At 37.7% G+C, this 144,179-nt stretch overlaps 2 protein-coding genes and 1 long non-coding RNA gene across 29 annotated transcripts; 2 read left to right on the forward strand and 1 right to left on the reverse strand.

Annotated features, from left to right (window-relative positions):
* Window positions 1-1,694: 1,694 nt before the first annotated feature.
* RNF146 (ring finger protein 146) lies at window positions 1,695-25,603 on the forward strand. Of its 20 annotated transcripts, none has more exons than XM_023651041.2 (5): window positions 1,754-1,879; window positions 12,250-12,351; window positions 18,960-18,999; window positions 19,550-19,609; window positions 23,896-25,603. In XM_023651041.2, exon 5 carries the CDS (start codon window positions 23,897-23,899, stop codon window positions 24,956-24,958), a length of 1,062 nt encoding a protein of 353 aa, XP_023506809.1. In that variant the 5' UTR covers window positions 1,754-1,879; window positions 12,250-12,351; window positions 18,960-18,999; window positions 19,550-19,609; window position 23,896; the 3' UTR covers window positions 24,959-25,603. The 20 variants fall into 20 exon arrangements, with proteins under 20 accessions (XP_023506801.1, XP_023506804.1, XP_023506802.1 ...); XM_023651038.2 differs by lacking the exon at window positions 19,550-19,609 and adding an exon at window positions 21,622-21,748; XM_070225489.1 differs by having other exon boundaries at window positions 1,758-1,879; window positions 12,255-12,351.
* An 838-nt stretch (window positions 25,604-26,441) lies between these two features.
* Window positions 26,442-104,830, reverse strand: ECHDC1 (ethylmalonyl-CoA decarboxylase 1). 8 transcript variants are annotated; one of them, XM_070222773.1, is made up of 7 exons: window positions 104,696-104,714; window positions 76,444-76,574; window positions 62,807-63,028; window positions 61,697-61,839; window positions 47,834-47,886; window positions 46,208-46,288; window positions 26,631-27,590 (listed from the first exon to the last, which is right to left on the reverse strand). In XM_070222773.1, exons 2-7 carry the CDS (start codon window positions 76,496-76,498, stop codon window positions 27,182-27,184), a joined length of 963 nt encoding a protein of 320 aa, XP_070078874.1. In that variant the 5' UTR covers window positions 76,499-76,574; window positions 104,696-104,714; the 3' UTR covers window positions 26,631-27,181.
* Window positions 88,007-94,728, forward strand: LOC111775372 (uncharacterized). Its single transcript, XR_002811020.2, has 3 exons — window positions 88,007-90,682; window positions 92,046-92,105; window positions 92,436-94,728. It is a non-coding gene; the product is annotated as an uncharacterized lncRNA (long non-coding RNA).
* Window positions 104,831-144,179: the final 39,349 nt, after the last annotated feature.

Raw genomic sequence — 144,179 nt, forward strand, 5'->3', positions numbered from 1 at the left:
TGTGTGCACACATATTCATTTATTCATTCAACATATATTTACAGAGAGCCACTCTAATAGTGTCAGGCACTATTCTTGGCAGTTGCGATACAAAACAGAACACAAATTCCTGCCCTCAAGAGATATATGTTCTAGTGTGGAGAGACACACAATAAAGATGAATAAGCAAACTAAATCATCCCTTACATTGTGAAAAGTCTTAGAGAGAAAAAATAAAGGGAGAGGATAAGAAATACTGGGAGGGGGTGATGTCATGATTTAAAATAGGGTGGCAAGTAGAGGACTAACTGACAAGATCGCATTTGAGCACAAACAGAGGGAGGAAGCTATTAAGGGGAAGAGCGTTCTAAGCAGAGGGAACAGCAACCGCAAAGACTGAGGTTGAGAGCTTGTGTAGAGTTGTCTTGGAACACAAGGCTGAGTGAGCACTTTGTGAGGTCAGACAGGCAACGGTTTTTACTCTGTTTGGGGAAGCCATGGAAGACTTTGAAGAGAGGAATGGTATGATCTGACTTTCTTCTTCATAAGTTTGCTTCGGCTTCTGTGTTGAGAATAAACTTAAAGGAAAGCAAGGACAGAAGCAAGACAACCAGTCCCTGGGCTACTGCAATAATCCAAACAACAGATGTTGTAGGTTATAGCAGAGACGGTAAGTAGTTGGATTCGGGACGTGTTTTGAAGGAAAAGCCAACAGATTGTTTGCAAAATGGACATGGAACATAAGAGAAAGAGAGGAATTAAAGACGAGTTTGGACAAGGAAAGATGGAGCTATTCACTGAAATGACTAAGATTATGGGTGTGGCTAAGAGAGATTTTAAAGCCTGGAAGGGCATTTTAGTGGGATTCTTATTGATTAATTCCATTAATTAATTCCAGATAGAATATAAATTACAATTAACTCATAATTAACAGAATATAATAGTCATTTAGAGAACCCGTTCTAAACATGTGCCTAGAACAAGTGAAGACCAGTGAATAACTTTTCCTAAATTACAAGTATTTATGGACCAGGAAACATACCTGTATTGTGATCCCGGCTGTATCTCGAGCAGGAAAGTCTTTGAGCAAGTCCTTTAACCTTGTTATATCTCTTTCTTAACTGATAAAATGAAGAAGTGGACTAGATGAACTCTTACAGCCCCTGACTGCATTCAAATCCCAGCTATGCCTGTTTCTGTAAACTGGGACTAACAAGTGTACCCACCACATAGTTTATTGTGAGCTAAAACGTGTAAGCACTTCGAACAACGCCTTGCACATTGTTAGTTAATATTAGTATCTATCTTCAAGTATATACCAAATTTTTCCTATTGTCTGTTCATGGGTTGTGTAGGAGAGAGGGATGATAAACTGGAACGTCCTAGAGGTAGGTTTTTTTGTTGTGAAAGAGAATAACCAGTACTTTCCCAAGGGCTCTTCACCCCAAAATGCAGCTAGGCGCGCCCAAGGGCTTCTTCTGGGTCTCCAGGCTGGGTTTATGAGCAGCACCACCTGCTGGTCCTACATGCGTCTTACTTCCTCAGCCCCGAATCTCTGGGGGACCGGCGTTCTTTCAGAGTCTTCTGCACCTAATCACAAATTACAAAAATTACAAAGCAAAACATAAAGCAACGACAGGGACCCACGCAGCCAAAAAGTAGATCCTCAAAGGCAGGAGCAGGCAGGGGCCGCGCGGCGCGCTCCGGGGCGGGGCGTGGGGAACTGCGAGGGGCGGGGCTGGCGAGAGCTCCCTGGTGCACGGCGCTGCTTCCGCCCCGCGCGGCCCCGCCCCCGCGCCGCGTCGGGCGGTCACGTGACGGCCGCGCGCGTTCCCGGCCGCTGCGGGCTCCGAGGCCGAGGAGAAAAGACTGCGAGGCGGCCGCGGCCGGGGCCCGAGAGGTGGGAGTCGGGGCGAAGCCCTCGCGGGGGCAGGGGCAGCTCTGCCACTCCGGGATCCTGACATGGGGAGAGGAGTGACGGCCCGCGGTGTCACCTCCAGTGGCGACCCGCTCCTGGTGGGCCCTCAGCGCCGGGCCTGAGGGGCGGCGGCGGGGTCAGGGGCCGGGACGGTGGTGGACGCCCTTGGGCCGGCGCGGCCGCGGCTGTCCGCCCCAAGCGACAGGGACAGCGCAGCCCTTCCCGCCGCCCCCACCGGGGCTGCTGTCGCAGGCGAGGAGACTGTGACGGGCTCGGCTCTGTCCGAGCCACCGCAGCCCCTGCCCTGGGCGACGGCCCGGAGCTGGTCACGGTCGGGGTGCGAGAGGCGGAGCAGCGGCCATTACTGCGCAGCCTCTTCCGCCGGTGTCCTCGTCGCTGCCTTTGGTGGCGGCCTGGTCCCTCCCCTCTCCCGTGGTGTCAGGCCTCTACCGGGAACCGTCTGGCCCCAGGATTTAGGGGCGGCGATGGTTTGAGGGTATCCTGCTCCCTGCTTCCCGTGTGGAGGCCTCTGCCCGGCCTTGGGTCAGATAGCAGCCGGGGCGCACCGGCCCTGCGTTTTGTCTTCTCCCAGAGTGTCTCTAGCCGTTTCTTTCTCTTCCTCTCTCCCACCTCCTCCTGCTCAGGGTCTGGGTCTTGCCTCATCCGAAGAGTAGCCCCTCCACCGAGTCCTGGTTTAAACCCAGCGCTGCACAGTCTTCGTTGTTTTGATGGTTATTAAAGCATCGGAATCATTAAGAGATCTCTCGATACCCGTTGAGCCTCCAAAACCTCAATGCGTCTTCAAGCGGAGGCTGTTGCTTTGTTCTCGTGGCTGCTGGGTGCGGAGTTCTCTCCCTACCCGCATCCCGGCTGAGAGAGTACGGGTCTTCCTTGTTGTCGCCGTTCCGCTGTCCCTGGGCGTCTAGAGAAAGGCTGCAAAATTGTTTTGAGTTTACACACACATGCTGGCAACTAGATCTTTTTTCCTTGTAATCCATTTTCTTATATGTGTTTGTTTCTTTTCCCTAAGTGCTGTTTTAGTGAGCACTTATTGTTCAAGTTTCGAAAGTGCCTACGTTTTGTTCCAGTAATATTTTTGTAATATTAAACAGTGTGAAGTTGAGGGAGGAGAAAGCCAAGAAATAATTGAAAACGCTTTGTCTTTGTATGGTTGACATTTCAGGTGCTGGGGCGCACCCCTCCTTTGCAATGTGTGTACTTTTTAAAATAGGATGTGGAAGAATAACGTTGGCATTGAAAGCAGTATATAGTTACAGAAATTGGAAAGCTTAAGACTGTTTTTTGTCTCTTTAATAGATGGATCTATATTTAGACTTTTAAAAGACGTGGCATATAGGACGCGTGTAGAAAATGACTCGCACAAGTAACAGGGTTTATGATGTTGGCTTTGCTGTTTCTATGACCAGCAAATACTGTTTTTGTTGAGTGTCTGGGTGCTCTAAAAACACAGAAAATAGGTCAAGTAAATCTCATTGTAAACGGAAAACCGGAAGAGTGAGAGCCACTCTAGAAATAGATTTTGGATGTGTTTGTTTTAGCCTCGTATGTCTTAAATTGGAGCATTTCGTTAAGCCTGATCTTTGATTTAGAATTTATGTTTCAAATGGGCCAATGTAAGTTGTGGGAAAAATGAAAATAATGGTCAACATTTGAAGGTTTTTGTTATTTACTGGTGGTTAAAATTTGGTAGAATTGTAATCATCAGGAAAAATGTTTTTCCAACTAGCTGGTCATTAGACAAGAGGAAGAAAAAGAGAAATGGCGTTTTTTCTTTTAGGGGACATATGTCAACTGGTAAAGTATTTTATTTCAGTTTCCACCAACTTGGATTGTCGGAAGAATGGGGTAGAATGTTTTTGAAAGGATCCGAAAATGATTTCTTGATTTAATAGAAGAAAAAGATAGTATTAAATCTTTTCTTTTCACACTATTGGTCTGTTCAAAGAATATTATTTTGTGTATTAGCCATTTACTAGCGTGAAACTCCTGACACACTGTCAGTTGGGTATTGAATGCTTTTTTCCCCCAGTGTTAGTAATAGAAGGTGCTGAGCCATTTTCATTCTCTTGCCTCATTTCTGGTTGTGCCTAAGGAACCTGAGTCCACAGGCTGGATTAGGAACAATCTTTGTGGGTATGGAAACCATCTTATTAACATTCTGCTACAACCACCTGTACTTATTTATGGACTATTTAGTGTTCATGGCTTACTACTTTTGGGGTTAATTAAAACAAAACCTGTTGCTAAATGCCTGTTAATTAAAGTTTAGAATTTAGAATTACAGAAGCATAGACTAGGGTAAAATGACAGAGACCTGGGAGTTATGACTTGACCAAGGTCACACAGATAATTAGTAGCAGAGCCTTTCTTATTTACAAAATGGTTGCAAGCTATGAAACTGCTGTTTGATGTGATTAAAAGACAATATTTTTCACATTCACATTTCGTGTTTTGCTAAAATAAAATATAAAGGCTGTATTTTTTGGGGGGGAGTGTAAAGGTTTAATGCTTGAGTATGAAGATTGTGAAGGCCTTAGATTGCCATACAGTAATGTTTGCAAAGGGAAGTGCTATACAGTAAGGGAAATAATTCTTTAAAATAGAATAGTGTAAAGTATTGGGCCCCATTTAGTTGAAATGAGTTTTGACTGAAGACTTGTTTCTCAATGTGACCTGTAAGCTGAGTTTTAACAAGGGATGAGAGGGAAAGCTAAAAATGGAAACATTAGGGCGTTTGGTTACATCTCTTGATTTGTGACTCTTTCTGAAGAAATTTTAAGTTGTATCTGTTAAATTACACCCAATTTCTCTATTCCTTTTTTTTTTTTTTTGCTGGCCCTTGCTTTTTTTTTTTGAGTTTGTATACCAAAAGGTGGAAGGTTTCCAGTGCTTTTCTTTTCTGTCACTGATAGCTTTTATATAGAATGTTTCCTGTTTTGTGTATTTTGAATAAATAAAGAGTAAAAACTATTTTATTAAACATTAGCTGTTAGTGATTGGAAGAATACAGGAAGTCTTCAAATCTTTATGATTTGGTTTTGTTATATGCATCTTTTCTTGATTCGTTCTTTAAAAAAGATAATCATTAATTTGAATTGGTTATCTGAAAAAAAAACTTGATTTTTGTCGACCTTGTGACTGACTTGAAAGTAGAATTGTAATTAATCCTAGATATTTTCAGAGAAAATAATAGTATATACAAATAATAGTGTGAATTTGTTGAGTGGTCACAAATTATAACTAGTGCAATATTACTTCCTTTTCGGTCATACTTATGTAGTTGGTTGAGTGGGTAAATGATTTAAATCCACTAATGATCTCTAAACTCTTTTATATATTTTTAAATTTAGTCTGTCACTTTTTTCCTCCACAGTTGTTAAGAAATATTTAGTTTCAAATTTTTTTCTTTTTATGTTGCCTTCCTAGTTCATTTCTGTATAAATTTGCACCTAAAGAAGGAACCTTAACTCATTAACTAATTGATATTTGCATGTCAAAATATTTGGTATGTTTTACTGTAGTATTCATAAATTGTATGGAGTTTGGTGTATAATTTACAAATCTTCATTGCAGCAGGATTTATATATGTTTGAATTATTTATGTTTGCCAAATTAATTCTGGCCTGTGGTTAGAATTACACTGTTCTCTGTTATGTCTTTCTTGAAAGTAAAAGCCTCTCCCTTCCTCCATTTAAAAAAATCTTTAGTTTCAAATGTAGAAGTTCTCTGAGGGCTACTTCTGGGTGTGACATGCCATGCTGTATGTTGTGCGCAGTTGGCATTATAATTCTCAGAGGCTATAGTTGATGAGTCAATTTGGCAGAATTGGGACCACCTAAAACAGTCAATTTTGATCACGACAGAATATGCGATTTTCTTTATCTGTGCCAGCAAAGGTGTGGGTAAAGTAACATGGAGTTCGTTTTCTTTATTCACTGATTCTTGTAGCAAATTGCCAGTTTTGTGTTTAAAAAAAATTGTCAATATGCAAAACATTCTAAACCTGCGTTGCCCACTAAGGTAGCCACTAGCAACATGGAGAAATTGAGCACCTGATATGTGTCTGGTCTGAATTGAGTTGTGTGATTTCACTGTGTACACACACACCCATGCACATGAATGTAAAATATCACAATAACCATTTATTTATATTGAATACATGTGGAAACAGTAATGTTTTGAATATATTGGGTTAAATAAAATAAATTATTTAAATTAATTTTACCTGTTTATTTTTATTGTTTTTAATGTGGCTAATAGGAAATTTGAAATGATGTATGTGGCTTACATGGTATTTCTATTAGATAATGCTATTTTAGACCTTTTCTCTGAGATACAGTGTATTGAAGAAAATATTTTTTTGAAAGAGATACTTGAGTTTGAATCCCATCTCCCAATATTGATAGCATTGTGATTTGGATTAAATCCTTGTGGGCTTGGGTTTCCTCATTTGTAAAATGGGCATAATCATATCTCAAAAGGTTGTTTTGAGGATTCAGTGGTATAAGGGTCTGCTAGTGCTTCCTGAACTTTAATATGCATATGAGTCACCTGGAGATGATTCTGTAGGTGAGATGCGGCACTCCAGATTTTTCGTTTGTAAGGAACTCCCAGGTAATGCTGATATTCCTGGTTGGGGACCACAGTTTGCGTAGCTGGGATCTAGATTACTACATAGGTTTTAGTTCATTTTCCTTCCCCCAACCATTATTATCTATGTAGAGTCTACTTTGAAAATTATCCATGGGATATAGGAATTGGAAAAGTCATTGTAGCTTGTAAGATTTAGTATAATTGGTTTTATTCTTGGATATTTTTATCTGCGTTCTGGAGAATTCATTGCAAGTGAACAATAGTTGGGTAAATGATGAGCTTGTCAAAAGATATAAAGATAGCTTGAATTTTATGTTTGTAAATGTAGTAACTCCCTCTGTTGGATTTTAAGTTCTTTAAAGAAAGGATTAGAACTTAGATATCTTTTATCTTTTGTGGCTGGATGCCTTGTTCACAATTAGAACTTAAATGTTGTGTTATGTGAGTAAATAAATTTAGGTTTTTGATATTTTATTTCTCTTAACAGTTATTTTAGGAGCTTTTTCATTCATCTAACAAATATCAGTTTAAGTCAACAAAAACTGATTGGCAGTTTACTAGCCACCTAGAAGTATACAAACAGTCCCTATCTTCTTGTGGCTTGTAGTTTAATAGAAGAGTTGGAAACAAACAAATAATTTCAGTCCATATGGTAAGTTCAGTAATAGAAGAATGTATAAAATATAGGGGAGGGAACAAGTTTTTTGGAGGTAGAGGAAGTGCTATTAGCATTCATAAGCTGTAAAAGAGATAGAGTGTATCAGGCAGGAGGAAATACAGAACTACAAAGGGAAGTTTGGAGAACTATTAGTAATTTGGTATAACTAGAGTTGATCTGTGAGAGATAAATAAGACTAGAGAGTTCTTTAGGTTTCAGGTCATTGAGGCCTTTGAATGTTGTCCTTAGGAGCTTTGCCTTTTCATTGTATATGCTGGAGAGCCAGTTTAGGGCTTCACATATGGGAGGTCTATTTTGCCTTTTGAGTGTATCACTCAGAGACTTGGTGAATAAATTTGAGGGGTGATGCTGAAACAAGATAATCAGACTGAATAGTAGTCCAGGTAAGAGATGATAGAGGTGTAATCTAGGGCACTAGCAATGGCAAGACAGTAGAGGATAGATTCCAAAGGTGTTAAGGGGAAAAGTTGACAGAATTTGATGTGGTTGGTTGGAGAGAGGGGTGAGAAGAAGAATTTTCTGTTTTTCTTTATCAGCACTTATTGGTGAAGGCATGGAAGCTGAGATGTCACATTGTAAGATTCATGCAGAGATGGGGGTTTGTGGAGTACGTGTAGATGAGAAACAGTGATAAGAGGGAGTCAAGGATTCTGTTAAGAAAGAAGTTACAATGGCTGGGCTCCAGATTGGGTAGGAAAGCAAATGAGATCAGAGCTGAATAAAGGAAAGGAGGTGGTCCAGAGACTGGAGCCAGTCTCCGTGAAATTAAAGAGCAGTTTTGGGAATGAGTGAGTAAGTGACCAGCAAGGACCAGAGCTTGCAATTTGAGAGTGAGATCAAGATTTTAGAGAGGCAGCAGTTTGAGGTGGCATTTAGTTCCAAATGTGGCCATGATATTTTGTTGCTGCTGGTGGGGTGAAGTTCATTGAATTCAGGATTTGAGGAATTGAAAACGGAGGACAGTGTTTCTCAAATTGTATCGATGCATTACCTGCATTGATATCATTTGGGGTGAGATTCCTGGGTTTACACCCCTGTATACTGGCTTAGAATCTCTAGTAAGGGCCTGAGAATGCACATTTCTAACAGGCAACCTCAGTGGGGCAAATTTAAGAATCTCTGAGTTAGCTGTTGGATGGTTCATTCTCATGGATATTTTAAAGATTTTATTTTTCCTTTTTCTCCCCAAAGCCACCCGGTACATAGTTGGATATTTTTAGTTGTGGGTCCTTCTAGTTGTGGCATGTGGGATGCCTTCTCAACCTGGCTTGATGAGCGGTGCCATGTCCCCGCCCAGGATCCGAACCAGCAAAACCCTGGGCTGCCAAAGCGGACCACTAGAACTTAACCACTCGACCACGGGGCGGCCCCCTTCATGGATATTTTAAATAGGTTCATAGCCGTGTGTCAGGAGTTAGGATGAAGAGGAGGGCCAATAGTGAGAAGATTAAGTCAACACCTTAAAGATTAAGAAAGGACAGTTATAGGGGATTATAGCCAATGGTAGAGACTTCAAAGAATAACTGTTTTTGTTAAGAGTAACAATGTTAGAATAGTGGAGTGTTTCCTCCTGTCTGGTGTCTGAAAATGGGCAGTTTCTGTTTTGAGTAGGCTGCAGAAGGGAAGTGAATGGAGTCTTCGGTGGTGCTATTGAACTAGGCACCTAGAGGGTAAAGTGAAAGAGTTGGGGGAGTCAGAACAACGCAGCCCATATCTGGTAAAGACTGAGTTCTAAACTCAGAGTAAAACAGATAGGTTGTTTAGAAACCCTTTTTAATCAGTTAAAAATTCTCCAGTTTTGAAACACTTTTTGTTCTGTTAAACATTTGATGGGATAAGCTGCCTTGTGTTTAAAGACCGTGTATCATATTAAAAATATTTATCTTTAAACATGAAAATCTAGATTTTTTTAGGGAGATGGATTCCCACGCTATGAGAGGCACATGGAACTGAAAGAAGATTGAGATCTCTCCTATGTTGTCATGACTGTGAGGCCTATTTTCTCTTTAGTCATTGTGTATTGTTGATTCTAAGTTCCATGTAATATGTGCCTCCTCCAGTGGGTGTGGTGAAGTGGAAGGAGGAAATACTAAACAAGAAGAAGAGGATTAGTGGCTGAGATGATTTGGTTGGTGCCTCTGGATTCCCTGGACAAGAGGCATATTGAGAGAAGGTTGGCTTAATGGCTATAAACTTGGACATACATATAAATAGCAGAGGTCCTAGTTAATGTGACCACCTAACCTTCTCACACACTTCCTCCTTGTAGGAAGGCGATGGCTATGGATACCTTCTGTGTAGGCTACTTTGTCCATAGAGAATTTGTTTCACTTAAAGAAAATTTTTATTGTGGTAAAATATAAAATAACATGAAATTTACCATTTTAGCCATTTTTAAATGTACAAATAAATGGCGTTAATTACATTTACAGTGTTATGCAATGACCACCACGGTGTATTTCCACAACTTTTTCATCACCTCAAACAGAAACTCTGTACCCATTAAGCAGTAACTCTCTCTTTGTCCCTCTCCCTAGCCCCTGGTAACCTCTAATCTACTTTCTGTCTGTGAATTTGCCTACTTTCCATATTTTGTATAAGTGGAATCATAGAACATTTGTCCTTTCGTGTCTGGTGTATTTCACTTAGCACAGTGTTTTCAGGGCTCATCTGTGTTGCAGCATGTGTGAGAACTTCATTTCTTTTTATGGCTGAATAATATTCCATTGTATTTATATACCACATTTTGTTTATTCATTCTTCTGTTGATAGGTACTTGGGTTGTATCTACTTTTTGACTTTTGTAAGTAATTCTATAGTGAAGATTGGTGTGCAAGTATCAGTTTGAGTCCCTGTTTGCAGTTCTTTTGGGTATATACCTGGGAGTGGAATCGCTGCATTATGTGGTAATTGTATGTTTAACTTTTTTGAGAAACCTCCAAACTGTTTTCCACAGTGGCTGCACTATTTTACATTCTTACTAACAGTGTGTGAAGGTTCCAATTTCTCCACATTCTCACCAATGTTTATATTTGTTTGTTTTTCATTATAGCCATCCTAATAGATGTGAAGTGGCATATAATGGTGGTTTTGGTTTACATTTGCCTAACAACTCATAATGTGGAGCATCTTTCACGTACTTCTTGGCTATTTCTATATCTTCTTTGAAGAACTATCTACTCAAGTCTTTTGCCCCCTTTTTTTTTTTAAAGGTATGCTTTTTAGTGAGAAAGATTGGCCCTGACCTAACATCTGTTGCCAATCTTCCTCTTTTTTTCCTCCCCAAAAGCCCAGAACATAGTTATATATCTTAGTTGTAGGTCATTCTAATTCTTCTATGTGGGATGCTGCCAGAGCATGGCTTGATGAGCGGTGTGTAGGTCCATGCCCAGGATCTGAACCTGTGAACCCTGAGCTACTGAGGGGAACACGTGAACTTAACCACTTGGCCATGGGGCTGGCCTCTTGCCAATTTTTTAATTGGTTTTTTTCTTTCTTTCTTTCTTGTTTTTTTGAGGAAGATTAGCCCTGAGCTAACATCTGCTGCCAATCCTCCTCTTTTTGCTGAGGAAGACTGGCTCTGAGGTAACATCTGTGCCCATCTTCCTCTACTTTATATGTGGGATGCCTACCACAGCATGGCTTGCCAAATGGTGCCATGTCTGCACCCGGGATCTGAACCGGTGAACCCTGGGCTGCTGAAGCAGAACATGTGCACTTAACTGCTGTGCCACTGGGCCAGCCACCTAATTGGTCTTTTTCTTGTTAAGTTGTAGTTCTTTATATATTCTGGATATTAAACCCTCATCAGATAAATGATTTGTAAAGATTCTCATTCTGTAGGTTGTCTTTTTACTTGCCTGACAATGTCCTTTGATATACAAAAGTTTTTAATTTTGATCAAGTCCAATTTATCTATTTTTTCTTTTGTTCGTGCTTTTGGTGTCATATCTAGGAATCCATTGCCAAATCCAGGGTCATGGAGATTTATCTCTATTTTTTCTTCTAAGAGTTGTATGGTTTTACCTCTTATATTTAGGTTGTTGGTCCATTTTGAGTTAATTTTTATGTATGGTGTGAAGTAGGGGGTCTGACTTCATTCTTTTTCATTTGGAAATTCAATTGTCCCAGCATTTATTGAAGAGACTATTCTTTCCTCCATTGAATGGAGTTGGCGCCTTTTTTGAAAATCAAATGGCCATAGATATATGGGTTATTTCTGGACTCTTCTCTTCTATTGGTGTATTTGTCTTTCCTTATGCCACTACTACATTGTCTTGATTACTGAAGCTTTGAAATTGGAAAGTGTGAGTTCTCCAACTTTGTTCTTTTTTTCCAAGGTTGCTTTCGTCATTTCGGGTCCCTTACATTTACATGTGAACTTGATGATTGACTTTTCTTCCATTTCTGCAAAAAAAGGCTGTTAGCATTTTGATAAGAATTATGTTGAATCTGTGGATCACTTTGGGTAGTATTGTGATCTTGATAGTCTTCAATCCATGAACACTAGCTGTCTTTCCATTTATTTAGCTCTTTAATTTCTTTCAGCAGTGTTTCTTGGTTTTCAGTGTACAAGTCTTTTACCTCTTCAGTTAAGGTGATTCCTAGTTATTTCTTCTTTTAGATGCTATTATAAATGGAATTGCGTTTTTGATTTCCTTTTTGGATTGTTGACTGCTAGATATGGAAATGCAGTTGACTTTTTTGTGCATTGAACTTGTAACCTGCAATTTTGCTGAATTTTTTTATTAGCTCTAGTAGCTTTCTTGGAGATTCTTTGGGATTTTCTGTATAGAGAATAGAGATAATTTTACTTCTTCCTTACCAATTTGTATGCCTTTCCTGTCTTTGTCTAATATATTTGCTCTGTCTAGAACTTCCAGTATAGTGTTCAGTAGCAGTGTTGAGAGAAGGCATGCTTCTATTGAAATTTTTTCACTTTTAAGATAAAATTTGCCACTCAGTTTTGTTAAATGAAAGGATCATACATAATCGACTGATTTTGTTGATCTTAATTAGTATGTGGAAAAGTTAATGTTGAGATTTTTTTCTTTTGCAGCACAGGATGAACCAGCAGTGGAAGAGAAAATCCTGCCAACTGGCTGAGTGAAGATGCTGTTTTAGTTTTGTGACAGGCATCTGTGGGATCTGTAATAGGAATGTAAGTATGGCGTCATCATGGTTTTTCCAAAGCTGCAGTAAATTAAGTGAATTCCTATAAAATGCAAAAAATCAAGTATCTGTCATATTTACTTCTAATTATACAAAATGAGCATTTTGTATTGACTTACAGATATTTTATTGAGTTAGCAGTTTTATTCACATTAGATTATTGTTAATGTAGATATCCAAAAATCTCCTCATAGGGAAAAATCTCTGTAAAGTAAAACTGAAGACAGAGGAATTTGCTCATAGGAGGCTAAAAAACTGGAAAGATCTCCAGGTCTTCTAGGTTCTGCTTTCTCTTTACACAGTAATTTACTTAACCAAACTAGACAGACAGTGCTAGCTTTTATAAATAAGAAAGACTTAGGAGTTATAAAATACTAGTTATTAAAAGCTTGTTTCACTAAATTAAATTGATTTTTTAAAAATTGACTTTTTAAAAATTTAGTACATTATTACATTTTAATTCATATTGAATTCACTTGAGTCCCCAGTTTTACTAGTTGTGTTTTGCTATCATCTAGTCTTTGTGAAATATGCTTTAAAATGTTACACTATCTTGATCTTGCCCATATTGAACTTTATTCTATTCTTGGTGGAACATTTTTACATGATGAACATCATAGTTCTATTTTCCAAGTTAATATGAACACTGTCCAGTTTGATGTTACTCAGGAAAAATGCAGTGAACATTTTACTGACTTTCACAGACTTAGTAATCACAGTGTTCAAAATAGTGGGCCAAAGAGTGACCCTTGTAGATATTATTTCACATGTTCTCCCAGTTTGACATATAACTATTGCTATGTACTTTTTCAATATGATGCTTTGATTATATATTCCCTTTAAAAGTATGACCATATCATTCTTAGTGTTGAGAATTTGATAAAAGAAAAATGAAACCAGTAAGCATTTTTCTTTAAGTTGGGGCTAATATATCTTTTATTTAATCCTGTTCATATGTTACCTGTCTGTCTGTATATAGACATACTGTGTTTTACTGTGCTTTGCTTTATTGTGCTTCACTGATACTGCGTTTTTCACAAGACCCTCCACCAGCAAAAAGATTATGACTTGTTGAGGGCTCAGATAATAGTTAGCATTCTTTAGCAATAATGTATTTTTTAATTAAGATATGTAAATTGTGTTTTTGGACGTAATGCTATTGCACACTTAATATACTACAGTATAGTATAAACGTATATTTTATATGTACCGGGAAACCAAAACATTGGTGTGACTCACTTTATTGAGATATTCACTTTATCATGGTGGTCTGGATCTGACCCTGCAGTATCTTCAAGTTATGTCTGTACATATACAGTCATGTGTCACTTAATGATGGGTGTACATTCTGAGAAATGTGTCGTTAGGTGATTTTGTCAGTTGCATGAACATCATTGAGTGTACCTACACAAACCTAGATGGTATAGCCTACTACAAACCTAGGCTATATGGTACTAATCTTAAGGGGACGAGCAGCGTATGTGTGATCTGTCATTGACTGAAACGTTGTTATGCGGTTCATAACTGTATATATTTTTATTTTGTAGGTCAGATAGTCTAGGTGCTGGCCATAAAGAAACTAGACTATGGTGTAGTAAGTGAGACATGTATATAATTAATAAGCAGTGGAAGAAATGCCATATTGAGGTAACAATGAAATGCTTTTGGAACTGAGAGGACTTCTTCCATCTGAAGGGTTCAGAGTGAACAGAAGAACTTTTGGCTTGGTCTTAAAGAATGAATAGAATTTTAACAGTCTGAGAAAATTAGGAAATATTTTTCAAGCCAAGGGAATGAGAAGGGCACAGCTGCCTAAACATCAAGGCATCTTCGGGGAGTCGAGGAGCAATCTCATGTGGTAGGAGAAAGAGACTTCAAAGTTAGTATAGGGAATGAGTGTGTAATTAGTACCTACTGCATTGCCAGGTGCTTACTGGGTATTTTACTTGGATCATTGAATTTAATCACTGAAAGATAGTAGTAACGTCATTTACTGATGAAGAAACAGAGAGATGAAGTCATTTGCCCTAGGTCAGTGTTACCAAATTTCTTTAAGAATAATTCCCTGGGGCACTTGTTAAAAACACAGATTTTTAGACTCTAACCCAGATATGTCCACATTTCCAGGGAAGAGCACACCAGCTAATTCTTACCTTTAGAGAAGTTTGGGAAATTCTGTTCTAGGTCAACACGGTGAGAATAAATGATGGAGCCAGGATTTTAGCTAAGTCTGTTTTACTCTAAAGGTTGTGTCAGTGTACTTGAAAGCTAATGCTTAGGAATTTGGATTAGATTATGTAGGCAGTAGGAAACTATTGAAGATTGAGCAGAGAGAAGACTAATTAGACATGATTGAACTGAGGATAGATGAGAGGGAGAAAGGACGGAAGTCAGGGAGGCTACTTGCAAGGTCGATATTTTGTACAAGAGTGTGTCCAGGAGGCCAGAATTAGGGTTACAGACTTTGGGAATGAACAGGACACATTGTCAAGAAGTTTCTGTCATAGAAAAGAGAAGTGGCCAAGCAGTAGGGGAGCACTGAGAATGGCTTCAAGTTTTATCCAAGATGGAGAACAAAGGAAGAGGATGCAGGTTCAGAGGAACAGAGAATTTTATTTTTAGTCATGTTTGATTTCAGGTGCCTGGAGAATGTTGAGGCAGATGTTTTGAAAACGGAATTGGAATTATAGGTCTTAGGTGGAATGGTTCTGGATATTGGATTTTGGGAGTCATGTAGGTGGATATTAGTTTGAAATAATCAGTAGATTGTCTAGGCATAGCATATAGTGTGAAAATAGGGCCATCCGCAGAGCCCTTGTGAGGAATACTGGTGATTAAGGGTAGCTAGAGAAGATAGAAAAAAATGAAATAGAAAGGAGAATTGAGAGAGAGAGTAGCATCTTGGAAGTGAAGAGTGTAAAGTTTTAGGAAAAAAGTTGGTGGTTAACTGAATGATAATTCAGTGCAATGAGATCAAATAGCTTAAGACCAAAAGAGACCATTAGATTTAGCCTGTTAGTTGATTTTGAAATTTACCAGTAGAGAATATTGATTAAGATCTTGGAGGAATTGGGATGCACTAACACCAGAAATTGAGGGGTTAGCTGTAAAAACAACTAGCAGTACCCCATCCCGAGCCAAGAGGAATGATGATAAAGTAGCATGAAGATAAAGATAAATTCTGAGGATCCATTCTTATCTAATTTCTTAATGATAAAGGAGTCCAGGATATCTTTTAACTATAAGGTTGGAAGTTTTGTAATAGTTTTTGGGGAGAACAGGGAAATCAAAATAGCTAGTCAGTATATGGTGCTCGCAAGTTTTGCACCATACATTTCACTACAAAAGTGGAAATTTTCATGAGTTGGAGAGTAAAAGTTCTCTCCTTTCTTGACCCTTCTTTTTTGCAACTGTCTCCCTTCATGGCTTTTGTGGTGGTGATCTCTCTCTATTCCCCATCCGTCTCTGACCATTCCTTACATCTTTTGCAGACTGTTTTGCCTCACTTATAAATGTTGGAGTAGTCCACGGTTCTGTGGTTGGCCCTTTTTTGTCTGCTCTTTCTATGGGTTTAATTTGGGCATTCATCCATTTTCATGTCTCCAAGAACCGTGTATGTATTGGTGACTCATCAGATTTCTTTCAGCTTAGATTTCTTCAGAGTACCAATCCAGTAAACTCAACTATCATCTGCCTATCTTTATCTGGGGACCTTATAAATATCTCAGAGCCATTATGTCTGAGATGAAACTCTCCTCAAATGCTGAGTCTTAATGGATGGTGCATTTCTGTTTCCTTAGTATTTCCTGTATTCTATTCTTGGAATCTTACATTTGCATCCTCCCTCCCATTATCTTATACCTAGATTACCATAAATCCTAGTTTCCTTTTTACCCCATGCCATCAAGTCTTTCTCCAAACTGCTGTCCAAATGATCTTGATAAATTACTGGACTGTCACTTCCTAACATGAAAGCTTTCGGTGAATTCCTTTTGCCTCCTTAGGGGTTCATAGAGATCTTTGAACCCCTTCAAATTATATTTAAGATTTCATCAAACTCTTAATAAGCCTGTGACCTAAAAATGTTAAAACCATTGACATTTAGAATAAATGTTTAAACTCATTAAGATAGCACAATGTACAGCACTTAGTCTTGCATGGTACATTTCATCCATTCAAAACGTCTCTTTCCCCTTCCTGCTAGTTACCATTTCTTCCTTTGTGCTCTCTGGTATCTTACGTCTATCATAAAACCAATAAGTAATGCATGTGTTCGTTAATTTACCTGCTCCTACACTTCGATGGCAAGTATTAGTATGCATCTCCTTCCTAGTGCCATGGGTGTGGTGGATACTCAAGTACTTTGTTCAGAATTGAAAGGGAATAAAGGGAAATTCTGAAAGCGACAGAGAGCTCTTGAGGCAGGTGATATAAATTTCGTTCCTTTATCAGTCTGTGAAATTTCTTAGTAACTGGTTGAAACTTTATCTTTCCTGAAATTATTGACATAGTTCTTACATTTAGATAGCCATAATTATTTTGGAGGCAATCTGTAGCAGTTAAGACCTGGATTTGAAACTGAGATTTGAAGTTGCCTCAGTCGCTTATGAACTAAGTACTGTGGCTTTGGGCTGAGCTTTCTGTACCTCAGTTTCCTCATCTGTAAAATAAGGAAAACAATGGACCCACTTTATAGGGTAATGCGAGGATTAGATGTAAAGTGCTTCAAACAGTGCTTGGCACATATTACACAATCAGTAAATGTTAGTTGTTATATTTTAATGTAATAGAAATATGCATCAACAAACACCCAACAGAGATTAAATACTCACCATTTACAAGACACTGAATAATTTGAAAAGTTAAGAATTTTGTCTCAAGGTCTTAGGAATGGTCATTGTTAAAATTGAAATTTTTAAGGTGTATTTTTAACTTGTATTAAACTTCAAACTCCTTTTATTCTAGCAGAGCTAAAGATTTGAGGAATTTTTTCTTTTAGAAAATAGTCAAAGTTTTGGGAAGGAAGTTGACATTCTTTTTTGATAGGTCTGCACGGCTCAAAAGGTGGTGTGTTAACTTATTCTTTGTTCCCTTTTTTGTGTTTGTAATTACATTTGGAGCCCAGACTTTTAAAAATCTGATTTTTTTTTTAATGGTTTTTTGTTTTGGAAGATTGGCCCTGAGCTAACATCTGTTGCCAATCTTCCCCTTTTTTTTCCCCTCCCCAAAGTCCCCCAGTACATAGTTGTATATCCTAGTTGTAGGTCCTAGTTTTCCAGATGGGATGCCACCTCAGCATGACAAAATGTGTGGTGCTAGGTCCACACCCAGGATCTGAACCAGCAAACCCTGGGCCACTGAAGTGAGCATGTGAACTTAACCACTCGGCCATGGTGCTGGCCCCTGATTTTTAATATTTGGAATTTTTATTGCTGGCTAAAAAGTTCTTCAACACTATGTAAGCTGAAGACCTTTTTCACTTATAGTAATTTTACCTTTCTTTGACTAGGTGTCTTCAAGAAGATTAAACAAAATCTGAGTGCTTGGAGATTTCCACTAACTCTTTCCATATCTCTCTGTATTTTGTCTTCTTGAACAGAAGGCTTACAAGTATTAGTAGACACTTATTTGTCTTCCAGAAATATTTTATATAATTTGTCTATGGGAAGAAGAAGAATGGGATTTATGTTTAAAAGTTCTAATATCTTGTTAAGAATTCAGTTAGTAAAAAAATCTTTGAAAATGAGTGCTATGTTTATTATGTTCTTCAGCGGAGTTGCATTAACTTCACTCCAAATTTCTATGTATTAAATTTCTCTTAGTTTAGTAACCAGGAAATAAACTCCCTTTTTCAAAATGACCTCTGGAGTTTCCTAAGATATTAGTTAGGGAATACCTCTCTTTGATTAGCATTAACTCTCTAAAATCCTTGCTCTACAAAAAAGAAAAAATAAGCATTTCTTATTTACGTATTGGTATGATCTTTTGCACACATTTAGCCTCCAGCCTATTTGAAGATCATGAAACTATGCAAAATAGAGACTTTGTAGGGTAGATTAAAATGATAAAAATAATCTTGAAGTGTATGTTTTACAGGCCAGCTAGAGGTTTGGGTCTCTTTGTCTTTCTCTTGTTATATAGCTTAGTTGTATCTTGTCCACTGTTTGTGCCTCAGCCAGAATTATGTAAGCAGTATCTACTACATTTTTCTCCCCATTTCTTAGTTGGTGACAGATTAACAGTATACTTGGTGGGCTAAAGAGAATCAGAATTTAAAAGTTGTAAATTCACAGTTGAAAGTACTTCAGATGAAATAATGAAGCTTTAGGGTCTGGTGTCTGTTTCCTGATGAAGTTTATCCACTCTGACTTCATTCTATTGAGGAAACTGAAATACCTGCCCAAACAGGACTGTTTTGCCTTTTCAATGTGTGGCTTTTACAGTTTGTGCCTTCCCCTGGGGTGGTGCTGTTTCTAGTTTTGAAATTACATGTTTAGGTTTATTCATGCAGGTAAGAGTAAGAGTCATGTAAAATATTGATCATATTCAACAGGGTAGAGAGTACTGTTTTTAGATTGAAAACTTTATTTTTTGCAGATAAGCTAACTTGCATCTGATGGAAAATAGACTTTTTTGGGTAAGTTTTACTTAAATACATCAGGTTTTGAAATTATGTATTTTTTTAAATGTATGGCATTCATCCAAGTTACATATTGGATATTTTGTTTACATTTTACAAGGCTTTATTTTTCTTTGTTAAAAAAATTTTAGAGGGTGGCCCAACGGCGTAGCTAACACAAATTTTAGCTCAGGGCTAATCTTCTTAAAAAAAATTCTTTTTAACTTTATTGTCCTGTCCTTTGCCCAGAAAGTACCTAGATCGTTTAGGATGTGGACTTGTTTATGTATAAGATCTTGCTGCTGTTTTTCCAAAGTAGTGATGAGAAGTAGCTTATTTCTCCATTTTGTCTTATGAATGGAATCAAACATCTTTCTTACTCATTTAAATTACTACTTGTGGTTGGATGCCTTTGTTAGTTTCTTTTTCTTTTTGGGGGCTTTAAATAAATAGGGAAATTTAGAAAAAGATTTTTCAGAATTTCATTGACAACTAATTTCTTTGTCCTAAATTGAAAGAATATATTGTTTCCCCTTCTACCGCTAATTTTAGTTGTTTTTGTTGCCAGGATGTTTAAAGTTATCCAGAGATTTACATGTAGCAATAGGACCTGATGAATTAAAACTAGGTAGGCAATCCCTTAAAATTATAATTATTTTCACAGTTACTCTTTCCCTGAGATTGACCTGTATGTAGCTTTTGCCAATAAACAGAAAAGTGAGAATGAGAAGCTAAATTCAGTTAGCAAATATTTATTATATACTTTGTGGTGAGCATGTATTAGATATTGTAGAAGAGGCTTTCAAAAACACAGTTTTATGGTTTCACCTAATTTATTGTCACTTTACAAGAATTTTGAGTCAAAACATGAGTTATTCTCATTTTACTGATGAGAAAACTGAAGTCCCAGAAGCATGGTGTGAGTGTTGTGATTTTTTTTTCTAACCAATTAAAAGTACATTGGGCGCTGCTTATAGTATTTGGCAGAATTGAAAGTAATATACATGGGCTGTTACCACAGTGTAAGATTACCTGGGGCAGACAAAAGTATTCTGAATTTTTTGCCAAATGACAAAGGAAATAGGTGGTACTTTGTCTCTTGCCCTTTGAGGAAATACTAAGACTGTATTTAAGAAATACATAGGAGTTTTTGAGAGTCTAACAAAATGTGTTGGTGCACAGGGGTTGGCCCAGTGGCATAGTGGTTAAGTTCATGTGCTCTACTTTGGCAGCCTGGGGTTCGCCATTTCAGATCCTGGGTATGGACCTACCCACCACTTATCAAGCCACGCTGTGGCAGGTGTCCCACATAAAAAGTAGAGGAAGACGGGGGCATAGATGTTAGCTCAGGGCTAATCTTCAAAAAAAAAAAAAAAAAAGTGCTGTGCACAGCCAGTTCTTTTTAGGGGAAATAGGTGGGGGACACTAACGGACAGTTGAGAAGTATGTGGTTTCACTTGTAACTTAGATGTTTAGTTCCAAAGTCTTTGAAAGCAAGGGTTTATCTCAAAATATTTTGAAGCTCCTGTAGTGCCTAACACATATTAAGAGGTCATATTTGGTTGACATAGGTTAGGAAAAAGTTGTACTTTACTAGTTTCTGTAACCTAGAGTTTCTGGTTAAGGAATTGATTGGCTATGTAATTAAAGGTTGAAAAAAAGAGTTTGGAAAGTAAGCATTTCATAGTGATCAGTTTTCCAGTGAGACTGTGTGTTGCTGCTTTTTCTAGATGAGTGCAGCTTTTTCAAAACACTTAGTATCATTTTGAACCTTGCTTATTGAGGAACCTAGGACACAGAAAAAGCAGTAAGAGAATGGATTGTTGTCTGATCGAATGTGCTGTGATGAATCCTAATATTATTCAAGTTTTGATAAGTGTAAACATTTTTACTCACTACCCTTTCCGTAACCACTGGAGCCATTTTTGAGTGCTTGATCTTGGAAAAAAGCAAAGATCCTCATTAGAATTAAATTATAAATGTTTCATGTTTCAAATGGTGAATCAACTGGTACTTGTCACTCACTTAAAGTAGCAGTTAGTTAATGGTTTATAATCTCTGAGATCTTCACCTCCATTTCTCAATCTTTTTACTTATCACTGGTCTACTCCATCAGTTTTTCCCCTTTTAAAATATCTGTGGTTTCCTATTATTATGGGATAAAATCAAATCAGATGTTTCTTTAGCAGAGCGCAGTAAGGCCTTCATGGTCTAGCTTCTGATTCCCATTACAGCTTTATCTCCTGCTGTTCCATTGCTGATTTAACTCAGTGTCTTGAGTCTCCTGCACTCCCCAGCCTCCTCTGTACCTCAAGCTTTATAACCTGTGTCCATCCTATCTCTCCCCCATCAGTATTACTTTTAATAAGTATTCCTAACATATTTTGATTACTGTAGGAATCAGGCCATCATGTGATTATCTGCTTGCTTGCATGTATGTTTCCTTACTTAACAGAGAAGGTGTGTGTCTTACTCATCTTTAAATCTATCAGTACTCAGCATTGTATATGGACCGTAGTAGTTGTTTAATAAATGTTGATCTGAATCAATAAGGCAGAAGTTCCAAATTTTATGCCAGCATTTAAGCCCCATAAATTCCAACTTGACAGACTTTTTTCTCTCTCTCTCCTTCCTCTTCAGGGCAACTTGGATATTCATGTCATTTTTCCCCTTGGTCTTGCATGATTGTAACGGGTGTGGAGCTTTGGTGATTACAAAGTGTATTTTTGACTCTTTTCACATAAGTTTTATAAACTCTGATTTGCAGGTAAGGAAATTTAGACAAAGGGTTTAATTTAGCCCAGCACTGGTGTCACTGTATAACAGCTGCCTTAAGCCAAAGTATCCTTTGGCCCTTAGCCAGCTGCAGCTATTCATTATGTAGTCTTCAGTTTGCTTCTTCAGGGCTGATCTTTAAATGCACTGACAATTTTTGTACATTCCCAAGGTATGCTCAAGTAAATGCTTTAAAAAAATATTTATCAGTCCAGTGGCTTAACTTGCTGTTATTTAAAATAAAATAAAACCTAGAAATCTATTTTATAGTATCACATATTCATATTATTCTTTGAAAATTTATATTCATTTTCTTAGCAAATATTGAATGTTCTCTATCTGCCAGATCCCACATGGGAATACAGAGATGAGCCAGAAGTGATCTGTCCCCTGCCCCTTTAAAGCCCACTTGCTTTAAGGGAAGACTGACAATAACAAAGTAATCACACAAATAAGTACAACATCGCAATTCTCATAACTGCTAGGAATGACAAGTGCATAGTAGCAAGAAGTTAAAAAACTAGGATGATTTGGCCTAGTCATGGAGGCTTTTTCAAGAGGGGTATAACATGGGTAGTAGTTTGCCCATGGTGGGTGGTGGGAGGCAGGAAGTAAGGAAATCTTCCATAGAAAGAAAACCTAGGTTTGGAGAGAATAGCTAGTATGGCTGGAAGCCTGATCAAAGGGAGGTTTGATATGAGATGAGGCCAGGCTGGCATAGGAGGGGGGGCCCGATCACGCAGGGTGTACATATCCTGGTCTTTATCCAAAAGTCAACATTTTTAAGGAAGGGGTAAGGCTGGACCAATTAAAAAGCGTATACAATAATTTAATAAGCAGTGTTTACTTGGTGGCTAGGGAAAGAGAGAGATGGATAGTAGATAGATTCAGGAGATATTTAGGAGACAGTTGATAAGACCTGATGTTTTGGATGGGGAGGGGTAGGAGAAGGGCAGTTTCAATGGTGGCTTTTTGGCTTGGATAAGCAGATGGATAGTGGTGTCACCAGAGGGGCTTTTAGGGAATAAATAAGGAGGAAACAGATCATGAGTTTAGTTCTTGTGCCTTTAAGACATCCAAGAAGAGACCTGAAATGATGATAGCAATCTGTGAGTCATTTGTATATAGGTAACAGTTGAAGCCATGAGTATAGATGAGATGATCTTGAAAGAGTACAGCAAGAAGAGCATATAGTTTAGGAAAAGGCAACAACAAAGGCCATTAGAAGAGAGATCTTCATGGAGGGGAATGAAATGACTGGTCTAACCAGTGTTTTTAGATATACAGAAGGGAAAGGGAACTTCTTAGATTTCAGCTTTGGTCTTAATTTCATATGGTCTACTTGTCAAGTACTAAAAGTATATTAATATATGGCAATATTTGCAAAATTGCCACTTAGTAATATCCTAGTAATATCCTAAAAGCCTACAAAATTGTCACTTTCTGTAATTGTAATTTCAGTTACTTTTAGCCATTTTCTGTTTTTCTAACTACTTTCCAGACTGTGAAATCAGTCTAGAATGGATTGTGCCTTTTTAAATCTTTGCATTTAGTTTTTTTTTTTTTTCAAAGATTGGCACTTGAGCTAACATCTGTTGCCAATCTTTTTTTCTTCTTCTCCCCAAAGCGCCCCCAGTATACAGTTGAATATTCTAGTTGTGAGTGCCTCTGGTTGTGCTATGTGGGACACCGCCTCAGCGTAGCCTAATGAGTGGTGCCATATCCGTGCCCAGGATCCGAACTGGCAGAATCCCGGGCCACCGAAGTGGAGCACATGAACTTAACTGCTCGGCCATGGGGTTGGCCCCTAATTCTATCTTAAGAGTTCTGTGACTGAGTAGAAATGGTATATTTATTTAAAATCTGTGATTGGATTTTTTTTTTTTTGTCTAACAATTGTATGCCTCATTGCCCCTGACAAGTAAAAGTTAAAGGCATACAAATCAAAAAGATTTTTGTACACAAGTTAAGAGTTTTTTTCCTCTACTTTCATCTTTGTATCACCATTGTCTAGTATGTGGCTTGCATATAATGCATATAAAAGGTACTTCGTAAGTGTTTTCTGAATTGTTGAATTAAGATATTGGAAGAGTTAAAACACGATTTTCATATTATACGTATTTTTTCTCACTTTCATAGGATGGCTGGCTGTGGTGAAATTGATCACTCAATAAACATGCTTCCTACGAACAGGAAAGCGAATGAGTCCTGTTCCAATACTGCGCCTTCTCTGACTGTCCCTGAATGTGCCATTTGTCTGCAAACATGTGTTCACCCAGTCAGCCTGCCTTGTAAGCATGTTTTCTGCTATCTGTGTGTAAAGGGAGCGTCATGGCTTGGAAAACGATGTGCCCTCTGCCGACAAGAAATTCCCGAGGATTTCCTTGACAAGCCAACCTTATTGTCACCAGAAGAACTCAAGGCAGCAAGTAGAGGAAATGGTGAATATGCATGGTATTATGAAGGAAGAAATGGATGGTGGCAGTATGATGAGCGCACTAGTAGAGAGCTGGAAGATGCTTTTTCCAAAGGTAAAAAGAGTACTGAAATGTTAATTGCCGGGTTTCTGTATGTTGCTGATCTTGAAAATATGGTTCAATACAGGAGAAATGAACATGGACGTCGCAGGAAGATTAAACGAGATATAATAGACATACCAAAGAAGGGAGTAGCCGGACTTAGGCTGGACTGTGATGCTAATACCGTAAACCTCGCGAGAGAGAGCTCTGCTGATGGAGCGGACAGTGTATCAGCACAGAGCGGAGCTTCTGTTCAGCCCCTAGTGTCTTCTGTAAGGCCCCTGACGTCAGTAGATGGTCAGTTAACAAGCCCTGCAACACCATCCCCTGATGCAAACACTTCTCTGGAAGACTCTTTTGCTCATTTACAACTCAGTGGAGACAGCATAGCTGAAAGGAGTCATAGGGGGGAAGGAGAAGAAGATCATGAATCACCATCTTCAGGCAGGGTACCAGCAGCAGACATCTCCATTGAAGAAACCGAATCAGACGCCAGTAGTGATAGTGAGGATGTATCTGCACTTGTTGCACAACACTCCTTGACCCAACAGAGACTTTTGGTTCCTAATGCAAACCAGACAGTATCAGATCGATCAGGAACTGATCGATCAGTAGCAGGGGGTGGAACAGTGAGTGTCAGATCTAGAAGGCCTGATGGACAGTGCACAGTAACTGAAGTTTAAATAAATTAAGTCTTCAGCTCCATGCTCAAGGTTATCTGTAAATTTTTGCCCACGTAACCTTACACACTCATCCCTAGTAGTGCATTTCGGGAGTTGGGGTGGGAAGGGGTATGGGAAGGATAGGCCTGTAATTAAAACGTCTAACATGTCTCTGTTGAGAAATTTATTTAATGTAAGGAACTGGGGTGTTAATAGTTGAGAGCTCTTTAGTAATAACCCAGTTTTCTTGAGGCCTGTTTATTTTATAGTTTTTAAAAAAATTTCTTCAGTTCTTTTGGCCAGCGTCTGTGTATTATCTGTGCATTGACAGTCCCATCTGACTCTTGCATTTTGTCTTTTTTTTTCTGCATGGATTGACATAAAACCATTACTAAAATTTGGCACCTATGAGATGTCTGGTATCAGTATGAACAGGAAGCTTAATTAATGTGAGAATAGATGACTAACAACTATTTAACAGTAGTCACTGAGCTGGACATGTAAAGACACCAGCTGATACCTTAGGATTCGGAATCCCATCTGTAGCTCACTCATGGCACCCCATGGGCTTTGCTGTCTAGTCCTCGTAGTTTGAGGTTCTCTTGATTTGCATTGTTCTTTGATTACAGAATTTATAATTTAATAAATACTAGAGTTTATCAAAAATAATTTGTCTCTTGTTTGAGTCTGGAAAGGGGATGGAAACATTTTGACATTGGTGGCCAAAGGTCACTAAAAAGGTGGTGTTTTGAATTAATGATATTCAGCTTAAAGAGTCACCTGCTCAGAAATGTTTGATTTCTTTACAGAGGATATTTAAACACAATCTAATCTACAGGCAATATGCATGGAATAAACATGTATGGCAGTAAACCTAGAGCCTGTGAGACTTAAATTGCTTAAATAACTGATAGTAGAGACCACATATGTTTTAGATTTTCCTTGCCGGTCTTCATTAGTGATCTAACACTAATCTGAATTAAATGCTAGACTTATTTATAAACAGCATTAGTAGACACAAATTCACTTTACACAAAATGTTGTAGAATCTAGGGCACGGTAGAAAGTGTTGGGTTAATTTGGTAATCTGGAATTTGGTTCTGAAAAAGAGTAATGGGAGTTTGTCTCTATTTTCCTAACTCAGAACAGTAAGATCATATTGATGAAGCATATGCAAATTATTTTTAATGTGATTTTCAAATGTGAATTGAATGTTACAATAGCAAATAAAAACTCACTACTTTAAAACTATCTTTTACCTCTTGTTGTGATAGGTTAGAATTGGGACTTCATTCTTTGACATATGTTTTTTAAAGTCTATTACTGAGATGATCATAAAAGTTTGAGTTATACATTTTTATTAAATTTACTTTTAAAAGATGCCAGTTATCAAAAGAAGAAAGGCTAGTTACTTTTGAGAAAAAAATAGAAATCTGATGTAAAATGCAAATATATGTTACAGGATGCTTCCTGAGTCCCTTTGAAGTCTTAGGCAGTTTTGATGTGGAGTTAAATTTTATTACTACATAAACAGTACTACTTACTACTTGTTTAGAAATTCCAGGACATACAAATGAATGTGCAATTTTGTACCATCAATAAACTTTCCATGTGGGGGCTATCACTGTTCAATAGATAATCTAAAATAGAAGAAAACTATTTATTAAAAAGATCAAATAAATAAGGCTCCAGATTTGTAGGTGGGTGAGGTGGGAAGCATCTTTATTTAAAAGAAGGGCCATTCCCTGTGATTTCTTTATTCCAGCTGCATAGAGCAGAAAAAAATGATTGATCGTATCTTTCCTTATAGTCTTGTCCCCGATCCCTCTCCACTGTTGTTCTTCAGCTGCAAGGTTCATTCAGTTATTTTTATAAGTTGTTCCCAGGTAAGACAGAACAAAGACTTCATGAAAAATAACCCCAGGAATAGGTTTTATGTACAAGTTTTTCCTTTTGAAAAGTGATCTTCAGTTATAGGCTAAGAACTATTATGGGAATTTGAGAATTGATAACAATTTTTAAGCCAAAAGTTTTGTATAGCCAAATGTTCCAGATTACTTGGTAAATAACCAAATATACTGACAACTAGGCCAGCGAGATTGGGTACTCAAAAAATTATTAAAAACAAACCCAAATACCAGTGGTAGCCTTCAAAGTAATTCTGACATTCATATTTAATGTCATTTGATTTTTATACACATTAATCATTGGAGTTTTAGTTGTAGTACATCATATTTTAAAAAACTATTTATTAAATTTTGCTCTCCTAGCAATAGCCTCTAAATTTGCAGGTCCACCCCAAAGTGTTCCTAAAAGATCTCTTTCGTTCTGTAATGCCTCTTCTAAACAAAGCTCTTTGCCTGAAGAAACAGATCTTTTCAAAGCTCTAATTACTTCCGGTGGCCCTTTGATAAACTGCTTTAGCCACTCTTGTGCCTCTTCTAGAGATTCAGTTTCATCTGAAGACTGCAAGACCTCTTCGACCATTCCTATGTCTAAAGCTTTTTTTGAATCCAGTTTGAGGGCCCCAGTTAACACTTTGAGAGCTTCTCTGTTGCCAATTATGTTGACCAGCCGGGCAGCACCACCCCAACTTGGCACTATACCCATCTCCTTGTGGACAAATCTGATCTCACTCTCTCTCGTCATTAATCTGCAAAAGAGAAAAGTAAAAACGTCATTGCAACTAAGTATATACGCTTTAGTCATAAACTACTACCCATTCATAATCTGATCTGAAATCTCCATAGATTTTTATAGGTGGATATGTTATCATTAAAAACAATGTTCAAAAAATCTGGCTAAGTCTATAATTCAATTTACTAAACAGTACTTAACACTTCCCTTTGAAAACAATGGCAACATTTTTGTTGTGTTCCTTATCCCCTTTACTTTGCAAATAAGAATCTTGTGTTTATTTAATGTTTATTTCTAAAAGGCCAAAGTTTATCTTTCTAAAGTGAGTGGTGGCCCAATGAGAAAACCAGGATTAAGTGAAAATAGGGGAGTAGATGTTAAGTGCATACCTCCCTCCCCCCACCCCAAAAACGCGTAGTAAGTTAAGGTCAGTAGTCTTCAGGAGAAAAGCATCAATTGTTTTAACCCAGCATCTATCCAGTTTCCAGTAAATATTTACTAAACACTACCAGCCCAGGAGGTCTAGGTGAGGCACTACGGGCGTGACCAAAATAAAGTCCCTGGACTCAGTTCACATTCTAGTTACGGGAGAAAGACTAGTCAATATAATGTCAGGGGTGCTAGTGCTACAAAGACAAGACAAGGGACTAGACAACAGGCCCGGGTGTTGAGGGTGTGCTATCTTAGATGGAGCAGGCCTCTGAATATTTGCCCAGTTACCCGAGAGAGTGATGGGGGGAAGTGTTCCAGGAAAAGGGATTTGCAAGTGCAAAGGCCTTGGAGCAGAACTGCTCAGTGTCTCTGGGGAGCAGGCTAATGGAGCTGGAAGAGAGCAAGCAGAGAGAGTAATAATGGGAGATGAAGTCACAGAGGTAGGCTTATTGGCCTTAGGAGTCCAGATTTTATTTTTTAAGCATGAAGCTATTTAGAGGAGGCTGACCAAGTGAGTAGGATCTGACTTATTCTATGAAGGTTTTCCTGGTTGGTGTGTTAAGACTTTATTTAGCATTTAATAGCGCTTACAGTACCCGTTGTTTAAGGAACTTTATGTTTAAGGAACATTATGTTAACTAATCCTCAGAGCAACCATATGAGGTAAGTACTATCCTCATTTTATAGAGGGGGAAAACTGAAACAACAGATTAAAGAGCTCACTCAAGGCCATGCAGCTATGGCAGAGCCAGGATTTAAGCCCAGGTAGGTTAGGTTAGTGCTCTTAACCACACAGTACACAGAGTAGTTAGCTAGTCTAGAGTGGAAGCAGGGATACCATTAAGAAAGTTGATAGTGGCTTGGGTTGGACTGAGAGCAGTGATTTCCTATAGCAGGTATTCATTTCCCCGAAATCTTGGGATTGTTATGAATAGAGTGATTAATAAGCAAAATGGAACAATAAAGAGGAGTTAACACAAATTAGAGGGATAGCAACAGGCTTCACTTTTGCTGGTTAAATTTTGTGTGCTATCAATAGACTGCACAGAGCTGTGCTGTCTGGGGAATGCTGCCTGAGTTTGATTTTGACTGCGTGCTTCAATGAGAAGCTTTCCTTATGTTAAAACCTCTGATGTGATCCAAAGGTCATATCTCAATTTTAATTTTTTAAGAAAAATGATTGCTTTCAAAGTACTCATTACAAAAAAGACGACCTTAAGTGAATTCGGCTTTCCTGAGTTTTCAATGCTCAGCTGCAGGTGGCTTGGTTCTGTTAGCACCCAGAACAACAGACTCAGTCTCTGACCCTTTAATCATGAGAAATATTCCATTTGAGAATTCTCACAAAAGCCTGCTTGTTAACCCACCGAGAAAGAACTTTCTCTTCACAGCTGTGAATTCCTACAAGAGAAAATCGGCCTCAATTATGAACAACTACTTTCAGAGGCAAATCGCTATGAAAATAGGAGTAGTTTTCAGTAAACAATTTGTAAATAAGAAGGAAGAAAGAACAAGTCTCATAAGAATCTGAATCTAGCTTAAAATTGTGAGAGGAGTACTGCTTTGTTAAACAAAAACAATGTTAAAAATAAAGTAGAATGAAATTACAGAAAATGTCTAATAGCCTTGGAGACAAATACTGCTAATACTGAAATATAAAGCTTTTCACAGAATAAAATATGTCACAGTTCATAAGTATATTCTGGAATTGACACTAATGCTGGCTCAGAGCTATGCCTACAATACAGAAAAGAATTATGTCAGGAATAAATTCACTTAGAATCAGCTGAATATAGAAGTTGGTTAAAGCCCTAGATGTTGGGATAACGTAGATGTGCTTATGACAACAAAAGTTATTATCTGTGGAAGCACATTTATATTTAGAATTCTTTGCTTCTAAAGAAGACTCAATCATTTTTATACCATGTATTTTTTTCCCTTTGCCACATTTGACAAGGTGAGGTATGCCTTTTTGAATCATGTTTTACAACAAATCCTGATGTAATCCTTGTAAAAATACTTGTGATCAAACTCTGACATCCATTCTTTATATATCATATGCCTGGGGTGTGCCTGTCTACTGATATACATTTGCAAATAGGACCAAAAAATCTGCTTGTGACAAAAGAACACGTGGTAGTTTAACAAGAAATATGGAACATTCAGATGGTAACCTTTCACAAGACTGTTCATTAATCTAAAAATCAAGGTTTAAATTGGAAATTTTAAATGTTGATAACCATAATTTGTAAAGAAAATGTCCAATCAACAAGCTATATCTGAAAATAGAAACTGCTTCCTGATTGACCTCACAGGGTTATACACTAATTTTAGATGCAGTCACTTGGTACCACCTGCAATATAATTTACTGCAAGGGATAAACTATTAATCTATGTAGAATACTGGAAGACCTAAATTTTAACATTCTGAAGACTTAGACTCAATTTATCAAACCATATTAAACTCCCTTTTTTTGACAAGTAAAAGAATTTTAAGTATCTTCTGTTTATTAGTGTAATTATTATTGGCAGTGTTAAAATTTCCTGTGACACCTTAGGAGAGAGGGGATGAGGGAAGTAATCAAATGTGGATACACTGCTCCTTACCATACAAACAGCCCATAAGTGGGCAAAGATATCACCTGTGACAGGTGTTGCAAAGTCAGCGTGGATACCTGAAAGGACTGTTCGGTGTGCTACTACTTTCTGATGAGTTAGCTATAGGTTGCAGGTCTTTGAACAAATGTATTCAAGAAAAACAATTTTAAACAATTATTAAATTTTACTAAAATAGGAAGTTTTTCGTAAAGGTTATAAAAGTTTTAAAAAATGTTTATTATTAAAGAATGGTATTTTTAGTGAACTCTGTGATAAAAGAAACATAAATGATTACATTGGGAGACAGTACAGCGTTTTTTTTTTTTTAAAGATTGGCACCTGAGCTAACAACTGTTGCCAATCTTTTTTTTCCCCTGCTTTTTCTCCCCAAATCCCCCGAGTACATAGCTGTATATTTTAGTTGTGAGTCCTTCTAGTTGTGGCATGTGGGACGCCACCTCAGCGTGGCCTAACGAGTGGATCCGACTGGTGAAACCCTGGGCCACCAAAGCGGACTGGAGGAACTTAGCCACTTGGCCATGGGGCCAGCCCCACAGTACAGCTTTGATGTGAAGTGCATAGACTTGAGGCAGACTGCCTGGCTTGGTTGCTAGACTGGCTGCATACTACATCTTGTAAAATACAGCAAAGAAAAAAGACATGTGGTATAAGGAGGATGAAATTACTTAACATCTCTGGGCCTCTGTCTTATTTATAACCTAGCTATAGCACTTATACCACAGTATGATTATGAGTATTAAGTGAGTTAATATATGAAAGCTGCTTAGGACATATATGCCAAATCCTTTAAAATAGAACCTTAGAGGGAGTGTGTTTATAGACATTTAAAAAAAATTAGTGTGAAATCTTCTGCCTCAAGCACACCTCTAGTAGAACACAGTATTATTTATACATTTGGAATATAAAAGTCATATATATATTTTGTAGCCTCACAGTGCCTGACACATATTAAGCATTTATTGTTATGAAGTCAGTTGCATTGGTAGGTAGGTCACTACAAATAATGGTGGTGTTTCTGCTGGAGAGGTAGTATAAAGTTGTTTCCTGGACTAAAATCACTCAACCCCTAAAGTATCAAAAGTAAAACAGCTATACTCACACCACGAGCCCAGCAAATGATGGTGTACTATCCGTCCTCAGTATCTGTTAATGGAGACTACAAAATATATACAATTTTTATATTTCCAAATAAAGGCAGAAATAACTATTCTGCTCCAGATATGGCTGAGAAGATTCCAAGCTGATTTTTTCTTTAAACATAGGCATATACCTCTCTAAGATTGTCTTAAGGAACATTGTGCAATATAAGTAAAGTATAAGCATAAATATTTAAAAATTTTAAAGAAAGCTTTTTTTTTTTTGCTTGAGGACGAACGTCACGAAGCTAACATTTGTGCCCATCTTCCTCTATTTTGTATGTGAGATGCCACCACAGCATGGCTTGATAAGCGGTGCTAGGTCCACACCCGGGATCCAGACCCACAAACCCAGGGCTGCTGAAGCGGAGCGCATAAACTTAACCACTATGGCACCTGGCCGACACCAAAAAGAAAGCATTTTGATGTTACAAAATTAAATAACATGATGTCATAAATTTAAAGTTTGGAATCACTGACTTGAATAAACTTCAGTATCGGACTGGTAGTCCTTTTACATTGCATATTTAGAGCCAATGACGACAAAGCCAATTGGTGTCATGGGGAAATGTGGGCATACAAGTACATATTAGCAACAGCATCTCTGCCCACAAACACCACTTTGAAATCATGCCCGAACCTAAACACGTATTTTTGTGCACGTGTGCTTCCTGGTACCTTCTGCCTCCTGCTTTCTACCTGCCATCACATTCCAAGACAAATTATGGAGAATAGAAGGAAAGAACCCAAAGATTCTCCCCATAATCTTGCCTTTCTGATTTCCTACTCTCAGATGACGGGCTTCATTTATTTTATGCATAGAGACTGCTTGAGTAAGAAAGTATATATTTGGGGACCAGCCTGGTGGCACAGCGGTTAAGTTCATATGTCCCGCTTCGGTGGCCCGGGGTTCGCCAGTTTGGATCCTGGGTGTGGACCTACACGCCGCTTGCCAAGCCATGCTGTGGCAGGTGTCCCACATTTAAAGTAGAGGAAGATGGGCAGGGATGTTAGCTCAGGGCCAGTCTTCCCCAGCAAAAAGAGGAGGATTGGCAGTAGGTGTTAGCTCAAGGCTAATTTTCCTCAAAAAAAAAAAGTATATGGTTGAATAAGTGAATGTTTTAAATTGTGTGTCTGCGGTGGTGGTAGAGTGGTGGGGGGAGCAGACAGGAAAATGTTTTGGGATTGTCAAATCTGATTTTAATATTTACTTAGTAATCCTAGCATGCTTAGAGGTGGATTTTCTTGATATCACAGGCTCTAAAGTAAGAATTTCCACATAGTGTAGCAGTCACCACAAAACGAAGCAACATGGGCAATGACTGCTCCTGAGGTGGTTATCTCGTCTTCAGAGCACAGGCACTGCCACAGCAAAAACTGGAATTTGTTCTTTAACGACTCTGGGATGTGTTGGTTGGTGTGCATGTGTGTGCACGGACTCGGTTGTGTATGTGCAAGTGTGTGTATTCTGTATATATACAGTGTTTTATTTACTAAGTTAGTATTTTATGAAAAGGGCTGCCTAAGTAGCTCCCTTGGGACAAGCATGTTTACAGCTCTTTCTTTGTAATATACTTTGAACTAACGGGTAGCAGCTGGAAATGCTAATACCTTGGGCTGAGGGTTATTTATATTCATGAAAACAATGTTAGAGATTGGAAACAAATTAGATAGGCAGACTCTAAATTGTGTAGTTGAGAATTTTATTTCACTAGGGAGACGGAGGAATAAAAATGTGTTTTTCATCTGGTGAATAAACAGCTAAATCCTTGATACTCCAAAGAAAAATAGGAAAAGAAAATTCAGACAATTCATATACACATACACAGACACACATCAATGAACATATGAAAATGTATGCCTCACCAAAAACCTTTAAAAATGCAAATTAAAATAAAATACAAGTTTTGACTATCAAAATTAGAAAAGATTTTTAACAAGATTATATTCATTCTAAGGAAGGATGCTCTCAAATAGACACTCACATATTGCTGGTGGTAGTATAAATTGGTAGAATCTTTCCTGGAGGCTAACTTGGCAACATATATCGAAAGCCTTGAAAATTTTTATATCCTTTGATTAGGTACTTGAACTAGGTACAGGGTTTATTCTAAGGAAATAATCTGAAATGTGGACAAAGCCTTATGTATGAGGTAGTTATCACAGCATTAATGATAATAGAGAAAAATTGGAAACAACAAAGGAGGATATTTTAGTACATCCATATTGATGGAATATTTTATATCCTAAATTCATGTTTTCAAAGTATGTTTCATGCTTTGGGAACACTGTCATAAATATAAATTATATACCATATGATCTTAATTTTTTAAAATAAAAAATCATGTCTATTTTAAAAAGACATGAAGAAACACACCACAATGCTAATTCTAGTTATCTTTGGATGGTAGCAACTTTAATTTTTCACTCTACACTTTACTGTATTTTAAAAATAATTTAGAACCTTGTTATTCAATGTGTGATTTGTGGACCAGCAATATCAGCATCATCTCAAACTTCACCCCAGACCTATGAAATCAGAGCTGCATTTTAATAAAATCTCCAGGTCATTCCTATTCACTAGAAGGAGCACATAGCCTTTTATAATAAGAAACCATAAACATCTGAAAAACACCACCTGTATTATTTACTACTGATGCTATAACAAGCTTAGTGGCTTAAAAAACACCCATTATCTCAGTTCTGGAGGTCAGAAGTCTGGGTAATCATGGCTCAGCTGGGTCCTCTGCTTAGAGTCTCACAAGGCTGAGTCAAGGTGTGGCAATACTGCCTTCCTTTCTGGAGTCTCTGGGGAGTAATCCACTTCCAAACTCATCCAGGTTCTTGGCAGAATTGAGTTCCATGCAATTTTAGGACTGAGGTCCCTGTTTCTTTGCTGGCTTTCAGGTGCGGGATTCTCGTCTTCCTAGAGGCCACCTGCATTCCCTGGCTCATGGTCTCTTCCTCCATCTTCAAAGCCTTCTCATGCTTCTCATCTCTCTGACTTCCCATTCTGCCTCATGTCTTTATTTTGAAAGGCTCATCTGATTAGACTGGGGACACCCGAATCATCCAGGATAATCTCCCCATTTTAAATCTCCCCATTAGGTCCAGAACCTAAATTACATCAGCAAGGTCCCTTTTGCCAAATGTTAACATAATCACAAGTTCTGGGGAAAAACAGAGGTGGGGCAGACATCTCTGGGGGAGCCATTATTCTGTCGATCACACCATCTAAAACCTCAACAGAAATACTTAAGCCTGATTTTCCGTTCATTCTGCTGTTCTATTAATTTTCCTCACATATTCCTCTCACAGCACTATAGCAACTAGCTCCCACCACTACCATCACTCCTTCACATCTTTCTTGCACCTTCTGGGTAACTTTTGGCTATTCATTCAAAGATTCTCTTTGTTCTACTGTTTTAGGTGTTAGTAAGTAAAGACTCAGTGGGGAAAACAATCTCTGTTACAAAGAAAAATGAGGATTCACTGGATCTATAACATTCTACTTTTAGGTGAATGTTAAAGGCGCTGGAACACTTGTTGAGGAGTCCAAATTTCCTAGGTATAGACACTAGACCTGTGTAGTTCCAGAACCCCAAACAAGCTATTTTTTCCCCCTCAATGTTAACCTAGTAAAATCAGAATATAAAGGCATGATTGGGTCCCCTGCTGTCACTTTAAAGAACATTAGGGGCTAGAAATCTAATTAAGGCCTGACTGAAAATGAAAGAAGGTTTATATCATAGTGGAATTAATGCATTATGTTAAGAATTTTTTCTAATTACAAAATATTTCAAGTACACAGAAAATAACATACTCATGTACCCACCACTTAGATTTAACAGATGTTAACATTTTGCTACATTTATTTCTCAACTCTGTTCTCATCTCTTTCCTGTTTCTTCCTGACTTCCTTCTCTCCCCAGTGGCAGCTAATATCCTGAAGTTGATGAGAATCATTCCATGCACATTTTAATTTTTATAAACTGCATGAATTCTAGAAAAGAGACCAATAAGTAATAATAATTCAGTGTTATATCCAGTATCTCAAAAGACAGGGTACCCTGACCAGCCAACACTGATCTTAAATTGGTCAGTATTATTTTAGCAGGTAATTTCTACATTGGAAATGAATTCATTAGACTATCATAGTTTGATGACAGAAGCCATTAAGATAATTCGACTAACTCTGTCTAGTGTGATTTATCCCTTCTACTGTTGATGGCCATTTAGGGTTGTTTCCAGTTTTTAGCTATTATGAATGGTGCTGCTATAAACATTCTACTGCGTATCTTTAGGTGAATGTTTGAAATGCATACAAACATTCATTGGATTTATACTGTATTAGTTTTCTTCTGCTGCTGTGACAATTTACTATAACTATGTGGCTTGAAACAACACAACTTTATCTTATGGTTTCTTAGGTTAAAAGTCCAACACGAGTCTCACTGGTTTAAAATCAAGATGATGCATTCCTTTCTGGAGGCTCTAAGAAGAGTCCATTTCCTTGCCCTTTCCAGCTTCTAGAGGCTGTCCACAATTCTTGGCTCATGGCCACCTTCCTCCATCTTCAAAGCCTGCAGTGATGGGTTGAGTCTTCACATCTCATCACTCTGACCTTGCTTCCATCATCACTATCGTTTTCTGCCTCTGAACTCTTCAGCTTCCCTCTTTCATTTTAAGGACTCTTGTGATTACACTGGGCCCACCAACCAGGACAATCTTCCTATTTTAAAGTCCACTAATTAGCAACTTTATTTTCATCTGCAATTTAATTCCCCTTTGCCATATAATGGGGACATATTCACAGGTTCCAGGGGTTAGTTATAGGTATTTTTGAAGGGCCATTATTCTGCCTACTGCATATCCCTAGAAGTAGAATTACTGTGCCATAGGGTGTATGACACTCAACTTTAGTAGATACTAGCCATTTTCCAAAATTTTGTACCAATTTACATTCCCATCAGTAGTTTATGAGAGTTCCAGCTGGTCCACCTTGCTAACACTTGATACATTCTATCTTTTTCATTTTCTCTCTTAGTGGGTGCATAGTAGAAAGGCACTGTGACTTCAATTTGCTTTTTCTTGATGACTAATGAAGGTGAGTACTTTTTAACATATTTTAGGTCATTCAAATATCCTCCGTGAAAAGTTCGAGTCTTCTGCTCATTTATTTTAATTGGGTTGTCTGTCTTATTGCTTTGAAGGCGTTCTTTATATATTCTAGATGTGTCTTTTATGACATATAAGTATTGAGATAATCTTCTCTCACTCTGGATTGCATTTTCATTCTTTTGGTTGTATCTTTGATAGAAATTATTAATTTTAATATAATCTAATTTATCAATCTTTTTCTTTATGGTTAGAGATTATTATGCCCCATTTAGGAAATCTTTGACTACTTCAAGATGGCAAAGACATTCTTCCATGTTTTCTTTCAAAAAGCTTTACTGTTTTACTTTTCACTTTTAGATTTGCAATTCATCTGAAGTAATTTTACACATACACATACCCTTACTGGAGAGACCATTATTTCCTCACTGCTCTACAGGGTTACGTTCGTCTTGGATTAAATGGCCATATATTTTGGATTGGTTTCTGGACTCTACTGGTCAGCTTTTCTATCCTTGTGCTATTTAAGTTACTATAGTTTTATAATAGGTTTGCTGTCTGGTAGTATAAATCTTCCAACTTAGTTTTTCATGACTACTTTGGTTATTCTTAGTACTTTGCACTTCCATGGGAATTTTAGAGATTGTCAATTCACATACAAACAGAAACCTATTGGGATTTTTACTGGGATTACACTGACTCCGTAGATTAATTTTTGAGAGAAGCGAATCCTTAAAATATTGAGTCTTGTATTTCACGGAAATGGTCTATTTCACTATTTGTTTAGGTCTTCTTTAATTTTTCCCAGTAATCTTTTTTAGTCTTCTGTGTAGAAGTCTGACATGTCTTTTGTTAGATTTGTTCCTAGGTGTTAGGCATTTTTTTTTTAATGCTACTATAAATGGTATTTTAAAAAAATTTTGTTGTCGATTAGTTTGCTGCTGGCATATAGAAATGCTATTGATTTTTATTGACCTTGCAACCACAAACTTACAAAATTAACGTATTAATTTCAATAGATTGGCTACATATTCTTTTGGATATTCTATGTACACAATTATGTCATCTGTCAATAATATGGTTTTATTTCTTATAATCCAATCCTTACAACTTCTTTAATCTTGCCTTACTGAACTATCTAGGATCTAGTACAATGATAACCATAAGTGCTGACAGGATTCTCCTTGTGCCTCATGTCAAAGGGAAAGTTTTCATAGTTTTATCATTATGACATATTTGCTGTCGGATTTTTGTAAATGTTCTTTATTAGACTAAGAAAATTCCCTCCTAGTTTGCTAGGAGTTTTTCTCATTAATGAATGTTGAATTTTGTCAAGTACTTTTTCTGCATCTATCAAGATTGTAATTTGATTTTTGTCCCTTTTTTTGTTAATGTGGTATATTACACTGATTGATTTTCTAATGTTAAACCAACCTTGCATTTCTGCAATAAGCATCTCTTGGTCATGATGTATTATCATTTTTATCATTAGATTAAATTTGTTAATATTTTGTTAAGAATTTTTATATTTATGTTTATAAGAGAGATTTGTCTATAATTTTTTTTATGTCATTTTTAGGTTTTGGAATAAATATGCTTATTAAAAGAGTGAGGAAATATAACTTATTTTTCTATTTAGTGAATGAATTTATGTAAGATTGGTATTATTTCTTTCTTAAATGTTTGGAAAACTTCACTGATAAATCTGTTGCTGTTTTAAGAAGTAAAATTTCAGAGGTTAGTCTGGAGGATAACAGCTGCTGATTGATTCCTAATCTCCCCATCCATCCTCCTCGAAGTTACAAAATTAACAAGGAGCAAAAGAAAACCAGACATGACCTACACCTACAGATTACTCAGAGACAGAGAATACTACATCTTTAAAATGATCTGTAAGTAGAGAAATAAACACCAGATTAAAAAAAGATTTCGTGCTGCTGTTGCAAACTAATGGGCACAGAGTGATAAAGAGGCTTAAGACCTCCAAGCAAAACAGGAGAGGGGCATAGAAGACTTTGAGGAAGCATGGTCAAAGTCACCCCCAGAATGAGAAAGTCTAACACTATGTTCTAAAATACTGAACACAATTCTGGGATTTTGTGGTTCATAGCACTGACTAATAGAAAAAGAGCTTGAAAATTAGGCTGAAAGTGATAGTTTCGTGTATGCACAGCTTCTGAACTTAGAAGACCCAGATAAGTAGAGAAAGGGTGATTCCTTTGGAGAGATAAAAGAAAAAAAAAATAAGAGGGGAAAAATAAGGATTCTGTAGAAACAAAAGAGATACAAGTCATGCCAACTCCCATTTCCACTGTTATCACCATCACCAATGTCATTCAATAACTAAACTGTTAGAAGATGGCACTCTCAAATTAGGAATCCTAGCCACAAAATATTCAGAAATAGAACATATCCAGCCAATTCTATAAAAATCTATTGTAAGAGTAAAGCAGAAAATGTAAATTAAAACATTTTGGCTGATGAAAAGCACCTCCCTCCCCAAGAAAAACCATGAAACTGAAGGAAAAAACAGTGATGATCACTCCAAACTGAATTCAATATCTTCAAACAGCATATAGGCAGACCTCGGAGATATTGCAGGTTTGATTCCAGACCACGGCAATAAAGTGAACATCTCAATAAAGCGAGTCACACCAATTTTTGGGTTTCCCAGTGCATATAAAAGTGATGTTTACGTTATGCTGTAGTCTATTAAGTATTCAACAGCATTATGTCTAAAGAAACAACGTACATTCCTTGATTAAAATGCTAACCATCATCTGAGCCTTCAGCAAGTTGTATGTAATCTTTTTGCTGATGAAGGATCTTGTAAAAATGCAGTATCTGTTTAGCACAATAAAGCAAAATTCAGTAAAATGAGGTATGCCTGTAGTTCTATGAAAAAAGAAAAATCTTGAATCAGAAATTTAAAAACCAGGAATAGAAATCAACCCCTCCTCAAAAATAAGCCTTGGGGGTGGGGAGATAAAATGAATGAGAGTTGATTGAACTCAAGAAAGAAATAGAAGAAAAAGACAAGAATAGGTTTGATTGAAAATTTAATAAAAGGCATTGAAAAGAAGCAGGAAAACAACCAAGAGAATGAGAATTGATCAAAAAAAGAAATAGAGAAATAGGCAAAGAAGATGTAATATATGTATAATTGGAGTACCTGAAACACCTAATATTTTCACATAGAAAGGGTCTATTGGACATCTGGGAAAACTGACTCTAAAGGATCAACTTTGAGACAAATCCTAAGTATCACACTTTAAAGAGAGAAAAATCAGGGCCTCCAGGCAAAACAAAAACAAAAAGCCATCAAATAACTTATAAGGGCCAGAGAATTATAACGTCATTGGACTTATCAAAAGCAAAAAAGTACCAGACCCAGATGATTTCACAGGAGAATTCTACCAAATCTTTACATACATAGATTATTTTTGAGATAGGAAACAAAGGAAACATCACAATTTTTTTAATGCAGTAAGTATAGCATTGATACCTGAATTTGATAAATATAACACACACGAAAATAAAATTAGACTAATATTATTTATGTGTATTGTAGTAGGCAGTCTCCATGATGGCCCCTAATGATCACTGCCTCTTTGTACTTACACCCTTGTGTAATCTTCTCCCCTTGAGAATTTACTATGAGGGTCTATATATACCAAATAGACTTGAGTGCTCCTGACATATTAATTCATGATAGGTATTATCAGCTGATGCTTACAAGGTTTGGGAGCATAGGGTAGAATAATGCTAGAATGCTGTATGAGCTCATTTCTTTTGAATACTCATATTAAGAATCTCTCTCAAATTCTGAAATATTTTCCAAGGATAATGGAAGAGCAGCAGGGATAAAATGTCAGTTGAGTGAATTCCAGGCAGTTCTCCAAGGTTAAGAAAGTTAAACAAGCAAAAAAGGGCCAACATATACCTAAGGAAGGAACTGATCTTTTTAGCAGAATGCTATGAAAGCTTTTGGTGTGCTTTTGGAACAAGCAGATATTTTTATAACACAATTAAAGCAAGTTGTCATAGAAGATAACTGACAAGGTACTGATAAAGTTAGGGGGGAAATCAGAAGAGTAACTTGTAATGATTTATCACTTCCTTGAAACCGTGGCTGGTCATGTAGTTCAGGATGCAATCTTCTCTATTAGCCTCTAACGTTGAAGACTTTTTGCTTTTGGTGTAAGTTAAAAAGGGCTGAAGAGACTAGGACAGTGCTTTTCTATGGTGAAGGATCAGTTCCTACTTTTTTAAAATTTCTAATTGGTTGTAAAATGTAATAAAATATAATACTAGAAAACCAAAACAAAAAATAAAGATGTAAGTTTCTTGAATGGCAGTGCCTGGCATACATGGGTGCTAAACATATGTTTAATGAACAAAGACACCACTTCCAGAAAAGTTGGTTTACAAATGAACATGGCTTCATTGGAAGCTGCTCTGTGAATGTATCTGGTATATTACTGGATATATCTGATGAGGGCAGTACCCTGAGACATCTCATAACCAATAAAACTAAATATTTTATGAGGCTTCAGGACACACGATACTTCCTTCATTTAGAGAACAGCAAAGCAAGACAAATTAGCAGTATTAAAAGATTAAACAGTCTCTGATTGTTTTTCCTGTGATTTGGCCTTGTGTCCTAAACCCTAACTAGACCCAAACGCGGATGAGGAATAAATATGAAGGGTGATGTGAAAGTCTAATAAATGCACAAAGATGAAACCAGACTCTGTGTTAGAGGGTACACTTTCTACAGAGGACATCTATAAAGTTTTACTTTGCACTGACCTTTATGTACAGGTTTTTTAAGTGTAATAATGCACAGTTGGATTAGCTTAGAATTCTTTAAATATATTAAGTTATATTTTTAAATATATACTTTATATTTATATATTTAAATTATATATTTCCTTAGTACACGTATTTCAAGGTAAAGTGAGAAAAGTCTTTAATCCTTTCACACATAGAGCATTTTATATTTAGTCTCACATTGTCCAAAAAGCCAATGACTGCTTCCACCTCACAGAACAAGCTGTAGATCCTAATGCAATCTGCCCTGAGGACAGCAGAGGGCACCGTCATATGAAATGGCCATTTTTAATTATGTCTAAGAATCCTCTCCAGTTAGGAAGCACTAGTCTTCAAAGAGGCTAGAATCTTCATAAACTGTCTTATACATCAAAAACTATTTTAAAATCTCTATTTTTGTGACTACAATGTGATATATTTCAATTGACAAGTTAAAACCTGTCATAAATTATCAAAAAGAATAAAAATTAATATAAAATTTTACTACTTTGCATGAATTAGCTTACTGACTCTTCCCTCACACTATTTCTATTACTACATGATGCCATTTATATGAAGTTCAAAAAGAATATATTGGTTACAGAATAACTAGCTTATAAAACTATAGAGGAAAGTAAAAAGGAAAATATAAAATTCAGGGTAATAGTTTCTGCTAGATGGAAAGGAGGGGGTATGGCTTAGAAAGGGTGTGTAGAGGGCTTCAGGAGTGCTGGCAATGTTCCAATTCTTGATCCGTATCATAGTTACATAGGTTCCCATTTTGTAACAAATGATTAAACTAAACATTTGTGTTCTATACACACAAAACCAAAATATTAGAAGGTCTTATCAAAATTGCATCAGTGGTCAAAAGATATATCTTAAAATGCAAAAGATAATGATAAAATAAATAGTACATAAGCAGAAATATTTGCTTCAAAAACAGGGGTTCTAAACCAAGGGTCCATGGATGAGATTTTATATGAAGCTTTCTAAGATAGGGTTCCTAGCTTTGCTACATTCTCAAAAAACTGGAAGAACAATGTGGAAATATCATCGAGTTATTAGTATGATCCAGCTTTCTTAGAAGTAATTAAGTTCCAAAACTATTCAAACAATACAGAATTACACACATCTAATACTAGATGAATTTCTGGTTAGAGAAATCATTATCTTCATTCATAAAGTTAAAAATTCAGATATGCTTAAACCCCAAATTTATTTTCTGGTAAAAATATAAATAAATAAAAAGGCCTTTCATTCTTATTATGTTTATTTCTTTAAAAGATAATTGCCTGATTAAAACAAAAGCATAATAATAATTTGTGAAGTTATAACATGTAGAAGCAAAATATATGACAACAATAGCACAGAGGACAGGAGAAGGGAAATAAAAATATATTGTAATGTTTTTATATTTTGTATGGAGTAGTATATTATTTGAAGGTGGACTATGATAAGTTTAAAATGCATATTATTAACTCTAAACTAACCAGTCAAAAAACTATATATGTATGTATATGTTTGTGTGTGTACATATATATTACTAGAAAATATCTTTTTCTGTGTTTTAGAAATATATATTTTCTACCCATATATTCTAGGCACTGCCATTCAAGAAATTTGTCTTAGTTTTTTGTTTCATTTTCCTAGTAATATATCTGATATATATATATATATATATCAAAGAGGTTTAGTCAATAGTAAAGGTAAAATGGGGTCATAAAAAAATAATCTAGGATGAGGCAGGAAAAGAGAGTAAGAAAGAACAGATGGGACAAATAGAAAACAATACCAAGATGGTAGAATAAACTCAATTATATCAATAACAACACTGAATATAAATGGTATAAAATTCCAATTAAAAGTCAGAGATTGTTAGACTGGATAAAAAGGCAAGACTCAAATATATATTTTGTACTAACTAGAATTGCCTTTGAAAAATACAACACAGGTTAAAATGAAAGGACAGAAAAAGATATACCACAATAATGTTAATCATAAGAAAGCTGGCATGATTGTATTTATCTCAGACAAAATAGATTCTTGACTGGATCCTGGACCAGAAAAAGGACATTAGTAGGATAATTTTAAAAATTTGAGGAGCCAGCACAGTGGCACAGTGGTTAAGTTCGCATGTTTTGCTTCAGCAGCCTGGGGTTCACCAGTTCAAATCCCAAGTGCGGACCTATGCACTGCTTGGCAAGCCATGCTGTGGCAGGCGTCCCACATAAAGTAGAGGAAGATGGGCACGGATGTTAGCTCAGGGTCAGTCTTCCTCAGCAAAAAGAGGAGGATTGGCAGCAGATGTTAGGTCAGGGCTAATCGTCCTCAAAAAAAAAATTAAACAATAAAACTTTGAATGAGGTCTGTAGACTATTTGAAAGTATTGTATTGATATTAATTTTTATAACTATACTGTGGTTATACACGATATTAACATTTCGGAAACTGAGTGAAAGGTATATTGGAGTTATCTGTATGATTTTTGCAAGTTTTTCATAAGTATGTAATTATTTCAAAATGAAAAGTCAAAAATGTTTTAAAAATTAAAAATTTCCGCTCTTCAAAAGACCCTAATAAAAAAAGGCAGAGAGAATACATTGACAGTACTTACATTTGACCAAGAACAACTATATATTTGGTGACATAAAAGGACTTCTATCCAGAATATATAATAATATATAGAATGCAAAGAAAGGCATACTACTGAGGAATTAAATAAGCAAACCACTGATATATGGAATAAGACAAATTAATCTCAAAAACAAACTGTGATATATCTATACAATGAAACACTTCTCAACATTAAAAAGGAATGAAGTAGTGATACATGGTACAACACTGATGAATCTCAAGCTGGAAATAAAAGAGTACATACTATATGAATCTATGTATATAAAACTAAACCAAAACACAAACCTTATTTAGAATGAGAAAGTGGTCAGTGTTTGCCTTGGACTAGGGTGGGAAGAGACTGGGAAAGGGTACATGTAACATATGGGGGTGATGAAAACCTTCTACATCTTGATTGTGGAGGTGGTTACACAAGCATAGAATGTAAATTATACCTCAATGAGACTGATTTCAAAATTGTTAAAATGGAGGTTAGAAGAGATAAGTCTATGATTAATATACATCTTTTAGCATCCTTAATTATAGGTCTTCCTTTTCTTTTTGATGAGTGTTTTTTACATCATCATGACTATTTTCATACCATTTTGGTACAGTGGACAGATTACGAGTGTTAGCTTACATAATTTGAAAATCTGAACTATGAAAATTTGAGCCTACAGCACTACATGCCAGAGTGGAATGGCTTTCTCTTCAGTGTCTGAAAAGGAGAGTCAAAACTTTAAACACTGATAGTCTCCTCTTAGTGTATGCTCCAACATTTTCCTTTGCCAGGATCAAGTGTATAATGAATAGGAAAAAGGAGTGAGGCCACGGTTAGCCTTAAGGCTGAAAAACATTCCCAGTGAAACAAGAATTAATGAGTTTAAAGCCTGAACATTACCATACTGGCATTTCTGTAAAAGTAGTATAAGGTAATCCTAAGACTCTAATCAATATCATGTGTACACTCACGTGTACTTTAGGTTAAGAATTATGCTAAAACCTATATATTCATTAACTCGTTTAAATCTATCTACAACACTTAAGGGAGATTATTTCCATTTTATAGACAAAGAAATTGAGACTTAGACGAAACAGTTACTTGCTTAAAGTCAAATAGATAAAAGCAGCAAACTGGGAAAGAACCTAATTCTGACTCCAGTGCTTGGGCTCTTCTCCATTTTACCTCCAAGTATGCTATCTACTCTGCCTTTCGCATTATAAAGAGGCTCAAGTGTGCAAGTCTGTACAAAGAACACTGTATTGGTTCTCCTAGCTAAGCAAGTAGGTCCTAGGAATGGTACTGAGAAAGCACCTTCAAACATACATAAACTGTCAGATTCCACAAAATGTCCTTCCTATAAAGTACAGCTGTCCAACAGTAAAAAGAATTCTAGGGATTGAAGGGCTATTGGTCCCACATAACTTTCTCTAATTTTATTCCCTAATCAGCCCAAAGCCTCCACAAAGTTACTACATATCCGAGTAGAGTGAAGATATGAAATGGATCTCAGAAAACCTCTTTTTATTGGTAAGAGGACGACTACAGTAGTCTTTCTCCATTCTCTTTTTCTTTTCTTTCTCAGTTTTTTACTTTTCTTTATATTTCTTTTGAATCTTAAAGTTTCATACGTTTCCTTGGCTTCCCTCTCCAGGGATTTTGCTAATATGGATTTGATTTATTCAAAATCATTTGGTTTTGTGAAACTTTTGAAATGTACAGTAATAAAGTAATGGTAGAATTATTATACTAGACTGAAATTATCTACTTTAATGACTGACAAAAATATTTGCTAATTGATTATCCTACTTAATACATAAAATATTGATATTAAGGCCAAAAAAATTTGAGCATATATTAATTAAATACATGCAAGAAGTAATACAATTTTCATCCTACCTGAAATCACATGCCGTAGTAACTTCTGCTCCTCCACCCATTGCCCGACCTTGAACCAGTGCAACACTTACTAAAGGAAGTCTGTATATTGAAAGAAAGAGAAAAAACGAATGTGAGTATTTTTAATTTCAATATTAACTTACTCTTATTTTAAAAACTTAAGATGCAGTGGAAACAAAATTATTGAGCAGTATTTATAATAACAAACAAATCTTTAAGGACAATGGAACCTTTAGCCTGTGCCTCAAGAGGAGAAAAACAGTTTAATAATGAAGATATAATAATTCATAATAAATGCCATGTAATTTACCAAAATATCTCCCTGACTCATTATATATGTTTAAATAGTATCCATACTGTAACTTTCTCTCAAATAAATGGAGTTTCTGTATAATTTACAGCTCCTGGAACTTCTCAGTAGCTGGTAATTGGGAATAATTCAATGTGATATCATCTTAGTCCATTTTTATTGAGATGCGGATATGGATGGGAAAATTAAGGCTGTATCCAAAGGGAGGAAATGTGGTTCAGAAGACTGAGCTCCAAAACTGTGTTATTATGAAGGTTCCTATCAAAAATCTTTTCATTACTCACTAAAAATGATCCACAGACTAATCCTACATAAAGGAATGGTTCTGCGGTAAAAATCAATCTCTTCCCCTTTCCTGTTTGCAAGGACCCACTTTGCAGGAGTGTATGAATATTCAAAGATAAATCAAAAATGTTTTGAAAGTAAAGAATTTTCAGTAGGTTCCAACAAAAATGCAAAGCTGCAGAAATAAAGTAATTGAAAATTTCTTAACACACACTGCTTCCAAATAAAAAGAATTATTTAAAAAAAAACTTTTTTATGTTTACCTAAGAAAAAGTCAAACGTAGTAGGGAGAAGATGGTGACAAGAACTAAAACAATGAAAAAGCATTTTAGAATAGTAATGTTATGATTCCATTATTCTTTTTAGAGTCTCAGATACACAGAGCATAAAACTACAGTAATGTCCAATTAATTAGTATGCTAAATAAATATAAATTTCCTTAGTTTTTGTAACTTTTAAATTGTCAACATTCAGAATATGGAAGTAGAAAGTTCATCAGCCCAACCAAGTCATAGTGTGTAACCCCAAATGCATAGTGATAGGCCAAGAAGAATTTTCTCCCTTTTCTTAAAACTTTCACCTAAGTGCAAAGAACCCATCTTCCTCAGAAAGATGTGAAAACCTCTCCAATCCAGAGTTCTTGATCTTTCCTCTGGACACAGACCACTTCACTATACATTCTAAGAATTTTGAATATTAGGTGATCTTTACATGTCATCTCTTGATCAGTGTCTTTATTCTGCTCCAATAGCAGTATTTAACTTTCCCATGTCTATCCCTAAATATAGGTAGCACTATAAGCTTTTAAGGAAAAAGGCCATGTCTTAAATTCTTTTTCTATACTTGTATAGACTTCTAGACAGTAACATCTAATTAAATGACTGTCCTTGATGGCACAAATAAATTTCCACATTAGAATAAATATAATTTGAAAATCAGCTATTATTTTTTTAACTGGTACAAAAAATAGAATAATGAAGAGCTATTTTTGGTATTTTAGAAATCAGATTTTAAAAAGAAAGATACATTACCTCATAAGTCTTGTTAAGGTGTTTTGCATGAACATACTCATGGCCACTCCATCCTTTAAATAAGAATATGCATAAACACAAAGATATAATGCAAATGTATTACATAAGAAATTTTAAAAAGATATTTCCAGGATTTAGAAAGTAATGAAACCAAAAATACACCTAATTTTTTTAGTAATGTTTTCATTTAAAACTCTCTGATAGTGTCCAAAATGCAAATGACGCAGTATTTGATTTTGTTGAGCTCCTGGGCTCCTTGAGCTCAGCTACGCACGAGGTATTAGCAAAGACTTATGTGTGAGAGTTAGATCATATACCCTTACAACAGTGTGGAGTTCTACTCAGGGTAATTTGCTGGGAAGGGCACAAGATACACCCACCTATTATCCCAGACTGTAATCCCCTGAGAATATAAACATCTAAAAAACAAATTTATTAAAAGTAGTCTAAACTCATTGCCTCTTCTTTTTTCTTCACACGTTTTCTTCAACCTAGTGTAATCTGTTCTTCGCCCTTCTCTCAAAAGACTCCCCTTCAAAGGTTTCTAAAACCCTCCCATTATTCAAATTAAATGGCTTTTCTCCATCCTCCTCTTCCTCTCTCTCCATAACATGTGCTACCTTGCTTTGACCAGTTTCTTCATTTTAACATTGTTTGTTTCTAGCAACATCCTCCACTCCTGATTCTCTTCCTAGTTCTCTGACTGTTCTTTTCCAGTTTTCTTCTTTCTCTCTTCTTATTCAGCTAATCCTCTAAATGCAGGTATTCTCAAAAGTCCAATCCATGATTCTCTTTCTTATCTTTATCAATTTCATTCTTGGAAGTCTCGTTCATTATTACCCTTGCTTCCACTACTGTTTTCATGTAGAGTTCCAAAACCCATGAGAAATTTCCACTTTCTGCCAACACTTCAAACTCAGCATGGCAAAACTAACTGGGAGTGAAACAGGTGAGTTTGAATCCCAGTGTTATCACTTACCAATAACATGAAATTGAGCAAGTCATAACTATGAACCTCAGTTCCTCATCCACAAGGAATGAGGAATAAAAAAATACCTGTTTTATTTGATTTACAGGATGGTTGGAAAGATGAAAATGAATCTAGACACTGTGAAAAATCACATAAATGTAAGCAAGTTCTGAGTTAGTGGAAAAAGGTCTTCTGGTCAACAAGGCTCAGAAATTGGTATTTCTTTGATTTCACAATTCTCCTACAGTCGATTAGTTACCAAGTACGTTCCCCCAATTCTTCCTTTGAAATTTTTCCAATATAAATCCCTTCTTTTTCTATTTTCACTACCATTCCTCTAGTTCACACTTTGTCACTCATGCTTAGATTATTACAACAGCTTTGCTTCCTAACTCTCTGTATTTAATTTCTTTTTCCTCTTTAATATATCTTGCATCCTGCTGTCTGATAAACCTTCCTATAGGATGATGATTTTTATCACCAATAAAATAAAGTCTAAATTCCTTGGGAAGGCCTGATCCCACTTGATCCCAAACTATTTTATCAACTCTATTGACTACCATAACCCTCATCCAAGCATCCTAACTTCAGCCACATTAATTTGTCATTCCTCCAACATGTTACACTTATTGTTCCTGTGTCTTTGCTCACATCATTCCCACTATCTGGAATAACCCGTCCTTGTCTCCACCTATTTCAAGAAATGCCAAGATCAAATAATATTTTTCCATCTGGATTTTCTATATCCCATAGTAATAGTTTTCTCCTTTGTGTTTCCATGGTGTTTTTATTTTTGTAACTTATCAACAGTACTTATAGATTGTCTTGCATGCATTGTGTTTGGATTCATTATTAGACACATTATTTATACAGGATAGGGACTAGGGAACCTCATAAGTGGAATGTGGTCTCAGTTCTTAGTCCCCAAAAATCTTATGAGAGATACAGAAATGCAACATGTATGAAGGTATTGCATAGTAAGTATTTTAAGAAATGCCTGAACAAACTGGGAATAGCACCAAATAAGAAACAATTCATTTCAATTGGGTTGGAGTAGTTGGGAAGGGTTTATAGAAGAGAAGGGGAGAGGGCATTTGCTAGCCTAGACCATAAGTTTCTTGAGGTTGATGGTACATCCTCTTTATCCTCAGAAGCTAGTACAATGTTCTGCATTGTATGTGCTGGTTGAAGTTAACTGAATCAGATGAATTTTAGATGGAGAACTACATTGATTTATAAAATAAATGCAGTCAGTGAAAGGTAAAAACCAACATGGTACAAATTTCCTAATCAAAAGCCTTTATCAGGGGCAAGCCTGGTGGCACAGTGGTTAAGTTTGCACGCTCCATTTCAGTGGCCCATGGTTCACAGGATGAGATCCTTGGCATGGACCTACACAGCGCTCATCAAGCCATGCTGTGGTGGCATCCCACATAGAAGAACAGGAAGGACTGAGAACTAGAATATACAACTATATACTGGGGCTTTTGGGAGGAAAAAAAAAAGAGGAAGATTGGCAACAGATGTTAGTTCAGGGCCAATCTTCCTCACCAGAAAAGCCTTTATCAGGAAGGTCAGTCTATATTACAAAGTGATGAGAAAATTAATACAAGCACAAAGAGCTAAAAGTCTTTAAAAGTAGACTGATTTATAGTCTATTTAAAACCTGGCCAATAGAACTGGTTAAATTATCTCAATAAAGTCATTTTAATAGGTCTATTTTCTATTACTAGATTTAGAGTACTTGAAATTCTGATGGAAATATCTAAAATTGGTAGTAATGATGGTGATGCAGGTATTAGCCTGTGTTCTCTTACAATTTCCAATGAAGGGATAAAAGTCACACTAAAAAAGGTTTAAAAGCAGCCTAGAATAATGGTTAACAGCACAGACTCTAGAGGCTAACTGCCTAGTTTTGAATCTGGGCTCTATCCATTGACTAGCCCATTTGACTTTGGGCAAGATACTTCCCTCTATATGCCTCAGGATCTTCACATGTAAAATGGTGCTAATAATAGTACCTACCTCAGTAGGGGAGTTAGTAATGATTAAATAACTTATGACAGGTAAAGAGCTTAGAAGAGGGTCTGGGCATATAGGAGAACAAAAATGTTATCTAACTTGTTATTGTTAACATCAGTGATAGCACTGGCAATCACATAACAAGTATGTCTTGGCCTTAAGTGTACCATAAAGTAGAGATCACATTGTGCTAGCCAACATGACCTAAGGAGAAGAAAGATTTAATTTATTACATTTGTCCCCCAAAGCCAGTGAGCCAACAATGGTTATACTCTCAGGCCTCTTACTGGGCTGAAGGAAGAAAATAAGTCAATTAGATAAACTCCTACCTGTGATAGAATGAGTTGAGGGAAAGGGACCAATGAAAAGCTGGACCTGCTCTGACAGCTAAAAGCTGGAAGCTAGGAAGTACTTAAAAAAAAAAAAAGGTTTTGAGAGCTGTTGCAGATGGTGATATTTTCGTCCGATCTGGATGATACTCTGACACCTAACCCTACTCCTCCAGCTCTTCCCAGTATAACAAAGATGAGAAGCACAATATTCAGCCTAAGTGCCAAAAGAACTATTAACAACATATTTCCTCTAAGCCTCATGTATCCTGAGTGGAAAAATGCCCAGCTTGTAAAATATCTTATCCTAGAACATAAGTGAGCTCTCTGTTTCCCTAAGTGCTTGTTGTATGGATTTATTACTTTGCTCAAATTACATGGAAGGGTTTAGAGAAAATTAAAATAGCTTATTTATAAATTATTGACTAAAATGGAACTGTACAAGAGTAGTAGCAAAAGCAAAGAAGTGAGACAAGAACTTTGAGGTCACTGTAGAAATTTAAGCAACACAGAAAACAGGGTCAATAGATTGGCAGAAAAGTAACAAGGAAGGTCAGGAGGCAAAGGAGGATGTTATCTTCAAGCTATCAGATAAAGAGTATAAGGGTTTCTAAATGTCAGACTTTTCCTTGAGGCGTTATGCCTATTCATTGTAGAGTAAGCAGGTTTTTATTTCCCTATGTCTTGAAGCTTATTCTTAGATTTTGAGTTTGAAAAAAGACTTTTTGCAGTCTACAGAACATCTGTGGCATCAAATCCAAATCTTATAACTGGGTTAATACTTACATTAGATTTTTTCCTATTTTGTTCTTTTTTCTGTCCCATAACCTTGCAGGGCTAATGCTTGTGTTATGCTAATCCATCTCCCTGCCTGACCTTCTCAACCAAGGACTGCCTAATAGGGAGCTCCTTTACTGCTCATTAAACAAAGAATACCAAAATGAAACCAACTTCTTGAGAGACCAGGTAGATTAAAAAAAAAAAGTGGAATGATAAATATAATCAAATATTGATGGTTGTTGATGCTCTTATGAGTACATGAGGGTTTCATTGTATTAGCCACTCTACTTTTGTTTATATTTGGTAATTTTCATTAATAAAATATCTTAAAATTTTGAAAAAATACAAGGGCAAAAACATCAACATAAATATCTTTTTTAAACAAAATCAATTTAATAATTTCTTTCAAGTATCTTATTATAATTAGCAGGGAATGTAATCCAATTACTAAAATCATTATCTATTCTAGTTATCTCATCATCCTCAGAAAAGCAAATTCACCAAATAAGCAGACACTAGTGAGGCATCTGCAACCAGAAAGAGTAACTATATTAGATAAGAAGAGCCTCACTGAGAGAAAAGCTCTTTATAACTTGAAGTCACGTTAAGGGTCTCACAGTATCTCAGCTGTGATGGGCAGATGCATTCACACCTGCAGCTGCAACTCAAACAGGTATGAAGCTCAGAAGACTTGAGCCCACTTGTTAAATCTCAGTTTTACACATACAGTAGTCCCCCCTCATCTGTGGTTTCGTTTTCCGTGGAACCATAGTTCAAAAATATTAAATGGAAAATTCCAGAAATAAACAATTACGGAAGTTTTTAAATCACCCCCTGTTCTGAGTAGCAGGATAAAATCTCGAACAATTGTGATCCGTCTGCTCAGAACATGAATCATTCTTTTGGCCAGTGTATTCATGCTGTATATGCTACCTGCCCATTAGTCACTTAGTAACCATCTTGGTTATCAGTATATTGTTACAGTATATATACTGTTATAACTGTTATAATCATTCTATTTTATTATTAGTTACTGTTGTTAACCTCATACTGTGCCTAGTTTATAAATTAAACTTTATCAAAGATATGTATGTTTAGGAAAAAACAGAGTATATATAGGGTTCCATATTCAGTACTATTCAGGTATCCCCTGGGAGTCTTAGAACATCTCCCCAGTGAATAAGAGGGGACTACTGTATTTAACAGTTATTTCTCAGGCATATAAAAATATAGACAGTATGAGAAATGGTAATAGTTATCAGGAACTTTATAGTTTTTGTTAATTTTAAAATCAACATGTGACAAAGTACTTTATACATATTACTATGTTTCTTAATATTATCCACAAAGAGAATTTTACTCAAATTGCTTATTTCAATGCTATAAATTTTTTATACTAGGACTAGGGAAATTTCATAAATGTAGAACAAAGGATCCATCTACCTAGGAAAATGCTTTAAGTAAAATAAGTTATTTTAAGTACCAATCTGGGTTCTAAGCATACACATTGCAGAGCTGAATCATAATTCCAGATTTTCTTTTGTTGAGGAAGATTAGCCCTGAGCTAACATCTGCTGCCAATCCTCCTCTTTTTGCTGAGGAAGACTGGCCTTGAGCTAACATCGTGCCCATCTTCCTCTACTTTGTATGTGGGATGCCTGCCACAGCATGGCTTGACAAGTGGTGCATATGTCTCCACCCAGGATCCAAACTGCCAAATCCCAGGCCACCAAGGCAGTGCCCCGCTTCAGTGTACCCGGGCACCTTCAGTTCCCCGGGCACCATGCCACCGGGCTGGCCCCATAATTCCAGATTTTCTTGATGAGACTGGCAGAAGTGTACAACTGTAAGTGATGGGCACCTGCAATGCTATTTAAGCACTGGGGCCACATGATCCTAGTTCTCAGCTGTTGATCAAAAGTCAATCTTATTTTACCGCAGGCATTCAAAAGAGATTACACAGACAACGTCTATACTAAAAAGAATAAACTTCATTAAGTGATCCCTTATCTGAAGTCTGAATAAAAACTACATATGCATTCCTACATGACTTACATCAGACTCGCAATATATACACAAAACAATTAGCATGTTTCCACTTTTAGCTTTTACATATATAGGAAAAAAAAATCCTGCATGATGTAAAAAGACAGAAACAACTTTCCAACAAGAGGAAAACAAAATAACCTTGGACCTTTTTAGGGATGTTTTCCTACCTGACTTATATCAGAACCACAATAATCTACTATATCATTCTATCTTTACAGTGACTTTTGTGAGCAAAATGAGGTGCCTAGTAACCCAATCATTCGAGAGATAAAAAATTATAATCAAGCGACTTGCAGGTCATATAATTGTTAGTAAAGCTTGGGCAGGAATCCATAGATATTCCAACATCCATCTTAACACTCTAACCATTCAGATGCATTACAAACTTAAGTCTAGTAGTGCCACAAATTATGGATGATTTCATGAATAATAATATTTATTAATATCAAGATCTTTGAAATAAAAATAACAGCTACCTTTTTCAGACACCAAGCTAGTAGGCACTTTATATACATTATTTTGAATCCTCACAATAGCTCTGTGAAATATATAATTCTCATTTATAGATTAGAAAAATAAGACACAGAAAAATTAACTAATTTGTCCAATCACTTAGCCAGAAAGAAGTGAAACCAGCATTCAAATCTAAGTCTATCCAAATTACCAAAAGAGAGCTCTTTTGGAGTGACATCAGAATCATGGCAGAGTGAGTTTTCCCAGCAATCTATCCCCTCCAACATACAAAGAAAAGGACATTCATACTCCAAGAGTGGACATCCAAACACAACATAAAAAACGTCAGAGAGACCCACGCAGCCATATGATGGAGGGCGGAGAGGCCAGAGCCCTCCTTGGGGGAGGTGGAACAGGGTAAGACAAACTTCACTATCCCCCTAAAGACTGCCATCTGGGACCACGGGAAGCCTCCAAGAGGGAAGGAACAGGGGAGGGGCTGTTCATTCACAGGAACGTGAAGGACCCCCAAAATCGATTGCAGCCTTGAGGGAAGCCCTCTAATGGGGCAAAAGCTTTTGCGAGGGGTGACCTTATCAAGCCAACATCCCAGGAGAGCACATAGCGAGAGCAGAGGGAGAAATCCATGAGAGCATGCAGGAGAAAACACCCCTCCCCCCACCTGCTCAGCACAGCTCCAGCCCCTGGGATCTCGGCTGAAGGCAGAGAGCTCAGAATATGTGGCTCTTTACCCCTACCCGGTGGCGATAGGTGGTAACTGTTACCAAATAACACTAGGATGCAAAAAAACAGAGCCACTCCCTCTAGCAATATCAAACATTATATTAGATCTCCAGGTCAGAGAGAAAATGACAAGTACCCGAAATCAGTCCTGAGGATGCAGAACTACGTAATCTAAATGACAAAGAATTCAAAATAGCTATCATCAAAAAACTCAATGAGGTAAAAGAGAATGTAGAGAAACAATTCAATGAGTTCAGGCGCTACTTCATGAAACAGACTGAAACTATAAAGAAGAATCAATCAGAAATATTAGAGATGAAAGACACAACGGAAGAAATAAAACAAAATATGGATTCCCTGAATGCTCGAGCAGACACCACAGAGGAGCATATCAGCATAACTGAAGATAGACATGTTGAAATCCTCTAGATAGAGGAGGAGAGACAATTAATAAGACTAAAAAGAAATGAAGAAAGTCTTTCAGAAATATCTGACTCAATTAGGAAATGCAACATAAGAATTATAGGTATTCAAGAAGGAAAAGAGGGGATGCAGTAGAAACCATGTTCAAAGAAATAATAGCAGAGAACTTCCCAAACCTAGGGAAGATGGAACTCCATGTGAAAGGGGCTGCCAGATATCCTAAACATGTCAATGTAAAAAGACCTACCACGAGGCATATAGTAGTGAAACTCGCAAAAGTGAATGACAAAGAAAGAATACCAAGGGCAGCAAGGCAAAAGAAAATAACCTACAAAGGAACCTCTTTCAGGCTTTCAGTGGATTTCTCTGCAGAAACCTCACAGGCTAGGAGAGACTGGAATGACATATCCAAATCTTTGAAGGACAAATACTTTCAGCCAAGAATACCCTACCCAGTGAAAATATCCTTCACATATGATGGAGAAATAAAAACTTTCCCAAACATAAGCTAAGAGAGTTCATAGCCACAAGACCGCCCCCCCGCCCCCACAAGAAATCCTCAAGAAGGCTCTCATACCTGTAACTCTGTGTTACAAAGCACAGAGTAAAGAGATAAATAGGTAGACAGAATCAGAGCAGGACAGCAAATACTCAAGTATATCATTAAAGACAAAGGGAAAGAAAACACCAAAAACAAAGATAATCATCATGTTAACCACAAACTCACAACACAAGATGGAATAAGATGTGAAAAAAAAAGCTTAGAAGGGAAAGAGGAAAGGGACTGAATCGGTTTAGTCTAAGAAAATAGGCCATCAAAAAAGGGACTATCTTAGCCACGAGATTTTGAATACAAACCTCAGGGTAACCACTAAATGAAAAAGCAGAGCAGAGACACAAACAATAAATGAGAAAACAAACAAACACAACATAAAAACTACATAACTTGATTGGTAGACCAAAATACAGAGGACGAGAAACAAAGGAAATCCAGGAGAACCAGAAAATGAGTGATAAAAGGGCAGCAGTAAGCCTTCACATATCGATAATCACCCTAAACTGTAATGGATTGAATTTTTCAATAAAAAGACACACAGTGGCGATATGGATTAAAGAACAAGACCCAACAATATGCTGCCTCCAGAAAACATATTTCAGCTGCAATGAGAAACACAGGCTCAGAGTGAAGGGACAGAAGATGATACTCCAAGCTAATGGCAAACAAAAGAAAGCAGGTATTGCAATCGTTATATCAGACAAAGTAGACTTCAAGATAAGACAGGTAAAGAGAGACAAAGAGGGGCAGTATATAATGATCAAAGGGACATTCCATCAAGAAGAAATAACACATAAATATCTATGCACCCAACACAGAAGCACCTAAGTATATAAAGCAACTGTCAACAAGCCTAAAAGAAGACGTTAATAATAACACTATAATAGCAGGGGAACTCAACACTCCATTCACATCAATGGATAGATCATCCAGACAGAAAATCAACAAGGAAACAGTGGAATTAAATGAAAAGCTAGACCAGTTGGACTTAGAAATATATACAACATTCCATCCAAAACAGCAGAATACACATTCTTCTCAAGTGTGCATGGAACATTCTCAAGGATAGACCATACGTTGGGAAACAAGGCAAGCCTCAACAAATTTAAGAAGATTGAAATAACAACAGGCATCTTTTCCAATCACAATGCTATAAAGCTAGAAATTAATTACAAGAGAAAAGCTGAGAAAGGGACAAAGACGTGGAGACTAAACAACATGCTATTGAACAAGCAATGGATCACTGAAGAAATTAAAGGAGAAATCAAAAAATATCTGGAGACAAATGAAAATGAAAACATACCATACCAACTCATCTCGGATGCAGCAAAAGCGGTAGTAAGAGGGGAATTCATCACAATACAGGCTCAACTTCACAAACAAGAAAAATCCCAAATAAGCAATCTCAAACTACACCTAACTGAATTAGAAAAAGAAGAACAAACAAAGCCCAAAGTCAGCAAAAGAAGAGAAGTAATAAAAATCAGAGCAGAACTAAATGCCACTGAAACAAAAAAGGCAGTAGAAAGGATCAATGAAACAAAGAGCTGGTTCTTTGAGAAGAAAAAATTGACAAACCCCTAGCCAGACTTACAAAGAAAAAAAGAGAGAAAGCTCAGATAAATAAAATTAGAAATGAAAGAGGAGAAATAGCAATGAATACTACAGAAATACCATGGATTATAAGAGAACACTATGAAAAACTATATGCCAATAAAATGGACAATCTATAGGAAATGGATAAATTCTTAGACTCTTACAACCTCCCAAAGCTGAATCAAGAAGAAATAGAGAATCTGAAAAGACCAATCACAAGTACAGAGATTGAAACAGTAATCAAAAGTATCCCAAAGAATAAAAGCTGAGGACCACACAGCTTCCCTGGGGAATTCTACCAAACTTTCAGAGAGGATTTAATACCTATCCTTCTCAAGCTACTCCAAAAAATTAGGGAAGATGGCATGCTTCCTAACACATTCTATGAGGACATCACTCTGATACGAAAGCCTGACAAGGACAAGACGAAAAAGGAAAACTACAGGCCAATATTGTTGATGAACATAGATGCAAAAACCCTCAACAAAATATTGGCACCCCCAATTCAGCAATACATCAAAAAGATCATCCATCTTGATCAAGTGGGATTTATACCAGGGACACGGGGATGGTTCAACATCCACAAATCAATCAACGTGATACACCACATTAATAAAATGAGGAATAAAAACCACATGATCATCTCAATTGTTGCAGAGGAAGTATTTGACAAGATCCAACAGCCATTTATAATAAAAACTCTTAACAAAATGGGGATATAAGGAAATTATCTCAACATACTAAAGGCCATATATGACAAACCCACAGCCAACATCATAGTCAATGGGGAAAAACTGAAAGCCATCTTTCTGAGAACAGGAACAAGACAAGGATGCCCACTGTCACTACTCTTATTCAACAAAGTACTGGAGGTTTTGGCCAGAGCAATTAGGCAAGAGAAAGGAATAAAGGGAATCCAAATAGCGAGTGAAGAAGTGAAACTCTCACTGTTTGCAGACGACATGATCTTATATGTAGAAAACCTAAAGAATCCATTGGAAAACTATTAGAAATAATTAACAATTACAGTAAAGTAAAAATCAACTCACAAAAATCAGTTGTATTGCTGTACTCTAATAACGAACTTACAGAAAGAGAACTCAAGAATACAACTCCACTTACAATCGTAACTAAAAGAACCGAGTAGCTAGGAATAAATTTAACCAAGGAGGTGATGGCTTTATACAATGAAAACTGTAAGACATTATTGAAAGAGATAATGACATAAAGAGATGGAAAGAGATTCCATGCACATGGATTGGAAGAGTAAACATAGTTAAAATGCCCATACTACCCAAAGCAATGTACAGATTCAATGTCATCCTGATCAGAATCCCAATGACATTCTTCACAGAAATAGAGCAAAGACCCTGAATTGCTAAAGCAATCCTGAGAAAAAAGAACAAAGCTGGAGGCATCACAATCCCTGACTTCAAAACGTACTACAAAGCCACAGTGATCAAAACAGCATGGTATTGGTACAAAAACAGACACACAGAGCAATGGAACAGAACTTAAAGCCCAGAAATAAAACCACACATATACAGACAGCTAATCTTTGACAAAGGTGCCAAGACCATACAATGGAGAAAAAAATAGTCTCTTCAATAAATGGTGTTGGGAAATCTGGACAGCCACATGCGAAAGAATGAAAGTAGACGATTGTCTCATGCCATACACAAAAATAAACTCAAAATGGATCCAAGACTTGAAGATAAGTCCTGAAACCATAAAATTCCTGGAAGATAGTATAGGCAGTACACTCTTTCACAACAAACTTAAAAGGATCTTTTTGAACACCATGTCCTCTTAGACAAGGGAAACAAAAGAAAAAATAAACAAGTGGGACTTCATCAGACTAAAGAGATTCTGCAAGCCAAAAGAAACCAGGATCAAAACCAAAAGACAACCCACCAATTGGGAGAAAATTTTTGCAAATCATATATCCAAGAAGGGGTTAATCTCCTTAATATATAAGCAACTCACACAACTGAACAACAAAAAAACAAACAGCCCGATCAAAAAATGGGCAGAAGATAGGAACAGACATTTTTCCAAAGATATAGATGGCTAATAAACATACGAAAAGATGTTCAACATCACTAACCATCAGGGAAATGCAAATCAAAACTACATTAAGATACCACCTTACACCTGTTAAAATGGCTATAATCACTAAGACTAAAAATAACAAATGTTGGAGAAGGTGTGGAGAAAAGGGAACCCTCATACACTGCTAGTGGGCATGCAAACTGGTGCAGCCACTATGGAAAACAGTAGAGAGATTCCTCAAAAAACTAAAAATAGAACTACCATATGACTCAGCTATACCACTACTGGGTATCTACCCAAACAACTTGAAATCAACAATCCAAAGTAACATATGCACCTCTGTGTTCACTGCAGCACTATCCACAATAGCCAAGACATGGAAACAATCCAAGTTCCCATCAACCAATGATTGGATAAGGAAGATGTGGTTATATATATATATATATACACAAGGGAATACTACTCAGCCATAAAAAAGACAAAATCATCCCATTTGCAACAACATGGATTAACCTGGAGGGTATTATGCTAAGTAAAATAAGCCAGACTGAGAAAGACAAACACCAGATGATTTCACTTATATGTGGGATATAAACAAGCACATGGACAAAGAAAACAGTTCAGTGGTTACCAGGGGAAGGGGGTGGGGGTGGATACCACGGGTGAAGCGGACCACTTATGTGGTGTCAGACAAGCAATAATGTACAACTGAAATTTCACAATGATGTAAACTATTTTGAACTCAAATAAACAAAAGAGAGAGCTCTTTCCTCACATATTTATGCAAATAGAGATCATATACTACATAGAGTGGTATGAGAGTTGTGGAAACCTTTAAAACATTACCTACATACAGCCCACATCCATAATTAAATGGCAACAAATACTTACATTTTTTTCCTTTTTCTTTTCATTTCTCTTTCTTTTTTTTTTTTTTTATCTAGGGGATGTGGGTGGAGGGCTGAATTCAAGAATGAACAGGCTTCTTGGAGGACTGATAAGGGAAGATGGTTAGGATTCTTTTTCTATCAGGGTATTCCAAAGGCAAATTTTTAAACTGTTACCATTTGTTGAGTCTACTATGTGCCAAAGCTATGCTAGGTAATTAATATATATACCTGAAGAGGTTCAGAGTGAGCCTTCCCAAAATGTACCACTTTGGCATGTGGACTATTTTGAGCTGAAGGCAATCAAGACCCAGCAGACTCAAGAAAAACTTTTACCTCTCCCCTAAACCTAAAAGAATTTAGATGCGGACCTGTTCCAGAAAGCAAGCTACTACCAGAAATGACTTATCTGAATGACCTATCTGTACAGCAGGACAAACATCTAATTACCAAACATCTGCTCTTCTTATTGTCCTGAGAGGCCCCAGGCCCCCATCCCATTCCTTAGCTCAGGATAGCATACAAACCTCAATTGCCTGACTTGTCCTTGGGTCTTATGTTCTTATGGGGCCCCCATACATATGTAATTAAATTTTTTTTCTTACGTTAATCTGTCTTATGTCAATCTGATTATTAAAACAGCCAAGGAACCTAGAAGGGAAGAGAGGAAAATTTTTCCTCTCCTACATACCTCACGTAAAGTTCCTTATCATGAGATGCTAAGGGGCTTCCACTTAAAAGAATTCAAACTCTTGCTGGTTTTAATAACGGACTTTGGTTACTGCTCATCTTCCTGTCCTTCCTTTTTTTTTTTCCTCCAGTACTTCATACCATTGCAACCTAATCCTTAATTTACGAAGCAAAACAAAAACTCTGATCCTTGAAAAGCTATTAGAGTAGCTGTCATCATAATAACCACATAAGTAAAATATAATAATCTCAGCCGTAGATGTCTGATAAACATGCAGAACCTAGTGCCTAATTAATTCATACAATACTTGCCTCTGGAGTTCCTAGTGCTTTCACAGCATTCAGATCAGATCCTGAGGAGAAAGTACTTTTTGCCCCACGGACAATGAGACCTTTCCCCTCTGTCCAACTTTCCAGTTCAATCACTCTTTCCAGAAGTTGTAGCATCATAACACCTGCCAGAGAGGGGAAGGGATTCACAAACACATAAAATATTGGAAAAAAGAGAAATAATTTAGAAACCATCAGGCATCAAACAGAACTCTTAGGTCATGCATTTTACAAATATATACTGAATGTCTATCAAACGCCTGTTGTGTTGGTACCATGGCACATACACAAAAGAAGTATACATGACAGCCCCCGCTTTAAAAGTTTACAATTTGTTAGTGATCTCTCTCTACCTATCCATCTTAATTAAGAAATCACACAAAAATATGGTTCGGCAGAAAAATGAGAATATATCATACATGTCCTAGGGATAGGAAGATTAGAATGAATAATATGGGATATGGTGGTATGAAAAAATTATTCCTTAGGGTAAAAATGAAATACAGACCTGACTTTACAGCAGTACACATTAAGTGTCAAGTTGACAAGCTCAACAAGAGTTATAAAGTAAACAGTTCATAACAAGAGTTATGCCTACGTTCCTAACTCAAATATAGTATTGCCTACCAGAAGACTGATTATTGGAATTACATGGTTAATGTATTAATGACAGTCGTATTTCAATTCACAGAAAAAAAATTTAAGCTAAATAATTTTCATTTATAGGCTTTTCTTCTTCATTTTTAAAAATCTTTGAAATGTCCCCCCACTTGTCTCCCAGTGACATTAGCTGAACGCAAATCAAGTTATTAAGCAGTTAATAAATTTCAATGAAAAATATTATCAAGATTAATTTGACATTTATCTTTTTATCAACACCTGTATTCATGGGTTTTTAAAAAACATTAAACTATCCACAAATAGTAAGAAATGTTCCTGCTTCACGGGATAGTTTTGTTTTCGTGTGTGTATGTGTTCTACAAAGAGTACCATGACTTCCACAAATTTTATCACAAGAGTAAAGATAAAAATCATATGATAGCAGGTTAGATTTAGGTTATTCTTTAACTAGCAAAAGAAACATCTCTATACCTGAGAAGGCATTCATTTTACTTGGATTGTTCAGAGTAAGAATGCCAATGCCACTGTCTTCCCTCTGAAGGTCAACAGATCCACCGGGAAACTGCTGAAGCTTTTTTATAACAACTTCTTCATGGAAGCCATGAGATGTATCATAAAGTGACACTCCGGTTTTATGCAGCAATTTTGTTCTTATAGACATAGACGATGTCTTCAAAAGACTTCTTGCCATTTCTGGAAAAGAGAGATAAGTATGCAGTAGTACAGATGAACAAACATGTTTCTAATATTATATGTTAATGGGCTTTAGTGACAGATGTTTCTGTTTAATTGGGAGTACTTTCCCATTTCTGAAAGCACTCTTTGAGGAGAAGATTAGTATGAAATTCCTTCCTCTTTCTGCCCCTCTCAAACCAAATAATTCACAAAGTATACCATTTCAGTATATCATGGAGAGATGATCACATAGGTACAGTGCATTTACTGGGATCCAACACACTAGAAGGTTTAGAAAAATGTCGCTGTTCTGTATTTAGCACCCTCTCCTGCCTCCAGGTAGTCTTTCTCGTGACAGTAGTTCTTCCTCCAACTCTTTTAACTTTTCCAAAACCTAAGAATAAATTCAGTCAAAAAGTCCCCTTGGAAACAGTCTCAATGCAGAAATGCTACAGGAGTAATCCCACACTCTAACAGAAATTTTATTCTTGGTATCCTTACCTCATGCAATGCTTTTATAGAAAAAGCTAGAAGGGGTCTGGAGGAAAATGGGGAAAGAAACAGGAATGTGTATGTGAGGTTTCTGTGTTCCCTGGGGTGTGTCACTCTTCTCTTCTCACTCCTGGGTAATCTCATCTCTGCCCATAGGCTTTTCCGCTCTATGTAAGCATTTTTGTTAATGTAACATAATGTATGTTAAAACATACATTCAGAAAAGTATACAAATCATACATTGCAGCTCAATGAATTTTCACAAAGGGAACTATTCAAGTAAATAGCACCCAGATCAAGAAACAGAACACGAACCTCATAAAGTCCACTGTGTCACCTTTGGTCATGATTCCAAATAAGGAAAGCAACTATTTTGACTTCTGAAACCCAAGATTAGTTTGCTAGCTTTTGAACTTTACATAAATTGAGTCATACAGTATCTTTTCTTCTGTGTCTGGTTTCAACTATGTTTCTGCCATCCAATACTGTTATTATGCGTAATTCGAGTCTAAATAGTCCATTCTTCTCATTGTTGTATTTTATTATATGAATATACCACAATTTACCTATTCTAATGCAAACGGATATTTGGGTTGTTTCCAGTTTTGGGCATTACAAATAGAGTTGCTGCAAACATTTTAGTATGTGTCTTTTGGCTCAATATCTATGCATTTCTGTTGGCTATATATCTAGAAATCAAATTACTGGGTTGGGCAGCAACCAGCTTATACTGATTGTTACACATTGAAGACTTTTGAAAGTTGGGTTTTTAAACCACTGATAGCTTGAAATTGACCACGGTGGGAGTATCAGCAACTCTACATACCAATCTCTTTCTCTCTCACACACACACACACCAAGCCAGTTTCCCAGTACACCAATGGTCATAATAATTGCATCTGTTCATTTGTTCAACTTTAAAAGATACTGCCAAAGAGTTTTCCAAAACAGTTGTACAAATATAAATGGGTACTTCCACAGCTAGTGAATGTTCCAGTTCCTCCACAACCTTATTGTCACTTGCTAATGTCTTTCCTTTTTCTTTCCATTTTAGGCTTCTAGAGAGTGGTATGTCATTGTGGTTTCACTTTACATTCCTATGATGTCTGATGAAGTCACTCCATTTTCATATACTTATCAGTCATTTGCATTTCATCTTCTGTAAAGTGACTGTTTAAGCTTTATGCCCTTCTTTTTCCTATTCACCTTTTTATTATTGACTTTAGAATTTTTGTTTGCCTACAGCTTTTACTAAAACCCACAAGACACCAAATCCCACATTTCCATCTCCAGTTGAGACCTTATGCTTGTGTACTCCTAACAAACAGATATGTACTGCTGGGAGCTGTGGCTACATCATTTGATTGGCTGTTTGACAGGGTCCAGCCGATTAACGTCGAGGGGTGCAGGGTCGCCCTTTGGTGAAGAATAACTGGCCAGCCCCTCACATAGTTCTGAAACCTATGCTACTTCTAATTGCCCTTCATTCCTTTTCCTTTCTTAACCTCCAGTTTTCACGCCTTTGGGTGGCTGCTTGGGAGGCACTACCTCCTGGGAAAATTAGATAAAGTAAGAGAATGTGACCACCTGCAGGTAACTTTCAAGACATTTTTCGGTTAATTATTGGAGGAGCACACAGTCCCATTTGAGACAAGCAGAAAGGAATCCTGCCCAGATAAGATGTCGAATTAGGTTTATGGCCTCCATCTGGTTAATGTTTCCTTCTCCCTCCAGTTCTTTGTCTAAATATATATGCATCGTCCTTCTAAGTTTGCTGGTTAATTGGATGATCAAGAAGTATCTATATATTATTCTTGACCTTCTGCTTTCTGTTAAAATGTTATAGAGGTTTTCTCCTAAAAGCAATAAATAATAAATAATTGATGAGTAGAAGGGCCGAGGGGTGCAGGGATGCCCCTCGGTAAAGAATGGCCGGCCGACACCCCTGATATTTTCTGAATTATATGTATGCTTTCTAGCAAGGTTATGTCTATACTTATTTCTGTTTTTTATTCTTGAAGATATATAGTTTAGCTTAGCTTTTCAGCCCTTTACTTTACTAACAAAATGATACTTTCTCCGGCAGTGTGCTTAAGGGACTGTTAGCTCCAGAATCTAAAAGACAAAGGAATGCTTTCACCCCGTAAAGGGCGCGAAAATGTAAAGATGTTTAACTGCCCGCTGAGAATGCAGATAGCCCTGGGGATAAGACACCCTGGAGTCGCCTTTTGTTCCCATTAACCACCTACACTAATGGCGTAAATGATTGAGGGAGGCAGGGATGGCTCCACCAGGATGTAACCAGAGGGACTGCTGTCCTGTCCGGAGGCCTGGACCTTCTCTCTTTGATTTAACTTTACCATGAATTACAACAGATGCCTAGGTACCTATCTCCTTTAGCTTAGAGACAACAAACACTAGTTAATTGTGGAGAAGACTACCATTAACCTTATGCTCTATAAAATAGAATGCTAATAAATATTCTTGTGCTCGTTTTTTACTTTCTTATCTCTCTGAGAATATTTGTAGAACTATTTCTGTACTAATCCTGAAAAATATATAAACGACACTTGTGCACAGTAAAGTCGGACTTGCTAACACCAACCCAAGTCTCACGTCCTCTTTATTTCCCCCTCCCCAGTTTTTCGCTGACGCCGTCTCTCCCGCGGGAACCTGGACTTTGCCGAGGCTGGACCCCGGCAATGTACTTCCTTACTCCTCACCTCTAGAGGTACCTACCACAGGCTGCTCAAAATCATTGTCTAAAGCTGAACTCATACTTTCCTAAAACCTGTTGCTCCTTCTTTATTCCTTCTGTTAACTAATTTATGGTATCACCAACCCCATAAGCCACAGCAGAAAACCTCCAGGCCAACCCAATCTCCCTTCCCTCCCATACCTTCCATATGCAACCTCCCTCTAAAACAGTCTCTTATCTTTCCCATCCTCTATTCTTTCTACTCTAATACAGGTCAAACCTCATTACATAACATCTAGACTAACACAATGGTCACCAATTAGTTTCACATTACTCCTTAAAATCAGAGCTATTTTGGTAATCCTAACAGTTCATTCCAAATTCAAGGTTTTTCAATAGCTTTCTACTGACAAAAGGATCACGTCTAATGCTCACTTTGATTTGGCCCTTACCTGTATCTCGAATCTCCTCTCTCGTGACGTCTCCACACACAATCTACAAAGGACACCAAACAAGCAGAGTCCCACAAATTTACTTTGCTATTTTATATTATTACCTTGCCCGATAATGTCTTTCCTTCCGTGTTGTCCTGGTAAATACTCAATCATCTTTAAAAATGAATTCCTAAGCTTCCTCTAAAAAGTGATTTCCTAAGCAGAGATGCTCACTCCCTTTACTTATCCCAACCCAGTATATTATTTATTGCATTTTAACACATTTCACACATCATTTTAATTTTATTTTTCATTTGTCTTTCTTATAGACAGGAAGCTTCCTGAGAGCAGTTCTTTGAGGTAGATACCCTCTGTCACTAAAGCCTAGCACAGTGCTCAACACACAAAAGGTACTTAATAAATGCTTAATGAAGAAAACGTAGGAAAGTAAAAATATAAAACATCAGTTAGCCAAATGGAATGCCACAATCTTGTTTCCTAGCTTTAGAAATCTCTCTAATATGTGAGTTATAAAATGGTATTAGAAAGAAATGGGGGACAGGGCATCACAAAGAAGGTTACAATATAATATCCCTCCCTTCCACTTTAAATTTAATTTAAATTGCTTCACCTTCAAGTGGCATTTTTGTTAAAATGTCTCAGCAGAGCCCTTGAAACTAAGTATCTGAAAATATTACACAGTTGAATGCAATTTCCTAAACAGATATACTTTAGGAACTAGGAAACAATATTTCAAAATTTCACCACTAAGGTGACTTACAAATACAATATTGAGGAGACAAAAAGGTTTCTTAAATCTCATCAAGGAGACTAAATAAAATGTAATTCATATTAGATAAACTGTAACCTAATATTCTGTAATATATGGTAGAGGATTTCACAACAAAGAAAGGCAGTAAGTGAGGTGTTTATTGTCTTAGAGAACCATATCCAAGAATAAGACCTTGATGCTATTTTTCCAAGAAAAAAGGTGTCCTAACTTGCTATCATAAGTGCTGCGATGGGGTCTGCTTTCAACTTCCATAACTTTATTCTGTCCTTACTATCAAACTCCTTATGGTCTTACTCTGTACTCCATAATTAACCTTCCTTCTTTCCTACTGGAAAAGACACTAATTAGTGAATATCAAGGCTGACAAACTGACATTTCTTCCACATTTTATGAGCTTAGTTTGGTTACCAGAAAATAATCCCTAGTATTTAGTCATTCATGGATGAAGGGATAACTTTTTTGAAGTTTTAATTCTGAAATGTCCTAAAATTATAAAACAAAAATAGAGAAAATAAAACAGATACCTGTCCCTCATTTATAACGGATGTTAACATTTTTCTAATATTCTCTTCAGCTCATTCTTTTTTTAAAAACTTCTCATTTCTGAAACTTTCCAACATTTACAAAAGTAGAGAGAATAGCACAGAGAATTTTCATTACCTAGCTGCAACAATAATCAACACTTTTGCAATCTCGTTTCATCTAATGACCATCTCACTTACAACATGTACAACCCACTTCTGCTTCCCCTGCGTATTTCAAAGAAAATTCACAGGACACCTTTTAAGTGTCTGAACAGACAAAGCTGAGATCCTAGACCAGTGGCCACCTAAGTAAGAAGCCCTCTGCAGCACTGCCTAAAAGACATTGAGAGCATCTTAACATAATAATTTCTTTGAACCCAGATGTTACTTATCCCACGAGTGGAGCTTAGCACTCTGGAACTTGGCCTGTAAGATCTGTTCTTAGAATCTCTCATCAATATTCAACTTGGACATACATCAGTCTGTATAACAGTTTTATTTCTAACAACTACTGGGGTTATTCCTAATGGGGTTAGGATTTCAAGAATCCTATCCAGAAACAAATTCTTTTAGGTGCTTATCAATTCATTCCTAAAACTGATGGGAAAAGAGGACTAAGAAAGAGGCTCTCTTTACTGTAGTTTAAGTTGAAGAAGATCCAGGCAATGTCTCCCCATTCTGGAATAAAAATGACTAGAAATTAAGAAGAAAATATACAGGCAAATGGAAAGGATGCCAAGTGCTCACATAGATGAGGAAAAGCAGACAGGTGTTTATTTATAACAGAACATGTTCACCCTTCTCTCTCTTTTCCTCCCCCACAAAAAGTCACCAGTTGCCTTATTGAGATTACCCATCAGTAAGGAATAGTAACAGCACTGGGGAACCACAGATGGATTGTGATTAATACTGGTCTGGGTCAAGGTGATAAACAGAGCTAAGCAACCAAGCAAGTAATCAAATGTAATACAAGTTGCAAAATAAAATATCTAAGTAGTTAAAGTTACCTTTAATCTCTTTGTGTGGTGCCAATTCCATACTCCTTTTCCAAAACTCATGGAGTATCCTTACTTGTACACCACTCTCTCATCGCCCATCCCCCATCAGTCCTAGCTATCAGATTAGAAAATGACAAATCAAGCTGATGGATTCTACGGTTTTAACTGGTTTTAAGGTATCTAAAGCCTCTTGAAGACCTAGAGTGCTAGAAGGAATGATTATCAAACATAATTATGCAACATGCCAGGACATCTCCAGTTAATTCAAGGGGCATTGCAAGATTTTTAACGTAAATTTCAAAATGAACAAAAGAATCCAATTAGAACATAGAAATGTATAATGACACAGTAAAGGCAGGATAAATTTAAATTATAGATGTTCCCACCCCCTAAATTAGTGCAATACAAGGTACTTTCTTGATACCACATAAAATTACTGGACAGATGGGAGAAGTACAGGATACTGTGAAATTAAAGAACAAGAGGCAATCTCTAAATATCAATAATTATTACCGTACACTAAATAATAAACTATTTTTTAAACAATTTTAAACGAACGATTCATTTGAAGTAAATAATTTTCCTACAAACATTATTGCATATTATTCCCCATGTTTAACTTATTCCTTTCCCTTGCATAGCCCCAGTTCTCAAAACTTAAGCATGGTTCAAAGACATAGGTCCTTGCTTTCCCAGGGGAGAGTAAAATTCTGTCGATGGAAAGGAAGCACTTCTGAAATTACGGTCTTTAGTCATCTAGCATCACTAGAAAATGAGCTATTCTGGTCAAATAAACTCTCTCTTTAACTGAAAGCATAACTGTCCTGGGCAAGGACAAATCCTTTTGTTGAAGCCTTTCTTTCTATCAAGTACATAAAACTGTAATGTTAAATATTTCAATTAATTTTAAGATGCTTCCATTTGTCTTTAGATATTGTACATTCCTAACCATACATCTCAAGTGTACACCCTAGAAGTACAAATCTATCTATACATTTTCAAAAAAATTGAAAAGATTTAAAATAACATGGCCTCTCAGGACTGGAGCATGAATCTATGAATGAACCTGAAGGGGAAATAAAGTGAGAAAGGTAGAAAATTTAAGTCTATGGGAAGTGGAAGGAGGGGACAAAAACTTCAAAAGTAAAATGTTATCACTTATTAAGAAGTAAGAAGTGGTTATGAAAAAAAACACAAAGATTTTGGAGGCTTCCTAAGTTATCACCCAAATGTAAATATCAAGTTGCCTCAAAATATCTCAGCTGGGAAAGAAACCTATACTAAAAATTGCAGGAGGTATTGAGAAATGACAAGCAATGGGGCTTGAAACAAATTAAATGAGCTAACAAAACCTGTATTCTCATAAGATGTATCTATGTTCCTAAGCTCCAGCCATGTGCATAACCCTCTCCTCCCTGACCAGTGTTGTTTCTTTCCACATCCTCTTTCACCATCCCTGGACCCAAGTTCAGTGGTCAAAGTCTGCGGGGAAAATAGGGAAATATAACAAAATATATCATTCAAAATGAGTTCTGAAGCCTTTGCTTTTTTAAAAAATTTTGAGAAACATACATAATGATTAAATTAGCACTTCAGATAAATATTTTAAGATAGGACAGTATTCTTTATTAGATTATTTAAAGTAGATAATAGCCACATTCCAATAAATAAAAAAGGGTTGAATAGTTTCTTTGCATATGGGCCATTAAGGAAACTACATTTATGTGTAGGTTTTTATGGCCAAGAAATTCACAGACTGGGATCCTCGTGTATAAACACAGGTGCGTATGATAAGAGCATTTGGTAAGATGTAGTTGGTAACAATTCAATGGGTATTTATTGAGTTCTTATGAGTAATCTCCCCTTTGCTCACTAGCTATTTCAGAGAGAAAAAAAAGCATCTTTACCCTTGAAAAATCTTCAGTTTTACCAGGGAAACAAAATATGCACACATAAGGCAAAAATAATTCAACTACCTTATTGAAAACAGAACAAAGTCCCTCCTTTTATTAGGCTCTACTAGCTATTTGCATCAGATTTAAAATATAGTCTTAACTTCATAAAAGGATATTTTTTTCCCTTCACCAGTAAACTTTTATCATGATGTCTAAGAATATTCTACAGGCAGAAATGGATCCAAAAACATTAAATCAGTGCATAGGATTATGATATTTTATTTCCCTTCATTCCCAAGTTTTAAAATTCTAAGCGGAAATACAACAAAAATCAGGCAACAACCCAGTTCTGCTGAAAAGTAACCAAAGGAAAACAAACTCAGATGAGCTTTTCTTTCTAGTGTCTTGAATTGTAGCCAAAATATTGGCAGAGGAAGCTATCCTTAAAATACTCTCATCTTACATATTTTCAGAGTATTATTTCTTCAAAAGATTATGTTAGTGCTAATCTATTAACATGAAAATCATACAGTCCCCCTCCCCTCCTCAAAACAAATCTAAAAAAACAGAAAATAGGACCCACATTTCCATTTTACAATTCATTAAAGCTTACCTTTGTGTGCACCTTTCCCCTGGAGAGTGATCTACTCACTGCTAAATTTTGAAACAACAGAAAAGCTCTCAACCAACGTTTTCTCTCTCTGCTTTTTTTCTAAATAATTTTAAAAAACAAACTATCAATTTATAAAAACCTTTAAAACTTGAAGCACTGTTTCAGGTAGCTCCATAGGTGTCTAGAATCACAAGCCTTTTGAATGGACAAGAACATACTTTATAGACAGGCTAGCTGATTGAATCAAAATATTTATCAGCTAGTTAGGAAACTGTGCAACACTACTGTTCATTTATTAATTCTATAAAAGATTATTTTTGTCTACTGATTTGAAATTACAGTTGGCCAAAATGAAAATAAAACACAGATGTGAAGAATGAAGAAAGCTATTAGCTGAGTCACCTAATAGTTGCTCAAAAAGTCAGGTGTCAGAATATGGGCGTGTTCTATTTCTTAATCTAGGTGATAGATACGCAGGTATTTATTTTTGTTATTGCTCTTTAAACTCTTCTTATGTATTTTTCACTATATGTACGTACTTCTTAATAAACTTTTCTTTAACTAATGGCTATCAATCCAAATTTGGGGGGATGTCTCTGCTTTACCAGTAATCTCTCCTAATCTTCTAAATTGCCAATTTCAAAACTAGTTTCTTAAGTAGTCTATCTCCTCACATAGAAGACACTGAGTCAGGAACACAAATACTGCCTCAGTGGCCACATAGGTGTCTCAAGTCTCTGGTAGTTCTGGCAACTAAGCAAGAGTCCTTATTAATGATAGTTCTTAAAAATTGAGGTACAACCAGAAACCACATAACAGAGAACTAGAGATGATGTTCCTGCCTCCAGTAAATTAAAAAATTCTTATGGGCAGGGATTGCATCTTATTCACAGCCTTTAGCATACAGAGTTTAACATTTAATATTTGTAGAACTAAAGGACACATTGTGGTTATTACTATATAGAGACTACCGTACCTAACCATCATTTCCTAAACTAAATATAAGATCTTTATCTGCAAAATAGAAAAAACTTATTTCATTGTTGGGTTTCTAGAAAACCCAAGTCCAGCATGAAGAGCTACAAGTGTCAAGGGTATCACAGTCAGCCAGAGAAGCAGGTTCTCCTCGTCACTGGTCTCTGGTCACTTTGTTTACAGGACCGCCACTCCTCCATCAGTCCCAGCTGAGGAATCTCTGCTTCTCTTCAGAAAGAGAGGGCAAGAGTTCCAATTTTTCTTTCATGTTTACAAAACAGGTTTGCATATGACACAATCTCTAGTGGATCATTAATAAAAATATTAACATTTTAAGAAATGAGGTTAAGTGATAGATAAGACATCAATCTAACTGTCTATAATCTCTGTAGTTGGTAAAACATATTTTACAAGGGCTTGGTTAGGAGTACTCTTCAAACTTTATATGACCAGATTTCCCTCACAAGGCTGTTGGGTTAGGGCTAGCCTGTTACATTCTCTAACCTTCTCAGAATGAGAGGCAACTTACCCACTGGGTACTGAGGATAATACTTAAGAAGTGTTAGTGGCAAACTTCAACAGGGAACCCAAGACTTGACTTATTTTGCCCTACATTCCCCACTCCCCTTTTTCACAGAAAGATATTGGTTCTGAGCCAAAGACAAGTATAGGGCCTGGGCCTTGCTTGTTCAGCAAAAGCCCGCAAGCCCACTACAACCATGTGTCCTTCTGTTTCCCTTCTGGGCAGGATGCCCAGCTGCTGGGATTTCTAACAACCCAGGGCCTGGCCAGGCCAGATCCTACCTTATCTCACTTCAAGAACATCACATCTTGAAGGGACACAGCCCTTCCACGTGAGCTAACGTTCCTGGGAATGCTGGTCATACCAAGGACAGCCTCTTGGCAAGCATATAGCCTTCGTGTCCCCTGCCTCTATAAGAAACCCCCTTCCAGCCCACGGTAGCGGGTGCACATTGCTGTCCAGCCAGCCGCTACTGGATCTCCCTATAAGTAACTCCCAATCAACCTATATGCCTCGTTCACCATCTCCAGATCTTTTCTTTGATCTCTCCACACCCTATCTGGCACTGCTCACTCACCTGGGTGTGCGGCCAGACAACAAGCAATTCAGTCAAAGTACTATGGCTTTCTGTAGGAGGCAACAAAGAGAAACTCTTTCTGCCATTTTGGATTTTCTTAATTCTTTTTAAGAATTTTTTTCTTTTTCTTAAATCTTTTTCTTAATTCTTAGTTCTTTTTTCTCTCTCCTGGATTCTCCTTCTCTCTCATGGGGCTTGTGTGGTAAAAGGAACCTAAGGCTGCCTTCATCTCAGGAAGCGTCCCATTTGAAGAAGGTCAAATAGAGTCGGGCTCAGGGTTCCTTAGGCCTGCTTCTAATCTTGGGAAAATATGCTGTCAAGGTCAGTTCACAAAGCTGGAAGGCCCACCTAGAGTCAGAGCCAAACACAGTTAGGTCCAGGCTTGCTTTTGCCTGGGGTATGCTCTATGCATGTTTTGCCCCTGGGGATTAAGTCACATATAGAAGAGACAACTCAAAGGAAAATTCAAATGGGGCAGAGGTCCTGATCTTCTCCACACTGGCCATGACTTTGGTATAAAAGGAATGTGCCAAAGAAACTTGATAAGGACTTAGATGCCTTTTTTTTTTTTTTTGAGGAAGATTAGCCCTGAGTTAATATCCGCCACCAATCCTCCTCCTTTTGCTGAGAAAGATTGATCCGAACCGGCGAACCCTGGGTCACCAAGGAGGAACGTGCAAACTTAACTGCTGCCACTGGGCCAGCCCCTTAGACGTCTATTTTTAAAATCTAAATTTGTCTATGTTTTCAACAATACTCGTTTACGAAAAAGAAGAAAGAGTTAAACTAGAAAATAAGGAGTAAGGCTTATAACATTATTAGCATTTTTAATTATTATTGTGGGATAAGAGAATCAATAAACAACATATCTTCTGGTCACTGTAAGGAGTCGTATGCTCTGTTTATATATTAGCCTTCCCTCAAATATCCAACAACTCAAGGGCAGTTAGTGTGGATGCCATCAAATGTACATCTCCTTATCCTTAAATCATTACAAATTTAAATACTTATTTAACAGAGATATTTTGACCCCATTAGACATCTTTGATATGCTGATTTCTTCCAAGGAAACTGTTAACCTAAAAATAAAGAGCTGAATAGAAAGGCACTAAGTGTTTATTTGGGATCAAAGAATTGCAATTCAGGGTACAGAGATTTAGGTAGAAACCCAAAGTGTCCCCCAACAGGAGACAGACTCACAATTTTTATGGCAAAAAGGGAGGAAGAGGAGGTGAGTTGTATTAAAGAAGAGTTCATTGGTGCTAGATGAGGTAAGGCTAGGTTTGTACTTCACTGATTGGTTAGCAATTTCGTCACCATCAAAGTCCAATTTCATCAGTCCTTACAAACAGTATATTCTCATTCTTACTGACTTCTTGGAACACTGGCAGTTTGGTCCAGTTTGGAAGATAAAGAAAACAAGACATGCATGGCAATTCCTCTGAAATGGCTGTTCCACCTCTATTTTAATATGGCTCCACTCATGTCAGCTTTCACAAAACCTTACAATTAATACTTCATGTATCCTTTTCTCTATTAATTCCATTTTTTCTCTTTGCCCCCACTCCTGTCCCCCTTCCACTACTAACTCTCCCTTCTTTCCTCTCCTCTCCTCTCCTCATATTCCTTTGTTTTGCTACAGAATAGTACGAGAAAAACTCAAAGGCACTTCTTAAGTCTGCTAGCTTTGCTAACCCCAAGTTTAGGAATCTAATTCTAGAAATTTGATATTAGCCTATTATGTATACTTTCATCCCAATTCTAAATTCAGAGGCTAACTTAGACAAGAGTTCAGCGCTGAGGAGATGACGATGTGTTAGCCACCACTTAACTACTCTAGTATCTACAAATACAAGCAAAGAAAGCAAGCTTGAAATTCACGTTCCGTGTAAGCACATAGATAAGCAACCAGCATTTTTAATTTGTTCCAGAACCATAAGGCAATGAAAAAGTTCTAACGTATTTACACTTTTATAAACTTTCATTCAGGACAAAACGTATGTTTAAAACTTGTTATGCAGGATACTTTGCTGTCCTGCCACAAGCAGATTCAATGGAGCTGAAGGAGCTCACAACCAAGCCACTGGAAACAGGAAAGAGAGCAGAGCCCCTGGGACATCTGAGGTCAAAGGTGTCACTCTCTCCATTTTCCTTAAAGTCCTGCAAAGCTGATCAAATAGTTCCCCTCCCTGCACAGGAAATAAGCTAGCTGTTCTCTTAAAGGCTGTAACCCATTTACCATACCCTGGAATTCCTAAATTCATAAAACAACACAAATGCATACTTAATAAGAAAACAATTAGCCTAAGGCAGGTAATAAACAATGAGAAATCAGAAATATTCCATTTTAGACGGTCAATGCATGACCTGTGTCTCAAGTTTTGATTTGGTTTTAGGCTGTCACTACATAACCTACCTTCCAAGTTTCATTGCACACAACGCACACCCCTCTCCCTCACACAGCCAAAAATGAACCTCTTTCAGCTCCTCAAATCCTTAAGGTTTTCTTTTCATTCCAAGCCTCTGTAGATATGAACCCTCTACTTGTTAGGCTCTTCTCTTCCTCAGAGTAACTCCCCGTCATCTCCTCGAATACTCTAGACTACATCACTCTTACTGTCTGCTCTCACATTTACATCCTTTATTACCCCTCACTCACCCTTTCTCTAATTCTTTAACCAAATCTTCCCACTGGATTTAGCAGCAAGAGGGTACCTGCAGTGCCTAGAACGTGCTTGACAAACAGTATTTGCCAATAACAATTTGCTCTATCCTAGCTGTACAGAAAAGTTTAAAACACCTGAAGGGAATGTTCCCTAACAGCAACTGGCAAGCTGTGCTATATAAGGCTTAAGAATCTTCCCCACAAACCAATTCTCCAGCTACCTTGTTTATCAATCCCACCACTCACCCTGTTTCGACTCCATTCCGTTGTTCGAGCTGGTTTCTCTTACTGGAACGCTCATCACTGCTTTTGCGTCAGCCCAAAGTAATCCACTCAGTTTTCAGGCAAGAACCAGACAAACGTCGAGAAAGGATTGGCTGTTTCAGTAATATGCAAGTCCCTCCCAGAGTAATTTCACAATTATATCTTTCCTTCCCCGCTTATTTCTTCCAAGAGGGCGCTAGGCCTTCACAGAAGGAGTCCTCTGTTACTCCTGCCCGTGCCCCGTGCATCTCTATACCTCCAGCCCCTAGCAATAGCTGCTAACAGCAGGCGCTGAAGCGTGGAAGCGAGGGGAAGGGGGCGGGGGAGGTGCGGTTGATGTAGATTCTCTCAAAGTTCTCGTCAGTCTTTTGGATATTTAACTGAATCTGTGGTTTTAATCCCCTACATTTGTGATCCTTGCATGTGTGTGTAGCATTAAAAGGATTACGGAGGCTCAAAAGTATTCTAGAAGAACCCGCAACAAAAATGACTGGGTCATTTTTTTATTGAAAAGTTGGCTGCATGAAACAAACGACGTACGTTTCAGTTTCAAGCAGAATCATTTAACACAAGAGTACCGAGAAGGACAATTACAGAGGCCCCACGGAACACTACCTACTTGGCACAGGCCCTGGGAAGGATTCGGCAGTTAAATTGCGCCTACCAACTCTTTCGAAAACGTTCCAGGCGGAAACTCCTCCGGCGAAATTCCAAGAAAGCCCGGCTCGCCCCGCCCCTCATCCTCGCCCCCGCCCGCCTTCACCTCGCCAGGTCCGCGCCCCACTGCGTCCCTCACCCAGCAGAGGGTAGTGCGCCTGCGCGGCGGCTGTAAGGAGAGCGCGGCACTGCTCCCCGGCGGCTTCCCGGCGGGATGGAATTTGTGTGCAGACACGCTAATGTCCACTACATAACGACATACTCGAGTTCTCTCCTAGATGACACTTAGAATGTAGCCCCTACGGCCACACAGTACTGGAGGCCGCAGCGGTGGCGACTTCCCCTGCCCCTCCGCCCTTTTTCTGCTTCCGTACGCCCCGCCGCTCCCGCCCTCCGCTGCCCTGTGCCCTCCTTCCTCTCCTCGTCTCCTTTATGCTGCCCCGCACCCCCTTTCTCTGCCCGGCGCCCCCATCCCGTTCCCGTGCGGCCACCCCTGACCCCATAAGCCCCACCCCCGTCGTAAAGCGTTCCATTCTCTGCCGGGTCGCGCGCCCAGCGTAGTGCGTCCTCCGTCGTGTCGTGAACGAGCCGGAATGGCGGGCTCCTGGTAGGCCTGCTTGTTGGGTTCGCTCTGCGATGCAGGGTTAGGGCTGGGGCAGGGCAGCTGCCAGACCTGGTTGTTTTCCGGCTCCCATGTAAATGTGGGAAGAGTAGAAAAGAAGCAAGCCAGTTTAGGTGTTACTGCATTTGGTTCGTTTTTGCCCGCCTCCCTGAAAGCTAAACACTTGAGATGACGGGATAGCAGCAGAGAGACGGTTTTGATCACAATGTAGCGGTGTGAGGAGGTGAAAGCGTGAGTCTCAAATCTACTTCCCCCAAAATGGGAACTCAGGAGCATTTATGGGGTAGAGGGGTAAGGTGGTCCAAAATGTGGAGGTAGGTGATTGGACATGAGGTAATTGATGTCAGACCCCGTGCCTCTTCACAGGACACGTGCTCACAAAATGGTGGCATTAGCGTGATCTTTGGGTGCAGTTTTTAGCTGCTTGATGTCAAAAGGCCGCCTGTGGGACATCTGTGCAGGCCCAGTTGATGAGTTGGTGGTCTCAACCACCCTGGAGTGGACAGGGGTTCTAATTCCTGGAAAACTACTCATGCACCCATTACCATGGTGAACCAGGCTCCAGGGAGATGTTATCTATAGGAACCTAGTGGGAGTCAGATAGCCTATTGCCTAAACAGTATAAAGATGGGTGGGTTAAACAGCTAAAAGTTATAATCAGTAATTGCAAAAAGGAAAAACACCTTTAGTTTCTAGCTACTTAATCATCAATGTCTAACTGCTGGTTTCAATTCCCCTATCCTTTGGTATTCCTCATCCTTGAGGTATTCAGGGCCACAAGCCATCTAGTTACTTTGTGTTGAATTGGGGCATAGATCTGGGTTAGAGGTATGAAACCGTTTAGCAATCATTTGGAAATATTCTTTTGTTCCTGGCTTCATGTTGACAGTTTGTATTATTAGAATTTTGTACTTTGCTTTACAGTTTTGGGACCAAATCTAAAGGCATATTTTATAATGAAGTGTCCAACCAGAAGGATAAGTATAGACAACCTAAATTTTAACAGTCCCTGGAAAAGAGACCTAATCCCAGTGAGGCCTCCATCTGATGATCTCCAGGTGGGAGAAGACATCTGGTCTCAGTTCCTGATAGTCTTTTGTTTTCCTGGATATGCCTCAGAGACTGGAACAATGCCCTATCCCCTGATCTTTCAGTTATCATTGATGATGGCTATAAGCACATACTCTCTGCCTGGGGGTCATCACATTCCTAAGGAACTCAAAAGAGCAAAGTTTATCAACTTATAGCAGCTGGGAGGGTCCATAAAATCTACAGAGCACAGCTTATTCAAAGTTACCATATGGTTTCTTTTCTACAATATGGCTTCCCTTATGTCTACCTTGTGTCGAGCCCGTATCATGGGGATATTTTGCAAGGGGAGGGGAGAGAAAGGTAGGAATGCTGTCCTCTCTTAAACATCTTTTCTGCATTGAATGGGAGAGGTATTTTTGTTATTTTTTTAACCAAATATTGAACATATGTTCTACATGTAATGTTGTGTTTATAAAGCCCAGCAAGCTTAAAATGCTGTGTGATACCTATAGTAGTCCCCTCTTATTGGGGGAGAGAGGGGCAGAGGGGGGATGATACTAGCCTTAATATCAGTTCCCTTACATTAAACCCAGCATATGGGTTAAAACTAAAAGCTCTCATCCCCTTCCCCTGCCTCTCCAAATTACATTCATAGATAAATACTGGTTTTTTAAACTTTTGTATCCCTGAACTTCACAAGGCAAATAGAAGTTACAAATTGTTGGAGCCCAGGTGGCCTCATGCTAACATTTTAGCTAGTTATGGGTGCTTTGAAGTTTTATTACAGGGAAACTGACATCCAGAGAATATCAAGAAGCTGAAGCTTCCCAGACCCCAATTCCTCAGCTTCCTGGCACCAGAATCCACCATCCACCATGAAGGCAGACAACCAAGCATACCCACCTATGGGTTCCCTCATCTTGCCATCCTCCTCCCTGCAAACAGCCTCACAAGGCCAAACACAGGCTGGTGGGAAAGCCCTGACCTGCAAAGGTACTTGCTTACCATAACCTGTAGAAAGAGGAGAAGTTTTCTATCTCAGGATCTAGTCTTTCTCATTTTTTTCTTTTCCAGTAATATTCTGATTGCTCACCTGTATGTATAACATTTCAATATATATGCACGTACAACTTAGTAAAAATACCTTTTACTACAATAACCATTTTGCCAAACCACAAACTAAAAGTTGATGCACCATAAGATTAATATGTCAGTACCTAGTCATCCTTTAACTGCTGGCTCAATCTATAAATATTGGATGGCCATTTCTTTAGTCATTTAAGTTTTCATAAAATACATATCCAGTTATTCTCCCCCTCCTTCACCTGCCTCATTGTTAAACTGCTCTTTTTCCTTTTACCCCATGTCAGGTTCTGCAGTCAAGACTTTTCAGTATCTACTCTTCCTGAGAGATTGGCTTCATACTGAAACTCTTAATATTAATCTGAAATTTATGGGCCCAGTGCACAGTCAGTCCCTGAGGCATCATGGGTTGGAGATAGAGAAAAGTTTATTTGAATTAGCCAAAACAAGAATGTGAGAGGATAGGTTCTCTCAAACCTGCCTTAACAAGAGAAGAAAGCAGGAGGTATTATAGAGCTAAGGCTTGGCAGGAGTTTCTGGAAACAAAGGGGAATCTCTATTTCACTCCAGATATGCAACTGGGCAATCTGACTTCTGGGCATCAATAGCAGCTTGGGGCTGGTTATCTGTGATTGTAACTTCCTTGACGGCATTCTCTGCTGTAAAATAAGCTCTTAAATCCTTGTAATTCTTGAGTCACCACTCAAGTTAAACAAGAAAACAGGAGATGGACAAGAGTAGCTTTTTTCATCCATGTCTGTGTTGGGAACAAAGTCAAAAAGTCTTATTGAATATTTACAGTAACCCTCAGATACCCAGCTTCGGGCTCAAAGTAGCTTTCAATCTTGAGGCACATAAAATTTTCTTTTCTATATCATGCTTAATGACTTTTTTTTTTTGCACTTTGACAATTCCCCTTAAGAAGTGTTTTGACCCAACTTTATAACTGGATAGGTCACCATTCATCCCTTTCTAAGGAGTTGAATGTCCAGGAAAACCTAATTGAGAAGTAAAAGTAGATATTTTTATCAAATACTAAAGGATTAAGTGGCTACAATGAAGGAGACCTGGCATGAAATGTGATTGTTCTTGCACAGGAGGCATCCACAAGACTGGCTGGACTTTTCTGCAAACAGAATGTTCTGCCTGGTGAACTCACAAGGCCCCAGGGAAAACATTGCTTGCAAACAAGAATGTTTTATGAGCTCCTCAAAAGGAGCAAGCCTGGGACCTTGAGAGTTTGAAACATTATGAAGGAACCTGTTATGAACAGATGTGTAGGGGAAAGGTCATTATTGTGGGACGCTTGCGCAGGTTTAGGTCGCTGACTCGCTGCTTTGGCAAAAGGCCGGCTTTGTTTAGAGGCTATAATAATAAAGAGCTCGAGAAACTCGAGAGCAGAAGACTACTGCACAGCAACCGGTGTTCGTGTATTCATTGCGTCAGCAACACTACAACTTCTGTTACTTTGTGATTTTCAGCTCTCCTCTCTCCCTCCCTCCCTCCTTCCCTCTCTCTCTTCCATTTCCTTCCCCTCTCCCTCTCTCTCTCTTTCTGACACTTCATCACTTCCTGAATAGTAAAAGATATTCCCTGGTATCCTCCTAGCTATTTTTAAAAGATAGTGTAATTCCCTGTTGACATTATAAAAGAATAACTTTTTTTCTGGTTAGTAATATAATGTTCCTGTGCACACATGGAAAAGTTAAAAAAAAAAAAAACTTTCATAATCCCCGATAATATTTGAGCATATTTTAAAAAATAAAGAGGGATCAGCCCCAGCGGCCAGTGGTTAAGTTCAGTTTGATTTGCTTCAGCAGCCAAGGTTTGGTTCCTGGGCCTGGACCTACACCACTGGTTGGTGCCCATGCTGTGACAGTGGCCCACAAACAAAATAGAGGAAGACTTGCAACAGATGTTAGCTTAGGGTGAATCTTCCTCAGGAAAAAAATAAAATAAAGATTGATAGATTCTATCTATAGCAGTATCTATATCTAGTTATGTATCTGCATGCATGTACATATGTATACACATAATAAAATCTATGTAATACTTAGCAAAATAAAATATATAAGCATTTCTCCACATTGGTAAATATTTTTAAACTGATGTTTAATGATTAGTCAACATTCTGTTGTTTTTTTAGGTATGCCCCTTATATGCATCATTTTGCCTAACCCAGTCTTAGAGTCTCTACCTTTTAGGGGGGTTCAAACCATTTACATTCGTATATTTGATTTGTGACCTTTTTTTACCTTATGGTTTAGACTTAATGCATGACATTCTGTTTTATCTGAAGGGATATTTTCAAGTTGTTTTTTTTCCTCCCCAAAGCCCCAGTGCATAGTTCTATATTCTAGTTGTAAGTCCTTCTATGTGAGCCACCACCACAGCATGGCTACTGGCAGATGAGTTGTGTGGTTCCGTGACCAGGAACAGAACATGGATGGCCAAAGTGGAGTATGCTGAACTTAACCACTAGGCCATTAGGGCTGGCTCTCAAATTGTTAACATACGTATCTTTTAAAAAATATCTCCCTTCCATTCAAACACATATCTCAGTGCTGATTGCCTTACGGGAGTGATATGGGTGGGAAGAAACCTGAAATGTCCCGTGAATCTCTTTGGTTTTATTTTCCATGAGTCTATGTCTTTAGGAGAATCTAGAATATGGCTAAATAAATAAAAGAGAGAGAGGATTTAGGAGCATAAACAAATGTCTTGGCCAATAATAGGTAACTAGAGAAGGCTGCAGGAACAACGAGAAATATGTTGTCTTTGTCAGATCTTTGATTACTTAAGAACGCTGAGTCTTCTCATGGAAGCAAACCAGTGCCCATCAGTGGATGAATGGATGAAGATGTGGTATATATATATATATGTATATACACACACACACACACACAATGGAATACTACTCAGCCATAAAGAAGACAAAATCATGCCATTAGCAACAATGAGGATGGACCTTGAGGGTATTATGCTAAGTGAAATAAGTCAGAGGGGAAGGGGGTGATGGGAGAGTAAAAGGGGTAAAGGGCAACATACGTATGGTGATGGGTAAAAACTGTACTATTGGTGATGAATACAATGCAGTCTACATATAAACTGAAATATAATAATGTACACCTGAAATTTATACTGTTATAAGCCAATATGACCTCAATAAAATAATTTTTTAAAAAAGACAAACATTTGGAAAGAGACCATAATCTTAAAAAGCTTTTGTAAAAAACCCACTACTGTATCATCTCTTACAATATCCCAGAATAAAATCTTTACTCTGTGAAGAAAGAAAGAGAGAGAGAAAAGAAAGAAAGAGAGGAAGGAAGGAAGAAAGAGAGACAGAAAGAAAGAGAGAGAGAGAGGGGGAGGGAGGGAGGGAGGAAGGAAGGAAGAAAACTGTGTCTTCTCTATTAAGAGAGCTAAGGTTTTTTTCTGGGGTTTTTTGGGGTTTTTTTTACAACCATGTAACTTCCTGTATTTGCCTGGAGTCTTTAATAGTCACTTTGGTTAAATGGATAACTAAGTGTTGTTTCACAGTGACCTGTGATCCTTAGTTGACCAAGTGTTTTAAAACCTTTTGGTATTTTTGACAAACTTCCAAAAATCAAGTTCTAAATGAAGTATTTTTGACCTCAAACTAACTTTGGGATTTTCCAGAGGGTCCCCAGAATATCTCAAAAGATTTGTTCTCTCTCTTTATAAAAGAAAGTTGTTAAACTAATTAGGCTGATTTGATATGTTAAATTACCTGGCAGCATTGTCAAATAAGAAGTAATACTAAGCCTTCTTTATGTTGTATTTGTATGGATATATGTTATAAGTATTCCAGAAATTGTATGAAATTCCTAGAAATCTGATATGTCCTGGTATAATGTTATCTGTCATAATTCTACTTATTATCTTAAAATGTTGTATATCACAGAAACTAACAATGGAACAGAATAGAGAGCCCAGAAATAAACCCATACATATTTGGTCAAATAATTTTTGAAAAAGGAGCCAAGAATATACAATGGAGAAAAGATTGCCTCTTTGATAAATAGGAGTGGAAAAATTGGATAGCCACACACAAAGAATGAAACTGGACCCCTATCTTACACCATACAGATTGGATAGCCACACACAAAGAATGAAACTGGACCCCTATCTTACACCATACAGAAAAATCAACTTAAAATGGAGTAAAACCTGAACATGAGACCTGAAGCCACAAACTCCCAGAAGAAAACATAGAGGGTAAGCATCAGTCTTGGCAGTGATTTTCTTTGGATTTGACATCAAAAGCAAAGGCAACATTAACTCATCAGATATGTGGTTTGCAAATATTTTCTCCCATTCAGTAGGTTGCCTTTTCATTTTGTTGATTGTTTCCTATCATCAAAAAGGTAAGGGACAAGCGTTGGCAAGAATATGAAGAAAGAGGAACCCTTGTGCACTGGTGGTGGGGATGTAAATTTGTGCAGCCACTGTGGAAAATATGAAAATTCCTCAAAATATTCAAAACAGAACTAGCGTATGATCCAGTAATCCCACTTCTGGATATATATCCAAAGGAAATGAAAAGAGGATATTTAAGAGACATCTGCACTCCCTTGTTTATTGTGGCATTATTCCCAGTAGCCAAGACATTGAAACAATCTAAGTGTCCATCAGGAATGAATAAATAAAGAAGATGTGGTATACACACACGCACACATACACATATACAGTGGAATATTCTTTAGCCATGCAAAAGAAGGAAATCCTGCAGTTTGCAGCAACATGGATGAATATTGAGGGCATTATGCTAAGTGAAATAAGTAAGACAGAGAAAGATAAATACTTTGGAATCTAAAAATCCAAATTCATAGAAACAGAGCTAGAAAGGTGGTTAGCAGGAGCTGGGGGGGTGGGGAAAATGGGGAGATGTTGGTCAAAAGGTACAAAATTTCAGTTATGTAAGATGAATAGCCAGCCCTGGTGGTCCAGTGGCTAAGATTCAATGCTCTCACCACTCGGGCCAGGTTCATTTCTGGTCAGGGAACCACATCACTCATCTGCTGGTTGTAAAATGTGGCAGCTGTATGTGCATCTTGCTGTGATGCTGAAAGACATGTCACTGGTATTTCAAACACCAGAAGGGTCACACATGGTGGAAACATTTCAGCAGAGCTTCCAGACTGAGACAGACTAGGAAGAAGGACCTGGCCACCCACTTCCAAAAAACACACCATGAGAACCCTATGGATAGCAGCAAGGTGACATATAGTGCTAGAAGATTAGAGGATGGCAAAGAAAGACCAGGCAGGGTTCTACTCTGCTGTACACAGAGTTTCTAGGAGTCAGAATTGATTGGAGGGCATTAACAACAAAAAGGATGAATAAGTTCTGGAGATCTAATATACAGCATGGTCACTATCGTTGATACTGTATTGTATGCTTGAAATTTGCTAAGAGAGTAGATCTTAAGTTTTCTCAACACACACACACAAAAGGTAACTGTGAAGTGATGGATATGTTAATAAGCTTGATTATGGTAATCATTTCATAATATATAGGTGTATGAAAGCATCACATTGTATACCTTAAGTATATACAATTTTTGTCAATTATACTTCCATGAAGCTGGGGGTGGGGGGGAAGAAAGTGGAATAATGACATCTTCAACTATTACTGTTGACTTTCTATTTCTCCAAGTCTATTTCTCCCTTCGATTTTGTTAACTTTTTCTTCATGTATTTTGTGGCTCTAATTTTGGGTGAATACATGGTTATGAATGTTATATTGTCTTTAGGATGACTGTTATCATTTTTAAAAAGTTCTTCTTTATCACTTTAACATTTCTTAAAAGTCCATTTTGTCTTATATTCATATAGAATTTCCAGCTTTCTTATTGTTATTGTTTACATGATATACCTGTTCCATCTTTTATTTTCAACTTGCTTGTATCTACAAATCTAACGTTTGTCTACTCTAGACAGCATGTACTTGGTTCTTGTTTTTTTATCCAATGTGACAACCTCTGCCTTTGTATTCGTATGTTTAATTTACTAACATTTAATGTTATTATTTTTTTGAGGAGAAAGGAGATTTTTAATGGAAATTGACCTAGAAATTTCTGATGCTTATAGGCATCAGAGAAGAATTCTGTAATGTATATAATCAATAGCACTCTGGCCTTCTGGTTGATGAGAGGTTATTTAACTAGGTTTTGTTCATTCATTTCTTTTTTTAACTGAAGTAATATTGCCTTATAACATTATATAAATTTTAGGTGTAAATCATTATATTTCGATTTCTGTGTAGACTACATCATGTTCACCAACCAAAGACTAATTACGATCCATCACCATATGCATGGGCCCAGTTACCCCTTTCACCCTGCTCTCTCCCCTCGTCCCCTCTGGTAATCACCAATCTAATCTCTGTATCTAAGTATTTGTTTGTTTTTGTTGTCGTTTTTATCTTCCACTTATGAATGAGATCATATGGTATTTGACTTTCTCCATCTGACTTATTTCACTTAGCTTAATACCATCAAGGTCCATTCATGTTGTTGCAAATGGAAAGATTTCATATGTTTTTTTATAGCTGAGTATTATTCGATTGTGTACATATACTACATCTTCTTTATCCATTCATCCCTTGATGGGAGGAGGTGAGTTCAGAGTCTTCCTATGCCACCATCTTCCCAGCAATCGAATGTTATTGATATCACTGATTTAACTCTGCCATTTTTCTTTATGTTTTCTATGTCTCAGGTCTTTTTCTTCCTTTATTTTTTCTTCACTACTTAGTTTTGCATTAATGGGTATTTTCTAGTGTTACATTTTATTTCCTTTTACAATTTTTTCATTATTTGGGGGTTATTTTCTTAGTGGTTGCTTGAGGGTTTACCACATGCATCTTAACATATCAGGGTCTACTTCATATATATACTAACTTAACTCCAGTAACATATAGAAATGTTACTCCTATATAGTTCTTTTTTCTATGTTTTGGTGCCATTATTGTTATATTACATCTATAAATGTTACAATCCCAATAATACATTGTTATAAGTATTTTTTTTAAAGATTGGCACCTGAGCTAACAACTGTTGCCAATCTCTTTTTTTTGTTTGCTTTTTCTCTCCAAATCCACCCCAGAACATAGTTGTATATTTTAGTTGTGGGTCCTTCTAGTTGTGGCGTGTGGGATACCACCTCAGCATGGCCTGATGAACGGTGCCATGTCCACACCCAGGATCCGAACCAGTGAAACCCTGGGCCACTGAAGTGGAGCGTGTGAACTTAACCACTCGGCCACAGGGCCGACCCCGTATAAGTATTAATTTATATAATTGTATATCTTTTAAAGACGCAGAGAAAAGAAAAGAGAGCAAATGTGTATTAAGAGCGCTTGTTATATTAACTTTTTTATCTATCTTATATGGTTCCCTTAATTTATCCTGTAGATTTGAGTTACCATCTGGTGTGATATCCTTACTCCAGTACAGCTTTGCTCTTACCAATCTCTGTGCTATTATTGGCAAATATGTTACATTTCTATATGTTATAGACCTAACAATATTGTTTTATACAATTGCTTTTTAAATCAGTTAAGAGAAGACGGAATAAATAATGCACATTTAAACGTTTTATCATTACATAATTATCTTTACCAGTGTTCTTTTTCTTCTCTTGTTTTTCATATGGTTTCTAATTACTGTCTGATGTCACTTGCTTTCAGCTTGAAGAAGTTCTCTTAGTGTTTCGTGTTAGTTGGGTTTGCTTACAATGAATTCTTTGTTTTTGTTTATCTGACATTGCCTTTATTTGAACTTCATTGTGCTGTTTTCAAAATTTTCTTTTTAGACAAAATATCTTTAGATTGAAGTGTCTGAACATTTGACTAAGATGTTTCTGGGTGTAGCTCTCTTTGTGTTTTACCTACTTGGAGTTTGCTGAGCCTTTTGGATGTGTAGAATAATGCTTTTCACCAAATATGGGAAATTTTCAGTCATTATGTCTTTGAAAAAGGTTTGTGGTTTTGTTTGTTTGTTAGCTTCTGTCTCCCTCCTTTCCTGCTGCTAATCCCATTACAAGTATGTTGGTGAGCTTAAGGATGTCACATGTTTCTCTGAGGCTCTGTTCATTTTTTCTTCATTCTTTTTATCCTCTCTGTTTTTTGGATGTATAATCTCTATTGACCTTTCTTTATATTTACTGATTCTTCCTTCTGCCAGTTCAAATCTATGGTTGAGCCCTGTAGTAGTTTTTTTTCTTTTTTGATTACTCTACTTTCAATTTTAGAATTCTCATTTGTTTCTTATTTATAATTACTTACTCCTTTTTGATAGTCTATCTTTGATGAGACGTTATTATAGCTTTCTTTCATTCATTAAGCATGACTTCCTTTAATTATTTGAAAACATTTTTGATGGCTACTTTGCAGTCTTCGTATGCTATGGTCAACATGTGGGCCCCCTCAAGGAAAGTTTCTATTGACTGCTTTTTTTTTTAACTGTGTATGGATCACACTTTCCTATTTCTTTGCATATCTCGTATTTTTCTTAAACTTTTCATTTTAGATAATATAGCAACTCTGGATATGATTTTCTCCCACCCATTTGTTGCTTCTTATTTCTTTATTTTTTTGGTGAGGAAGATTAGCTGTAAACTAACATCTGTTGCCAATCTTCCTCCTCCCCCCCCCCCCCCCCCACCAAATCCCCAGTACATAGTTGTATATCCTAGCTGTAGGTCATTCTAGTTCTTCTATAGGTGATACCACCACAGCATGGCTTGATGAATGTTGTGTAGGTCCATGCCCAGGCTGGGAAGTGGCAAACCCCAAGCGACCAAAGGGGAAAACATGAACTTAACCACTCGGTCACGGAGCCAACCCCTGTTGCTTCTTATTGTTGTTGGCCATTTATTTGTTTAGCTGCTGGTGGTACTATTTTAGTTTGAAGCCTCTGATGTTGCTCCTGAGAGGGCACATCCTTGTGCGTGAAAACAGTCACCTAGAATAATAATTTTAGCAGGGCTCTCTTTGACTGTCTCTTTTCCTGATCACAGCCAAATGTTAGACTCCTGTAATTGCTGGCTGATCTATTTTTACAATGCCCTTGGGCATAAATTGCTCTGCAGTTCGACACAATTAAATTTGGGCCTCATTTTATTTTTTTATTTTTTTTTTTTGAGGAAGATTAGCCCTGAGCTAACTACTGCCAGTCCTCCTCTTTTTGCTGAGGAAGCCTGGCCCTGAGCTAATATCGTGCCCAGCTTCCTCTGTTTTATATGTAAGATGCCTACCACAGCATGGCGTGCCACGCGGTGCCGTGTCCGCACCCAGGATCCGAACCAGAGAACCCTGGGCCGCCGAGAAGCGGAACGTGCGCACTTAACCGCTGCGCCACCGGGCCAGCCCCTGGGCCTCAGTTTAGGGGTAGTTTCTGAAGCCAGTGTATGAGGATTGCTCTGACCTCAGGATTGATTTTCGTAGGAATTTCTTTCCCTGTTTCTCTCTGGCAAGCTTGCTGGCCAACGTGTTGTTGTCACCCTCCCTCCCAATAAACACCTCCCTTGTTTTTAAGAGCACCCTTAGGTTTGACCTTTCCCACACTCTGTTTCAAATAGGGTTAGTCCATTTGAGAGAGCTTCCAAACTCTGTGTTCTAAAGGCCTACTTCTCCCCGAGAAAAGGTCTCTGAACAGTAGCTGGGAGTGCTAGATGTATGTAGTAGTCTCTGGTCCTCTTGGCTTGCCTCCCTCATAATGGAACCTTCACCCTACAATGAGCTGGCGTGTGAGAATCCAGGCCCCAGTCTTCTCAGCCTACCACACTTGTGGCAGAACCTCTGGCCTATGGGTAGGGGCTAGGTGAAACAAGGGAGCCTTTGACTACTCATGCCAGAAGCTGGAACTTAGCCTCTGCAAAATGTGGCTGGGTATTTAATAACTGCCAGCAGCCTGTCCCTTGCATAGCTGTTAAGAGGAGAGGGAACCCTGTGTTCTTGGCTGTACCTGCCTGGAGTGAAGTTTCTTTTGTGCTGAGCTGGAGGAATAGAAGGAGGGAGAAGGGTGTGATTCAAAAGCCCCAGATTCTCACTGTCCTGATTGAGTTTTAGTAGATTTTCTTGAAAAAATACTTCTTTATTTACTGTATGCTCTTATGCCAATTTCCATGTACATTAAATAGTTGTAATTTTTAAAAGTAACTTTTACCAATTAAGCTTATTTGGCTAAGGAATGGGTCCATGGGGCTCCTCATGCTGCCATTCCGGAAGTAGGAGTGCTGAACCTGGTTAATTTTGAGAGAGCAGCTTTAACTAAGGTGGGAACAGAGTGCAAATAAAAACTCAAACGGTCAAGATGAAGTGCAGGCAAAGGCTAGACACTCCTCCTTTAAATGTTTGGATGAAGGGTAGGGTAGCTATAAAATCATGGATGAGAAGTACAAGGGTGGAGAGACTTTTTTTAAATAAAGGCAATCTTTTTTAATAGTCTGTGCGTTTTAGTCTTGAAACTAGAGAAGAAAAGAACAAGGCTTGACAAAGAGAAAAGACATTTTTCCCCAAGTAAACAAGGATAGAAAAGTTAATTGGGGAGGTCACTGTATATTTTTTGATGAAAGGAAAGGTGTGGCAATGTGTCGTGAGATGAAAAATGGGAAAGAGAAAATAAGTTATGAGGGCTGGCTTTGATCTTCTTGCTAAAGCATTGATTCCCAAAAGTGTGTGTGAAGGAATTACACGTTAGAATTTCTCAGCTTCTTTTTTTGCCTCCCCTAGAAACAGACCTTACTTAACCCAAGGGTTCACGTGCAAGCGATTTGTTGGAAGTTGCTAGGAACACAGGTGAGGTGATATAGAGACATGACAGAAGTGTCATTAGGCATGCTACCACGGTGGGAACTGGAGCCTGGTCCCTGGGGAAGCTGTGGAAAACAGTGCAAAACACATGTACAAGACTTTTCCCATCCAGGGAATGGAGTATATATATTCCCACACCTGTGAGTCATTGGTCAGTGTCCTAGGGGATGTTAGTTTCCTGGTACCTCTGGCCTGCTGTGATTTCTAACAAAAAGAGTTCTAGCAGCTCTGACAAAGATGCAAAAATTTGGTGTCAGAAGCCATGCTGATGTGCTTGGAAATTACGGTTATGGACAAGGCATCCACAGTGCCTGCTACACAAAAGAGTTTTTCAGACAAATCAGCTTGTGCTCTTCTCTTCCCTTTACTCACTACCCTGAATTCTGATTCCCCCTGCAGAAGGCAGTATTGAGAAGAGTGCATGTAGACATGTCTTCCTCATAAAGTGATTAGTAGCCTCAATTTATTGCTTGAAGACCATAGAAGTTAAATGAGAAAAAGTTCCCCTGGGACTGAACAAGGTCATGGTGGGATGGGGAGAACATGGGGGAGAGAAAAACACGTTTTAAGGTCTCTTTGGGGAATTGATTGTGAGTCCACAAGAAATGAATTAAAAGATTCCTGGAATTGAGGTGAAAATTGCAAGAATTCATATGATCTAGTCAGCACTATCTTTGACATACAGTAACATTAGGTGTTCTGAGGAAGAGAAGGGAAGATTGTGACTGTGGCAGTTATCAAGGTTTATGATTTTATAAGTCGGGGGAAGGTTAAAGAGTCTAAGGACTCAGAAGTGCTAGAAAGAAGGGCAGAACTGGAATGTGTGAGTGTAGACTTAGGCTAAATAGAGAAGTAAGAGAAGCCAAGAGGGACCTTAATGGACTAAAAGAATACAGAAGAAAGGAAAGCAGAGGTCATATGATAACAAAGAGTGAGGGCAACAAATATGGGAGGAAACAGCAGGAAGAAAAAATTAGAGATGGAGCCTTGAAATTTAATCTTCAAAGCAGAGCAATTCAGAACTATCAGAGTGTGATTGATAAGAAGTAGAGATAAAAGGTTTTGGAAATATGGAGCTGGAGAAATTATGAGACCAGGCTTTCTGATGAGTCATTTATATATACAATGTCAGGGGATTAAAGGAGAAAAAGTTCTCAGTCTAGTATTAAAGTTATAAAAGGAGATTTTTTGTAACAGGGAGCTATTGCAATAAAGATTTGGAAAAGATGGCATAATTTTAAAAATTTTGCCTCAAAATTATGTATCAAATTATTTTGGTATTTGATGTAGAGATGTAATCTGTCTTATTTAATATTACCCATAACGTTAGTCTTTTTGATTCACACAGAAGAAACTCAATCAAGAACAAAGATTTGCTTACTGGAATAACAACTTTTTGAATTTTATGGTAAGCTCTTATTTAATAGAATTAGACTCTCACCTGAGGAATTCAGCTGAAAGTTGATCAGTGAGCATTCTCTTTCCCTAAAGCATTTGCTCCAATATGGAAACAATAGGTTCAATCTTTCATCTATGAAAGATAGGTTTTCATCTATGAAAGATAGGTTTCAATCTATGAAAGATAGATTTCATTCTTTCATCTATGAAAGCATGTTGGGAAGCAATTTTGACCTGTAACTATCAAACATCTTCATTATTTCAGAATTACCCGTTAAGCAATCAATTACTAAAGTGGAACCTGTATTTCAACATAATTTTAGGAACTTTTGTACCCTAGGAGGCCCTGTCTTCATCACTGGGGATCCAGTAGGAAACAAGACAGGCGCCACTACAGTCCAGGAGGAGGAGGAGATGACAAACATTGAATAAACAGTCACAAATGTGATTACTGTTGAGAAAGAAGAAATAGAGAGGGTTTTTTCCTACATAGCATTTTCTTTTATTCAAATTGGCAGTGAATAGATGAACACGAGATTGGGATGACAAACAAATAATTTTCCTTTTAACACTTACCTGAATTCCAAATGAATAAACTACACACAAAGTTTTACTTAATGACTTATAAACATAATGAAAGTAAGTGTTTATTGAGCATCTACTTTGCATCCAAGTGGTTAACGTACATTCACTGTAACTGGTGGCAGTACCCAAGTGGGCAGTTGCTGTTTTCCGTGCAAACACGAGTTTAAGCCCTCACTCCCTGACGCCCAACCAGCTTGCCACCCCGTCGTCTCTGCTATATAGAAATCCTTGTAGCCCAACTCAAGGTGGTACTTTTAAGTTCATTTTGTAGATGAGGAGGCCGAGGTCAGGTTGATTAAATAAATTGCCAAAGGTCTCACTGCTTATAAACACAAAAGATATAACTTGAACTCAAATCTTGTGGGTTTTTTCTTTATAGTGCTTCAATAATGGTTACGGTTCTCCTTTGTGTCTATACTGAACACTCAGCTATAAAAAAAAATCCCCCCTCCATTTGGCTCCATATACCATTTTTAGGGCTTCCTCCACCTCATTTTTTTCCTTTACTCAGATTTATGTCTGAATAAAAAGAATGAGGAGTTCCTTGAGACCACCAGCAAACATTTCTGACTGCGTGTCTACATAGCCGGGCTGATGCAGGGGTAGGGAGAGAGTGGAGGGTTCAAAGCTGATATTCCCAACCTTAGGTTAGATATTCCTAATTCCTACCTTGGATTTCCTGTGCAGTTGTTAGGCCAGTTTGTCCTCAAATCCCCTTCTTGGTCTCCTCTATTTTACAAAAGGATGAACTCTTGTTTCCAGTTGTTTGACTGCCCACAGGATTGCTAGAGAGAAACTGAAGGGTGGGGTGAAAGCAGAAGCCACAGCTTTTATCCACCTCATTGCCAGTAGTGGCATGGTTAGTGGCAGTTGTGTTTCCTGCTCCTGCCGGATGACCCTTGCTCTTGTACTCTGATAATCCTGCCTCTGCCTATTGTTTTTTTTTTTAAAGATTTGCATCTGAGCTAACAACTGTTGCCAATCTTTTTTTTTCTTCTTCACCCTAAAGCCCCTCAGTACATGGTTGTATATTCTAGTTGTACGTCCCTCTGGTTGTGCTGTGTGAGATGCCATCTCAGCATGGCCTGATGAGTGATGCCATGTCCATGCCCAGGATCCAAACCAGTGAAACCTTGGGCTGCTGAAGCAGAGCGTGGGAACTTAACCACTTGGCCCTGGGCCAACCCTGCCTCTGCCTTTTGTCCCTTCCAACTGACATGGAGGAGATAATGGTTTCCTTTTGTTGCTTGCTTCTCAATGGCCTCACTATCCTCTGTTGGGTTTCTCAGTTTTTCATCACCCATGTAACCATTCCCCAGTAATAAAGTCCTCTGTTTTGAACTCTCAGGTGGTTTTTGTTTTCCTGATTAGATTTTGACATACACCCCAAATACTTTATACTTAATCATAAAGCTCAGTGCACTTGTGAATATATATTTAATAAATGTCTTCTTAGACAAACTCTCAGTTTCATGAGGGCAGAGACCATGCTATCTCCTTCACTTCCATATTGCACAGTGAAGGCCAGATGCGAGGTGCTTGATAATTATTTGTTGAATGAATGAATGGATGGATAAGATGTGCACTAAAGTTTTTCTCTCTTCAAGCCATGTCAGTCACCTCTTCACTTCTTATTGGTGCCCTGGAATAGTGAGGCACAATAACAACAGACAAAGCAAAGCCGTTCTTGTTCTGTACTTGCCAACACATCCTCACGTCATTCAAGCACTAAGTCACTTACACACAGAAAAGCAAGTAACATCTGCCAAAATAATTAAAATAAAAATGGACTATTTGAATATACCAAGGAAAAAGAGAAAAACTTCATGATACTATCTTGAGAAGCCAACAAAGGAAAAAGAGAAAAACTTCATGATACTATCTTGAGAAGCCAACAATGGGGACGTTAAACCTGACGTGGCTTTGTAGAACCAGAGGAAAGCCAAGTGAACACTGAACTAGTCTTATTTTAACGCGGAACTTGTTCTTTCCTGTCATTTCTTTCTGTCAAATGATTTGAATTTGAATAAATCATATCAACACCTCCAGCATTTTGAAATGCATTACTATTTATTGAGTTCAGTGGGAAAGGGGATAATAAATTTTGAGGTTTCAGAAATCCTAAAAGATGTATTAATTTGTGAGAGTGCAAAGTTGTGTGTGCTTTCTCCAGAAGTCACAATTTGGGCAGCCCTGCAGATTTTTCAGATCCATTTTCATCACAGTAGAGCTTGCTGTGTATCTTCCTGACGTTTTGGAAGGCCTATCCTCCTTTCTTTTCCTCCATTAAGAGCACAGCAGGAGGGCACCACAGCTGGGGGATTGGAAGGAATTTCAGTTCAGTCTTTTGCTTACTGTGATTATGAGAAAGTAACTCAGTTCTTGTGAAATGAAGATGAAGAAGTACTCAAAGTGGGCAAAAATCACTTAGCATCAAAAAACAATGAGCTGACGATGGTCTCTTTGTTTAAAGAAATTGCACAATATTAAGTGTTCCTCTGGATGGAATCCAAATTCTCTTACATCAGTAACATCTGAAATGCTACTCTGGGTGTTCTTATAACTAATTTAGGATAAGAGACAGAGAACTTCCAGCTGTTATTTTGATTTAAAATATCCACAGAAAATTAAAGTAGGTGAGCTACCTACAACCAAGAGAATAACATCTCCCTGGTATATAGCTACAGTAGTTCCCTTTGGATCAGGAGGGATGAGGAAATTGAAGTGCTGTAAAAAAATAAATTCTTTAATACAACATTTTGTTGTTTAAGTTGCCATTATTTTCTTTTTTTGCTGGGCAAATTTTGCCTTGAGCTAACATCTGTTGCCAATCTTCTTCTCTCTCTTTTTTTTTCCTCCCCAAAGCCCCAGTACATAATTGTATATTCTAGTTGTAAGTCCTTCTAGTTCTTCTATGTGAGCCACCACCACAGCATGCTATTGGCAGATGAGTGGTGTGGTTCTGTGCCCAGAAACCAAACCTGGGCTGCTGAAGCAGAGCACACCAAACTTTAACCACTAGGCAATCAGGGCTACCTCTCAGGTTGCCATTTTTAAAGAGTGTCCATTTTGTATATATCATGATATGGCTCAACCAGATAAACATGAACAGATTTAAAGTAAGTTTCAAAGTAATATAGTAACTGCTGGCTCTGCTTTAACTTCCAAAGCAATCAAACAACTTTTAAACATCCAGAGAGTAGTAGATGACAGCTATTCAAGTTCTTTTTAGCTAGCATATATATTACACAGAGGAGAGGTTTAAAAGATGAGTGTCAAAAAAATAAATAAAAAAATAAAAGATGAGTATCTTACAGATAAAGGCACGGTAGAGAAGTTATAGGATAAGTTCTCACCGTTGGGTTTATTAAGCAAAATGGCGGCACAATTAAAGATGTTGGTACATTTGTGATCCTTTGTCCTGTAAGACTTCCTCACAGGGTGGTTGTGAGGATCAAGGGGAAAAAATGTATGTAAAAGTGCCTTGTGGACTGGAAGCTTCTTTCTGGGTGTTATGAATGATCAACTCGAGCCCTGAGAGGTGAGGGAAAGCCAGGGCACACACTGTCCTCTGGCACAGGTGCCCCTTGCTTTCCAGGATTTGGAGTTGTTTGAACAGTTTGACCTCTGTGTATCTGAATCTGAGTGAATGCAGCATATATTTCAGTTACTTGGGCACTGAAGAGGTCTGGAAGGAAAGTGGGAAAGTTGTGTGACACATTTGTGAGTGAACAGTGGTAGTGGCACGGAGTGGAAAAGAGAGAGGAGAAGCACGATTTTATTTTTATTTATTTATTTGGTGAGGAAGATTAGCCCTGAGCTAACATCTGTGCCAATCTTCCTCTATTTGGCATGTGGGATGCTGCCACCACATGGCCTGACAAGCAGTGTGTTTTTCCATGCCCAGGATCTGAAGAACCCCGGGCCACCAAAGCGGAGTGAACCCAAACACTACGCCACTGGACAGCCCCCACGATTTTATTTTTAAATGGTGACATATTCCTCCCCTGACCACTGGGCAGTGGGCTGTTCCCTCCTCTGAGTTCATGCAGCATTTCATCCATTCCTTTTTTCAAGTACATGTGGTATTCTAATGCCTTTTACCCCATCACATCTGAGCATCTTGAGGACTCAAGAAATATTTGTCACCTGACAAAAAAGCTGAATTTCAAAATTCAGTAGTTTCAGAACTAACCAACTATGATACCCAGGGCCAAAATTAATAGCAGGATATAATGGACATTTAATCGGATCAAAAACTCTGAATAAACAGTTTTTTTCTTTAAGAAAGGCACTGTGTTAGATACAAACAACATGATTCACAAAGTACAGTCCTTGGCCTTGAGGAACTACAAATGAGGTAAAGGAAGTAGATTTATAATGACAAATTATACCAAGGTAGGAAATCATGGAAAACTTAAAATTGGGGGTGTATGCAAACAGTACTAGTAGTATTTTACTTGGCTGAACAGTGGAAGGAAAGGCATTTCAAATAGGGAACAGCATGTGCAAAGCTATGGAAGTATGCAGTAGTATGGTTCATGCAGAGAACTGGAAATGTGGCTCTCTAGCTGAAGTGGGGAGAATAGGACATGTCAATGCCTACTAACTTGCCTGCGTTTCTCTATTGTTCTTGATTACAATTGTTGAGGATTGTAGAATGTGGCAGATTGATTTATTGACCCTATTCTTCATCTCTCTCTGTACCCACCCCTTATCCATGTAACTGGACATTTCCTTTCTCTAAAGCAGAGTGTCTTTCTCAGGCTCTTTACTTGGGCCTAATGGGATGTGAGTAGATGTAAGGCAGACAGAATCTCGAAATGCACTTTAAAAAGAGGGTTTGCCCTCTTACATCTCTACATTGCTGTTCTTATTATCGGAGGAGCTTCCCTTGGGTAGCTGCTGCCTATTTTGTGTGGACTCCAGCACGAACACACACAGAGCAGAGCTACACCATCTGATCAATGGATCCAGGCGCAAAATATATGCTCATTGCCGCATGCCACTAAGATTTTGTGGTTCTCTTTGTGAAGAGTTGTTGCAACGGTTAGCTGACACATGGGAGCAATACATAATCCCTCTTTTTGCTGCCTAATTTCAGAATCACCTGAGAGAGAGAGAGAGAGAGAGAAAGAGAGAGGAAACAGGCAGCTGGAGAGTAAACACCATCTTTACCCTTTAGGTGTATTTGAACGCTGGCTTTGTAATACCTGCCAGGGAATCACACATCCCTCCTGATCCAGCTCTAGCAGATTTGGCACACAGAGCCTGAGCCTTTTCCCTTGAATATGCCAGGAGGAGGAGAGCAGAATGGCTGTACAGGCCAGCAGGTCCCAAAGGCAGAGAGATGGGAAGGGGTGAGATAGGCATATCTGGTTCCCACTTTCAGGTTTACCTATAAGATAATTTCCGTCTCTAAACCTGACTAATTCATGCCTACTTTTCAGGGTTCAATGAGGGTTAAATTAAAATGTCAATGAAGCATCAACACAGTGCCTGATATAGGCTATGCTCCACAAACATCTTTGCCCTTATTCTTTCTCTACCCTCATCTGCTGTTTTGTGTTTTTGTTATCTATTATTCTTTCCTTCTCTCCTCTTCCTCTTGATTTTCTTCCCATCTCTCCAACTTTCTAATTAACTCTAAACTAAATATATTATATCCTATGTTGTATTTTACCAACTTTATGCTCTTTTTCTTAATTTACAAATCCAATTCATGAAATATTTGTTTCCTTCTATAAACATAAATCAAACTAAATTAAATTCTTTTAAAAAATCAGTTTGGGTATTCAATTGATTTTCTCTTTTTGGGTCATTGGCTCTCAACAGTAAAACTTTTCAGGCCCTCAGTATGTGACTGTCAAATTTCTCATCAGTTTTCTATTTCCACTTGTGATTTTCTGTAGAGAACTTATTCTAAATTAATACATGTTTGAGCTTATTGTACTCTTGATTTCAAACCTTTTGTGATAGTTCTATGTCAAAACATTATGTAGGTCACTGAACAACGCTGTTGTATCTCCATTTTCATTGCTTATCTCTTTTTTTTTGGCGGATTTAAAAAATCAATGTTGAGGGATTGACATGAGGAAGTATACAGGGTCAGGTGAAATAGTTTCTCAGGATGAAAGGAAGAAAGAAAGGAAGGTGGGGAGGGACAGAGGAAGAAAGGAAAAGGAAGAAATTCAAGAGCTGTCACTTGGCAGGGTGACATAAGCATGAAAAGGAGTGAATAAAAACTATCTGTTATGAGAAAACAAAGGAACAACCAGTCCCACTGGCCATAGAGCCTTGTGGAAACAGGAGCAGCCTACAATGTGATGGCGTGGGAGCACAGCGTTTGAGTCCACTGACTAGATAGAAAGTCTATGTAAAGACAATAGATATCTGAATGCATATACACTTGTCATTTTCAGCTTTTGGACATGAAAGACAATGATGTGAGGAAAAACTTAAGTAACTTAAAAACTTTATATACCAAAATAGTTGAAGAAGATAAAATAATAGTCACAGTTGAACAGTATGGAAATTTCAGCCTAAAATCAACAAATACTTTGGGTGCTCTTTCTTAGGGTAAAATATTTCCTAAGATTTGGGGAGAATATATGTTTGTTCTATAGCTCACTTTTTGGAGCATTTCATGGACCTTGCTCTTTTGTTTTCTTTTGCACGCACTCCACTATGGAAGGCCTGCAGCACCCCAAGCCTAGAAAAGGGGAAGGCAGAACCATTCATCCCTCCACAGCAATAACATTTGCTTCTTTTAAGGACGTGCTTCTCTGATCTTCCCATATTTAGTAAAGCAGGGAAGAACAGAGTGAGATGCATTAATAACACTGGCAGGTTTACGTAGCAACGGCTGAAGGTGAAAAAGGAAGAAACATTTGGATATACTGTGCGTTTTAGCCGCATCAGATAAACTTTGTATCTGAAATATTTAGAAAGTTTTTTGGAAACACACTCCCGACAGTAGCGAATATTAATTTCTTGTGACTTGATCTGTCTCTAGGCTGGGGGGCAGGCTTGGGTTTATTCTGGCATCCTCAGCTGGCTGAGGATTTTGAGGTAAACATTTTCCTTGCCCCTTCTCTTGAGCACGGTAGAGGGAGGTAGGTGCGCTCTGCTTTATTTCAGTGAAGTACAAGCCCTCTATTTCCTCTTGTTGGAGTAGGAGCTTTGTTGCAGAGTATGCAGGAGGAGTTCAGAAGCAAATTCAAATGAGTTTATCCCACGGTCCAGAGCCAACTCACTCAGCAATATCACTGTAGTGCATAGCTGATGAATTTTACATTTTTTTTTCTTTATTTCCCAAACCCCACCCCCACCGTACACAGTTGTATATCTTAGTTGCACGTCCTTCTAGTTGTGGGATGTGGGACGCCGCCTCAACGTGGCCTGACGAGCAGTGCCATGTCCGCGCCCAGGATCCGAACCCTGGGCCGCCGCAGCAGAGCGCACGGACTTAACCACTCGGCTACGGAGCCGGCCCCGAATTTTACATTTTTATCCACCCTTTCAGTTGTTCTTGGTAAGAGAACCAGTCTACAATAAAGTACTCTGCTGGGGCCCAGCCGGTGGTGCAGCAGTTAAGTGCACACGTTCCACTTTGGCAGCCCAGGGTTCGCCGGCCCAGATCCCAGGTGCGGACATGGCACCGCTTGTCAAGCCATGCTGTGGTAGGCGTCCCACATATAAAGTAGAGGAAGATGGGCATGGATGTCAGCTCACGGCCAGTCTTCCTCAGCAAAAAGAGGAAGATTGGTGGCAGATGTTAGCTCAGGGCTAATCTTCCTTAAAAAATAAATAAATAAATAAATAAATAAATAAATAAATAAATAAATAAATAAATAAAATAAAGTACTGTGCTAATACCAGAAGTGGGAACACCATATAGATATTTATTAACATGTAGAAGAAATATCTTTTTATTTTATTCTTTCAGCAGGAACGGATATTGAATTTTGTTTTGGCTTCTAATGAGACAATTATACATTTTTAGCTGTGATTTACTGATTGAATTAATTATATGAATACATTTTCTAATGTAAAACCATTCTAGTATTTCTTCATTACAGCCTCTTAAACTAAGTTTGTTACTTTTAGCATATAACTGAATTCATTTTGCCTAATTTTTATTTAGGAGTTTAAGAATTATGTTTATAAGAAAATCACTGCTTTAATTTTTAAGTGCAGGTTTGATTTCTCCTTGCATGAAAATGTTATGAAACTTCTGAGTCTTAAATTAAGTGATTGATTTTTTTGCTCACATTTTTATTGTTATATTGATTTTATTGCATTTGTATTCAGAGAAGGTGTCCTATGCCATTTATGTCTTTTGTAATTTGAGACTTTCTTTGTGGCACAGTAAATAATTTTTGTAAATTTTCTATGGTTATTAGGAAATAAGTTGTGTTGCTTGTAGGGCACAAGTTTGGAAAAAATTAATAAATCTTAATTATATTATCAGATTATCTACATTATAATTTCTGCCTACTTTATTAAGGACTGAAAAGTATGTTTATATTTTCTGTTACTCCTGCGTTTTGGGAGATTTTTCCTTTTAATTAAAATAGTTTTGATATCATATGTTTTGACATAATATTTTTTAGTACATATGGCTTCCGAACTGATAAACACACGTACACAGCACAGACACATATACACACTGTTAATTGTGAATTTTATCCATATAAAATGACTGTCTTGATCCCATTAAATGCCATTTCCTTGAATTTCTTTCTCCTTGCTAGTTGTAATATCACTTCTGTTTCAAAAATTTATATTCATCTATTATATTGTTTATGAAAAACACAGCTGTTGGGTGTTTATAAATTTAAAGTGATAGTATATTTTTTGATGGGGAGAGTCTTAATGTATCAGCATTTATTGTTATTCCTGAGGTATTTGATTTAATTAGATTATCTTGTTTTATGCTTTCTTTCTTTCTTTTTTTTTTTTTTTTGAGGAAGATTAGCCCTAAGCTAACTGCTGCCAATCCTCCTCTTTTTGCTGAGGAAGACTGGCCCTGAGCTAACATCCATGCCCATCTTCCTCTACTTTATGCGTGGGACGCCTACCACTGCATGGCTTTTGCCAAGCCGTGCCATGTCCGGACCCGGAATCTGAACTGGCGAACCCTGGGCCACCGAAGAGGAACGTGTGAGCGGAATGTGTGCACTTAACCGCTGTGCCACTGGGCCAGCTATGCTTTCCTTTCAGGCTTATTTTCTTTGCTTTCATTTTTTCTTTTACTTTGTATTCATTCCTTCTATATTTTTTGCACAGAATATATTTCCTAAAAATATCCATGCTTTCATATGGCTTTATTAATATTGCTATGAAAGAATCAAAACTCCATGTAATTGAGTCACTCTTTTGCCATAATCATCCACACATTAAGGATTCAAAATTTGAAAATAACGTCATTCACAAATGAGTAGATGAATCCTTAAATCACCACGTCAACCTATTACCTGGCACTTTAGGCTGAGTATTCTACCAGTATCTCATTTCTATGACACTGAGGCAAATGAAAGCTGATTACAATGGTCCCAGTTCTACTATCTCAAAACATCACACCATATTTCAGCAACCAAAATTTATTATAATTAGGGAATATTTAAATATATTTGAATACTATTTAACTATAGTATAAATATTTACATTTAAATATATTTTAACATTATGTATATTCTTAAGTGTAATAATAGTATTGGAACTGTTTTAAAAAGAGTTTCCTATTTCTTAAAGATACACGCTGAAATATTTATATATGAAATTATCCATATGGGATTTATTTTGAAATATTATAGGAGAGACAAGTGATTGAAGGTTTGGGGTGCTATGAAACAGCAGTGGGAGAATCCAACTTTGCTTTATATCCGGTTGTCTTATGCTTCTAGGTAACTTTTATTCCAAGATGTTAAAGCAATGTTATCTGAGAATATATTTGGTTATATTCCAGTGAGCCTGGAAATAACTATAGGAGACCAGATATTATATTCCAGAAGAGAAATATTTTGCACCAACTATGTATAACACATTTTCTCCTGCTCTTTCTATCATAATCAGATTTTTAAGATTTAATGGAAAGAATTCTTTCTACTTTTACTATCCCTTTTGAATCCTTAACACCGATCTATTTCCCCAGTAGTCTCTGAAACAATCACTTCTCCCTTAAGAGGAAATACAACACAGAATCTTATAATATATTATGTTGTCCCTGGTTTAGTAGAAAGAATTCCCTTGTTAGGGAAACAGGTGGTCTCAATCTAGGTAAGTGGCAGCCAAGCAGCAGTTTCTCCTTCTATATAATACCAAGAATGGCTTATATCAGTTTTTCCTTTAAAAATGAATCATTTTCTGTTCCAAGTTAGTTCTTATGTATTTAATTGTGTGTGTGTGTGTAGGTATGTAAATATACACATATAATCCAAATAGAGCTTCATTTCACTTCCTCCCTCCCTCAGGCCTTGAAGCTCAGCCAAGGAACCTAGGACCTTTTGAACAAGCTCTGATATGGATCCTTTGTAGCTCTAACTTCCTTTGATTCAATAGGAATTAAAATATCTTTTATTCAATTTATAATGCTCATTCCTACACTTTGAAAACTAGAACACTGTCAAGTAAGATGATGACGTATTGAAGAAATTTGGAATCCAAACTAAGTGTCTCTTTATGATGAATTAAGTAAACCAAGGGAGACTCTAAACACTTAGACAATTATAGGAGGATCTTTATTAAAAGATAAGAAGTTCCACGTGATAATTTTAGATTACTTTAAAATTACAACAAGAGGAAGCCTGGTGGCATAGTGGTTAAGTTTGCGTGATCCACTTCGGCACCCAGGGTTTGCAGATTCGGATCCTGGGCATGGACCTACACATGGCCTATCAAGTCATGCTGTGGCAGCCATCACACATATAAAAAATAGAGGAAGATGGGCACAGATGTTAGCTCGGGGCTAATCTTCCTCAAAAAACAAAAACAAAAAAAATATAAAAAGTCTCTGCTTACCTCCCCTTAGATTTAAACCAAATTGAGGATGATGATGTTAAATTGGGTTTGTTAGCAAATTGAATTGATGACTATATTGCCTTAAGTGGAGGAGAAAAAAGAAAAAAAAACCTAAACAAATAAGAAGTGGTGAGATTTCCTGGCAGCAGTAGCCTGGAGTTTATACTGTTTCCTTTTGGTTAATTATGAACGGACCCTTCAAACTGCTGCTGAACTGAGAGTGCTGTATTCGCAAGATTCAGGATATTGGTTGGTGCTTGTGTTGCACCTTGTATCAGTTAAGATTCTTGTTCTATGGGGCAGGCCTGTTGGCGCAGCGGTTAAGTTCACACGTTCTGTTTCAGTGGTCCGGGGTTCGCCGGTTTGAGTCCCAGGTGCAGACCCACAGGCTGCTTGTCAAGCCATGCTGTGGCAGGCGTCCCACATATAAAGTGGAGGAAGATGGGCACTGACGTTAGCTCAGGGCCAGTCTTCCTCAGCAAAAAGAGGAGGATTGGCAGCGGATGTTAGCTCAGGGCTAATCTTCCTCAAAATAAATTAAAAAAAAAAAAAGAAGATTCTCGTTCTCCAAAGTCATAGTTGGTATTTGCTCTTGCACCACCACCATATTGGGGTTCCTACTCATCTACATGCTTGCCAACACTTTATCAAATTCTAACTTTAATCTCAGAGGTGTGAGAAGTTTAAGCATCTTTGGCATATTTACAGCCCATTGGTCCCCTTTCTACGAACTATCTGTTCCCGTTCTTTTCTTATTTCCGAATTTTTTCTTTTAGTGATTTATAGGAAAACAATTTATATTTTGGGTATTAAGCATTTATCAGTCACATATTGTCAGGAGCTCAGCTGAGCTGGGAGAGAGAGTGAGCAGAGCTAGCAGATGTCAGAGCAGCCGATTAAAACCAAGCCAGGAATGAAAGAGTCAGACCTTTACTGACTTACTGCCGTGGCATAAGCAAGAGGCTAAAACCGGAGAAAGTGCCGACCCCTCACCTCCTTTCCATTTTTTCCCGTGGAGAGGTGCACCGATTGAGAGTCGGGTAGATTGGCGTAGACGTGGGCATCGTCCTATTGTGCAGAGAACCCTGAGCAAAAGGCTCCGGCAGTTTTATGAGCCTTGGGGTGGGGAGAAGGCCAGGGCGAAGGGCTGGGAGAGGAAAAGTACAGGCTACCGAGTGAGAGAGAAGAGAAGCGTCTTCAAGGTTTCCCCTCTTGTCCCTATAAGGACGCCTCACCAGAGGTGCTTGAGGAAGACCTCCGCCCAGCGCCTCAGATGAAGAGACCTAGGAATGAAGGCAAATATGGAAAAGCACCAGCGCCAGGGGGGGCCTGAGTCCTAGCCGGCAGCTCTCTTCACAGGCTGCAGCGCGCTGGCTGAGCGCCAAATCTGGTGTGGGGAGGGCATTTCTCCACCAGGCCTGTCAGGTAAAGCGGGTGTCAGGCCTGAAAAATCTCTCCTAGGGTTTTAACCAGGAGCTGACTCCTCATGTATGTTGCAAAGATCTTCTCCCTATATGTGGTTTATTTTTTTAACTTCTTTAAATCAGTTAAACTTCTTTATTCTTTTCTGTCCCAAAGTGGTAAAGTAGTCTCTTATTTCCTAAAAGTCTTAGGATTTTGCTTATCATATTTAGGATTTTTATATATGGTGTGACATACAGATATATTTCATTTTTCCATACTTATAACCAATTATTTCGCACCATTTATTGAATTGTCCTCATTTTCATTATTGATTAGCAGTGTCATTTGTCATAGATGAACTTTATGTGTAGTTCTGTTTCTAGGCTTACTATTCTGTTCCTTTGGTCTGTTGTTTGCTCCTGAGCCAATACAGTGTTACCTCAATTACTGCTGCTTTGAAATAAACATTGGTATATAACTGAGCAAATCCTTCCGTCCTGTTCTTCTGTTTCAAAATTGTCTCAGCTGTTTGTGGCCATTAGCTGATGCATATGTATTTTCAAACCACTTGGTCAAGTTGCATAACAAACTTGGGTGGGATTTTGAAAGGAGTTTACATTAAATTTATAAATTAAGATATGGTCCTCTTAATCTATAAAATCAACATCTTAAGAAATGATAACATCTTTACTATTTAGGAGTCTCTTCTGCATGTATTTCATTTATCTCTATAATATTTTTCAATAAAGTGTAATTATTTTCTCCACTAAGGTTATACATTAACTTTATTAGATTTATTCCTTGGTATTTTATATTTTTTGTTGCTATTATGAATGCTATTTTAAAATGATCTTTTCTAGTTGTCTTTTTTTGGGATATTAATCTTATACTCTTCTTTTTATCTTATTAAATCAAACACTTTTCTATAGGTTCTTCTGGTTTTTTTATTCAAACATATTATTTTCAAATAATGACTATTTGGTTACTTTTGTTTATTTCTTTTACTCACTCCATTACTACAGCTTTCTTCATGATATTCAATGTTGATGATAGCATTGTTGTCTCAATCTGGATTTGAATATGAATTATCCCGATATTTCACCATGAAGTATGGTATATTTCTATAAGTTTATGATAGGTTCTGTTAATCAGTAAAGAAGCTTTCTTCTTTGCCTAATTTTCTATGATGTGGTAATAGTTAATGCTGAATTTTATTAATGCTTGTTCTCCATTTAATGAAATGATCAAGTAATTATTCCCTTCAGTATATCAATGTGACAAATTCTATTAATAAACTTTCAAATGCTAAAATGTTCTTGCATTCCTACCTGGGATTAATCCAATTTGATCATGATGTATTGCTTTTTAATACATTGTTAATTCAGTTTCCTGATAATTCTACAATGACTTTTGCATCTATGACTCATAAAAGGGCTGAAGATTTCCTTTCTCATTCTATTCTTCACTGGTTTCATATTAAGTTTTTCTTATTTTCTGTATATATTGATTTTTACGTTCCCTTCTTTTTTCCTTTCTGAATTTCTTTTAGATTACTGAAGTTTTTAAAAACTACTGTTTTTTCCTCCACTAATTGGAAATTATAAATTCTATTTCTCTTATTTTTTCTTTCAAAATTACAATAAATATTACATATAGCTCTGATCAACTCTATCTTACTCTGTAATTATCCACTATTCCTGTTCTCCGTTTCTTGCTCCCTGGGCTAGACATTGACATTATTATTTTATATAGTCTTTTAAAAAAGATTTATCCACCTTTTTATTTTTATCAATTTCTTGATCATGATTCCTTCTTTTATCTGGAACCATTTTTTTGGGACTATTTTCTTTTTTTCTGAAGTCTTTGGAATTTCCTGTATTGAGGGTTTATTGGAAAAGAAGTAAGCTATTTTTGGTGGTGGTTCTGAAATGTTTTTATTTTGTTCACATTCTTGATTAACAGTTGATCTGTGTCAGGGGCTGGCCTAGTGGCGTAGTGGTTAAATGTGCATGTTCCACTTCGGCCACCAGGGTTCGCCGGTTCAGGTCCCGGGTGTGGACATGGCACTGCTTGTCAAGCCATGCTGTGGTAGGCATCCTACATATAAAGCAGAGGAAGATGGGCACAGATGTAAACTCAGGGCCAGCTTTCCTCAGCAAAAAGAGAAGGATTGGCGGTAGATGTTAGCTCAGGGCTAATCTTCTTCTTTTTCTTCTTCAAAAAAGTCTATCTGTGCATATAATTACAGGTTGAAATTAATTTGTGTCAGTACTTTGAAAATGTTCTGGCTTCCATTTTTGAGATTGGAGAGTCTGCATTGAGTCTAATTGTTATTTTTGTAGGTGATCTTTTTCCTCTGATTGCTTTGAAGATCATTTCTTTGTCTTTGCTTTTCTTTGTTTTTGCTATGATTATGTTATAGAAGAATTTTCTTTTATTTATTCTGCTTGTGAGGGTTTATATTTCATCAATTATAAAAATTTATCAACTATTATATCTTCAAATATTGCCTGTCTCTTTTTCTATTTGCTTCTTTCTTCTGGAACACCATATAAATACAAATACATGTAAATGTATATGTATATATACACACATGCACATATATGCATAAGTTTTTTCTCATTCTATGCTTCATGTTCCTTAATCTCTCTCTCTCTCTTTCTCTCATATTTGTTCTCTATTTCTGTGTGCTATGTTTTAGAAAATTACTTCAGATCTGTCTTCCAATTTTTCTTATGAGCTATGCATTGTCTGCTATTTAAACCACGTTGAGTGTTTAAGTGAAGTGACTGTATTTTTTACTTCTACAACTTCTATTTGTTTCCTTTTCAAAATTTCCCATGTTTGTCAGCATAGTATCTGGTTAATTGCTTGGTTTGTCTTTCTTTATACTTCTTCGCGCATTTAAACTTCTTGTCTTTATGAGTTTTGTAATTCTGAGTGGTGAAATCATGTCTGGCCTGACTTCATCTGCTTGATTTTGGACTTGTGAGAGCTTGGATTAGATATATGCCTTGTAGGGAGAATGCTCTGCCCAATCCCCAGGGCTCTGGCAACAGAGACCACTGTAAGTGTGTTTCTCAACTTTGTACTTGCCATGCCACCCACTTAACTCCCTGAGAAACACAACTGTGCTTGCAAATTCTCGATCGAGACTTTCTCTTCACTCATTGCTCAAGTTAAGACAGACACATTTTCCGGTTGTATAGATTTTTGCCTTGTTTATCATTTTACAGAAGGCATAGCCCTTCATAGAGGGCAACTTTCTGCAGGCATGGGAGGACAGGACTCCATTTTAACTCTCCACTCTTCCAAGGCCTTATTGCCTTATTTCTTTTTTCTCTCCTGTCCTTAAAACAGAAACCTCTATAGAACCCAGATCAGCAAATAGCATGAAGGCTACTCTAACTCACCATTATGAAGTGCTCAAAGCAGTAACCAGCAGATAAAGCATTATGTATAAATACACGTTCAATAAATAAACAGAAAATGTCACCTAGGAAATGGTTGATGGGACCAAGAATGTTTAACTGGGAGTCCTTATGACGTTTTATTAGGGTTGGAGATGAGTAGATAGATCATCTGGTTGCTCTCTCTACCCAGTTTCAAATACTTAAAAGGTGACGAAGTTGAAATAGATTTGTTCTATGTAGCTAAATGAGCAGAATTCAAATCAATCCATCAATAAATACAGCAGCCCTTGTTGTCTGGCAGTGGAAAACATAAAGAACTGAAATACCATCATTTTGTTTATTTGTTTATGTTTTACAAGCTTCAATGGTCACACATGTAAAATTTTACCCATTTTTCAAAAAATTTAACAGTAAATCATAAACCTATAAAAATAATATTAAAAAGTTTAAAAAACATGGTTATTGGCTCCACAATATTTTATAATGTGGAAAAGGCATGACTTATCTAACCATTTCCTTGTTGGAGAACTAATTTTTGCTCTTAAGAATAGTACAGCCATGCACTGCATAATGATGTTTCAGTCAACAACAGGCTGTATATATGATGGTGGTCCCATGAGATTAGTACCATATAGCTTAGGTGTGTAGTTGGGTTGTTTCCATGTCTCGGCTATTGTGAATAGTGCTGTGGTGAACATAGGGGTACATATGTTACTTTGGATTGTTGATTTCAAGTTGTTTGGGTAGATACTCAGTAGTGGGATAGCTGGGTCATATGGTATTTCTATTTTTAGTTGTTTGAGGAATCTCTGTACTGTTTTCCATAGTGGTTGCACCAGTTTGCATTCCCACCAGCAATGTATAAGGGTTCCCTTTTCTCCACACCCTCTCCAACATTTGTTATTTTTAGTCTTAGTGATTAAGGCCATTTTAATGGGTGTTAGGTGGTATCTTAGTGTAGTTTTGATTTGCATTTCCCTGATGATTGTGATGTTGAACATTTTTTCATGTGCTTATTGGCCATCTGTATATCTTCTTTGGGAAAATGTCTATTAATATCCTCTGCCCATTTTTTGATCGGGCTGTGTGTTTTTTTGTTGTTCAGTTGTATGAGTTCCTTATATATTATGGAGATTAACTGCTTGTTGGATATATGATTTGCAAAAATTTTCTCCCAGTTGGTGGGTTGTCTTTTGGTTTGATCCTAGTTTCTTTTGGCTTGCAGAAGCTGTTTAGTCTGATGAAGTCCCACTTGTTTATTTTTTCTTTTGTCTCCCTTATCTGAGAAGACACTGTATTCCAAAAGATCCTTTTAAGTTCAGTGTCAAAGAGTGTACTACCTATATTATCTTCTAGGAGTTTTATGGTTTCAAGACTTAGCTTCAAGTCTTGGATCCATTTTGAGTATATTTTTATGTATGGCGTGATTTTCCAGATTTCCCAACACCATTTATTGAAGAGACTATCTTTTCTCCATTGTCTGTTCTTGGCACCTTTGCCGAAGATTAGCTGTCCCTAGGTGTGTGGTTTTATTTCTGGGTTTTCAGTTCTGTTGCATTGATCTGTGTGCCTGTTTTTGTACCAGTACCATGCTGTTTTGATCACTATGGCTTTGTAGTACATTTTGAAGTCAATGATTGTGATGCCTCCAGCTTTGTTCTTTTTTCTCAGGATTGCTTTAGCAATTCAGGGTCTCTGGTTGCCCCATATGAATTTTAGGATTTTTTGTTCTATTTCTATGAAGAATGTCATTGGGATTCTGATTGGGATGGCATTGAATCTATAGATTGTTTTGGGTAGTATGGACATTTTAACTGTGTTTATTCTTCTGATCCATGTGCACGAATCTCCTTCCATTTCTTTATGTCATCACCTATTTCTTTCAATAATGTCTTATAGTTTTCATTGTATAAGGTCTTCACAACCTTAAATTTATTCCTAGATATTTAATTCTTTTTGTTGTGATTGTAAATGGAATGGTATTCTTGAGTTCTCTTTCTGTAAGTTTGTTCTTAGAGGATAGAAATGACTGATTTTTGTAAGTTGATTTTGCACCCGACAACTTTACTGTAATTATTAATTATATCTAACAGTTTTCCAATGGATTCTTTAGGGTTTTCTATATATAAGATCATGTCACCTGCAAACAGTGGGAGTTTCGCTCCTTTACTCCCTATTTGGATACCTTGTATTCCTTTCTCTTGCCTAATTGCTGTGGCCCAAACCTCCAGTATTATGAGGAATAAGAGTGGTGATAATGGGCACCCTTGTCTTGTTCCTGTTCTCAGGGGGATGTCATTCAGCTTTTGCCCATTGAGTATGATGTTGGCTGTGGGTTTGTCTTATAGGGCCTTTATTATGTTGAGGTAATTTCCTTCTACTCCCATTTTATTAAGAGTTTTTATCATAAATGGCTGTTGGATCTTGTCAAATGCTTTCTCTGCATCAATTGAGATGATCATATGGTTTTTATACCTCATTTTGTTAATGTGGTGTATCACATTTATTGATTTGTGGATGTTGAACCATCCCTGTGTCCCTGGTATAAATCCCACTTCATCTTGATGTATGATCTTTTTGATGTATTACTGTATTTGGGTTGCCAAAATTTTGTTGAGAATTTTTGCATCTATATTCATCAGTGATATTGGCCTGTAGTTTTCCTTTTCTGTGTCATCCTTGTCAGGCTTTGGTATCAGGGTGATGTTGGCCTCGTAGAATGTGTTAGGAAGCATTCTGTTTTCCCTAGTTTTTTGGAATAGCTTGAGAAGGATAGGTATTAACAATAGTTATTTCTCTGAATGTTTGATTGAATTCTCCAGGGAAGCCATCTGGTCGTGGGCTTTATTTTTTAGGATATTTTTTATTATTATTTCAATCTCTACTTGTGATTGGTCTATTCAGATTCTCTATTTCTTCTTGATTCTGTTTTGGGAGGTTGCAAGAGACTAGGAATTTATCCATTTCCTATAGATTGTCCATTTTGATGGCATATAGCTTTTCATAGTGTTCTCTTATAATCCTTTGTATTTCTGTGGTATCTGTTGTTATTTCTCCTCTTTCATTTCTAATTTTACTAATCTGAGCTTTCTTTCTTTTTTTCTTTTTAAGTCTGGCTAGAGGTTTGTCAATTTTGTTTATCTTCTCAAAGAACCAGCTCTTTGTTTCATTGATCCTTTCTTCTGCCGTTTTGTTTCAGTGGCATTTATTTCTGGTCTGATTATTATTATTTCTTGCCTTCTGCTAACTTTGGGCTTTGTTTGTTCTTCTTTTTCTAATTCAGTTAGGTGTAATTTCAGATTGCTTATTTGGGTTTTCTCTTGTTTCTTAAGGTGAGCCTGTATTGTGATGAATTTTCCTCTTAGTATCACTTTTGCTGCATCTTATATGAGTTGGTATGGTATGTTTTCATTTTCATTTCTATCCAGATGTTTTTTGATGTCTCCATTAATTTCTTCAATGATCCACTGGTTGTTCAGTAGCATGTTGTTTAATCTCCACATCTTTGTCCCTTTCTCCACTTTTTTCTTGTAATTAATTTCTAGGTTCACACCATTGTGATCAGAAAAGATGCTTGTTATTATTTCAATCTTAAATTTATTGAGGCTTACCTTGTTTCCCAACATATGGTCTATCCTTGAGAATGTTCCATGCACACTTGAGAAGAATGTGTATTCTGCTGTTTTTGGATGGAGTGTTCTATATATGTCTATTAAGTCCAAATGGTCTAGCTTTTCATTTAATTCCACTGTTTCCTTGTTGATTTTCTGTTTGGGTGGTCTTTCCATTGATGTGAGTGGAGTATTGAGGTCCCTTACCATTATTGTGTTATTATTAGTATTTCCTTTTAGGTTTGTTAATAGTTGCTTTATGTGCTTTGGTGCTCCTGTGTTGGGTGCATAGATATTTATAAGTGTTATGTCTTCTTGGTAGAGTGTCCCTTTGATCATTATATACTGCCCCTCTTTGTCTCTCTTAACGTGTCTTATCTTGAAGTCTACTTTGTCTGATATAAGTATTGTGACACCTGCTTTCTTTTGTTTGCCATTAGCTTGGAGTATTGTCTTCCATCCCTTCACTCTGAGCCTGTGCTTGTCATTGGAGCTGAGATGTGTTTCCTGGAGGCAGCGTATTGTTGGGTCTTGTTCTTTAATCCATCTTGCCACTCTGTGTCTTTTTATTGGAGAATTCAATCCATTTACATTTAGGGTGATTATCGATATTTGTGGGGTTAATGCTACCATTTTGTCACTCATTTTCCAGTTCTCCTGCATTCCCTTTGTTTCTCGTCCCATGTGTTTCAGTGTACCAACTGAGTTATGTAGTTTTTTATGTTGTATCTCTTTGTTTTCCCGTTTTTTAATCATTTGTGCCTCTGTTCTGCATTTTGCTTACTGGTTACCATGAGTTTTGTATTCAAAATCTCATAGATAAGATAGTCCATTTTCTGATGACCTCTTATTTCCTTAAACTGATTCAGACCCTTTCCCTTCCCCTCCTAAGTTGTGTTTCTCACATCTTATTCCATCTTGGGTTGTGAGTTTGTAGTTAAAATGACAAGACTATTTTTATTTTTGGTGTTTTCCTTCCCTTTATTTTTACTGTTTTACTTGAGTATTTGCTAACCTGTTCTGATGTATAGCTACAATTTTATGATTTTGTCTACCTATTTATCTCCTTATCCCAAGGTTTGTAACCCTTTCTCCCTTATTTTTTCAGGTATGAGGGCTTCTTGAGGATTTCTTATAGGGGGTTGTCTCATGGCTACAAGCTCCCTTAGCTTTGGTTTATCTGAGAAAGTTTTTAATTCTTCATCGTATCTGAAGCATATTTTCACTGGTAGAGTATTCTTGGCTGAACGTTTTTGTCCTTCAAAGATTTGAATATGTCATTGCAGTCTCTCCTAGCCTGTAAAGTTTCTGCCGAGAAATCTGCTGAAAGCCAGATAGGGGTTCCTTTGTAGGTTATTTTCTTCTGCTTTGCTGCCCTTAGTATTTTTTCTTTGTCATCCACTTTGGCAGTTTCACTACTACATGCCTTGCAGTAGGTCTTTTTACATTGACATATTTAGGAGATCTGATAGCCTCTTTCACATAAATTTCAATCTCCTTCCCCAGGTTTGGGAAGTTCTCTGCTATTATTTCTTTGAACAAGCTTTCTGCTCCATTCACCCCCTCTTCTCCCTCTTGATATACCTATAATTCTTATGTTGCATTTTCTAATTGAGTCGGATATTTCTCAGAGACTCTCTTCATTTCTTTTTAGTCTTAATCCTCTTTCCTCCTCTATCTAGAGCATTTCAATATATCTATCCTCGATTATGCTGATTCGCTCTTCTATGATGTCCACTTGAGCATTCAGGGAATCCATATTTTGTTTTATCTCATTGATTATGTCTTTCATCTCCAACATTTTATTGATTCTTCTTTATAGTTTCAATCTGTTTTGTGAAATAGCTCCTGAACTTGATGAATTGTTTCTCTACGTTCTCTTTTAATTATTTGAGTTTTTTGATGATAACTATTTTGAATTATCTGTCATTTAGATTACATATTTCTGTGTCTTCAGGACTGATTTCTGGGTACTTGTCATTTTCTCTCTGGTCTGTAGATTTAATATAATTTTTGATATTACTAGAGGGCATGGCTTTGTTCTTTCACATCCCAGTATTATTTGGTCACAGTTACCACCTATCACCACTGGTTGGTGGTCAAGAGCTGTGTATTCTGAGCCCTCTGTGTTCCACCAGGATCTCAGGTGCTGGAGCCAGCACTGGGTGGGTCGGGGGAGGGGCATTTTCTTCTGTGTGCTCTCACAGGCTTACTCACTCTGCTATCCTGGGGTGTTGGCTTCATGAGGTCACCCCCTATGATAGCTTTCACCCTGGTAGGGGCTTCCTCCTAGGCTGTGAGGGACCTTGGAGATCTCTGCTGTTCCCATGAACAGGCATCCCCATCTCCCTTCCTTCCCTCTCAGATTGCAGTCTTTTGGGGAGGGAGTGAAGTTTTCTCTTACCCCGTTCCACTTTCTCTGAGGGGGTCTCCAGCCTCTCCACCCTCCAATGTATGGCTGCATGGGTCTCTCAGACATCTTTTCTGTTGTGTGGACATCCTCTGTTGGAGTATGAATGTGTTTTTTGTTGTATCATGGAGGGGAGAGATCGCTGGGAGAACTCACTCTGCCATGATGCTGACATCACTCTTCTCTTTTTTTTCCCATATATATTTTTTTAAAAGATCTCTGATAAATTCCTTAGATAGAATGATAGAAGTATCAAAGGTCATGAATAAGTTACAAAGGCATTTGATATTTGTTTCCAACTTGTTTTCTGGAAAGATTAGACCAACTTACACTTCCACCAGCAGTCATAATCTTGTTTATTTCATTTCTGTAATTTCTTTTCTGGGTCTATTTACCACAATCATAAAAACAGGAACTCATGTTTGCAATCTGTAAGACTTAAGCTACAGGTGTTGCTCCTCAAATATACACTAGATTTATCTTTTAAAGATAGATACTCAGATAGAGAGTTGCCAAGTTGATGGGCATACACATGTTATTGTTATAATAATTTGTCATGTCCTCCTTCTGCTGTTTCTGTTGAATTTCCCCCTTCTTTCTCTTCCAAGAGGAGACTACTTGTAGTTCTCTATGGGATCTACTTGAAAGCTGTGTAGTTTTAGATATCAACTGTAATGGCCTTTTACAGCAATAGACATAGAATCTAAAAGTAAATTCATTTTAGATTCCTTTTCATATGACATTTTCTTTTCCTACAATAGCATGAAATCCTTGATAGCTAAGAAATGTTACTTATTAAAGGTCAGAGACTACATATTCTTTAGAATTGGAAATTTTTATTAAATTTGAAGTTATTGGGTTGCAATTTAAATTTTACTCAATACAGAAATTATATTGTTATGGGTGATGGGAAAAACTGAAGCAGCACTTGCTAACATATTTCAATAACTCATTTTTGTAAGTGAATAAGTGATCTAGAATATTTATTACTATTCTACGTTGAGAGATACTATGCAAACTTTCCCTGGGCAAAGAGAGTTGTGATATGTGATTAAATTATCTCATTAGATCAAAAGTTGAGTATTCCAGGGGCTGGCCCAGTGGTATAGCAGTCAAGTTTGCTCACTTTCCTTTGGCCACCTGAGATTCTCTGGTTCCATTCTGGGCATGAACCTCTGCACTGCTTATCAAGCCATGCTGTGGCAAGTATCCCACATATAAAATAGAGGAAAACGGGCACAGATGTTAGCTCAGGGCCAATATTCCTCAGCAAAAAGAGGAGGATTGGCAGCAGATGTTAACTCAGGACTAATCTTCCTAAAAAAAAAAAATTGATTATTCTACTGGCATGACTGAATCAACCTCATACATTTATACCTTGAAGTAAATTTTAAACCAACTCCTTATGTTGCACAGAGTATCTTCATTCACAAGTCCTCTTCTTAGAGAGAATGAAAGGCTTCTTCCTCTGTAAAGGCACCAGGGTCAGTCTATAGATAGGGAAGTTGTTTTGGGTGACAGGCAGCCTTCCTGTTGTCCAAGGAACATTGCTTAGGCAGCCACCGACTGCTCAGATGAGTAAGGCTGGCTTTGACCTTATGACCTCTTGACCTCATGGCTATATTGTGTTTGGACACACAAGCCATATGCAACTGGAACTCATTTGCACATTGCTACAGTTGAGCTCAGAAATCAATATGGTGAAGTACAAGGTGTTTCTTTTTCTTTACTGCAGTCATCATTTATATTTTAGAAATGCTTCCTTTGAGATCTTTAAAAATTGAATTTCAGGAAAGAAAATATCATAACTGGAAAAAAGCCATACTTGTAGGGAAAAATGTGTCTGTGCCATCTGTCCTTAAATTAATCACCAACTGTTTTTGTCTAGGTGAATGGAGCAATCTATATTTTAAAAGACAGCAAGATCCAAACTAAAAATATAACTGCCACCTACTTTGAAAATTAACTAAGTGGAATATTATCCTTTCTAATCTTTCAGGGGCATCAGCCTAATGTTTAAGGTCCTCTCTTCATTGGCCTCCAAGCCTTTAACTCAGGTTACATGGCTGCAGAACTGGGCTCTAACCACTGTGCTATGCTGCTGTCCACTCTCCCTCCCCCTTGCCTGGTTGACGATGGCTCATTATTCCTTGTTCCTTGATGTACTTCTCAAGGAGACCACTCTCCTTCTTCACTCTCCCCTGCACGTTCCCTGCTTATCCTGTTCTCCTACCCAGAGAAGCCTCCCATCTTTTCACTATCAATTGAAATGTTACACTGTCTGACTAATGCCAAGTTACACATTAACATTTTACTTAACGGCTATATAGAATATGTACATAGAATGTATATACATATAGTTATATATATATAACTATATATATAATATATATATATAAGTTCTTTTGAACTTAATTGCTTTATTAAATTTCATAATATCTAGTACAAATCTGGATATAATAGGCCCTTAATAAATACTTGGTATCTAGAAATAAATAATTTTAGTTCATTCTAAAGTATATAATGAGGAAAGAGTTGAAACTTTGTCAAGATAAAAGTTTATAAATGACATAACAGTGACAAAAAACACTTGGCTGCTGGTAACCTTTTAGAATTTTTTCAACAAAGACTAAATAAAAGATGGTAGTGCATACTCTTTGGGTGTAATTTTCCCAAGGGTTGTTAAATGTGGAAATACAAGCCCACAGTTAGAGTACCAAGGAATATGTGGTGTGGATATAGTGAGGGTAGTAGGCAGTGAAAGGAAAGTTCGTTGCTCCCTATAGTGTTTAACGTATGTGCCTAAGCAAAATGCAACAGACCACACCTCCATTGGGAAGCAAGTTGACTATGTATGTGTCTGCAAAGTCCTCAGAGATTGAGGCTCTGTCACAGTCAACTTTGTATTGCCAGGGCTAAAGATGGCTCCTGAAACAGCAAAATAATTAATTTTGATTGAATTAAACTGAACTGAGACAACAAATATTTCTCATACTTAGCATGTTTATTTTACTTTGCCTACTTTATAAAAAAATTTGAAACTCTTTAAATAGTAAAGAAAATATCAAAGTAAAATAATGAAAAGAGAAGAAAAACGTCTGACAGAAACGAGTTCAGAGAGACGTGAAGGGGCCCTATGACTGGGGGTCTTATGAGCTATGTTAAGCAGTATGGATTTTATGCTTTTTATGTGCCATCACTGTTTCTAATATCCGCTTCTATAATTGCACTTAGACTAATCATGATCATTTACTTTCTTATCTTTCCTATGATAGTATGAAGCCCACTATAGAAGTATCTAATTTGCCTTTGTATTATTGAATACTTAGCAGTTCCTGGCACACAGTCACTGCTAAAAGAACACTCATTATATGACTAAACTGTTAACATTATGTTCCTTGACCTTCTCAGGTAGACTCAAGTACTTTCTCGTTTGTGGGCCCATATGGCCTGTACACATCTCTATTATTACATGTACTTGTTAGAAAATCTGTCTCTGTTAGACTATTAACCTTTATGGGGTAGGGTTAATCTTTTTATCTCCCATTCCTGTTGCTTCATAAATGTTAGTGTAGTAAATGAATATAAGTCTGCATGCATTAATAAAGGAAACCAAACTCCCTAATAGGCGGAGGTATGTGATAAACACGCTCCAAGGAGGAGAATCGGTGGTGTGCTGGAGTTTACTTATACCAGCTCGTGAGAGTCATTGATAAATATTTAGGAATTTTGTGAGCAAGTTGACACTACATTGGTATCTGAAAATTGGTCCTGTTGGAAACACTTGTACACCATGGAAAGTGGCAAATGCTACATTCAGGGTATTTTTTGTTTTTTTCCCCCAGAAAACCAATTATAAAACACTTACCAGCACCCACATTCAGACCCTTATCTTTAGGTCAGATATTTACACGTGTTATATCTTGGAAGGAAGGAAAAATTTGTGAATAGGAAAGCAGGATCCGGTCACTCCACAGCTGTTTTTATACAGCCCCAGATCACTCACCAGACAATAATCTGCCTCAGTCCTTTCAGCCAAGCCCAGGATGCGAGATTACTAATTCCAATGTTTTGCAAACTGCATTAGCTACACTGGACACCTACCATCAGATGACTGATTTTCCCCTCACTGAGAGGCTCAGATGGAGAGTGCTCTCTCCTCTTTCTCACACAGAGGAGTGGACCTAAAAGAATAAGTTGTTGGGTCAGCTTTTTTTAGTTTCTTGCAAGTCACTGTGTTATTTTTCGTCAGTCTACTCTTCATTTTCTTCATTTTTCATGTGTGAAACAGTTTCTGAGTAAAGTTGTGATCTTCTACTCATAATATGAGTTTAGAATGAATTTAGCTCCACAAAACAAAGGAATTGACTTAGATTTGAGATTTAGTAGAAGAAGAAAATTATAAGGCAAAATAAATGGAAGCTTTAAAATAAAAAGAAAATAGTATTAGTAGTTAGATTGTGGCTATACCAAATGAACTTAGCCAATTTTGCCAAATGTACTATGGTAAGGATAACAAGGTGTCTAGCTCATTGATTCTTTCCCTCAATAAACAGTATTGAAACAACTACTAAATGCCATGCCCTGAGCTAAGTGCATGGGATTTATTGGTGGCTGATCAGTAGTGTTGCCTTCCTCCCTGAAGCTTACAGTCTAGTGGAGATCTGACAATGAAACAAAAGACAGGTGTCGTTAGGTGCTCTGATGGAGCAGTGCACAATCACTGGCTCAACCTCCTGCCGTAAAACAGAGAATGCTAATTCCGCCATGCAACCTCCAAGATATATGTCTTTCTTTAACTTCAACTTGTCTCAATTGTAATAGCATTCATTTTATTCTTTTGGTTGGGAGAGTAGGAAGCAACTTTGACTAGCATAAGCAAAACCAGGGAATTTGTTGGAAGACTATGGACATATCTCACAAAATCAAAAGAAAAATCAGGATGCAAGAAGGGAAGGAAGTAGGCGGATTCAAGAACACAGTAGCTGGAGACTGTGAATATCTTTTTCCAGATTCTCTCTGCCATTTAAAGAACTGAGCTCAACTAATTCCCAGGCTCCTTATTCTCTCTTCTGATTGACCAGTTTGGCTCCGGAATCCATCTTTGGATCAAATAGCTACGGCTGTGCTGACAATGACATTTTCTACAGATATGGCCCTTAGGAGCCCTTACTTCCTAGTGCTGGGGTTGGCTCCCAGGGAAAGGTGACCTCTGGGTCTGGTAATTACCTCAGAATGTGCCAAAAGTGCCAAAGTTACCAAAAATGCATGTAGCAAACAGACAGAGCAGCAGATAAGATAAGCTTGTAGGGACTGAAGCAGCCAGAGTAAGAGTAGAGTGCTCCATGCCTAGCAATCTCTCTCCTGATCCACCCAGAAGGATAAATTAATTAACCGCGTTCAAGAACTTCATTACTCAGGCCTTACTTTCTGAAGTCTTTTTACTGAAGCAGGAAGCAGCATAAGCTTGTAGAGTTTGCTATGTCATCCCTTCGATAGCAGTTGTATTCTTTAAACCGGCTCCGTTCAGTTGCTTCTCTTTTTATACCCTAGTGGAATTCACACCAAAAAAAGAATACTTGAAGAGAAGAAAATAATAAAGACAACCCTGTGTAAAACTCCAGATTCATGTCTGTTAACCCAGTGGACCCTGGGGTGTGAACACTGAGTCCGCTGTAAAGATCTTTGCCTGGGCTGTCTCTCTAGACAGTGCTGTGGCCAGCTGGTGAGCTCAGGTAGTACCCATTTCCTTTCCTCTACATTGTGCTAAGGGTCAGAAAAATTCCCCAGACAATCAGGGGTAGTGTAAAACTTTCTGTCAGATTTCTTTACCTCCTAATATTCCCTATATTCCTCCCATGAAAGAGGGTTCTATTCTCTCCATTGAAACTGTCCTTGCTAATTGCTAAATTTCCTTTGGGTTCAATTCTTCTCCAAGGCCCCATTATCAGCTCTCCTTTTTTTTTTTTTTAAATCATCTCTTTCTTAGGCAGTTTTATCTATTACCTAAGCTTTAACATTTATAGATTATTTATAGATATTTTCACCACTATACCTGTAGTTCAGACATCTCACCTTGGCTCCAAAAAGCCCACTAAATATGTCTTCCTATCTATTCTCCCTAAAATTTAAATTCAGTATTTCCAGATGAAATTTCACCTCACCTTGAAAATCCACTTCTTCTATTTTTGCTATTGAGTGGAAGTTTGTCATCTGTGGTTGGCCAACTCCTTTGAAAACCCACCTTTATTTTTCTAATTCCTCAGCTTATAAGTCCTGCCATCCTAAGATAGAAACCAGAAAACTCACACCCACAAACTCCTTTGCATCTGCACTGTAGGCATAAGAACTAGGTTTTCCAATCAGATTTTGTGCATTATATATAATAATAACAGAAATTTTAGGAACATATGCAGCACTGATCATTCCTTGTTGAATAGTAATAGATAATGTATAGTGTACTAACTTGATCCTCTGTAATCCAGTCTCTGCTAGTCTTTATAACTTGGGTAGTATCAATCGTTTTACTTAAAAGCAAGGGGCTATTATCTTGCATATAATGCTCACATTTTAAACAATATCTCAAGGTACGTCTCTCAAAAGCAAGCAACCTTTTCAACCTTTCTTCCATTATTAAGTTAAAGATAAATAATTACCTTGATTTGTTAGTATCTCCTATTTCTTGTGCACAAGTTAGCTATGATTTGACAGAAAACTGTGAAATGACTATGTTTCCGTATGTTTTATATCATACACATATTTTTGGATTTATACAATTTTATTTTCTAAACTCATTCAATGTATATAAATATATTTTAAAGAGAATTTAGTTAAGAGTCAACTTAGAGTTCCCCCTGTTGTTCAGAAGGCAATCAGAAATTTGGGAATTTAATTGTTGTGAAGTCCAAGAAAGAGCTCTTGCTTCGTGGATTGACTTGATGAATTACCACACCAACTGGGCCTGTCTTGCTCTCTGACTTGCATTGAAAATAGTGGTAACAGCAGAAGGAGTAGTGATAGTCTCTCTTCCTGCTGCTACCACCTCATACTGCCCAAATGGTCACTATTAATCTTTCCCTGTAGAGCTGCGTATATGTGTTTGGACAAACAACATACACTTCATATTCTGTCTTTCCCTGGTCAAGGCTGGATTGAGGGCAAATTTGTGTAAAGAGCACACTGTAAAGAAGGCTGAATGAACAGCTTTTGAAAGAGATTCTTACTTAATGAGATAATTAAGCAATCAGAAACTGGCTTTGCCAAGCTCTTGGCCAGAAACCAAAATAACAACTTTCAGGAGAAGCCTCTGAGAATTTTCTCAGTAGAGATATTCTAACTCGCTCTCATTCTTCTTATTGTACAGCTACACATCAGCACTGTGCAAGCATGAGAACCCCATAGCTTCAGTTCCATTTGTGAACTGGTCCAGAGAAGATTCTCCAAAGAATGGTTACCCAATATTCTCTATGCTTAACTGCTTAGCACCCCGCTCCAAACCAGTTTCTTTTATGAGGTACTTTGGAACTCAACAAAATAATGGATAAAGCCTAGAAATAGTTATTATTCTACTGGATGTAAAAATTAAAAGAAACAGAGGGAGTTCTTTTAGCAAAATCGAAGGCTACTAAGAAGAAGGAGGGAGGAGTAGATGGGGAACTAACATTTACTGATGCCTAGTCTGCGTCTCACTGTGCAGGTAGGAGCTTGACATGTTATTACATTAACTCTTCAGAAAGATGTTTTCCTTACAAAGTATTTTTCTATTTCAAAGATAATGAAACAGTCATTCAAAGAAGTGAAGTCATTCTTTACAGTGCACAGAGCTAGTAAGGCACAAACTTAGGATTCAAAGCTAGAGATGTCCGATTTTAAAAATCATGCTCTCTCTACCATGTGACTTTCTTAAAAGATTTCTGTCTTTATTTTGCTTTTAGTTTTCTTTAAAAAACTAAAAAAACTCAAAGTTTAACCCCCAAGATACATAAATTACCAATTAACTAGTAATTTCCTGTAGAAGGCAAATAAAATTAATAAAGCCATATTTAATAGAGATGCATTCTGATGCCATCAGTGGCATAGATTATTAAAAATGGAGAGGAAAGCTTGAACATGTCAGTTTTTTTAAGATATCGAAGAATGAGATATATGCCAGAACATATTCCTAATGTTTAATATTTCCTTTATATAAAAATTAATGACATTTCTCTTAGAATATAATTCGACATATTAGACAGATTTTGATATTCTGTTCTCTACTAGAACTAAAAAGGTAAATGAACTCAAAATACCTTTTGTGGAAAAGGGACAGAGACAATCCAGAAATTGCCTTTGAATTAGAACACACACTTTATAGGGCCAAGAAATCTCTGGACACTTTAATGTGACTGAATAAGCAACAGAAGGCACTAACTATAGTGTGGGGTAGAGAGTGTCACACATTTTTTCAATGCTGTAGCTATTTCCACGACTACGAATATAATATCTCAGAGTCATCATGCAACCAGTAACCTTTCATGTACAGAGAAATTGGCAGGAAAAGTGTGCATTGCATTGCAGGGACTGTGTGCTAGCAAGCTAGGTGGAAACTTCACAGCAATAGAGTATGGACAATGCAACCCAGCTCACAGAGAAGCCGTTCACCACCCTGTCTCCCAAAGCTCATAATTCCCTGTGAGTGGTCCACCTCTGACAAAGCCTGAGGCCACATCTGTATGATGTCAAGAATGATCTGTGTGGATGTATAACATCACATCAAATATATAGCTATTTTGCCTATATAATATCAAGTGAATAGGCATTCATTCATTTATCACATAAAGTTTTATTTTCTCATTTGGATGCTTGATATCATTTAAATATGATCTGAGACTTATTCAGAAATTGAAAACACTCCTTTCTTATACAGCTCAAATTACAAGCATGATATCATCACCTGGCTATGAATAATGGGCATATCAATTATCCTGCTGCCTCCCTCACACAAGGCAGATGACAAACTCCTACCCCTTCTCTCCAGTGGAAACTCATGTTTTGGTATTTCCAGTTTATGGTTTATAAAAGACCTAGTCCACAATGTTATTCTATTTTTACATCTGCAAAAACTGAGCCTAGGAGACATAGGAGCTACTTAGAATATTTTAGCTCTGCCGGCCACGTTGACTCAAGGACATTTTAGAGGCCCAGTCTTCTGCAGTAAAATCCAGCACATTGTTTCTGACATGACTGCCTGCTTAGGCCAGGTGGCTCAGTAGAACTGTGTCTTCTCTTGGCTTGACCACTGCAAAAGTCACCTTGAGATATTATATCACTACCAATCTCAGAAATCTATATTCATGGTACAGACTAGCCATCTTCAGCTGGAAACCCACCAGATAGCCTGTGTTATCAGTATAATCTGATACTATCACTAAAAATTAGAATCACAAAATTTTAGAGCTAGAAGGAAGCTTCTGGATCATCAGAGTTTCTTTCCCTTATTTTAGATGGGAGGAAACAGAGGCTAGGCCAGGTGTTGGTGGAGATAGAAGGCTATCCCATGAACCAAGGTGAAGTTGTAGGGTTTTATGGAGAACAAGGCCATGTAATTCTTAGGTACATGACTGAGAGTAGTAGGCAAGGATGATAAAAGACAGAGTGAGATGGTCTGTACCATAAAAATGCATGAAAACGAAGAATTGCCACAGGCCAAGAGACAGCGAGTTGCTCAGCGAGAGAGTTGTCATCTTCGAGAGGAAGGCCTTTCCTGCCAGGACCTGGCTGGCTGGTTTCACCTGGTAAACCAAGATTCTCAGGCCTTCTTTCTGCCATTGACTTGAGTTGTTCTTAAGTTTGATCTAAGAATTCTTCTTCTGGACCCCAGAAGAGAACTTCTACTAAAGAAAAATGACAGTACACATATGTGTACTGATATTTTGTAAACTTCAAATGGGCAAAAATTCCTAGTTCTTATTTTCTAAAAGTCTTAGCTTCCTCCCCTGTCTCCCATAGAGATTAGCTCTTTAATTTCATTCTGTTGTTATTCATCCATTCGTCTGTTTTTCCTTCATTCGTTCCACATTTATTGAGTACTTGCCTTATATGATGCACATTCCACATTTTGGATGAGATACAAAATTATGTAAGATATGTTCCCTATTCTGAAGGATTTCACAGTCTCTTGTGCCAGACAGGCATGTAAACAGATAAATTACATTACCAGAATACCACAAAATTGATAAAATTGCTGTTGGAGCACAGGAGAGGGTGTTGCCTACTATGCTTGGAGACATCTGAGACAGAACTCAAAGAATGAGGGAAGTCGACTAGATAGAAAGAAGAAAGATCTTTCCTTGCAAGTAACAGCATGTACAAAAGCCTAAAGTTATAAAAAGAGCCTGTGATGTTTGGGAAACAATGGGCAGTTTTATGTGGGCAGAATAAAGCAATTAAGCTTGATGTAATATCACTAGAGCTTGTTTTAATGGATAGATGCTGGAAAAAAGAAGCTCCAAGCTTTCTAGCTTAGGAAATAGAATAAATAGCACATATAGTAGAAATGTCTTTAAGCAAGGACAAGAATGTAGCATAGAGTTCAGTGTGGGACATTTTAAGATGTATAAAGCCTGAGATCATTTGTAGAACAATTATCCTGCCTTTTCAGTAGTTAAAAAAACAATGGTCACCAATATAGATGGTCTGGCTTTGTTCTCAGCAATTAGAAGATAAAAGAATAGGTAAATACAGTACAGATATCAACTTTAAAAAAAATTTTATTTCCTAATATTGATAATAATACTGAAAAGCTGGACCACATTCTTACTGCACTTAGTTCATTAACCCAGGAGACTTAATTAGGAGTGTGGTCCAGCTTTCCAATATTATCCATTTTTAATTAATTGAAATAGTTACACACATAACTTCCAATACTAGTTATTAAAATAATTGAAATTAGAATAGAAGCAGATGGATAGGGTCTGAGCAAAGTTGAAACACACACATTAAAAATAAATTAGATCATGATGAGGGAAATGAGGGAAATAAAGCCATTATGTTAAAAAATTTACATTAGTAAGTAATTTGGTTTTCCGACAATTAGGTGCAAATGTCTATTGCTCTATAGATGTATCTACATAATCTATTATAAAGTACTGTGAATTATTGGAATAGAATAATGTATTTCTTTTATGTTCTTTTCTTTTTTCCAGACTTTTTATTTTAAAATAATTTCAAGTTATTTCATAGAATATTCCTGAATTTTTATTTGTCTGATGTTTCCTCATAGTCAGATTCAGGTAATCCTGGCCAGAATGCTACATAAGTGAGGTTGTGAACTTTTTAGGGTGCCATATTTGGAGGCACATGATGTCCACCCCTCTTTGGTGATGTTAATTTTGGTCACCTGTCAATATGTTGTCCAGTTTCTCCACTATATAGTTAGTAATTTCCCCCTTGAAACTAATAAACAATCTCTGGGGAGACACTTTGAAACTGTGCAAACATTGTGTTCTTCATCAAACTCACCCCCTACCTCCTGCCTTCGTATCCATCCATTGATTATTCTTGCCACAACCAATATTTGCTATAAGGGAGCCAAAATGATGATTTTACAACTCCAGCACTCTTTCCCTGTTTACCAGTTGTCATTCTACTCTAAGGAAGATCCCGTTCCTCTCCCTTATTTATCTTTCTTCATTGTGGACCCATGGGTTCCTATTTTATTTTGTGATATTACTGTCCTTATTTACTTGGCTAATTAAAATGTCTCAGATTGCCAAAGTGGACACATTTTAGCCTGGCTTCTGTATTATTTATTTATGTCCCCATTTTTTTTCTTCCTTGTGAGTACTTCCTTAATTTCTGCTCTAACAATAGGTTTCAGACACATCTTCTACCTTCCTTGCCCCAAACCCAGAATCAGTCATCTCGTTTTATCAGCTCTATGAAGCCATTGAAAAGATTTACCTTTTAACATTTAAAACATAACCCAAAGACTTATTCTAGCATTCTGGATATATTCCCATTATTTCTTTCGTGTTACTAAGGAAAAATATTAAAATGTTCTTCTTTTTTTAACAAATGTGCAGCTACTTTTTTTAAAAAAAATTTAATCACACTTCAGTGGATTAATAAACCATCAATACTAAAATATTTCTAATACAACTTGTAAATCAGAGAATACTATGCTGGATCAGAATATTTTCCTTGGCCTTTAAGGCATGTTAACAAGGACTGAGGTGCTAATCATGCAATTAAGTATTGTTGAAATGATGGGAGCAACTGTAAAATCTATATTTGTCTGCCTGACATCTGCTGCTCATTAGCTCATACACCTAACAATTCTGGTGATACAGCTTTTTGTCCTCTGCCACAACTGTCAGCAGTAAAAATTTGCTTTCATCACTGATTTTTAAGCAATTTGAAGCACTATATGTTATTTTTCTTAATTGATATTTTTAACACATGATCCAATAATGACTTTCTGCTTCTCAAAATGAAATACTGTATATTCATTGGCCAAAAATATCAGTTTAGTTACATTAGATTACAAAGATGGGGTAAATTTGGGAATAAATTATTAGACCCTGATGCTAAGACAAGCTATTATACGATGAAAGGAAATTGCAGTCTGACCAATTTTGGTTTTTTGTTGTTGTTGTTTTTTTATTTTTTTCGGATGTACATCATATTTCGAATTCTGTGTACATTACATCATGTTCACCACCTGAACACTAACTATAGTGCATTCCCTCACATGTGACCCTAATCACCCCTTTTGCCCTCCCCCCTCCCCGCTTCCCCAATGGTAACCGCCAGTCCAATCTCCAATGCTTTTATCTTCTACTTATGAGTGAGATCATATGGTATTTGACTTTCTCCCTCTGACTTGTTTCACTCAGCATAATACCCTCAAGGTCCATCCATGTTATCACAAATGGCTAGATTTCGTCATTTCTTATGGCCGAGTAGTAGTCCATCGTGTATAAATACCACATCTTCTTTATCCATTCGTCCCTTGATGGGCACCTAGGTTGCTTCCAAGTCTTGGCTATTGTGTATAATGCCACAATGAACATAGGGGTGCAAGTATCTTTATGCCTTTGTGTTTTCAAGTTCTTTGGATAAATACCCAGCAGTGGGATAGCTGGATCATATGGTAGATCTATCCTTAATTATCTGAGGATACTCCAAACTGCTTTCCATAGTGGCTGCACCAGTTTGCACTGCCACCAGCAGTGTACAAGGGTTCCCTTCTCTCCACACCCTCTCCAACATTTGTTGTTTCCTGTCTTGTTACTTATAGCCATTCTGACCGGAGTGAGGTGATACCTCATTGTAGTTTTGATTTGCATTTCCCTGATAGCTAATGATGTTGAGCATCTTTTCATATGCCTGTTGGCCATCCGTATATCTTCTTTGGAGAAATCTCTGTTCAGATCTTTTGCCCATTTTCTAATTGGATTGTTGGGTTTTTTGTTGTTGCGCTGTATGAGTTCTTTGTATCTTTTGGATATTAACCCCTTATCTGATATGTGGTTTGCAAATATCTTCTCCCAATTGTTAGGTTGTCTTTTCATTTTGTTGATGGTTTCCTTTGCTGTGCAGAAACTTTTTAGTTTGATGTAGTCCCATTTGTTCATTTTTTCTTTTGTTTCCCTTGCCCGGTCAGACATGGTACTTGAAAATATGCTGCTAAGACCAATGTCATAGAGCGTACTGCCTATGTTTTCTTCTAGAAGTCTCATGGTTTCGGGTCTTACATTCAAGTCTTTAATCCATTTTGAGTTGATTTTTGTGCATATTGTAAGGGAATGGTCTACTTTCATTCTTTTGCATGTGGCTGTCCAGTTTTCCCAACACCATTTATTGAAGAGACTCTCCTTTCTCCATCGTATGCTCTTGGTTCCCTTGTCGAATATTAGCTGTCCAGAAACGTGTGGGTTTACTTCTGGGCTCTCAATTTTGTTCCATTGATCTGTGTGTCTTTTTGTGCCAGTACCATGCTGTTTTGGTTACTATGGCTTTGTAGTATAATTTGAAATCAGGGAGTGTGATACCTCCAGCTTTGTTCTTTTTTCTCAGGAATCCTTTGGCTATTCGGGGTCTTTTGTTGTTCCATATAAATTTTAGGATTCTTTGTTCTATTTCTGTAAAAAATGTTGTTGGAACTTTGATAGGGATTGCATTGAATCTATAGATTGCTTTAGGAAGTATGGACATTTTAACAATGTTAATTCTTCCAATCCAAGAGCACGGAATACCTTTCCATTTCTTTGTGTCTTCTTTGATTTCTTTCAACAATGTTTTATAGTTTTCGGTGTACAGATCTTTCACCTCTTTGGTTAAGTTTATTCCTAGGTATTTTATTATTTTTGTTGCAATTGTAAATGGGATTGTATTCTTAATTTCTCTTTCTGCTACTTTGTTGTTAGTGTATAGAAATGCAATGGGGGGCTGGCCCCGTGGCCGAGTGGTTAAGTTAGTGCGCTCCGCTGCAGGCGTCCCAGTGTTTCGTTGGTTTGAATCCTGGGCGCGGACATGGCACTGCTCATCAAGCCACGCTGAGGTGGCGTCCCACATACCACAACTAGAAGAACCCACAACGAGAAATATACAACTATGTACCAGGGGGCTTTGGGGAGAAAAAGGAAAAAATAAAATCTTTAAAAAAAAAAAAAGAAACGCAATGGATTTTTGTACATTGATTTTGTATCCCGCAACTTGACTGTATTCCTTTATTATTTCTAAAAGTTTCTTAGTGGACTCTTTAGGGTTTTCTAGGTACAAAATCATGTGATCTGCAAAGAGTGACAGTTTGACTTCTTCTTTTCCAATGTGGATCCCTTTTATTTCTTTTTCTTGCCTGATTGCTCTGACTAGGACTTCCAATCCTATGTTAAAGAAGAGTGGTGACAGTGGGCATCCTTGTCTGGTTCCTGTTGTTAAAGGGATAGCTGTCAGTTTTTTTCCATTGAGAATGATATTTGCTGTGGGTTTGTCATATATGGCTTTTATTATGTTGAGATATTTTCCTTCTATACCCAATTTATTTAGAGTTTTTATCATAAATGGATGCTGTATCTTGTCAAATGCTTTCTCTGCATCTATTGAGATGATCATGTGATTTTTATTCTTCATTTTGTTAATGTGGTGTATCACGTTGATAGATTTGTGGATGTTGAACCATCCCTGCATTCCCGGAATGAAACCCACTTGATCATGATGTATGATCTTTTTAATGTATTGTTGTATTCGATTTGCTAGTATTTTGTTGAGGATTTTTGCATCTATGTTCATCAGTGATATTGGCCTATAATTTTCTTTTTTTGTGTTGTCATAGTCTGGTTTTGGTATCAGGATAATGTTGGCTTCATAGACTGAGTTAGGAAGCCTCCCCTCCTCTTCAATTTTTTGGAAGAGTTTGAGAAGGATAGGTATTAAGTCTTCTTTGAATGTTTGGTAGAATTCACCAGGGAAGCCATCTGGTCCTGGACTTTTATTTTTTGAGAGGTTTTTAATTGCTGTTTCGATCTCCTTACTGGTGATCGGTCTATTCAAATTTTCTACTTCATCTTGGTCCAGTTTTGGAAGGTTGTATGTTTCTAAGAATTTACCTGTTTCTTCTAGATCATCCAATTTGTTGGCATATAGCTTTTCATAGTATTCTCTTATCTTTTGTATTTCTGAGGTGTCCGTTGTAATCTCTCCTCTTTCATTTCTGATTTTATTTATTTGAACCATCTCTATTTTTTTCTTGGTGAGTCTAGCTAAGGGTTTGTCAATTTTGTTTATCTTTTCGAAGAACCAGCTCTTGGTTTCATTAATTTTTTCTATTTTTTTTGTCTCTATTTTGTGTATTTCTGCTCTGATTTTTATTATTTCCTTCCTTCTGCTGATTTTTGGCTTTCTTTGTTGTTCTTTTTCCAGTACCTTTAGGTGCATGTTTAGATTGTCTATATGGGATTTTTCTTCTTTGTTGAGGTAGGCCTGAATTGCTATAAATTTCCCTCATAGAACCGTTTTTGCTGTATCCCACAGATTTTGGCATGTCGTATTTTCATTTTAAATTGTGTCCAGGAATCTTTTTATTTCCTCTTTGATTTCTTCATTGACCCAATCGTTGTTCAGTAGCATTTTGTTTAATCTCCACATTTTTGTGGCCTTTCTGGTTTTCTTCCTGTAGTTGATTTCCAGTTTCATACCTTTGTGGTCAGAAAAGATGCATAGTATTATTTCAATCTTCTTAAATTTATTGAGACTTGTTTTGTGGCCTAATATGTGATCAGTCCTGGAGAATGTTCCATGTGCATTTGAAAAGAATGTGTATTCTGTGGTTTTTGGATGGAATGTTCTGTATATATCTACTAAGTCCATCTGGTCTAATGTGTCCTTTAAGGCCAGTGTTTCCTTATTGATCTTCTGTTTGGATGATCTATCCATCAGTGTAAGAGGAGTGTTAAAATCCCCTACTATTATTGTGTTACTGTCTATTTCTCCTCTTATGTCTGTCAATAATTGCTTTATATATTTAGGTGCTCCTATGTTGGGTGCGTAGATATTTACAAGTGTGATATTTTCTTGTTGGATTGTTCCCTTTATCATTATGTAGTGCCCGTCTTTGTCTCTTGTTACAGTTTTTGATTTAAAGTCTATTTTGTCTGATATAAGTATTGCTGCCCCTGCTTTCTTTTCTTTGCCATTTGCATGGAATATCTTTTTCCATCCTTTCACTTTCAGTTTGTGAGTTTCTGTAGGTCTGAAGTGTGTCTCTTGTATGCAGCATATACATGGATCTTGTTTTTGTATCCAATTGGCCACCCTATGGCATTTGATTGGAGCATTTAGTCCATTGATGTTTAAAGCAGCTATTGATAAACATGTATTTATTGCCATTGTGTCACTTTTTCTATTTTTTGGGTGTTTTAGTAGTTCTTCTCAGTTCCTTTCTTTTTCTCTTGCTCTCTTCACTTGTGGTTTGATGGCTATCTTTAGTAATATGTTTGATTTCTTTTGTCTTACTTTTTTTCCTGCTTGTTATAGGTTTCTGGTTTGTGGTTACTGTGAGGATCCTATTTAATATACTATGCATATAACAGTCTATATTGAGTAGATAGACTCTTTAGCTTGACCTCTTTGTAAAAGCTCTATTTTTTCACTCCCTTCCTCCCACATTTTATGTTTTTCAAATCATATATAGTCTCTTGTTTAGTGTGTGTCCATCCATTACCCTCTTATCATTGAAATAGGTGACTTTAGTACATTTGTCTTTTAACCTTCATATCATCTTCACAGGTAGTTAATTTGCTAGCTTTACTCTATTTTTACCTTTACAAGTGATTTTATTGCCTGTTTTTTTGATAATAATTTTTTTTTATCTCTATTTGTAGTCATTGCTTTCCCATTTAAATAAGTCCCTCCAGCATTTCTTGTAGAACTGGTTTCTTGTTGATAAACTCCTTTAATTTTTGCTTGTCAGCGAAGCTCCTTATCTCTCCTTCCAATATGAATGACAACCTTGATGGATAGAGTATTCTTGGCTGTAGTTTTTTTCCTTTTAGCACTTTAAATGTATCATGCCATTGATGGGGTTGTGGGCAGGCTGCCCCAAGATGTGGCATTCTGGTATGCAAACTATTTTGAGCTGAAGACAATGAAGGCTCAAAAGACTCAGGAAGAGCATCTGACCTTCCCCCCTCAAACTGCCTAAAGGACTTTAACATACAAGGCCTGTTCCAGGAAGGAGCTCATATCATGTGAAGGATAGTATGATGTAAAATAGGTGTGGTAAAAGGACACCAACCAACCCATTTTTGGGGCCTAGCAAAACCTGTTTAACCAAAATTTGCATTCCATCTCTATTCAGATTGTCTTCCTCCTCTTTGAAGTCCCAGATCACTATGTCCTCCTTGTCTATAGCTAAGGATTCTTAAACAGGCGGACTCAGCCAGATGGCTGAGTTACTCAGTTTCTTCTGGGTTTCTCCCATGTATACATGTTATTAAATTTTGTTTGATTTTCTCTTGCTAACCTGCCTCTGATTATTTAACCAGCCATAAGAACTTTAAGGAAAAGTGGTGGGGGTAATTCTCCCACTTCCCTGACACCATTGTCTTCTTGCCTGTAGGGTCTCAGCTGAGAAGTCTGCTGATAGCCTGACGGGCTTCCCTATATATGTCACTTGTGGCCTTTCTCTTGCTGCTTTTAGGATTCTCTCTTTATCTTTAATTTTGGACATTTTAATTATAATATGTCTTGGTGTGGCCTTCTTTGGTCTTATCTTGTTTGGAGCTCTCTGACTTCCTGAACTTGGATGTCCGTTTCCTTCCTCAGATTAGGAAAATTTTCATCTATTATTTCTTCAAATAAATCTTCTGCCCTTTTGTCTCTCTCTTCTCCTTCTGGGACACCTATAATCTGAAGGTTAGCATGCTTGATATTGTCCCAGAGTTCCCTTGGCCTGTTCTCATTCTGTCTAATTCTTTTTTCTCTTTTCTGTTCAGCTTTGGTGATTTCTTCTAGTCTTTGGTCTAGCTCGCTGATCCATTCTTCTGCATCCTCTACTCTGCTATTGAGTCCCTCTAGTGGATTTTTCATTTACAGTACTATATTCTTCATTTCTGATTGGTTTTTTAAATATCTTCCAGTTCTTTGCTGATCTACTCACTGTGTTCATCCAGTCTTCTCCCAATATCTGTGAGCATCCTCATGATATTTTGTTTGAACTCTTTGTTGAGTAGGTTGCTCGTTTCTGTTTTATTTAGTCCTTTTTCTGGGGTTTTGTCCTGTTCCCTTGCTTGGAAAGTATTCCTTTGTCTCCTCCTTATGCCTCTTTCTCTGTGCTTATTTCTATGTATTAGGTGAGTTGGCTATGTCTCCTGATCTTGGAGAAGTGGCCTTATGTATGAGATGGCTTATGAGGCCCAGCAGTGTGCTTCCCTCTCCTCACCAGTCCAGAAGATACACGAGTGACCCCTTTGTGGGCTACTTGTGTCCTTCTGCTGTGGCAGGGTTGCTCCCACTGCAAGTACCCAGGGAAGCTTGTCTTTCCTTCCCTGGCCAGCTGATTGTAAATCTGGTTTGGGGAGCCTCAGCACTGTTGGCTACAAGGTCTAACAGCACACTCCTATTGCAGTTTTCCTCTTAATTGGGTTGGTACTCAGTGTAGCTTGTTGCTAGGCTCAGGGGCTTAAAGTAGCTATAGGCCTCAGGCCTACAGATGTTGTTAGTTCTCTTAGGAGTGCAGCTGAGTGGGGCTGGCCGTAGGCATGGAAGCACTCAATTGTTTCAGGCTATGGAAGGCAGGCTGATCCTTTTTATGGCTATTTGTGAAGCACAGGTCTTCTGCCGCTGATAAGCTTCACCCCCCACAGGACCACACACACTGTCAACATAGTCCTGGTCCATGTACACTTCTCCATCCCTTGAAGCATACCCGATGCCACACTGCAGGGACCCCCACCTCTCCACCAATGCCCCCCACAGTTCACCTGGTCCTCACACAGGCCCTGCTCCACAGAGGCAGACACCCTTGCCTGCCTGTAGATGATCAAGGCACCCAGTCAATGCAGGCTGAAAAGTAGCCTGAGGGCTTGCTGTTAGGTGGGGCTAGTCCCTAGGGCAGGTTGCCTGCCCTGGATGAACTGGATTAAATCTGTGCTCTAGTGGGTGTGGCAAATTCCTGGGCTAACAGGCCAAGGGATGAACCTCAATGGTGCTCACTGGGGTCTGTGTCAGCATGCCTGGACCAGTTCAGAACATTGGCCCCAACCAATGTCTCAGTCTCCAGAGAGGTCCCTCCTCTCACCAAGATGCCCCCAGAACACACCAGGTGAGTCTTGTTTCACCAAAGGACTGTCAGCCTTTTCTCTGGTGATTTTAGGTTGCTGCAATGAGTGAGTTTGTGCATGGGCCCTTTAAGACCCTGGTCTTTTCAGCTTTCGATAGCTTTTCTCGGGGTACCCTTGCTGCAGTTAATAGCCAGCAAAGCCAGACAGTAAGGCCCCCATCTCAGTCTGGCTGAGTCTGAAGGATGCTTACAGAAGTATTGGCCCCTGCTCTCGACCTCACTCCTTCAGGGAGGGCTGCGTACCTTAGGGTGGCTCCTGCCTGGCCAGCTGAGAAGCTCCACTGCTCCCGAAGGTGGCTTTTTCCCTCTCCAGCAGGAATTTCTGCCTCTTCTGCCTTAGTCAGGACTGTCCCTTGTCGTGGGGATTTTTTTTATCCAGTTTTCAGTTTTCAATCCAGGGTAATGTTTCCAAAAGTTATTGTAACCTGGTTGTTTTCATTGGAGGAGATGAGTTCAGAGTCTGCTTACGCCACCATCTTGACGGGATCCTCTCTTAAATTCTTTTAGGCAGTTAGGGGGAAGGTCAAAGTTTCTTCCTGAATCTTTTATTCTTAAACATAATTAACCCAAACAGACACATTTTGGGGTGGCAAATTCTGCTTCCCTACAGTCAATGAACTCCAGCCACACTCACCTACTTTCAAGTCTTATAACTTATCAATCTTCATGACAAGCTTTACAATCACTTTGCCTAGAAGGCACTTTCCCCATCGGTTTGCTTAAGTAACTCTTACTCATCCTCTATTTCTCAATTAACTGGCATTTTCTCAGGGACGCCTTTCCTGACGCCCAAGATCAGGCAAGGCCTGTTGTTACATACTCTCAATAGCCGGTATTTTTCCTTCAGAACATTTAATAGAATATAATTAAATAATGACACATGTAATTACTGGTTTAATATGTGTCCTCCCACTTGATTGCAAAAGTTTTTGAAGACATTCAATATTTGTTAAATAAATTAATGAATAGCTTGAAGGCATAGTAGTTACTGGTTTAATATGTGTCCTCCCACTTGATTGTAAAAGTTTTTGAAGACATTCAATATTTGTTAAATAAATTAATGAATAGCTTGAAGGCATAGTACCTATAGAGACCTTTTCTTGCTCCAGTGAGTGTTTCCTGTAATGACTGCTTATGTCTAGGAACAAATGACACTAGATATCCTCATGGTGGGATTTGCCAGCAAGGGGCTTTCTAGCAGAGAATATAACCTCTTCAGTCTCCTTTGTCTAGGACAGGTTAGAGACCACAAGAGAGACTGCTTCGTTAGGGTACCAGTGAAAATTCTCCTTTCCTCTGTCCCTTCTCACAGGAAGGCTAGTATGTTCCGCTACCCCTCCATCCACCCACTCAGTTGGATGCTTACCGAGTTGCAGGATCTTCTGTCCCATTCCGTGCCTCTGATGTGTGAAGAAATATCTTTAGGGCAAGATGTCATAGTGCATATATAGGGAGCAAGAAAAAATAATAAAAAAACTGGAATAAAGATATTAATCAATTCCATAGTGGTGAATGAGATTCCTGGGAAAAATATAAAAAGTATGAAAAGAAAAGAACTGAAAACTGTGGGCCACCTACATTTAAGGGAAGATCAGAGGAAGAGAAAAAGCACATTGAATGGGAGAAGCCAGAGGTCTGGAAAGAAAACAGAGAACCTGCATGTCATGGAGGCCAAGGGAAGAGAATCTTTCAAGATGAAAGGCAACGTCAAGTGCTTTAAAGGCTGCAAAGAGGTTGAGTATAATTTGATAACTTTCCAAATTATTTCCAACAAGGAGATCATTGATGACCCTTGGGAAGGGTAATTTCATAGGGCTAATGTGCGTGCACATCAAAATGCTGTAAATTAACAAATGGCTTTGAGGCCGACAGCTCTATAGGAGTCATGATTGTGAAAAAGGCTTGGGGCATGGGGCACGTTGAGTTGGGGACATGATTTAAAGAGAGCATATTTAAAGACATGTGGGAAAGAGATTGTAGAGAGGGAAAGATATAGAATACAGAAACAAGGGAGGGGATGTTGGATGGAGGGAAAGTCCTTCAGGGAGTAAGTGGTAGCATCTAGGACACAGGAGAAAGAGTCAGTCTTTGACAAGAGAAGGGGGTCAAGGCTGGGTGGCTTGACATGAGTGTGGGGAGAAAGCTGATCCTGTTCTTACAGAATGACTTCTTTTTTCCTTCTTTCAATTAAAAATGAGATGAGATAAATTGCTGCAATAAGGAGGGGCTGTGAAGTCTAGGGTTTAGGAAAAGTGGAGGACTGAAATGCCCATAGGCAGTGGAAGAGAGATGACTTGGGAAGACCAAAGGAGTGTCAGGCACTGAGGCCCAGGTAAACTTGGTGGTTGCCCCCTGTGGAAACACACTAACCTCCAGCGGTGTGGAATCTCCTCTAGCTTGCTCAGTAGTCCTAATAGACAGGAGAAAAGAAAGTATTGGATTGTTAGAAATCTGAGATTTTTCCAGGTGAATGACATGGCTAGGTGCAAGGACTTCCCCCTCCTCCTAATATTTATTATTTAAATCATAGAAGAAATTCTAAAATTTAGAAAACAGAGGAAAGAACACATCTCATCACATAAACAAACACACCAGTAGCACTTTGGTATAATTATTTAAGCCTTTTTAATACATGTTTTTATTGTTTACATAATAAAAATCAAGAAATAGATAATGGAATATATTTTCTTCAATTTTAAAATAATCTTTTACAATAATAAAATTATGTCTCAGGCATGTGGAAAATTCAAATTCAAACTACTTTACTGAAAATGGTTGGCAGGTTCCCTTGAATCCTGACCTCCTTTTGATAATGTGCAGAACGGCCTGTCTTCTCAAACTCATACCGCTCTTGTGGCCAGTTTGATAATTGTCAAATACCTTTTGCCCAAATATGATCTTGTAAGTGCTTTTAGCACACTTTTCCAAATTGCGCTGTTGGACTGGAAGGAAAAAATTAAATGAATATTCTCCATATTCAGAGGCTACAAAGTGCTTGAGCAACTATCACCTCTTTCAGAAATGTTTATATTAGAAGAAATATTCTTACATTATAAGGTAAAAAGAGATGAGTCAAAAGATTATAAAGTTTTGGGGACGGTCCTGTGGCCAAGTGGTTAAGTTTGCGTGCTCTGCTGCGGCGGCCCAGGGTTTCCCCGGTTCAGACCCTTACTCTCCCTGCTTCCTAGCCAGCTCCATGGGAAGTGCAGACCCCACATACACACCTCAACACCTTTCCCGAAAACTCTCTACTCTACCGGGAAGGAAATCCACTTCCCTGCCCTTGTGGCCTAACCCCAGGCCCTGGCCTATGCCCACATATCCTGAATGTTCTAAATCCCTGAGTTACTTCCACACTAAACAATCCAGATTAAAAAGCGAGAGATTTAAATTTTTTAACCTAGATTTATCTGAATCTGCTGCTTTTACTTGAGTTAGCCAGATAATTTATACCAGTGCCATGCTTGAAACTTTAGAACGTCTCTGACAGCCTGGAAGTTACAATTCCTTTTCAATTTCAGGGCTATCTCTGAGAACTCTGAAGTCCTCGATCTCACAGGAAACTTATTGATTCATGTAAAACAGGAAATACAGTTTTGTGGGAGATAGTTTGGGTGCTGTCCCTTTCGTCTTGTGACTTTAGTTTAGAAATTCTTCCCAGGATTTCAAGTTTCTGAGAGGAAGGGGGTTTCTCTGGGCGTGGCTCCGTGGGGGCTCTGAGATCCCGCCGTGCTCCAGGCGCTGCAGGCTCTTCCTGCTCACAAGCCAATAGGGATTCAGAGTCCTCCCTAACTGCCTACCGCACAGTCTAATAGTGAGGCTCACAGTAACTCAGTAGTTAGGGAGGAATCAGGGCACAGCATCCTCAAAGCTGGGCTTCAAACCTAGACCTCCTGATCCTGGACCAGGTTCTTGACCTCAACCCTTGTGTTACTGAATGTTATTGAACACAGGTTTGTTTACCCCCTGCACAGTGCGGCCAATAAAGAAAAAAAAAAAACCTGATACACTAGGCCTGTGGCAAGGAAACAGGTTTACTATTATGGACAGGCAGCCAGATGAGGAGATGGGAGTTGATTAGAATCCAGATCCACCTCCCCCGAAGGGAAAAACGTAGGCAGCCATAGACTCCCTCCATGACGGCACTTAGCACTGTGCCTGCTTATTCATGCGTCCTCCCACATTTCCTCTATTCTCCTTAACCTTTCCCTTTCAATGAAAGAAATATTCATTGCCTAAATAAATTAATTTGGTGTTTTTATTTTTGTAATCTCTAAGGACCTTCACTATATCATCCAGTTGGTGTATAACACACTCTGTGAAGTATGTAAAGCAGATAAGGAAACAGGCTGAGAAGGTTTAAATGATGGACCCAAGTTGAACAACTAGTCACCTCGGGCTCCTCATTTTAAGTTCTTGCTCTTTCAACTTCATTTTTTCACTTCATTTTGGGTGTGATTTGAACCAGGAGAAATGGGAGTTAGGGAAGCATTTTAGGTGGAGCAAATAGCATGAGCAAAGAGACAGAAAATAGCTATTTGGTTTGGCTAAAGGTCATGACCTGTGTTGAGGAAAAATAGAAAATATGGGAAAGAACAGGGCTGTGTGGATGAAGCCTTGAATGTCAGGTTTGGAATTTTGCATTTTACTCTGATGATTGTGTGCTATATTTTTTAGAGAACGTTATCAAAGTAATCTTATTTTTATTAATAAAAATACTGTTCATTTGTTTTTGAGAGTAAGCTGATTTTCATCTTAGTAGGAGCAAGAGGAGAGATAAATAGTTCGATTTGCACCTGCCAATAATAATCTCCCGAAGCCCACAGCTTCCTCTCCTTCCTCAGTGTGGGGACAAAGCACCTAATCCTGACCAGCTGGCTCCTCAGCTGGTACAACTGGTAACTAGGGCAGTGAGGTTAGAGAGTGTGGGTGGATCAGTTCAAACTTACCACTATTTTCCAGCCACATTCCCAAGTGAGGATGAATTAGCCACGTCTTTGTACAAAGGACGTCATCTTTTTTTCAGCTGATATAAAATACTTTTATGGACTCCTTGTTTTCAAGGCAAAAGAGAATTATATGTTTAGTTTTTTTTTTTTAAGTTCTCAACACAGCAGTCAGAGCAATCCCTTTAAAACATGTCTAAATCATGTTGTTCCTCTGCTGAAAGCTCCGCAATGGCTTTCTATTTTACTCGGAGTGGAAGTGTAAGTCTTTAAAACATCTCAGAGGCCTTACACAACCTCGCTCCCCATGACCCTTCTCATCTCTTTTCTGTTTCTCCCTCTGTTGCTCACTCTTCTCTAGCCACATTGGCCTCTTTGCTGTGCCTCCAACACACTAGACCCCATGCTTCCTCAGGGCATTTGCTCTCGTTATTCCCTGTACCTGGATCACTCTTCCCCAGTTACCCATAGGGTTTACCCTCTCCCCTCCTTGTGGTCTTTGCTCAAATATCCTCTTCTCAATGAGGCCTCCTTAATCACTCTGTTTAAATTGAATCCCCACTCCAGCACACCCCATCCTCTCTGTTGCATATTCCAACATAAATTCTTATTACCATGTGGCATCCTACATCTTTTATTTATATATTTGTTTTTGGTCTCTCTTTTTCCACTAGACTGTAAGCATTGAAGGAAGGGATTTGATCAGTTTTGCTCATGGTTGTATTTGCCAAGACCTACAATGCCAGCACATAAAGGTGCTCAATAAATATTAGTTGAATGAAATAAGTGAGGTATTTTATTCTCCAGTGATTGTGCATAGTATTTCTTTGGATCTTTTAGTTTGTTAAAGTAACTGTTAATCTTCCATGGATTTCTATGCATCTGGAGAAATTTCTTCATCTATCTGAGAATTTTGGGTAATTGTGATAGAGAAATCATTTTCTTTTTTTTTTTTTCCCCCAGGACTAGCGATGTCACAAGAGTTTAGTCAGGCTGAGCAAAGGTGACCTATTTCTTCTAAGTCATAGAATGTGGCTTGGCAAAGCCTGGGACCTTGAGAAACTCTCCATCTGCTGCTGGCTGGGATGTAGTCACAATCTGTGGTCAGAAATATTATTGCTCAATCTTTCTAGTCTATTTCCACTCTAATATTTTTATGTATGTATATATTTAATTTATGCTATTACAATATTGTTTTATGCCCAGTGACTGCTAACTTTGGAAATTCTTCAAAGGATTGTGCATTTTTCTCTCTAATCAAGTTTTGATACTTGAGGGCGAAAGACCAATTTTCGATGATGCTAAAATGGTGGTGCACAGAAGCTTAATAAACATAGGTTGACTTGGTGTAGTGATGACTGCCTCTTAATTATGAGAGTCGAATAATGCCATAGAAATTATAATCTTATCTGTGGGTACCAATTATACCAAGCTATTAAAGATCCACATAAGAACAAATAAATCTTACATGTCCTTAAAATATCAAGAAATGTGGAATCAGAGAATGGAATGAAAGGATAACTTTCTATTATATTGCTTCAACATTTATCTCCAATTATTTAAGCATTGAGAACATTTTCAGACTCCTAATTAATCTTATTCATTCTGGTGTGTCTTGCTTCCATATATTGTTCTAAAAGTGACTGGTGTCAAATTCATAAGAACAATTTTAGTGAATCCTTCAAACCCATAGGTTTTCCCTAAGCTTCACTGACAGAGAATTTTAGACGAGTGGCAAAGTTCTGTTGGAGAAAGTACCAGTGGTGTAGGTCTTTATCTTGTTGCCTCAGCAAGATAGAAGCTAAGAATTTCAGGTCTGACCTGGAAAAGAAAGACAAAGAAGCAATGTTTCCTAGCCCTGGATCTGAATCCTTGATAGGTCTTAAGGCTTCGCCCTACGGACTCCAAACCAATTGTCACTGTTATGCTATTCACTTCCTCTCTACCATGCCTCTTCCCAGTTTCCTGGGAATCTCAAGGCTTTTGAGAAACAGCACTGTGCCTCAGACAATATTCAAAGTCATTGAAAACAAAAACTATTTGTTAGAGATGATAATGACCCACATTTCCTATCCAAAAAATGATTCCTAAAATTTCTAGGCATTGGTGCAAAGAAGCAATTGACATTAGTGGATATCCTTTAGCTACTATCAAACAGAATTGGAGTGTCCAATTCTGTGAAGGAATTTTGACAGTTCCATGATACTCGTAACATTTTTCCAAGATTAGTGGTCTGAACATTTATTCTGTCTTAGTATGGCAGTCCTGAGTTCCCAGAAGTAACTTATAAAAAAAAAAGAAAGAACGCTTCTGACACTTACTGAAGCCTACTGTTATTTTCTTCAAAGACATCAAGTCACTCCCTTGTTCCAAACTTTTCATTAGTTACTCATTGGTTTACTGAATGAAGTATAAACACTTCAGCCTTATCATTCCAGCTTCACTTGAAGCCTCCCCTCCAGGCAAGCTGGTCCTCTTGCTGTCCTGCAAATTACACTGGACACCTCAAGAATTCCCATTGCCGTGCCTTTGCCAACAAACTTGTCTTGCACTTACCATGACCTATGTGCCTAGAGCAGGTCAAACTCAGCGTCTGTCTTGAACACTCCCCTGATCAGGCCATGCTCCAAATCTGATCTTCTGGACATTTAATTGTCTGGAATACTCAGAATCATGAATTTGATGTCAGACCTTGTCTCTTGCTAGAAGTAAAATCTTGGGCAAGTGGCTATCTCTCTATTTAAGCATTGAGAACATTTTCAGAATCCTAATTAATCTCATTCATCCTGATATATCTTCCTTCCATATATTGTTCTAAAAGTGACTGGTGTCAAATTTGTAAGAACCGTTTTAGTGAGTCCTTCAAACCTAATCTCCACCGACAGAGAATTTTAGAAGAGTGGCAAAGTTCTGCTGGAGAAAGTACCCAATTTCTTCATCCACCGAATGGTGGTAATAATACCAAATTCACAGAGTTGTGAAGGTTAAGCTTTGTAAACTCTAAAAAGTTATAGAAATATTAGGTATATCATTATACTTTCTATTCAATTCCATGTGATGTTTACCTTAGTTACCATTTCATGCGTAAATATCTTATTTCTCCATCTATATCCTGAAGTCCTGGAGAATGCTGTATAGTTCTTATACTTTGCTCCTCAATATTCCTGGCCAAGTATCCTTTCTATTTTCTGTGAACAAAAGCATTTTCACTTCATGGACTGGGTTTGATACAGTGATGAAATGCTTCCAGAGTATCTCACATTTGATAACTTATTCATTGGTTAGTAGTATGTGAAGATAGTGCTTAATTAATTTTTGTTGTTAATTACAGGGGACCTGGGGTAATTTAAAACATAATCATTGTGACAAAGAGGAGACAGGTTCTGTATATTAACAAAAAAATTACAGACCCCTCCCTTTCATCTCTCTGCCAGAAAACCAGTGCTGAATTTGATCAAATATTGCCTGTTATTCACTGCTTTAACTTTGAAAGCTGGGACCCCGTCTTGAGTCTCTAATTGCAGGATGACTTGTAATTAAACCTATTGGGAGCTGGCTGTGTGTCAAAACACAGTGGCTTTAATTAGAGCTTTCAAACAGCTGACAAAAGTGAGAAAGCTAGGGGTGGGTGGGGAAAGAGAAAAAGCATGCTTTGTTTTAGGGACATATTTTTTTTATCTGTTGATCACAGGACATCAGTGGCTGCTTCAGGGACTCCGGTCAGTGGAGTCTCCAGGGTTTACTTTAGCAGGTTTCAGGGGTAAATATGACAATCAGGAACAGAGCAAGAAAAATCTGCAATACAGGCAAATAGATTATTTAAAAAGCCATCTTTTGGTTACTAATATGCGGTTGAGCAATCTGTTTCTCTGTATGCCTAGAAAATTAGTGTTCTTTAAGGCTGTAAGGCACAGTTGAAGGCAACCTGAGGTTCATCTGGGATTCCTTCTCTTCTCCTCTTGGACAGCTGTTATTGGGCTGTTAGTGCTGGCTCGTGGTGTTTCCAATGAGGGCGGAGGGTTGGGCTCTCCTTAAAAAAGGGGGAAAAGAATGACAGTGATGTTCTTGTCCTGTTTCTCAGTGGTTTTGAAAACTCTGGAGTATTTAATTGGAATAAGAGGAAGGAACTGTTAAAGTCAATTTAAAAATCATAGAGACTGGACAATTGCTTGAAGAACAAGGGGAGAAAAACTGTTGGATAAAACGTATTGTGTTGTTTAGAAAAAATAAAGGGTAGCCATTTGGCAACATCTATTAAAAGCTTTACAATGCTCAGTATTATTTACTCAGAAATTCTATTCCGGGACCTGCCCCATGGCCGAGTGGTTTAGGACTCGCCCTCCACTTCGGCAGCCCAAGGTTTCGCCAGTTTGGATCCTGGGTGTGGACATGGCACGGCTCATCAAGACATCCTGAGGCGGCCCCCCACATGTCACAACTAGAAGGACCCACAACTAAAAATATACAACTATGTACTGGGGGACTTGGGGGAGAAAAAGGAAAAATAAAATCTTAAAAAAGAAATTCTATTCCTAATAATCTTTCAAAAGGAAATGATAGCAAACATGAAAGAATAAAAGTTTTGCTCACCAAGATATTATCTATTATATAAAATGGACCATAATGTAAACATTAAACTATTACCCTTAAAAGTGATATTTATAATAACATGAGATAATGTTAAGAGAAAAAAATCAGACATAAAATTATGTATTTTTATAAAATTTATAATAAAAATTTTATAAATTTATTTTTATAAATAATTATAAAATAATGATATTGTATAGTTAAAACTATAAAAACAAACAAAATAATATATAAAATATTATATGAAAATATATCAAAATGCTAATGGGATTATTTCTAGGGAT

The sequence above is a fragment of the Equus caballus genome, chromosome 10 (assembly GCF_041296265.1).
Source record: "Equus caballus isolate H_3958 breed thoroughbred chromosome 10, TB-T2T, whole genome shotgun sequence".
NCBI lineage: Eukaryota > Metazoa > Chordata > Mammalia > Perissodactyla > Equidae > Equus > Equus caballus.

Bases quoted from the DNA above. Each gene is read 5' to 3' on its own strand.
- ECHDC1 (XM_070222773.1), bottom strand. From the start codon at position 76,498: ATGAGCGTTCCAGTAAGAGAAACCAGCTCGAACAACGGAATGGAGTCG. The intron at 47,887-61,696 runs GCAAGTATTGTA...TCTTATTTAAAG, and splicing joins AAGCACTAGGAACTCCAGAG to GATGGAGTGGCCATGAGTAT. The intron at 46,289-47,833 runs GTAATGTATCTT...TTCAATATACAG, and splicing joins ACCTTAACAAGACTTATGAG to ACTTCCTTTAGTAAGTGTTG.